The sequence below is a fragment of the Lutra lutra genome, chromosome 2, assembly GCF_902655055.1.
Source record: "Lutra lutra chromosome 2, mLutLut1.2, whole genome shotgun sequence".
Classification (NCBI taxonomy): domain Eukaryota; kingdom Metazoa; phylum Chordata; class Mammalia; order Carnivora; family Mustelidae; genus Lutra; species Lutra lutra.
Genome location: NC_062279.1, coordinates 110171934 through 110316112, shown reverse-complemented (window position 1 = coordinate 110316112; position 144179 = coordinate 110171934). Strand labels below are relative to the sequence as shown.

Below are 144179 nucleotides of genomic sequence, written 5' to 3'. Positions count from 1 at the left end.
ATAGAATATTTATGAAAATTCAATATTCCATTTGTTTAAGTCATAGTTTAAAGTGAGTTTTCTGTGTTTGACTTCAAAGAAAATTAATCCATTCTCAATTTGTGTAATCCTTACCCCTAATCTATTTCAATTATGGCTTCCTTAGTGGGTCTGATATTTACACTTTACTTAATAGTATGATTATATTTGAAATGATGCTATCAGGGGCACCTGGGTGGCTCAGTGGGTTAAGCCTCTGCCTTTGGCTCGGGTCATGATCTCGGGGTCCTGGGATCAAGCCCCACATCAGCTCGATCAAGCTCGGCGGGGAGCTTGCTTCCCCCTCTCTCTTTGCCTACTTGTGATCCCTCTCTCTGTCAAAATATTAATTAAATCTTTCAAAAAAACTGAAATGATGCTACTAGTATAACAAAAAATATACATCTTCGTATTTTAGAATATAATTTCAAAGACACTTTGATACATTATTATACTTCATAAAAGCCTATGGCTAACCGAGTACATTTTAACACTATAGAAACATACACTATTTTAGATGGTGCAATGGGTAAGAAGAGAGAGTTGGTGTGGAAAACACTGACCGTCACCAGGAATTCATTGGTCACCTATCTTTTACCTTTATTCTTTTTTTTTTTTTAAGATTTTATTTATTTATTTGACAGTGAGAGAGATCACAAGCAGGCAGAGAGGCAGACAGAGAGAGGGGGTGAAGCAGGCTCCCCATTGAGTAGAGAGTCCAATGCAGGGCTTGATCCCAGGACACTGAGATCATGACCTGAGCTGAAGGCAGAGGCCCAACCCACTGAGCCACCCAGGCGCCCCTTTTATCTTTATTCTTAAGTAGAAACAAGATTAAATCCATCAACTCAACAGCACAAGTATTCAGATTGCATTTTTTGAAGAAGTGTTTCAAGGAAAAGAGTTCAGAGAATGCAGTTTGGAGGACATCTGGCCCATCCACATACAAATAAATAGTAGTAAATACTTGACTTGGAGCTGCCAGAATTGACAATTTATATTCTAAACATGCCGTATATATTGGGAGACTCTCTAAAACTTTTCTTTAAACTTTGAGCTTTTGTGATGGTTTTCCAGAAATTTAAAAGAAAAAAAAAAAGAGGAAGAATGCCATTCCTTTCAGTAAAAGACTTTAGCTTCTTAAATATATATTTTTTCTTTTTAAACAAATATAATGAAATTATTGTGGAACATTTTATTTTAAAAAGATCACTAAATTGTGAGCTAACTTGAATCTTATTTATCTTTGTATCCCCAAATCCTAATAGTATTCAGTACAAGTTAGAGATTCACTAAATATGTATTGAATGAAATATTTCACAAATAAAATAAAACTATCATTTAAAAAAATCAGGATCTTTGCTATTATTAAATATGACATTAATTCAAAGATAACAGCTAAAGGTTATTTTATCTTCAGTGGCCAAATCTATATCATTAAACATTAATTAAACATTAACATTTAATAGGCAATCAAAACTTAATATAATTAGGCACAATTGTATAAATGCTATTTATTAATTCCACATTAATTTTGCTTAAAAATGTTTTTCTGGCTAAAATCCCAAGTTTTACATATATCAAATAGGATACAAATCTAATGAATTGAGGTTAAGTCACAAACAGCCAAAATATAAAAATGTATAGCAGAAGCGTGAATTAGTCCAAACACCTGTCACTTATGTTGCTAACTAGAATAAGTTATCTTTATTTCATTGACTCTGGAGTTTATTTGCATTTATACCAGACACTTGGAAACTAGCTCTTGTTACTATGATGGCTGATAATGGATAAGATGCTGTGCCAATTTTAGTAGGCAGTAATTTCTTGTCTAAAAGTACAAATGTGTGAAAATTAAAACAAAATGGGGATGCTGATAGATGTTCAGCTTGAGTATTACTACCTCAGACTTCGTCTGTTTTCAAATTATCTTTTCTCCTCAGATGTTTTAAGAAAACCTCCAAATAACTCTTGAAATGACAGTACATCTTTACCAGGATCTCTCTTCTGAATTATGCATATTTTAATTCTCAAATTATGTTAAGGATCCAGATCTACTCTAGGACTACTGAATATACAGAGCTAAGTAGTATTAGTTTACTAAAAAGAATTGCTCCCTCTAGTGAATTCACAATATTACTTCACTTTTTGGCGCTGCAGCATTGCTTAATTTAATATATGATATAAATGATGATGACTACAGGTTGATGATAGTGGTCTGGCCTACTTCTGCGATATTACATTTTAATGTTTTCTGTGCTTGCATATAGGGAAGCTTTGTAATGACCGATTAGAGCCACTTGCTGGATATTTTAGAACACTACATTTTAAAACCCTGCATTGAAAAACAATTGATTTCTAAAACTCTTCAGATTACTTTTGAAACACCCATGTTATTTTGACGGCTATGGCCCTGTTGACATTAGCAAAGTAAAGAGGGGGAATTAAAGCAATTGTCCTGATAATTAAAAGTGTGCCTGGTGGAAATAAGTTTAAATGGAAATGTAATTCTAGATACAATGCTTGTCTTTGCTCTGGTTACCATATACCTCAGAAAAATTATACATTATTAACCTTATTCCTCTCTACTAGTCAGAAATGCTGTGCAACTAGTGATACAGATACAAAAATATTGGAAACTTTTTGGAGTTTTATTTAAATTTCTATTACAGTACCTTAACTTAAAGTAACTTAGTGGGGCGCTATCAAAGGAAGAACATTATTTAATTCACGATCTATTAATGCAGACCTTGCCTTAAAATACTTCACTTTAAATCACAGATAGGAGACATTAAAATTGAGTTGTTGTTCAGGTGACTACATTTATACAACTATTCCTTTAAATGTGACAATAATAATTGAACAAAACAAACAAAATCCGTCAGGACTCACTTTTTCTTCAAAAGCAGGATTCCATTTTCTGGGGGAAGTTGAGTTACTTGGATAATTATTCTGCTTTGGATGAAATGGAACCGAACAACAACAACAAAATATAAATATAAATATAAATATAAATATAAATATAAATATATATATATATATATATATATCTGCATTGGACCTCTCTGCCTGGCTAGGCAAACCCTTTTTACAACGTAATTTCAGTGCAGATAGCAGATGGCACGGGTTACCAATCCTATCGAGTTACTGTTTTTCTGTATCAATAAAAGTAACTCCATCAAGTTTTATGTGGTTTTCACCTTCCAGGTGCTTAGCAAATATTAATTCATCATTGCAGCACTCCTATGAGGAGGTAGGAAATTTTAATAAATAAAACATAATAAAATATACACTAGATTAATTTACTTGAAGCACCTGTGAAAGACAAGCAGAGTGACTCTAAAAAATTAAATGATTATATTAATTATAATGAAAGAAGGTCATATTGTTTTATGATTCTCTCTCCTTGAAGTAATTTCAGGAGGAACTCATGGGAGTTAGGAGTTTGCCATGGTTTAAAACATTTTGTGTCTACTCCCCTCTCTCGAGTGAAGTAACAATTAATACTTCCATGGGGACGTGACTACATCCAAGCAAGGTCCAACCCTGGTCTCACGCCGCCCCCGGCGGCCCCTGCCCCTCCCTCTTCCCCTGGCCGGGGGTCCCCGACCCTCCCCAAAGAGCAGAAGCCCCGCCCCGAACGCGAGGCGCGCTCCTGCAGCCCCTCGTGGCGGCCGGCGTGGGGGCTGAGGCAGGGATTCCGGTCCCAGAAGCCCAGTTAGGTCCCGGCCCGGGCTTCGGTCAACTCCTCGCCTTTCCCGAAGCTTCCTTCTCCTCCACGACCGAGCGCGCCATTTATTTTGAGAAGCCCGAAGCTTCGTCCTCGTGATCTGGGCCTCTCCGTAGTTGTTGCGAGGTGGAGCGGCGCCCTGACCTGGGGAGGCCTAGGGCAGCCGCGGGAGGCCAGCCCAGAGGGCTGGGCGCGGTGGAGGCGGCTGCCGGGCTCGGCTCCCGCCAGCGGAGGCGCGGAGCCCGCGTGGGGCGGGACGTCGCGACCCCAGCGGAGGAGGGAGCGGGGAAGGCCGTCGTCGGAGGCCGCTGAGAACCAGGAGGCAGTAGTCCCACAGCGGGAAGCCGTGCGAGGTTTGCGGCCTTGACCTTGTCCCAGGTTCCCACGTGGTGGGGCCCGAGGACCCATCGAGGGCTGCGGTGAGATGTGAAACTGCGTGCTTGGCCTCTCTCGTGGAGCGACTGGTGCCTCACCCGCAGGGCCCAGGTCGACGAGGTACAGCTGTCAGCGATTTTCCCAACGCCCTGGCGCTGCCCTCTGTGGGCTTTCCGGCGGTTCCTGCAGACAGCGTGCCGTGTTGAGCGTTGCTAACCGCAGAGCGGCAGAGCTCTCCTCACAGCTCTCCTCACAGCCTAGCGCCACTACTTGAGCTTCATCCAAAGGTAATGTGCCTCTTGTCTTTGGAACAATAACTGATGAGGAAGAAGTCTATTGATTCGTTCATTTTTAATTTCAAGAGTGGTGAGAATCCAAGGCTTTGGAGCAGTAGGTTCGAGTTTCGAGGAAAACAGAAGCGCAGGGAAGAAAACATTTATTTGGTCCATTCCTAGCCTTTCCCTTGCGCTGTCGGAGAGAGGAGCGCACTTTGAAAAGATGACAGGAGATTTCAGGAAAGTTCATTGTTTCTCCTTCTGAAGAGCTATTTCTGTCTTCCTCTTAAGAGTATTTTTTTTTTTAAAGGTTGTATTTATTTGAGAGAGAGAGACAGAGCATAAATAGAGGGAAAACGGGAGAAGTGGGCTCCCCGCTGAGCAAGGAGACCCATGCAGGGCTGTATCCCGTGACCCTGAGATCATGACCTGAGCTGAAGGCAGAGGTTTTCCCCCCCCTAAGCCACCCCCAAGAAGGAGGCCTTCTCAAGAGTATCTCTACTTTGGGTCACTCCTGATTTAAAGAGACAGGAAAGGAGTGCCTGGGTAGCTCAGACGGTGAAGCTTCTGCCTTCAGCTCAGGTCAAGGCCTCAGGGTCCTGGGATCGGGTCCTGCCTGAGGGCTTCCTGCTCAGCAAGGAGTCTACTTCTCTGTCCCTCTCCCTCTACCCCACTGTTCATGCTCTCTTGCTGGCTGGCTCTCAAATAAATAAATAAAATCTTTTTTAAAAAATAGAAAAGACTAAGTGAGAGCTGGACTTCGGTGTATCAGACCTATCTGTTTTTTGTTCAGGTTTTTGTCAGTGGTTTCATTCCTTACATTAAATGCTATCCTGCCCCATCTCAGGGTTCAGATAATAGCTCATTCAGTTAATAGCCCATCTCTGTCTACAAAGAATTTTGAGGTGGTTTTTAAAGTTACGAATATAGAGAAGACGACAAAATATAGCTCTTAAGAGTACTCAGGGTGGGGATGAAATTATATGTAATCGCTAAAATTTACTAACAAACTTGCCTCTGAGCTTCCTCAGGTTCCTTGGTTGAAGTGTCTTTTCTGTTCAGAGCAAATAGTAAAAGAAATAAAGGCAGTTTGGTTTTTGCAAGGTCACTTTGTAAAATCCTTAACCTGCCACTAGAGGCTGCTCTTATTATGTGAGGACTAATCTGGTGAAAAGAGCTTTTTTCCCTCAACACTGGAAATTACTTTGGAAATTGCATTGTTTTCCTACTCACATTTTCATGTCTTTTTTCCCTACTGACAGTTCTTTTCTTTCTAAAAATTTATTACTGTCGTTATTAGTTTTCGTTCCTATCAGTTCTGTCTGATGGTTTGTTTTGGTATCCAAAGAGAAGATGAAGGTACTCTTACTTTTGGCTTATGCTTTTGTAATTCATCACAATATGTGGTCTGGGATGCATTTAGTCACTGTTAGGAATTTCCTTTTTGCATTCAGAAAACTCACTTTTATTAAGGCACAATTCCATGACCAAAATGCATTGTGTCTACTGCTTTCCTTATTAACCATTACAGTGAATTAAATGATTGCTCTCTTTTATCCACTCTCTTTTTAATAAAATAAGGAATATTCAGAAAGGACTTTTCAAATAGGCAAAATATAATTAGATCTCAAGCAAATACCGAGTAAGTACAAAGTGAAGATTTATGAAAAATCCTAATAGCTGATACGGGGCTTATCCCTCATCAAAGGCATGTTGCATTCAAAATATTTTAATTTCTGACAAGTGATACCAACCCCTTAAGTGTAAGATGGCAAAGTATTAATCTGCAACATGAGACTTAAAGTAACATTCAGCCTTCTACATAATATCCAAGTTCTGCCCTTTTTGACTTCCAGGTCTCAATTTGCAAAAGGGACAAATTTTCATATTTATTGAACTCCTGCTACGTGCCCATTACGGTGCTAGGTAAAACTATGTATAGTTACTTTTATCTTTACAGCAGTCTTACAAAGAGACATTAGTACCTTTTTAAAATGAGTCAGTAGGCTTCATGAAAAGTAACTTGCTCGGGATCCAGCAGCTATCAATGGTTTGTAAAGCCAAGATCAGATCTGGTCTGGTTGATGCCAAAGCCCATCCTCTTTCAACTTATCACTATTGAAGAAGTGTAGCAAGAACAAGGGTACTATTAAGCAATCACTCATACATTTGATAAATACTTATAGAATTTTATTTTCATTAGCTAAATTCCGTGCTTTATTCAGATTTCATTAGTTCTTATCTAATGTCCTTTTTGTGTCCCAGGATCCCATCCCAGATACATTACATATAATTGTTATATGTCTTTAGTCTTATCTTGGTTGTAACAATTTCTCAGACTTTCATTATTTTTTAATAAATTCACATTTATATCATTATTTTTGACAGTTTTGAGTACTGGCCAGGTATTTTGTAGAATGTTCTTCCATTACAGTTTGATGTTTTTCTCATGGTTAGACTGGGATTATGGGCTTTGGGAGGATGACCACAGAGGTGTAGTGCCATCTCATCATATCATATCAAGGGTATATACTGTCAGTATGACTTACCACTGATGTTGATTTGGAACACCTGGCTGAGATGGGGTTTGTCAAGTTCTCCACTTTAAAGTTGCCTTTTCTCTCCCTTTCCCTACTCTTTGGAAGGAAGTCGTTGTGTATAGCCCGCACTTAAGGAGGTAGGAACCTATGCACCACCTCCTTGAGCTCAGAGTATCAACATTATTATATGGACTTATGCACAGGAGATTTGTTTACTCTTCCCCCTTTGTCAGTTTATTTAATCATTTATTCATATCAGTGTAGACTCATGGATATTTCTTTTATACTTTGGTTACAATCCATTATGGCTTCATTTATCAAATTAGTCATCTTTGGTCATTGGGAGCTCTTCCAGTTGGCTCCTGTGTTCCTCTGACATTCCTCTGTGATTATGAGGTTTTTTGTTTTGTTTTTGAGCATTTCCTTGTTTTCTGACACTGTAAGATGTTCCGGGTTCATCCTGTATATTTCTTGCCCTAGTCCTAAAATCAGCTATTCCAAGGAGCCCTGGTTTCTTTTATTGGAGAATAGTATTAGAAACCAAGATATGGATGCTAATGTGCTCAGTGCTACTGGGGTGTCATTGCTTCTAGTCTTTGGCAGCTGACAGATCAAGGAAAGAATGTGTGTATACTGACCTCTCTATATACACATATCTATAAATATCTCTATCTGTAACCATCTGTGTCTAAATTAAGCTAAACATGAGTTCATACTGATGCTTTGAACTCTAATCTTTCACCACATGGAATATTCCCTTGCATGTCTGTAACTCCCATTCCAGTAGTGCAAAACCTGGCCCCTACCATCTGCCATCCATTTGCTTGTTCCTTTATACTGTATGTGTATAGTGGTATTGGGATTGTTAGCCAGAACTCCTATGGGAAACAACTTTATCAACAAAGCACAGTGCTTATATATAGCTTCTTCTCTCCTTAGTCTTACAGACTTCACTCATTTTCAGCTACAGAGAGCAACCCCTTTCCTTCTACCCATTCAGTAAGGTTGCACATAAATTTGTAATAAGTCAAATGCTTTGGTCACATTCTGTACTTGGTCTGGGATCCCAAGACCTCATAAATGATTTCTTTTCTAATTAGTACTCGTTAATGTTTATTCTTTGTGCTATACAATTTCATGGGTTTTGACAAATGCAAGAGAATGGATTTCGGATATAGATGTTGGAGACATCCCTATGTATATGACAGCAAAAGCCACGCAAGGATGGAGCCCTGGGGGTCACCTGTGGTATAAAAAGCAGAAGGAGTAGAGAATGCTGGGAAACACTACTATATAAGGCGTAGCTAGAAGATGAAAAACTAGAAAGAGAGAAGGAGTGTCAGGGATGTGTAAGAGAGAGCTCTGAGAAAGCCAAGCAAAGAAAATGACAAGAAGAAAGATATTAAAGGTAAGTGTCCTAACCCCTAGGGCCTCAGAATGTAACCATATTTGGAGGTAGGGTCTTTTTTTTTTTTTTTTTAAGATCTTTATTTATTTATTTATTTATTTGAGACAAAGAGACAGAGGACAAGTGGGGGGAAGAGCAGAGGGACAAGCAGACTCCCTGCTGAGCGGGGACCCCCCCCCCCAGGACACCCCCTCTCCCATGCAGGGCTTGATCCTAGAACCATGAGATCATGACCTGAGCTGAAGGCAGATGCTTAACCAACTGAGCCACCCAGGTACCCCAGGAGGTAGGGTCTTTACAGAGGTTAACAAGTTAAAATGATATAATTAGGGTGGGCCCTAATCCAAGATGACTAGTGCCCTTATAAAAAGCGAAATTTGAACACAGAGACACACATACAGGAAGAGTACCATGTGAACATGAAGATAACCTTTGTAGCCATGGGGAAAGGCTTAGAACAGGGCCTTCCTCCCTAGCCCTCAGATGTAAACAACCCTGCAGTCACCTTGATTTCAGATTTCTAGCCCTCAGAACTGTGAAACAATAAATTACTGTTGTTTAAGCCACCCAGTTTGAAGTTTGTTTTAACATGTTTTTGTTTGTTTGTTTTGTTATGATAGCCTTAGCAAACTAATATAGAAGGAGTGGCCTGTTATTTTGTTTGTTAGTGATTGCTCAGGTTAGATAAGAAATAAAAAATGGCCATGGACTTAGAAATTGATACACGGATGGTAACTTTAGCAAGAATGATTTCCAGTGCAGAAACCATATTGTGGTGGATTGAGGGGTGAATTAGTGGGTGACCAAGGGAAGACAGATCATAGCTTTTGCTAAGAATGTTTGTTGATGTTCTAGTCATTTCGAACTTCCTACTAAATTGTACTTGATTCTCTTGCTAATTCTATCCACCTTGTATAAAGAAAAATCAAATTAGCTTTTCTAATTCTTTATTTTCAGGATATTTTTTCTCTACTCAAAATTTTTTAGTGGTTCTGTTATGACTTTGTTAGGTTAACCTTGTTAAGTGGAGCACAGGGTGTTAGATGGTGAGTTGTGGCTCAACAGAAGACCTGGGAAGCATGTTTTCATTAGTGTCCATGGGGGGAGTGCTTTTGGGTTCCCTATGCTAAAGCCTAACTGGTTGATTCAAACAAAAAGGGCAGCGTTTTGGTAAGCATCATGGATGTCTCATCTAGAGACAACGCAGGGGAGAGTTTGGGAGGAAAGGGGGACTTTGGATCACAAGGGCAGTTGGGGAAGTCCTATTGAGAACTTATATTTGTGTGTGACTCTCCAAGCTGTTATCTAGGGCATGTGCTGCAGGGATTTGTGTCAGTTTAAGGTACCTGCAGTCCCCTTGGCCAAACAAAATGGATGCCTAGGCAGCGATACCGTGGAGAAGCTTGACCTAACTTTTGACTGATTCCAACTTCTGTTATTAAAATATCAGTTGAAAGCTGCACTTTTACATTTAAAGATGTAATTTCAGAGGCAGATAGTGGAAAATTGGAAGTAACTCTAAATAATACTAGTAAACTGATGTGGGTGAGCAAATAGAGCTTTGCGGAGCTCTGGGACGTCAAGTTTCAGTGCATCTATAAACTGTACACCTCCTACCTCCTAGCTGGATTATCAGCCAACTGGGAGATAAATATGGAGTTATTATGATAAAGACTTGAGTGGGGGACATAGCTGAGGTGTGCAGTAATAGTAACGAACCCAAAGAATTAGATAGAGTCACCACTCTGTCCCCGCACCGTGGGTAATTTCACATCTATTTTCCCTACCTCACAGGGAACCTTTATTGTTAAGTTTGTTTTATTGATCAGAATATATGCTTTCTAAACAAGTAGACTCCTGGAAGAGGAAAGAAAGGGAGGATTGATCCATGTACATCCAGTTCCTGCTCCTAAATATAAGGGGAGAAGTGAGTAATGGGCAGAGCAAGGCCAGTATTTTTGCTCTGTTGGAAGGTAACTCTGTTGGAAGGTGAAGTACTCATTAGAAATTGGAAAGAAATTCACTCTTAACTTTTGGTAAGGAAGACAAGGAAGGCTTCTTGCGAGAGAATCCTAGGCACTTAGAGCCCTTACATCAATATTTTGGGAAACTTCAAGTCTTCCTCCTCTACATCTCCGAAATAACCCAAAGATTACTTAATTCTTGAGTTTACTATGTAGAGAGCTACACCCTTGAGTAGTATTTGTAATTTCCTGTTACAGGATGAGCAGTTAACAAAACAAGGCACAACTAAACCTATAGCTGTATCTGTGAGGTATCATGTGAAATCAAAGCATCTACCATGGACCTTGTATCTTATTCCTTATTGTCTTGAAATAAAGACCTTCCCTTCCCCAATACCAACATGAAATACGAAAATAAAAATATCCATGTAAGAAAATCTAAGTATGGCAGGCAGAACTAGAATTTAGGGTAGATACTGGGGCATAGTTAAATAAAGCATGAATTTGGTGACTACAACTAGAAGCTGACCAATGAGATTCTTCTCAGCTTTGTAATCAAGGCCAATTGCTCTAAGTATATATACTTCTTGTTGCTCTGTTCTACTCTCATGATTGCACATTTGATTTAAAAGTTTAAACTGTGGGGCACCTGGGTGGCTCAGTGGGTTAAAGCCTCTGCCTTCGGCTCAGGTCATGATCCCAGGGTCCTGGTATCGAGCCCCACATCGGGATCTCTGCTCAGCAGGGAGACTGCTTCCTTCTCTCTCTCTCTGCCTGCCTCTCTACTTGTGATCTCTGTCTGTCAAATAAATAAATAAAATCTTTAAAAAAAAAAAAAGTTTAAACTGTGATACTTTATGTACAACCATTGACTAATCCTACCTGGATCCAGAGTATAGTCTATCACTTTATATTTAAAAGAAAGGCGGGAAAATACACAGTTCTTTATTTATCACCAGTCAAGCATTTGTTAGTTTACCAGGCATTTTGTCCAATTTTTTGGTGTTTTCTTCCTGATAAACTTCATATTTAGACTTACCTGAAAAATCAGAGCATAGATTCTTCATTATTATGTTATGGATACATCTTTTAGGAAGAATGTACATTTATTTGAGATTTTATTGATCCTTAGACGTAGACCTTTAACTCCTTAGATGGGAATCAGTTATACTACTCAGGGATAATCTCATTATAATGTTGACATATATCTTTCCGATTATAATACATCTGCAATTTACCTTAAAGTGTTAATTGCAAAGATATATTGATTAAAATGATAGATTTTATGAAACTTTATATAGAGGTTTTTTTTTTTTTTTTTCTCCCTAACAGGAGATCACTGAGGAGGAAGCTTACCAATATTTTCTTTAAATCTTTTACAGGCTTAAAAACTGGTGTTGTATCCTGCATCCTGTAAATTTGGGACCTTAATAATCAGCCTATATATGGAGTAGATAGGTACAAAATCATTTACCTAGGAAAGTCTTGCCTTTGCACAATGGTTTTACTTTTGGAGTAGACTTCTATTCAACAGCTGCTTCTCAGGTTTCTTAAGAATATGTCAACATTTCCCTCTGTTCATCTGACTATTAAAGTAGCAAAAGAGAAAATATGTACTCGGACTTATTACTATTTTGATAACACATCAAAACTCTGTTGAAAATGCTGTTTCCTGGGGTGCCTGGGTGGCTCAGTGGGTTAAAGTCTCTGCCTTCGGCTCAGGTCATGATCCTGGGATCAAGCCCCTAATCGGGCTCTCTGCTCAGTGGGGAGCCTGCTTCCTCCTCTCTCTCTGCCTACCTCTCTGCCTACTTGTGATTTCTGTCTGTCAAATAAATAAATAAATAAAATCTTAAAAAAAAAAAGAAAATGCTGTTTCTTGAGATCATCTGAGGAATATGGTCCAATTCATTTGTCTAGAAATTCTAAAATTTAACTTCAGATTAAACCAGATATCAATTAGCTGTATACTTAGACTCTATTATTTCTGCTTTCTGTAGAATTGTTTTAATTGAGAATTGACTTTTGAATTTAGCAAGGTGACCTCAACAAGTGCTGTTTCCATGGAATAGTGAGGATGAAAGCACCACTAGAATGGGCGCAGGGAGAAATTTTAGATGAGCCTAGATAAATTTGTTTTCTTTTGTTTCTGTCTTTTATTCTCTGATAAAAGAAACTGTCAATTTTTGGCACTGTCCTTGGACATAACTACTGTTCTATAATATTGGTTGAAAAAATAAAAGAGTATCTCTAGGTAAACATGTATAAGGATTTATCTAAAAGGGACCCTAATAGTAGAATTGCTAGGTCTAATGGCATAACCATTTACAATTCAACAGTTTCTGCTAAATTCTCTAAAATGGCTAGCATAGACAACTTTTTAGAGAAATTTTACTGTGGGGCGCCTGGGTCGCTTAGTGGGTTAAAGCCTCTGCCTTCGGCTCAGGTCATGATCCCAGGATCCTGGGATTGAGCTCCACATCGGGCTCTCTGCTCAGCAGGAAGCCTGCTTCCCCTTCTCTCTCTGCCTGCCTCTCTGCCTGCTTGTGATCTCTGTCTGTCAAATAAGTAAAATCTTTAAAAATAAAAATAAAAAATAAATTAAAAAATAAAAAATAAATTAAAAAAGAAATTTTACTGTATATAGGAGAGATCTGGGAAGAGAGATGGGGTCAATAGATATGTATTCTAACTTTTGGGAAAATAATAACATGTTTCTTTGCTAATGTAAAGACCCTGTTAGAGAAGAAGACACTGATGATATGAGAGAGGGAGAAGGAGATTTACTAGTGCAATGCTTTGTGAAGTTGAATAAAGATGAAACCTTGTGCATTGGCTTTAGCTAGGAGCTCACCCACAATAGGAGAGAAGATAGAACATATGGGTGGATATGACTGCAGTTGTCTTATTCCAGTGTATGGAAACATCATAATTTATTTAACAAGTTTAGTGACTGTTTTCACTTTCATGCATGTTTTTATTTTCAGGAGTTAAGTGGTGAAAATCCTTTCATCCTTGTATACTAAGAATGTCTTTGTACAAGATGTATAGGATAAATCTCTAAAAATTGGATTGCTGGGTCAAAGGAAAAGCATATTTAAAATTGTAAAATATGTTGACAAATTCCCATTCAAAAGACTATTCTTATCCACAGTACTACCAGCCATTTCTCCACCCCCTTATCAACAGTAAATTTTACCAGTCTCCAATTTTGGTTAATCTGATAGGTAAAAAATAGTATCTCTTTATTTTGATTTTGGATGTTTGGGAATATTCTTTCTCTTTTCAATTTTTACGTGATTAAAAACATTTTATTAAGACATAAATACATACATAAAATTCACCTATTTAAAGTGTACAATTAAATGATTTTTTCAAGATATATATTGTAGCATGTGTCAGAACTTCATTCCTGAGGGTGGAGTTAAGAAGGCAGAGGATTCGGGTACCCTAATCTTGTTTCCTCCCTTGAATACAGATAGATAATTATCAAACTATTTTTAACACCTGAGAAATCAGTTGGCGTTCTGCGAGAACAAAAACTGGAGGTCAACCAGTAGAAAAATGACCATCTTTTGGAAGGTAGGAGGTGTGGAGACTTGAATTTGGGGGAGCTATAGCTGTGGATAAGGTGGCGGGGAGGGAGCCTGCTTACAGGGGTTACTGCAAAGTACTGTGAGCTGTGGAGTCAGAACTTTTAGAAGTCAGCTACAGTGGAGGATGTGCCTGGCTTAAAGGTGCTCAAATGGAGAAGAACAGACTCCCAGGTGGGACGCCATGGTCTGAGGATCCCCTCGGTTGCAAGAAGAAAAGATGGTGCCTAACTGCTGCACTGTTCCTAGGCATAGGAGTGTGGAAGTGCTGCCTTTCTGCCCTTGTGTTGCCATGAACTGCAAACCACTGCACAGTCCTATGGCTGCCTTCCTGGAATGGGTCCAGCAAAGGGCAGAAGCATAGTGTGACCCTCCCTGGGAGGAACAGCATGGCTCCATGCTGCCAGAATACCTAAAATTTGAAGTTTTGAAACTTAGTCATTCACCTGTGATAAAAAAGCTCAGACACAGGTAGGGTGACCACAGGTTTCTGACAGAACAATGGGGAGACAAAAAACATTGGGGAGTGATTGACTGCTCTTCTAGGAGGGCTTACTGAAAAGTGTGTGGGGGTGGAATGGGAATTTTCAGTTCTGGGGCTAGAGGGCTGGGCACAGCCATGTTCATCCTGCCCATCAGTGCTGAATGCCTTCAGGGAGCAAAATAGCACCACATAATGGAGTCTGGAGCTGCTTATATCAAACCCCACTTCCCTACACCCTGGGGTCATACTTCCACTAGGGTAAGTCCACTTAAGAATCAGTGCAACAGGCCCTTCCCCCAAAAGACCAGCACATACAAACTCTTTTGCACAGTTTACTGATCATAGAAAGCTGCATAGTTTCAGCTCTAGGGCGAAGTAGTATCCAGTTTCCTTTGTATTTTTATTCTTTGTTGTTTTCTTTTTTAATTTTATTTTCTTATTTATTTCAATTCTCTTTTTACTAATTTTTAAATTTCTATATATAGAAATTTAAAAATCTATTTTATATATATATTATATATATACAAGTGTGTATATATTATATATGTATAATATATATATATATATACACTTTATTTTTGTTTATTTTCATTGTATTTTTTTCTTTCTTTTTTTTGGGGGGGGATCTAGATTCTTTTAACAAGCTAACCAAACACACCCAGGATCTTGTTTTCGGGGTCTTTTTTAAATTGTAGTTATTGTTAGAGGGTTTTGGTTTGTTTTTGTTTTGTTTTGTTTTGTTTTGGGGGTTTCTTCTTTTTCTTTCCTCTTTTTTTTATGGGTAAAATAATGAGACAGAGAAATTCACCAAAAGAAAGAACAGGAGGTAGTACTCACAGCCCAGGGTTTAATTATAAGGAAGATGTCTGAAACAATATAAAACAATGATTATAAGGATACTAGCTGGGTTTGAAAAAAAGTATAGAATACCTAGAATCCCTCATTGCAGAGATAAAAGAACTAAAATCTAGTGAGATTGAAATTAAAAATGCTGTAAATGAGATGCAGTCCCAAGTGGAAACCATAAAAACAAGGATGAAGCAGAAGAACAAATCAGTGATACAGAATATAAAACTGGAAAATAATGAAGCCGAAAAGAAGAGGGAAAGAAAGGTAATGAACCATGAAGGTAGACTTAGGAAACTTGGCAACTTACTAAGACATAATAACATTTGTATCATAGAAGTCCCAGAAAATGAATATAGGGAAAAAGGAGCAAAAGACTTATTTGAACAAATTATAGCTAAAAAATTCCCTAATCTGGGGAAGGGCACAGACATCAAAATCCAAGAAGCACAAAAAACTCCTATTAAAGTCAACAAAAGCTGACCACCACCATGGCATATCATAGTCAAGTTCACAAATACACAGAAAAGGAAAGAATCCTGAAAGCAGCAAGGGGGAAAAAGTCCTTAACTTACAGGCGAAGACAGATCAGGTTCACAGCAGATCTGTCCACTGAAATCTGACAGGCTAGAAAAGAGTGGAAAGAAATATTCAACATGCTGAATGGGAGAAATATGCAACCAAGAATTCCTTATCCAGAAAGGCTGTCATTTAGAAGGAGAGATAAAGAGTTTTCCAGACAAAACCTAAAGGAGTTCATGACCAATAAGCTAGCCTGGCTAGAATTTTAAGGAAGACTCTTTGACTGGAGGGGGAAAAAAAAGACCAAAAGCAACAAAGACTAAAAAGGACCAGAGAACATTACCAGAAATACCAACTCTATAGGTAACATAACACAATGACACTAAATTCCTATCTTTCAATAACCATTCTGAAACGAGGGGCTCCTGGGTGGCTCAGTTGGTTAAGCCACTGCCTTGGGCTCAGGTCATGAGCCCAGAGTCCTGGGATCGAGTCCCGCATCAGGCTCCCAGCTCCATGGGGAGTCTGCTTCTACCTCTGACCTTCTCCCCTCTTACACACTCTCTCTCTCTCAAATAAATACAATCTATAAAAAAATTCTGAATGTAAATGGACTAAATGCTCCAATCAAAAGACATAAACCCTTAGCCAAATTTAAAAAGAAAAGAAAAAGGACACAAATAGATAAGATCACAAATGAAAGTGGGGGGAATCACTGCCAACACCACAGAAATACAAGCAATTATAAGAGAATACTATGAAAAATTATAAGCCAACAAATTGGGCAACCTGGGAGAAATGGGCAAATTCCTAGAAACCTATAAACTATTAAAACTGAAATAGGAAAAAATAGAAAATTTGAACAGACCCATAACCAGCAAAAAAATTGAATCAGTACTCAAAAATCTCCCAACCAACACAAGTACCAGGGCCAGATGGATTCCCAGAAGAATTCTACCAGACATTTAAGGAGAGTTCATATCTAGTGTCCTCTAACTGTTCCAAAAAAGTAGAAATGGAAGGAAAACTTCCAAACTCGTTCTATGAGGTCAGCATTACCTTGATTCCAAAACCAGACAAAGATCCCACTAAAAAAGGGAATTATAGACCAATATCCCTGATAAACATGGATGCAAAAGTTCTCAGTAAAATACTGGCAAATCAAATTCAACAGTACATTGAAAGAGTTGTTCACCACAATCAAATGGAGTTTATTCCTGAGCTTCAGGAGTGATTCAGCATTCACAAATCAATCAACATGATATATCATTAATAAGAGAAAGGATAAGAACCATATGATCCTGTCAATAGATGCAGAAAAACCATCTGACAAAATACAGCATCCTTTCTTGATAAGAACCCTCAACAAAGTAGGAATAGATGGAACATATTTCAAAATCATAAAGGCCATATATGAAAGACCCATAGCGAATATCATCCTTAATGGGAAAAACTGAGAGCCTTTCCCTTACAGTCAGGAATAAGACAAGGATGTCCACTTTCACCATTACTATTTAACTTGGAAATAGAAGCCTTAGCTTCAGCAATCAGACAACAAAAAGAAATAACAGCATCCAAATTGTTAAGGAAGAAGTCAAACTTTCACTATTTTGCACATGACATGATACTTTATGTAGAAAATCTCTGTGTAGCAAAAAAAAAGTTGCTAGAACTCATTCATGAATTCAGCAGAGTTGCAGGATATAAAATCACTGTGCAGAAATCTGTTGCATTTCTTTTTTTTTCCTTAAGATTTTATTTATTTATTTTAGAAAGTATGCATGTATATAAGTGGGGGAAGGGCAGAGGGAGAGAGAGAAAGAATCCTTAAGCAGACTCACCACTGAGTGCTGAGCCTGATGCAGAGCTCAATCCCAGGACCCTGAGATCAAGACCTGAGCAAAAACCAAGAGTCAGCCACTTAACTGACAGTGCCACCCAGGTGCCTCAAATCTGTTGCATTTCTATACACTGGTGAAGCTGCAGAAAAAAGAAAAAAAAAAGATCAAAGAATTGGTCCCATTTGCAGTTAACAAAAACCAATAAGATACGTAGGAATAAACCTAACTAAAGAGGTGAAAGATCTGTACTCTAAAAACTATAGACACTTTTAAAATAAACTGAAAAGGACACAAAGAAATGGAAAAGCATTTCATGCTTATGGATTGGAATAATAAACATTGTTAAAATGTCTATACTACTGAAAGCAATCTACACATTAAATTCAATCCTATCAATGTACCACCAACATTTTTCACAGAAATAGAACAAACAGTCCTAAAATTTGTATGGAACCACAAAAGACCCTGAGTAGCCAAATAAATTCTGAAAAAGAAAAAACTGGAGGCATCACAATTCTGGATTTCAAGCTCTATTACAAAGCTGTCATCATCAAGACAGTATGGAACTGGCACAAAAACAGACACATAGATCAATGGAACAGAATAGAGAGCCCAGACATGGACCCACAACTATATGGCCAACAAATCTTCAACAAAGCAGTAAAGAATACCCAGTGGAAAAAAGACAGTCTCTTTAACAAATGATGTTGGGAAAACTGGACAGCCACACACAAAAGAATGAAGCTGGACCACTTTTTTACACCATACACAAAAATAAATTCAAAATGTATGAAAGGCCTAATAGTGAGACAAGAAACCCTCAAAATCCTAGAGGAGAACACAGGCAGAAACTTCTTTGACCTCAGCTATAGCAACTTCTTATTGGACACATTGCTGGAAACAAGGGAAACAAAAGCAAAAATGAACTATTGGGACTTCATCAAGATAAAAATCCTCTGCACAGCAAAAGAAACAATCCACAAAACTAAAAAGCAGCCTACGGAGTGGGAGAAGATATTTGCAAATGATGTAGCTGATAAAGGGTATTCAGAATCTGTAAAGAACTTACAAACTCAACATCCAAAAAACAAGTAACCCAGTTAATAAATGGGCAGAAGACATGAATAGACATTTTTCCAAAGAAGACATCCACATAGCTAACAGACATATAAAAAGGTACTCAACATCACTCATCGTCAGGGAAATACAAATCAAAATCATGATGAGATACTACTACCTCACACCTGTCAGAATGGCTAAAATTGAGAACAAAAGAAACAACATGTGTTGACAAGGATGCAGAGAAAGGGGAACTCTCTCACACTGTTGGTGGGAATGAAAACTGGTGCAGCCACTCAGGAGAACTGTTTGGGGATTCCTCAAAATGTTAAAAATACCCTATGATCCAGCAATCGCATTACTAGATATTTACCCAAGAGTACAATAATATAGATTTGAAGGTATACATGCACCCCAACATTTATAGTAGCACTATCAATAATAGCCAACTATGGAGAGAGCCCAAATGTCCATCAACTGATGAATGGATAAAAAAGATGTTGTATAGGGCACCTGGATGGTTAAGTGTCTGCCTTTGGCTCAGGTCGTGATCCTGGGGGGTCCCAGGATTGAGTCTTGCATCAGGCTCCCTGGTCCTTGGGGAGCCTGCTTCTCCCTCTGCCTTTCTCTCTCTCTCTCTCTGTCTCTCATGAGTAAATAAAATCTTTTTTTAAAAAATTTTTTAAATTTATTTGTTTGTTAGAATGAGAGAGCGAGCACAGGGAGGCAGAGTGACAGGCAGAGGCAGAGGGAGAAGCAGGCTCCCCATGGAGCAAAGAGCCCAATGTGGGACTCGATCCCAGGACACCGGGATCATGACCCAAGCTGAAGGCAGCCACCTAACCCACTGAGCCACCCAGGCATCCCAATAAAATATTTTTTAAAAAAGATACTGCATATACATACAATGGAATACTTCTCAGTTATCAAAAAGAATGAAATCTTGCCATTTGCAATGACGTGAATGGAGCTAGAGTGTATATGCTAAGTGAAATACGTCAGTCAGAGAAAGACAGATGCAATATGATTTCACTCATACGTGGAATTTAAGAAAGAAAACAGACGAACATATGGGAAGGGGAAAAGGAAAAAAAGGAGAGAGGGAAACAAGCCGTAAGTGACTCTTAAAGATAGAGAACAAACAGGGTTGATGGAGGGAGGTGGATGGCTAGATGGGTGGTGGGTATTACAGAAGGCACTTGTGATGAGCACTGGGTATTGTATGTAAGTGAAGAATTACCGAATTCTATTCTAGAAGCCAATATTGCACTGTACACTAAAAATTTTAAAAGGAAAGGAGGGAGGGAGGGAAATAAAGAACCTCATTCTTTTTTTTGGTAATATTACACTGTACCATGTTTATTTTCTTTAGCTTATTTTTTGAAGTTTTCATTCTAATTACAGTTGTTAAAACTAAAACTAAAAATTTTAAAAGGAAAGGAGGGAGGGAGGGAAAAAAGGAAGGAAGGGAGGGAAATAAAGAACCTCATTCCTTTTTTTTTGTAATATTATACTATACAGATATACCATATTTATTTTCTTTAGCTTATTTTTTGAAGTTTTCATTCTAATTACAGTTGTTAACATACAGTGTTGTATTAACTTCAGGTGTACAATATAGTGATTCAACACTTCCATACAACACCCTGTGCTCAACACAAGTGCATTTCTTAATTCACTTACTTAACCCATGGGTGTACTATATTTTAGATCCATTCATCATTTGGGTTGTTTCCACCTTTTTTTTTTTTTAAAGATTTTATTTATTTATTTGTCAGAGAGAGAGCGAGAGTGAGCACAGGCAGATAGAGTGGCAGGCAGAGGCAGAGGGAGAAGCAGGCTCCCTGCTGAGCAAGGAGCCCGATGTGGGACTCGATCCCAGGACTCCGGGATCATGACCTGAGCCGAAGGCAGCTGCCCAACCAACTGAGCCACCCAGGCGTCCCACTTTTTGACTATTAAGAATAATACTGCTATCAACACTTGTGTACAAGTTTTTGTGTGGGCATATGTTTTCATTTCTCTTGGATGTATACCTAGGAGTAAAATTGCTGGGTCATATAATAACTCTATGTCTAATATTTTGAAGAACTGCCAAACTGCTTTCCAAAGCAGCTGCAACATTTTAACATTCCCACTAGCAATGTATGAAGGTTCCAATTTCTCCATATACTTGCCAACAGTTGTTATTGTCTGTCTTTTTTCTTATTGCCATCCTAGTGGGTGTGAAGTGGTATCTCATTATGGTTTTAATTTGCATTCCACTAATGGCTTAAGATGTTAAATATCTTTTCATGTGCTTATTGGATATTTGTATATCTTTAGAGAAGTATCTATTCAAATCTTTGCCCATTTTTATTGGGTTATTTGTCTTTTTATTATTGAGTTGTAAAAATTCTTTATATATTCTGTATGCCAGTCCCTAATCAGATGTATAATTCACAGATATTTTCTTCTATACTGTAGGTTGTCTTTCACTTTCTTGATAGTATAATTTGCAGCAGAAAATTTTTGAATTTTGATGTAGTCTAACTTATTTTTCTTTTGTTGCTTGTGCTTTTAGTGTCATATCTAAGAAACCATTGTCTAATCTCAAATCACAAAGATTTACTCTTATGTATTCTTCTAGCAGTTTTGTAGTTTTAGTGCTTAGATGTCTGATGCTTTCTGAGTTAGTTTTTGTGTATGGTGGAAGAGGTCCAACCTCATTGTTTTTGCATGTGATATCCAGTTATCCCAATGTCATTTGCTGAGAAGACTGTTGTTTTCCTATTGAGGTGTCTTGGCACCCTTCTCAAAAATCAAATGACTATAAATGATTTATTTCTGGGCTGTCAATTTTATTTTATTGACATATTTCTATCCTTATGGAAGCACTACATTGTATTGATACTGTAGCTGTCTAGTAAGTTTTAAAATAGAGAAATGTGAGTTCTTCTACTTTGTTCTTATTTTGAAGATTCCTCTGGCTATTTTGTGTCTTTCACATTTCCATATGAAATTTATGATCATGTTGTTATTTCCTACAAAAAAGTAAGCTGTGATTTCATAGAGATCATGTTGAATTTGTAGATCAATTTGGGGACTATGGCCATTTTAACAATTAAGTCTTCCAATTTATGAGCCTGAGATGTCTTTCCATTTATTTAGATCTTTAATCTTTTTCAACAGTGTTTTATAGTTTTAGGTGTATAAGTCTTAGCCTTCTGTTATTAAATTTATTCCTAAGTATGTTTATCCTTTTAGATGGTCTTAAAAGGAAATTTCCTTAGAAGGAAATTTAATTTCATTTTCATATTTGTATTGCTAGTGTATAAAAATACAGTTAGTTTTTTTGTATTGATCTATTCTGCAATCTTGTTGAATTCATTTAATAGTGTGTGTGTGTGTGTGAGTTTGTGTGGTGTGTATGTATATTGTAATTTTCTATATATAAGGTCATGTGATGTGATAATGGACATCATTTTACTTTTCCAATCTGGATGCTTTTCTTTTTCTTTCTTAATTACTCTTTCTAGAACCTCTACTTCAATGTTTAGTAAAGTGTCAAGAGAGAACATTTTGGTCCTGTTACTGATCTCAGGGGGAAAGCATTCAGTCTTATACCTACAAGTGTGATGTTAGCTGTTGGTGTTTCATAAATGTCCTTTATCAGGTGAGGAAGTTCCTTTTAATTACTAGCTTGTTGACTATTTTATCATGAAGAGGTACTGGATTTTGTCAGATATTTCTTCTGCATCTATGGGAATGATTGTATTTTGTCTCTTCTGTCAACATGGTATATTATTGATTGATTTTAATAAGTCAGAGCAACCTTTCCTGGATAAATTCCACTTGGCACTGGTCATGGTCTTTAAATTTTTTTTTAATGTTGTTAGATTTGGTTCACTGGTAGTTTGTTGAGGATCTTTGTGTCTGGATTCAAAAGAGATATTGGTCTGTAGTTTTGGGATCTTTTTTTTTGTGAACTCTTTGCCTGGTTTTAGCATCAGAATAATAATGACCTCATAGAATGACTTGAGAAGTGCTCCCTCCTTTTCTATTTTTTTGCAAGAGTTTGTGAAGGATTGGTGCTAATCTTTCTTTAATGTTTGGTAGAAGTCACTAGGGAAGCCATCTTATCCTAGCCTCTTTTTTGTGTGTGAAAAGTAGTGTTCCTCCTTAAATGCAGACTCTCAGGCCACACTCTAGACCTACAGAATCAGAATCTGCATTTTTAAAATATTTGTTTATTTTAGAGAGAGAGGGAGAGAGAAAGCATGAGCAAGAGTTGGGGGAGAGACAGAGACAGAGAGAGAGAATCTCAAAACAGGCTCCACACTGAGCACAGAGCCCTCATGGGTCTTGATCTTATGACACTGGGATCATGACACCATCCAAAACCAAGAGTCCAAGGCTCAACTGACTGCCATGAAGGTGCAGCTTCTTTGTGAAGTGTTTTATTACTAACTCAATCTCTTTACTTGTTACAGGTCTATTCAGGTTATCTGTTTCTTCTTGAATCAGTTTCATACTTTGTGTTTTTCTGAGAATTTGTTCATTTCACCTAATTTACCTAATATGTTGACATACAGTTGTGTATAGTGTTCTCTTTAATCCTTTTTATCTCTCTCAAGTTGGTAGTGATGGCCCCTCTTTCATCCTGATTTTGGTAATATGAAGTTTCTCACTTTTTTTCTTGGTCAGTCTACAGATTTGTCGATTTTGTTGTTCTTTTCAAGGAACCAGCTCTTTGTTTCATTGATTTCTTCTGTTATTTTCTATTTTTTGTTTTGTCAAAAGTTCAGAAATAGCTGAAGTAAACCAGTGAATCACTAAAGTACTAATTAATTAAAATTTACTGTGCACCCACCAAAAGACAGTTTGCAAACTGGGAGCCCTCAAACCAAAACTCCCGGGAGTATATTGTTCCAAAGCAGCTTATATAGTGAGAAAACAGTGTCTGTTTATTCTTCACAGTGATTGGTTATAATATTAGCATTTCTTCAAATGATGGGGAGCTGGTCAGTCATTACCTCATATCAACCTCATATCGAACAGTTTAAATTTTGCTTATGATTTTCAGAGACATAGGTAAGAACTGGCCCAGGACAAGTTAGTCTTTTCAAATGAGCTGAAGTAATCTTTGTTTGTACAACTTAAATGGTTTTGTTGGCTCAGGGAATATTCAAGGCTGTTCTCTGTTTTTTATTTTAACAATTCCCCCTTTTTGGCCATTCTATCAGCAAGCCAAGGGTATGACCAAGCAGTATAATGTTATTCTCAGTTACTACTGCTGATGTGGTCAGGCTGAAAAATCACTTATCCACTGTTTCTATTAGTTTGTCATTAGGCTGGAGGACCATGAAGTGATCATTTATGTGGTTGTTATTGATTTCACCCTGTTGTCTGATCCTAATGGATACCATTTGGCAAGTGAGTGGGCACTGACAGACTTTGAAAAACCTCAAGAGTATAGAACTTGAAATGATGAGTACACAGAGAACAATAACCAAAGATTGAAAAATTTCCTGGAGCACAGATTTCCAGGCGCCAAGATTTAACCAATTAAATACCCACTCAATATTAAATAACCAATTAAATCACCACAATTAAATACCCCCTCAAGTGGGTAATAGATATATATTTTTTTACATTGGCATTTCTATGGAGACAAAAGAAAAACAAAGTTAATAGTTTAAGCAAATTATAAATTCAGTTTCTAAGTTTAGAGAGTGGTCAGTTGAAAAAATTTCTAGGTGTCAGTTTCTCTAAGCATCTTCAGATGGGGTGAGGTGACAATCTGACAGATCATCCTGGTTTGCAGTTTAAATTGGCCTGGTGACCTTTCTGAGTGCTATTAGCAGCAGGCATGATTTTGTCTACACAGGAGCTGTTGTGATAATTTCTCTGAAGGTTATATCAATTTGTCCAACATTAGCTTGCCTGACTTTGAGAAAAGGGCAGTTTTAGTTTCCTGGTGATTCCAAGTGGAAAGACTGGGAGAAAATTGGAAGTGTTAGTTTGGAGAGTGCTAGCCTAATATTGGAGAAAACTGGAAGAATTCAGGATCCAGTCCAGTTTTCCGGGTAGAAAACAAAACCTCAAAGATAATTAATAGCACTAGAATCTGTTATCGATAAAGGCATATGACTAAAACATAATTTTTCTGTAGTCATTCCTATTTCTGTCAAAGATAACTGTAGTAAGACTGATTTGTTTGCAAAGTAAGTCTAGATTCAATAAACTTGGACTTATTGTTTACTTAGGTGCAACAAGAATAGACTATATAGCTCTTTTAAATCTGCATTGCTGGGTGTTCTTTTTTTAAAGTATTTTATTTATTTATTTGACAGAGAGAGAGAGAGAGAGAGCGAGCAAGTGCACAAGCAGGGGGAGCAGCAGGCAGAAGGAGAGGGAGAAGCAGGCTCTGCCCTGAGCAGAGAGCCTGACTTGACTGAGGGGTGGATCCCAGGACACCAGGATCATGACCTGAGCCAAAGGCAAACGCTTAACTGTGTAAGCCACCCAGTACCCCTGCATTGCAGGAATTTTTATAAGGAATTTCAGATTCAATTTTCAAAAGCCTCCTGAGGCTAGGAAGTCAAGCCAAGGACTTGTCCAATTGTGTCTTGTTAAAAGGAGAACAAATTCTTATTGAACTTATGCAAATGCATGTGTTGTGGGATCAGGTAATGATAAAAGGATAAATATTTCAGCCTCCAATGCAAAGGTCCACTTTACTAAAGTGCTATAAGTTATGCATAACTTGAAAGAAAGGTGAAAAGGGAGTTCTTTAAATCTGGAAAAGAAAGCATTAAAGAATTAGTAATGTTTTAAATAAAGTCATAAAAATTACAATTATCTTTATTAGTTCATTTACTGTTATTGTTTTGTTTGATCTTGGGTTAGCAGCTTTATGAATCAATTGGTTTTCCATTAAAGTTTTAGAAATTCTTACCCCGTGGTGCCTAGGTGGCTCAGTCAGTTAAGCATCTGCCTTCGGCTCAGGTCATGGTCTCAGGATCCTGGGATCCAGCCCCACATCAGGCTCCCTGCTCAGCCGGGAGTCTGCCTCCCCCTCGGCCCCTCCCCCTCCCTCAACCTCCTGCTCATGCACTAGCTCACGGGCTCTCTCTCTCTCTCTCAAGTGAACAAATAAAAATATCTTAAAAAAAAATTCTTACCCAGGTTCAGATAACAATCTTCAAGTTATCAGAATCCTGCCTTTTAGTGTACCTGTCAGGGTCTTTTCCATGAATCTCTTTGAAGATAAAGCACTTTTGCAGGACTACTTTTGCATAAACATCAGTGTAAAACAATAACTGTAAATGACAAAAGACTTAAAAATGGCCAGTTAAAGATCTGATGAGTTCACATACACATACACACAAAAAAATGATGCAATTGATAAGTAAATTTAGTTATTTTTGTGATATACAATATACTTTAAGATAGTGATTAGAATTATGACTGATAACATTATACCAGGTGGGTAAGGAAGCTACTAGAAATAATAAAGGTAAAAGAAAGTAACTGTATAAGGAGAGTGGGTAGGCATATGTGAACTGGCAAATTTATAAATATATTTCATAATTTCTAAAAGTATATTCTTCCTCATAGTAAATTTTTCAGTGTGATACAAAACATGTTTGTTTTTTTTTTAATTTTTAATTTTTTATAAACATATATTTTTATCCCCAGGGGTACAGGCTTGTGAATCGCCAGGTTTACACACTTCACAGCACTCACCATAGCACATACCCTCCCCAATGTCCATAACCCCACCCCCTCTCCCAACCCAGCAACCCTCAGTTTGACAAAACATGTTTATTAATGGACCCAAATATCTTTTGTCTCCCTGAAAAAATTTAAAAGCCAGAAGTAGATAAACTTGTTTAGCATTTAGTGTTTATCTTATTTGAAATGATTTAGATATGCAGCGAGTATCCATTATTTAGTTTAACTTAATATAAATTTTTATCTTAGAATAATTTAGAGTAATTTAAATATACTTGTTTTTAACAATTATGCTTGGGTTAGACATTAAACAATTAGCCATTATCTTAAGTTATTTTTCCAGTTGACAGATTTTGAAGGTATAGAAATAGGATAAGCTTATTTGGTTCCTAAACACAGGCAGAAAAAGTTGTATGTTTGCATTACATTTTAATATTGACAACTCTGAACACATGCTTGTTTTTATTAAACCAACAAACTTAAACTAATGTTTATTTATCAAAGATTACCCCAGATCATGTCAACTTATAAAACATTTGGGTTAGTTTCTGTGTTTCTGAGAGTATACATGATTTACATAAATGCTTAATTTTCTTTAAGCCAATTAGATAGAGGGCTTTACAAAGTAATTTTGACAATACTACTCAGAAGTAGAAAAATATCATATATCTGTAACATACATACATAGATATATACAAATATACAGATGGACACAGATATCTTACAACTTTTTTTTGAAAGATTTTAGCCATGTCTCACATACAAAACTCAACAGCTGAATCCAAATTGTGTTTCTGGCAGATGGACTAAATTAATAAGATTATGCTCTGATGACCAAAGAGCTTTTACTAAAGATTTTTTATTTGAATGCTATAAGGCTCCTTTTAGAGCTGTTTTTTGAAACCACTTTGTTTTTGAGAAGTTTCTGCATACTAATCAAAGAATGCATTCCATTGTCTCTGAGAGGTTTGGAATCCTTTCTTTTAAGGGTGCCCCTTAAGATGGACCTCCCTAAGTTAAAGATTCCCCATAGTGACCTTTACAATTCCAAAAGTTCACCCATTTTCCAAAAAGACACCAGATCCTGGTCCATAGACTAGGTGGAACCCAACTTTGCCTTTGGATTCCCTAAGACCTTTTAACTAAGAGTGGCTATGTTTTCTAACAGCAACTGTTCTAAAACACATAGAATCACATGTTTTGAACACCCTTTTGAACAAACACCCTTTTGACTACAAAGAAGCTTCAACAAACAACATACAGGTATGCACAATAAAGTTGGAGAGCTTAAAACTGTAGAGAGAACAGAGCTCAGAACCAAGAGAGATCCTCAGATTGTGGGGTTGGTGAGATGTCAGTGAAAGCTCAGTGGGCTCTGTGGATACCAGCACCTGTTTGCTCACTGGCCTTGGAGTCATTCGGGATCTTCTCTGGATCCCGCTTCTGATGCCATGAAGTGTCCAGAATCCATAAATAGCAGAGTAAAACCAATGAGTTACCAAAGTAGTAGTAATTAGTAAAATGTGCACACATCAAGAAGACAGTTTGTAAACCAGAAGCATTCAAACCAAAACATGGAGTGAGACTCAGGAGCATAGCGGCTTTCATAGTGAGCATGTGGTGACTGTTCATTCTTCACCGTCACTGATTATATTAGAATTTTCTTAAGTGATAGGGAATTAATTGTTCAGGGGTTACATCAAATCAACTTTGGGAAGCAACTGACATTTTGCTTTTCATGATTTTCAGAAGCATGTGTAAGAAATGACCCAAGCTCAAGTTAGTCTGGCAAAATAAGCTAATGTAAACTGTGTGCGTCTTAAACTGGTTGTGTCTGCTCAGGAAATTTTTAAGGCTGGTCTTCGTTTTCCTAATTTTTTTTTTATTTTAACAGTTTCATTTATTACTACTGTAATTTTTACTATTTCCTTTCCTCTAGTGGCTTTAATTTACTCTTCTTTTTCTAGTTTCTCAAAGTGGAAGTTTAGGTTATTGATTTGAAATCTTTCTTGTCTTTAATATACATGTTCACAGCTATGAATTTCTCTCTGAGAAGTTTTAGTGTGTTGTGTCCTTGCTTTCATTCATCTCAAGATATCTTTTAATTTGTTTTGTGAGTTCTCTTTTGATCCATTGGTTATTTAGGATTGTGCTGTCTAATTTCTGCATACTTATGAATTTCCCAAATTTCCTTTTGTTTTTGATTTTCTGTTGGAGAGCACACTTTGTGTGATTTCAATTCTCCTAAATTTATTGAAGCTTGTTTTCTGTCCTGACACATGGTCAGTCCTGGAGAATGTTGTGGGTGCACTTATGAAGAATGTGTATTAAATAGTTGTTGGGTGCAATGTTCTATGCATGTCTGTCAAGGGCATTCTCTTTTAATAATTATCATTTTTGATGTAGGAAAGTAAGTTTTAGACTGAGAAAAATAAAGACAGCAACTCTTTGGTTGAGAAAAACACTGACTACGTACATTACATGTATAGAAAATTTTTAAAAATATTGTGAGTTATTTTCTAAAAATATGTTGCTCTCATTTCCACTTCTGGACTTTATTCCTTCTTAGATTATAAGGTCACATTCTTTTAATTAGATGAGTTTGTATCATTACACAAAAGGGTAAGATTCAAGAATACAGAGTAAGGCTTTGTAATTGACCACCCTTTTCCTTCTCATAGAAAAGTCACATATTTAAAATTTTAAAAAATAAATTGGTACCTGTCATAAAAATTAAAAATTTCCTTAGGCATTTTACTTTTTTTTTTTTTAAGATTTTATTTATTTATTTGTCAGAGAGAGAGAGAGCACAGGCAGGCAGAGTGGCAGGCAGAGGCAGAGGGAGAAGCAGGCTCCCTGCAGAGCAAGGAGCCCGATGTGGGACTTGATGCCAGGACGCTGGGATCAAGAGCTGAGACGAAGGCAGCCGCTTAACCAACTGAGCCACCCAGGCATCCCCTCCTTAGGCATTTTAAAACACATAATACAATATGACACATCCTTGAATTACCAAACATATATTTTAATAAGCTATGTGCTTTATCCTGCTTCATTAAACAAATTTTTTTCCTTCTTCATGTGGTTTAGCTTCTTCCTTCAGTTATCTGTTCTCAGCTTTCATGCAGGGAGGGGAGGTGGTTCTTTTACTTGATCTCTCCATGGCCTTGGATGTTTAGTGATTGTTTTTGTTTTTGTGATAACGAATATAACATTGGTCTCAGTTACTAGGGTTATTATTTCATTTTTCCATCTCAGTTTTCAAATGGAGAACAAAATTTCTATTGGAATTTTAGAAAACAAATTAGAAGAGTTCTTCCATTTATATGCTGATACATGATGATAATTATGAGAATATTCTTACTTTTCCTTCTTTTCCAACTAAAGTGTTCCCTTCCTCTCTCTATCCCTTCCTTGGTCCTTTCTTTTCTCTCCCTCCCTCTCTTCCTTCCTTCTTTCCTTCCTTCCTTCTATCCATAACAGTTGTTGACCCTTTCTATTACTCTTAACAATGAATTTTCCATAACATTCTCCTCAAGCTATATAATTTCTCTTGGGAGAATGTGATGGAACATAGGATTGGAGTTCTTTTCATTGAAAGTGACAGAAACTCAATTTAAACTAGTTTAAATGTAGAGAAAATTTATAGGTTCATTTTTTTTTCAAAGCTCTAAGGGATACCTACATACAGACTAATCCAGGGGCTCAAATAATGTCAGGATTCTGTGTCTTTCCTCTCATCGCTCTGCTATTTCCCCTTGGCTTCTCTCCATGTGGTAGTGAGATGGCCAAGAATGGCCCAGGAATCCTCTATCTCAGTGACCCCAGCAGAAAGGGGACTTCTCTAATATCCGTGTATCAGAACCCCAGAATGTGTTAATTTGCCCTGCTCTGGTCAAGTGGTCACTCCTGAGCCTCATGGGGATGGGGCACCATGGTGGGAAGGGTGGGAGATGTGGGAAGTGAGGACCTGTGATTTTTAGTTCTGTCAAAATCTCATGGAATCCTGAGGATGAAAAATGCAATTTAAGAAACAACTTAATCTTACAGTAAAAATACAAGGATCATTTAGAATTAATGATGCAAATTCTTGAATCTGGAAGTAGAAACAATTTTAAGGAGACTAACTTCATAAGCACTTGGTGCTTATGCTGCTATATTTCCACTACCTATTGCAGAGAATATAAAGTTTTATCATGAGCCAATACTACTGTGTGATTTAGTTTAGTGAGACTCCAAAAAGGGAAGACAACTTTTTTTTGTAATAGCTTTATTGAGACATAATTCATACACCATTAAATTCAACCTTTTAAAGTAGTATTACAATTCAGTTATTGTCAGTATATTTAGACTTGTGCAACCATAACCTTTATTTTATTTTATTGTATTTTTTAGTTTTAAGAAGGCTTCACACCAAACATGGGGCTTGAACTCACAACCCTGAAAATAAGAGTCGCATATGCTCTACTGAGTGAGCCAGCCAGGTGCCCCACTATAATCACATTTTAGAACATTCTCATCTCAAAAATAAAGCATTAGCAACCACTTCCCATATCCTCTTCCTGAGCCCCTGGCAACCACTTAATCTACCTTCTGTCTGTACAGATTTATCTATTTAGGACATTTTGTGAAAATAGAATTATGTAATATGTGGCTTATTGTGACTAGCTTCTCTCACTTAGCGTAATGTTTTCAAGTTTCATCCGTGTTAAAGTATATATCATATTAAAGTATGGTTATACCGCCTTTTTTTTATCCATTCATCAGTTGATGGACATTTAGATCATTTCCACCTTTGGTTATTATGAATGATTCTTTGATTATTCATGTATCCGTTTTTGTGTGGACTTATATTTTCAGTTGTCTTGGGTATATTATAAGTGGTGGCATCATTTGGTAACTCTGTGTTTAACATTTGAGGAATTGGAGAAGTCAAGTTTGATGATTTATCAGTGATGATTCTAGTGTGCTTATGTATCCCAACATAAAAGGGAAACACACCGCTCCAGCTTCTTCTCCTTGATTACAAATATGACTCTGTCTCAAATGCTGCCTATCATAATTTCTCCTATATTCTAAAACTCATCAACACTAGAACAGACTCTCTGAGGGTCATTCTAGTTCATCAGTCTGTGCCAAGCAAAGGACCCAGCTTGGAGCTTTTTACATGCTAAGGAAGATGGCAGGAAAGGAGCACTGGGTAAAATGGAAACATAAACCCAAACAAACTCTGTAGTTACACTTTGTATCATTCAAGAGTCACTTCAGAAAATATTGTAGATATACCAAGCAGAAAAAGATGAAATACAAGGCGTTAGGCACTTACATATCATTAAAAGGGCAGGAGGAATAGAAGTCAGAGGGTTAGTGCCAGCCTTCTAGTTTCAAGGTTGCGTATCACTGCCATTTTGATCCAGAGATCAGAGACTGCTAGTATCACACAGAAGTGAGGAAACTGTATCTCATCAGAGCTTCCCTGCACCACAGAGATGGCAAATACACAGAGATATGAGTTCAGAAGCTGTCAGCTCACATGTACCCTAGAAACTGCTTTCCCCTGAACTCTCCTAGAAAGGAAGAACAGCCTCTCCTCTGTTTTCCTTTCAAGTCACATAGAAGTGCATATCATTGGCAGAATTTAAATCATGTGGAAGCCAGAGAAGTGCAATTTTTGGCATCCCAGCTTGGCCAATACAGGAGGATAGGAACAGAGAAGCTGGGAGAAATGGAGGTGCAGGGACAATAGACAATATCTAGCACGTTGTCAGATACAATTTAAATCAGATGATCCACATTGTCATCAGGAAATAAACATTTTATTCATGTAAATGACAAATAGTATTTAAAGGCTTCCCAGTGGAACATCTAGTCAAGGTGTTGTTGTTTGCTGAAGTTAGTCAATGACTTCCCACATTCTCCTTGCCCCATGTGTTTCATCCCACTCCATTAATTCCCTGACTCAATTTTTTTTCCAGTTGTCTTCTATTTTTTTGTTTTTTAAGAAGGCTCCATGCCCAGCATGGAACCCAACTTGGACTTGATCTCATAATCCTGAGATCCAGACCTGAGTTGAGATCAAGAGTTGGATACTTAACAGACTGAACCACCCAGGCACACTGGTTCCAGCTGTCTTCTAAATCTATTCCTGAATCTAGGCCAACCGGTACCTAAAACAGGTCTTGCTATATAATAGATTTTTTTTTTTTTTTTTTTTTTTTTTTTTTTTTTTTTGAGAGTGAAAGAGAGGGAGAGGGTAGGGAGAGGGAGAGAAAATCTTAAGCAGGCTCCACACCCAGCACAGAGGGTCTTGATCTCACAACCCTGAGATCGTGACCTGAGCTGAAATCAAGAGTTGGGCACTTAACTAAGTCACCCAGGTGCCCCTATAATAGATAATTTTTAATATTAGTTATTTGAATGAATATATGAATGAATGAGTACTTTATTCAGACTTCTCATTATCATTCCTTTCCCCAGACTTCGTTTTCCTTTCAATGATCTTTTAATTGCTATGCTTTCCTCACTTGTAATTTACTTTAGCTAAATGATGCCTGTAGCATCTATTCACAAGTTTAAGGTTAAGCAGTGATCCTCAACTGGGGAGATTTGGCCTCCTACAGGGCACTTGGCCATGTCTAGAGACATCTGGGGATGGGGGAGACACTACTGGCAAATAGAGGATAAAGTCCAGGGATGCTGCTAAACATTCTACCATGTATAGGATTATTGGATCTAATGCCAATCATGTGCTCACTTTGGATATTTTTGACTCAAATCAGCATACATCACTTTTACTCCTATTTTACCAACCACAGTAAGTCACATACCCGTGCTAGACTTTGGTGGGGTGAGATAATGGGATCCTCCCCAGGGAGGGACAGGAAATCTTTGTGAACAATACCATAGTCGGACACATTGTCTCTCCTTAGTGCCTTCACTTGCTTACGTTCGGTGATTCTTGAACCCAGGTTTACTGTGTTATCCACACTAGTGTCACACGTGGGGACTAGGAGCCTTAATAATGACAATAAAAGCATCTAATGTTTATTCAGTGATTATTATTTCCCGTACATTCAGCCTTTATCTGCATTCTTGCATTTCATTCTCACAGCAACCCATTGAGGTAGTTACTATTTTTATTCCCACTTTATAGATGAGGACACTGAACAATGGAGAGATTAAAGGTATTTGACTACCAAGTAGCTGAAATTCAAATCCAGATCACTCCAATTCATTTTTTTGTTTTTTTTTTTTAAATTTTAATCATTTAAATTCAATTAACATATAGTGTATCATTAGTTTCAGAGGTAGAGCTCAGTGATTCATCAGTTGTATAAAACACCCAGTGCTCATTACATCACATGCCCTCCTTAATGCCTGTCACCCAGTTACCCCATCAGATCCCTCCAGTTTTAAGGCACACATTTCCATTCTAATGTGCCATTAAGAACATAGATTCTGGTAATAAACTGCCTAGGTTCGAAATCCTGGCTGGTGCCAGACACTACTTTATGGCTTGAGAAAGTTCTATAACTTCTCTGTCTCAGTTTCTCCATCTGTAAAATAAGATATTAACAGTACCTACCTCATGGGGTTTTTGTAAATATATAGAAATTAAGGTATGTGGAGTCCTAGTGTTTAGGACAGTGTGTGGAGTACTAGTGTTGAGAATAGTGCTTGGCTTAAAAAACAAACAAACAAAAAAAAACCACTTTGCATTATTATTACTTAATGTTTTAGAAAACTCCACTAGTAATTCTATTCCTCTACCTTCAGTTCCCTCCTTAGTCTTGATTTCCTTTGAGAATCACTGTTCTAAATCTTTGTTCCCCCCCTTACATTTACCTATTTTTGGACTAACACTTTACCAACAGAGAGGGTATACAGGAATACCATTGCTTTCAACCTAGCTGTATAGGTCTGCTTCCCAAACCTTACCTACCTGTCACTTTTGCTCATGGTTTATTATTTGAACTCTTAGTTTATATTCATGTGGGTGCAAAGCAATGATCTAGAATACAGGAGGAGACTGCCTAGGTCCAAAGCAATAATACCGGCCCTGTTCCTTGCCACATGACCTTGCTGATCATTTCTTCCAGTTAATTTTTAAAAGTTGATGGCTTACTGCAGTTTACTTTTAGAAACAGTATACTAATTTTCCTCCTCTGTGAAAATCAGGACAAACCAAGCAAGCAGAGTAGTAAATTCTTCTTGGCATAGGTCTGTCCGTCGGTTACCAGCATTTTAAAAAACAGATGCTGTTTGAGAAGGGCCTGATGGGCTAGTGAAGTTATTATGACAGAGTGTGCACGGCTCTTTTTCACGTGGAGTAAAGAGAACTAAACAATTCATTTTCCATTTTACTGCTTAAAATGGAATGAAACAGAATGACTTAGAGGCAAGTTGGAATTGTCTTATTTACCATCCTCCTCAAACATATTTTTCTTTAAAAATGTGTTTATTATAGGGACGCCTGGGTGGCTCAGTTGGTTAAGCAGCTGCCTTCGGCTCAGGTCATGATCCCAGCGTCCTGGGATCGAGTCCCACATGGGGCTCCTTGTTCTGTGGGGAGCCTGCTTCTCCCTCTGCCTCTGCCTGCCACTCTGTCTGCCTGTGCTCGCTCGCTCTCTCTCTCTCTCTGACAAATAAATAAAATCTTTAAAAAAAAATGTGTTTATTATATAAAGCAGGAGGGTAATCCATCCCCCTCCTTTTATGTCGACTTGAAACAATGCATAGACTTCAAGTGCTGGTTTTGATTGTGATTAATTTGAAGTTAGGGTGTTAAACCTCATGAGGATAATAAGGCTTTCCTGATGATTTATGGTGTTAATGTGTTTTTTCTTCTGAAGTCATTTAAATAACATTTTTAAAGTTCTGGTCTGGAAATTTCTTTTTCTTTTTCTTTTTTTAGATCTTCCCTACAACAACCAACCCCCCCACGCCCCCCACCCCGCCTGTATTTGAATTTGTCAGTAAAGCTGTGTAGATTGAGAAGCAATAATTAAGAAATAGCAGTAAGAAAGTTTACGAAGCCTGAGAGTATTTAATTAAGGCATAATATACTATAGATAAAGTCAAAGCTAAGATTTTGATTGTTTCCATGTGCTTCAATTAGAATCAAATCAATCTTAAATCATTTTATACTTCTGAAGTTTCCAAATAAATTTGGATTTTCTAGATGCAGCTGACTGAAATGTAGTCATTTACCTTCTTTCCTGTCTATTCAGCTTGCATTGTGGATCTACTAGGCATCCAGTGCCATAGTAAACCTATTCTTGCCACCGGTTTCTACAAAATTGATGTCTTTTTTTTTTTTTAATTTTTAATTTTCAGCGTAACAGTATTCATTGTTCATGCACCACACCCAGTGCTCCATGCAATCCGTGCCCTCTCCAATACCCACCACCTGGTTCCCCCAACCTCCCACCCCCTGCCCCTTCAAAGCCCTCAGATTTTAGTCTCTAAAATTGATGTCTTTAATCAAATCACGAATATAAATTTGATCAGTGCTATTCTGTGTGGATTAGGATTTAAAGGCTTATACATAAAAGTTATTTATAAGAAGATATATCCTCAGATATGCAGAGTCATGCTGGAGACATACATGGGTTTCCTCATTTTCACACTTAGATTGCTAGGTTAGATCAAAGCTAAATTCTAATTCCATTTAGTTTTATGGAATAATCAACCTTCTCTCTTTCCTGACCAGTTTCCAATTATTTAGCCTTTTTTCTCTAAAATCCATGGAGCAAAGTTAAGCACTATCTTTCCTCTAATTTCATAGCATATTTGAAGGAGCTTTGTAGGGAATGGAGCAGGACGACAGAGTACCAAGCATGAAAAAGCCTAGGTTCTTGAATTGTTTTTGCCTCATGCTAAGTTATTTGGGGAATGCAGCAGTCATTATTATTCAAGAGTAAAATGACACTGGAAAACAACATATGTTCTTCAGGTTAACCATTCAGATTTATTTTAAAAAGGAGAAGAGAGTGTTTTTGTTGATTTTAGAGTGAAGGCAATAGGCGTTTCTTTGGCTAATTCATGCAGTCCTTGAGTAAAATTTAAACCTGGGTTACTCTGGTAGGATTTAAAGGAATAGGACACATGTGAATACAATGATATTAGATATGTGTAATTCTGAATAATAAAATAAAGATTAAGATGGTAATTTTGGTCCCTCAAGTACTGGTATTTAAACTTTAAAAATCAATCAAGAGAGAAGATTAAGTGGTGTTTCTTTGGTACTAAAAATGTAAAGCTAAGACCAAATTGTTCTATTTTCACAGATTTAAGATATAAAGAATGATATTTAAAGACATTAAAATGGCTATTACATTCTCTTCAGTTTGCAAAGAATCTCCTATGAAGTACACTTAGAAGAAATCCCTGAGTACATTCACTACTGTATTAGTATCTTCCTTCATAAACAAAGAAGAACAATTTGAAAGCTTTGCAATACAGAAACACACTACTTAGCAAAAGCAATATCTGCGTATAAGACTCCCTCCATAGTGCTTGTAAATTTGGCCAAAATATATGTAATAGGAGAAACAATAGAATCATAAAATTAAAATATGACATTTGGACACATTAACCATTCTTAAGGTAAATCCAAAAACCATTGTCTTATGGTATTTCTGTTTTGCCTTAACCACTCGATATTGTTCTTCACTGTTTCCAGCACTTGCTCCCTAGGTTTTTCTCCTGCTCCAGCATCTGGATACTTTTTGAAAAAACTCTCCATCTAGAAATGAGAGAGAAATAATTAAGAAAGTCATTTTCAGCCCAATTAGTATTCAAGGCTTTTATTTACAAGCTGGATTTGTCGTCTTCTTCCCTGGAAATTCATTATCATTTCACAACACTGAGTTACAGGTCTTGGTGCCTCAATTAGACTGAGCCCTTCTCTCAGATTGGCAATCATTACCCATGACTTTTGGACTTTTGGCAGCATGTCACGTCCAGAGAGGCTCTGCCATCTTGGGGAAGGAGAGCAGCACACTAACGGCTGCATGCCCCTCTGTGCTTCCGCTGCTTCTCTATTTTCTGTACATGGTTCCTGGAAAACCCAATGTGTGGAATGAGGGCTTTGCTTAGCCTTTCGCTTCAGGAGCTGGGACTATTTTAATATACTTTCAGCTCCCTTATTAAGGCCTCATAATACCACCTCTGTTAACCTTGGTTCTCTCTTTCATCTTCCTTCCAAAATCCTCCCCCAAACTCAATCATAGTAATTTCTGTCACTTCCAAAAATAAGAATAATTTTGTTCAGAAGAATGTTAACGTTCCAATACATAATATACAGATAATGAAAATTCATACAACCTCAACTTTCCAACATTAATAAACATTTTTCACTCTGGGAACTGAGATATTTGAAACTTAAACATCTTTAAATTCCAAAACTATGAATTTTGAAAGGAATCAGATCTTGACTATCTTATTCCAGGTTACATACAAGGAAAGGGGAGATATACTGTCCACACTTTGGTAAGCCAGAAGGTCTCATGCAGCCTTCTGAGCCCCTCACGGCCTCAGTTTTCTCAACTTTTACACTTTGTTACTTGAATTGTTTTCAGTTTAGAAAAAGTAGGTCTACACTTAATTAGATATAAAACTTACTTCTTTCTCCTTGTCTTCTGAGATCTGAATAGAGAAAATGCCATTTCCATTTGAAAAAAAAAAAAAAAAAGGAAAAGAAAAGTTTAATTCTGTTCTTCCTAGACAAGTTTAGAGGGATTTCACTTCATACCTGCCAGAGCTGAAGTTCAGTGTTGAAAGGTTCTGCTATCGTGACAATTCTGCCAAGGTTTCTGTCATTGAGTGTATATCTGAAGAGAAATTTAAGGAAGGAAGAGGGAATATAAGTGCCCAGAAGTTTAAATCCTTTCTCTAGATGTAGAAATTTCCTTTTGATTTGTGGGGTTTTAAAAATAGTAATTTTCAAAGTAAGCAAAACAGAAAGTAAACACATTTGATTTAAAATTTCTATTCAGGAAAAATCTTAATACATCTTTCAACCTTTTTGTAGACAGAGCCACACCACCATCCCAGATGCGGTAGACTGCTGGTTGGATTCTCCCAATCTGTTCTTTTATCGTGCACACATGAGAACCCAGACAGAGATCACATTCCTCCACCTCCCTTAGGGCAAGGTGCAGATGGGCAGCTCAGTTCTTATCAGAAGAACAGGAGCAGAAACGCCACATTCAACCTCTGCTTCCTTGCTTGAGTGAAGGAAAATTGCTTGCCTTTTATTCCCTTCCTCCAAGCTCTAGCCACACCGACAGGATAAGGTCCTAGGCCTTGTGGGGCAGAACCCTTTAACAACTTGGGAGTTCTTGCTTCGGGAGACTAGCTAGCATGAGTGAGAAATAATTATGTATGTCCTTTAAGCTGCTGCATTTCTGTGCTTCCCACACAGCAAAGCAACTCTAGTCAACTTTACCCTGATAAATCCTCCATGCATCTTCCCTCAGGCACAGAAATTTGAACATAAGCTATTTATTCTTCTTTCAAAAAGCTTTATGAGCTACTTGCATACTATATTAGTCTGTATCACCCAATATGATCTATATTAGTCAGGCTACGCAAAGACACTTGAAGCTAAGTGCAAGGATAGGATTTTAGAGATGATACTCTATTCCTGTCCCTCTCATACTTTCTCTCTTATAGAACAAGAATCAGAAATTTCCTTGCAGACCATAATACAAATAATTGCGATTATTGAAAATCTCATTGCAACCAATCATGGTGTGAAAAAAACAACCACAAGAATTATGTATTAGCTTTGAACCACTGGAATGCCAGGGAAGGATAAAAGAAAACATATCACTACATGGAGAGGTAAACAAACATTAGAAGAAATTTTACATTTAAAAATTATCACATAACAAAAGCAGAAGCCATGGAGATAAAAACTAATAAAGTTTGTTTTATGTATTTTTAAATGTTTATACTAAAAAGCTTATAAAATTAAGTAAAAATTCATTCTTTTGTTGTGAAAAGAGCAAATATTTTCACTATACAAAGAACACTTACAAACTGGTAAAAAGGAGAAATATGCCAATGTGAAATTATCAAAAAAATGAATCAGCAGTTTGCAAAAGAAACATAAAGAGAAAATGAACCAGTGGAGGAAAAAACAGGAAATGTTCTAATAAGTAACCATGATTTTAATGAACTAGGTCCAGTGCTCACTCTTATCACAGACACCAATGAACTGAAATCCACCATTTCTTTCATCTCTCATGTCTTAACAATCTAATGTAAGCAATTTCCCTTTACTTAATGTCATCAGTCATTATCCCAAATATAATGTATATGCTGCTTGTCCTCACCCCTCACAGACTCTGAGATCTCTTCCAACTAGCCTTCTGGAATGAACTCTTTCCAGGGAGTATTTCTTCTCGTTTGGAGAACATTTATTTTCCCACATCCTTCATAGAAGCAGGTCAGAAATGGAGTTGATGTGCTCATGCTCCCCACTGTGGATTCCAGACCAGTATTTCTCCACTCTTTTTAAAAACTTCTGTTCCTTCTAGTTATTCCCCCTCCTTCTAGTTATTCCCCCTCACCTAACTTATGGTACACTTTAGCACCTGACTCCTAGTCTTCCTCTCTACTCCAAGCTGTGATTTCAAGGCCCATATCGATGATAACTATAGTATCTCAGCTCCTTAGTTTCTTGACATTCTCATTCCCAATGATATTTTCTTTGCTTTGACTGTCAGTTCCCATGATCATGCCTTGTGATCATCAATAAGTACGCTGTCTCTAAAATTGTTCATTCATGCACCCTTCATGATAAAATTTACCTTTCAGTTTCCACTGTGACCATTCTCTGACTTCATACGGATTTCCTGCCCATCAACCATCCCTAGCCCTACTCTCCTGGACCACCAGCTCTCCCTTTTCTTGTACTTGTTTCCTTATATAGTTTAGATTCCAGGGTCTACCACTTCCAATAACATTTTTTCCTAAGCCCTAAACTCCCTTATAGTTTAATAACTTGTTTCTAGCAGCAAACACTCTAGCTTTGGATGAAATCAACTGCCCATTTCCTCAGTGTTTGCGTCAAGTGGCTCATCTGTCAAGGGAGGTCACCCAACTTTTTCCAAAATGTTTCAGTATAAATTCATGAATATCAATCTTAGATGGACCCTCAATGTTGACAGTCCTCCTACATTACCCTGGAGAGTTCATTCTCTTAATCCTTGAATTACTTTTTTCAAGTGTTTTCACTCTCTTCCAACCTCCAGACATTCTCCTGCTTCCCTCCTTCTTCAAAAAAGATGACCTTGTCTTCTAATTCACAGATCAAATACATAGTAACTCCCACATCTTTTAGTTTACAGACATACAAAGATACCTGTTTTTCTTCTGTCGTCTGTGCATTGACTTCAACTTCTCCCGACTTTCTTAAAAATTTTATTTTAGAAAAGAATCTTTTCTCTCTTACATATTAAATCTCTCATTCATCACTGGCTCTTTCTCATCAGCTTTAAAATAAACATATTAAAACTGTCTTCCGTGGGGGCGCCTGGGTGGCTCAAAGGCCTCAGCCTTTGCCTTCGGCTCAGGTCATGATCCCAGGGTTCTGGGATTGAGCCTCACATCGAGCTCTCTGCTCCATTCCTCCTCTCTTTCTCTGCCTGCCTCTTTGCCTACTTGTGATCTCTGTCAAATAAATAAATAAATATCTTAAAAAAACAAAAAACAAAAAACTATCTTCCACAAAGAAAAAGAAAAGTATTCTCTTCCTTGATCTGGCATCTCTTAATATCCTTTATCTCACCTCTTCATTCATGGTCAAAATTTACAAGATAGTTATCTACATTTCATATCTTCATTTCCTCTCCACTGATTGATTAATTAAATTGCTTCATTTTAGGTTCTGTCACCATCGTTCCACTGAAAAACTCTTTCTAGAGTTACTATGCCAGTAAATCTAATGGACATTTTTCAGTCTTGGATTTACTTAAACCTTAAGTAGCATTTGACAAGAGACTATAACTTCCTTGAAACAGTCTCCAATTCAGCATTTCAAAAGAGACTCAATGGCATCATAAATAGGAAACTGAATTCATTGTTCTCCTTCTCCTTATCATTTCTACAAATCTAGGCATTATCCTTGTCCCCCACTTCTATTTCTAATTCACCAAGTTCTAAATGTTCTTACCTCTTCATCTTAATTGTTATATCCAGAGTCCAATCTACCACTATCTTTTTCTGGGACTGCACCAATAGCTCTCTAACAGCTTTTCTCAAATTCACTCTGGCCCCCATCTAGGTCTGTGCTTTACCACCAGGGCTTTCTTTTCAAAATAAAATCAGTCATTGCACTTTCTTAAAATCTTTTAGTGACTTTGCACTGTTCTTATAGCAACAGCCCAAATCTTAACCTGACCCTGCAAAGGTTGGCCCTTATCTTTTCTCTTTTCTGATAGAAGGTATTCAGCCAGGAATGTTTCATCTCCTGTTCACCTAAATAACTCCTGCTTTTCCTTTAGAATTCAGCTCAACCATCACTTCCTTAGGGAAGCCCTTAATGTCCAAATGCTCTTGACTTGGCCAGTTTCCCTTTTACACTCTTCCAGTGTGACTAGAACCTCTTCTGTTTGCAGTTATTACAGTTTTAAGTGTACATGCATTTGTGTGATTCCTTAATTAGTATTGGTCTCCATTACCAGATCTTAAGCTCCATGAGGACAGAGATCCAGGTCTGTTTCTACTATTGTATCTCCAATCCCAAGCGCAATGCCTGGTTCATAATAGATGTTATATAATATTTACTCGCTAAAAGGATTATAATTTAAAATGAGATATCAGTTTTTATATACTCAATTAGCAAGGGTATTTCTTTTTTTCTTTCATTTAAATTATGGTTAGTTAACAAACAGTTCAATATTGGTTCAGGTGTAGAATTTCAATGATTCATCATTTATACATAACACCCAGTGCTCATCATAAGAAGTGCCCTCCTTAATAACCATCACTCATCTATCCTATCCACCTCCTAGCTCCCTCCATCAGCCCTTGGTTTGTTCTCCATAGTTAAGAATCTCTCATGATTTGTTTCCCCCTCTCTCTTTTTCCTTCCTGAATATTCATTGGTTTTGTTACTTAAATTCCACATATGAGTGAAATCATATAGTATTTGTCTTCCTCTGATTTATTTTGCTTAGCATAATATACTCTAGCTCCACCCAGGTCATTGCAAATAGCAAAATTTCATTCTTTTTTGACAGCTAAGTAGTATTCCATTGTATATATACACCACCTCTTCTTTATCCATTCATCAGCTGATTGGCATTTGGGCTCTCTCTGTAGTCTGTTATTATTGATAATGCTGCTATAGACATCGGGGTGCATGTATTCCTTCAAATGTGTATTTGTATCCTTTTTTGTATTTGTATCCAAATTTTGTATCCTTTGAGTAAATACCTAGTAATGCAATTGCTGGATCATAGGGTAGTTCTATTTTTAGCTTTCTGAGGAACTGTCACACTGTTCTCCAGAGTGGTTGCGCCAGCTTGCATTCTCACCAACAGCTCAAGAGGGTTCCCCTTTCTCTGCATCTTGCCAACACCTGTTTTTTCCTGTGTTGTTAGTTTCAGCCATTCTGACAGGTGTAAGGTGTTATCTCATCATGGTTTTGATTTGTATTTCCTTGATGATGAGTGATGTTGAACACCTTTTCATGTGTGTCTGTTGGCCATCTGTATGTCTTCTTGGAAAAAATGTCTATTCATGTCTTCTGCCCATTTCTTAACTGGATTATCTGCTTCTTGAGTGTTGAGTTTGATAAGTTCTTTATAGATTTTGGATATTAGCCCTTCATCAGATGTTATTAAAAATATCTTCTCCCACTCAGTAGACTGCCTTTTAGTTTTGTTGATTGTTTCCTTCACTGTGCAGAAGATTTTTATCTTGCTAAGTCCCAATAGTTCATTTTTGCTTTTGTTTCCCTTGTCCCTGGTGATGTGTCTAGTAAGAAACTGCTGTGGCCAAGGCCAAAGAGCTTGTTGCTTGTATTCTTCTCTAGGGTTTTGATGGTTTCCTATCTCACATATGGGTCTTTCATTAGCAAGGATATTTCTAAAGACAGCCCTGAGTATGAGCAAGGGTTGGAAAAATGGTCAAAGTTAATAGTAAATTTTTTTCTGGGTGGCCATTCTGCAACATTCATCAGACAGTTTGGAACAGTTTTATTATCCAACACACAGAGATTAGTTAAATAAACTAAGATATATCTACACATTGAAATATGATTGAGCATCAAAAATAACATTGAGGAAGCATCAAAAATAACATTAAAGACATGAAAAGACACCCATAATAAAGGATGATGTAGGGGGAGAAGCAGGTTATAAAACCACATGTATCGTATGATTCCATTTCTATAAATAAAGAGCCATAGAAAAATGTCTCAAGGTAAATAGTAGTGTGAAAAGGGTTATTTCTAGGTAGTGGAATCGCAGGTAATTTTTGTATTCCTATTTTTGCTTATCTGTATTTTGTGCAAAAAAAAAAAAAAATACCTACCCAGTTTATAATAAGAAAATGGGAGATTTAGAAAAAGAATCACACCCAGTTGCTATAATGATATTCTGTAGATCCAAAGAAAGTCTGTTAATTAGAGGTAAGAAAACAATTTTTCTCAGTGACCTCTATAATTCTATAATGTTCTTTTTCTGTTTTGTTCTTCATGACTACAAATTAAAGGATATTTTGGGGAACTAGCAATGAATAGATTGGATAAAGACTGAAACTACCTGTGTAAATACTAAAAATGTAAGAACAAAAGAATTTAATCCCAATAAACCAATATCATATAAACTGTAGCATTTAAAGGAAAGTATGTTGTATATTTATCATATTAATTACTTTTAGAATTAAAATAAGGATTTATTTTAAACATTAAAAAATTATATAACAATCATCTTCTTGTACTTAATATTTATATAAGTATTATTATATTATCCAAAAGAAATTATTTCAATGCACATAAAACTTGTAATTAAATTCTTACTAAACTTTTTGTCTATGAGGCAGTCTTTAAGTGGTTTCAGTCATGTCCCATTTACTTAATTTTCAACCATAGTCATAAATTAAAATCAAACCTTAGCACAGTACACTGCTGACTTATTGAGTTCATTCACCTTCACAGTTTCATCTAAGACCTTACTGGAATAAACAAAAGCAAAGACTAACTGCAGATGTATCTTTGGAGGGGCGCCTGGGTGGCTTGGTTGGTTGGGCGACTGCCTTCGGCTCAGGTCATGATCCTGGAGTTCTGGGATGGAGTCCCGCATCAGGCTCCCAACTCCATGGGGAGTCTGCTTCTTTCTCTGACCTTCTCCCCTCTCATGCTCTCTCACTCTCTCTCTCTCTCAAACAAATAAATAAAAATTTTTAAAAAAAGAAGTATCTTTGGAAGTTTTTTTTTTTTTTTAAGATTTTATTTATTTATTTGACAGAGAGATCACAAGCAGGCAGAGAGGCAGGCAGAGAGAGAGGAGGAAGCAGGCTCCCTGCTGAGCAGAGAGCCCGATGCGGGGCTCGATCCCAGGACTCTGAGATCATGACCTGAGCCGAAGGCAGCGGCTTAACCCACTGAGCCACCCAGGTGCCCCTCTTTGGAAGTTTTTGATGAAGTCTCGAACTAGAAGGGCATTAGTGGTGTGGCCATCTGTTGTCATAAAACAATCACATGACAAAACCATCTATAAAAAAGCAGCTTATTTATTTTAGGATGACAACAAATTATTCAGGAACCTAGGCAGGAAAATCACTCATTCTGAATTCTGGAAAATATTCAGGAATTTGGAAATATTTGTATAAAGCTTGCTCATTTTTGTTTAATTCATCCTATCCAATTTTAGCAGGGAAATTTTATTTATTCAAACTAACCATAATTAATATCGGGTGTTATTTTTGTGTCCAACATAGGGTTGTAGTATAATTTTATGTTTGAGGCTATGTGAAATAATACATCATGAGAATTAGATCATTAGACTATGAAGAAATATTAAAAGCCTTGGATGAGGGTTTTGGAACTAGCATTGGAAATAAATATCAATTTATTATTTTTTAAAATTCAGGATTAGGTCTAATAAATTTATTTTAGGGCCAGATGTTTATGACTTCCATAACAAAATAACACCTGTTATTTCTAGTTATTAATTATTAAGTACAGCAATGAACTAATTTTTTAAATGAAAAATGTCTTATTTGAAATAAATCACACCAGAACTATTCAAATAAGCCTTGAAAAGTACTTTATACTTAATAAGCAGTAAGGGAATGGCCATTTTATAATGCAAAATGGAACATTATTTACTTATCTTTTTACAATAATTCAAAAGTAAGCATTCTTCTTCATCTGCATAGACTTCCTGCATCATGTGCTCAAAAAATGAAAGACTTATGGTCTTTTTGATTAAAACAAAATACTCAGTACTTGTCACTAGGCATATATTAAGCAAATGAAAGGTACTAGCTTGCATGACATGAAGCTTTATCTTCAGATAAGAACATGTTCTCAATAGAAAGATTCAGTAATTCTAAGTCATGCATTTCATTGAAACAGTTATAAACAGATGGACAAAGCAACAGACAAATACACACACGCGCGCGCGTGCGGGTCAGTCAATTTTTGTAGAGATGGATGAGCCGTTACACGCAATCACTGCAAAAACAGAAAAAACAAAACTTCCTCACAAATAGGCAAAAGCAATGTAGGGTATCTTAGTTGAAAGATACAGATACAATCTGGATCTCAGAAGGATGAGAAATGTGCGTGAACCTAATGACAGCCTGGTGAATTGTGGGGTAGAAAAGAGAACAGAAATAAAAGTTATCTTCAGAGTTAGTGTTTCTGATAAGGCGGTCATTATCAATGAGGGAGTGCTGATAGGAAAACAGGAGAGATTAGGAGAGGATAACAGGGCCTGTTTCCCAGTGTGGGAATTACAGACAGTAAAGGTCTTTTTGTCAATGTCTACATGGGATATATAATCTATATTCTATTTTATATTCTGTAAAGAAAATTTTTAGTGGGAATAACCACTAAATTTAGAGGATTAGGACCAAGAATAGCAACATTTCTTCTAAATGGGGCTGAAGGAATGAGAAATTTGGGAAAGCATCTCTTTAGTTTGATTTGTTCCTCTCTTGTCCTTTCTGTTTCCCATTTTAAAATTGCTATTGCCTAGAGAATGTAGGTGCCTTTAATACCTAAAATATAATTATCTGGTCAAGGGAGATAAAAGTTTTCATCCATATAAGCTCAGTAAGATATAAGGCTCCAGTTTGAACCCAAGTCCAGAAACTCGCTTAGTTTTCATTAAATCTTGAGAATTAAATACATGCCTGGCGTTATACTAGGTGCTAACACAACAGAAAGTTATATTAACCTGTTTTAACCAAACTAAAAATAATGCAATTTAGGCATCTCTTCAGATTTCAGAACTCTGTAGATCAGTTAGAAGAAATAATTTCCAGAAAAGGAATTGGGCCTAAAATTAACTAGTTTATTGCTTCCCTAGAAGGAAAATACAATGATCCTTTACTTCTAGTAATATGCCATTCCAGATATTGTATAGAAAGTACAACAAAGAGAAAAAGAAAGAACTTGTCGATGGTATCAAACAGAGAGAACAAGCCATTATCTGATTATCCCACCTGTTGACTAGATATTCCCAGTTGAGCTGAATCCAATTCCAGGCCATATTCCTCCCATAGCTGTTGTATGAGATATATCGGATAACTGTAAACACATCCTGAGTTTTAATAAGGTTTGGGTCCTTGAGCAAATCTAAATATCTAAGAAAACACAAATAGAAAAACAATTCAAAATGTTAACTATTAACTTTTTAAAAATTAATTGAATTTATTGTATACAAGCACTTCACCCACTTACCTATTATCCCCTTGAACTACAAAATTTTTAAAAACCAGTAAATTAAGGGAAAGTATTTATACTTTTATTTTCTAAAGAATAACAGTTACATCTTATTTGTTTTTCCCTAGATTGTAAGAAACAGCCTTCTAAAGCAATTTATATGGTTAGATTAATTAGCTCTAATTATAGTCTAATGCAAAGAAGTCCAAGATAATTAAGTGACCAAATTGACAGATTTTTATTAACTGTATGCCATGGCTGTACCTAGAGGGAATATCTTGACATACTCTAGACCATTCAACTTCTAGAAACTGCACTTTAGTGATAGTCCTGAATTTTTGTGTAACTTATCACTCATCCTCTAATTCACAAGAGTCTTGGTAAAACATGTAAGCACTTGCTAATTTTCTCATCAGATAATCAGCACAGTGGCATCAAAATAATGGATCAATATGATATTTTATGGAATGACAAAATGATCAAGTTCTTGATAGACTATCTTAGAGCCAAGGGCAGAAGAATGGACATCTACCCTAAAGCAAGATGGTGAAGAAGTATTGCTGGCTTTGTTTCTGGTAATCCTTACAAATTGGTTAATGCATCATAATTTCCTATTTATATTCTGCCTCGTTCATGACCTATACGTTTCTTAAGGATAGATATCATGCCTTATTCATTTTTATTCCCACAGTTTATATACCTACACATAGAAAGGACATCCTATATGTTGGTTAAGTAAATGTAGTAAATAACTCCGAAACCATAACTAGGCAACAAATGAATTAGGGCAGATGCTAGTTGATTTGGGGCATGTGTGTAGTGGCAGAAGATTCATAGATGTGCTTCAAGCAGTCTTTCTGAGTGGAATATAAATATATTTTGTGTGTATGTGTGCATATTGTGGCACATACTCCTTCTCTGATGACAGAAACCAATTTGTTACGGGTTTTGGATCAAGGTCTCCTTGATCCTAGGGAAGTAGGTAGGCTCCTACCCCAGCTGTAGAGTATGATGATGGCCCCAATCAGTCAAAGGAATTCAAGTTCATCCTCTCTGGCAAACGACCAAGAGGTAGACCTAGAGTATAACCCAGAATGATCAAGTGTGATCCAGTTCTGGTTATGAGGGGAAGCGGAAATAACTCACCTTTAGCATAAAAGACAAAGCCTTGTGAGAAGGAACTCTTTTGTCCTTGCTCTTCTTTCACTAAACATATTTGTGTGAAGACAAATTATTTGGAGCTCTCGAGGTTATGAGACATCCAACATGTTGAGGATGACAGAAAGAAAAACACCCCAGGTCCTGAATCACAATGTTGAACCACTGCTCACAACTAGAAACTGCTGACTCCCAGAGTGTCTTTGTATGAGATTACATTTCTTTATTCCACTCTTACATGGATATTTTGTTTCTTGTTGGGAAAATAAGTTTTAATAGATGTTCTTGGAAACGTATCCTACTTTAATTCACATCTTAAAGTGACCGTGACACATAAACCATCAAATGCCACTCATATGAATGAAAAAAAAAAAAAAACTTACCTTGACAAAAGAGTAACATTCTTTACCGATGCTAATCCATACAACAGTTTTTCTTTTTCCTGAGCTAATGAAGTTTTCTGGTATTGATCAAGAGTGTAGTTCCATGAAGTCTCATTGCCAGAGTTCTGCATTCCATACCGATATACCAGAAGCCTGAGATTTACAGGAAGCCTAGAAGAAGAAACAATGTTTCAATTTTTATTCTTCATTTCTAAGTTTGAGGTCCTCTAGAAATGAGCACATGAACAGTCACCTTACAGTCCCACTTAGCCACTGCTGAAATAATTGGGTAGCATTGTCCAAGGCTTCTTGATCTCCCATTTTGCACGCAAACCCTAACACAGAGGCACGGAGCAACCTTAAAAACAAACACACACAAAGCGTGGGCTGTGAGCACTTTTTAACATGTTTTAACACATACAAACAAATATTAAATGAAAATTAGTTTTAAAAATGTAAGAAATAACTTTGTAATGTGGCCTCCGTCATCATTCCATCCCAGAAGATCTGCAATGGGCTTCACTTGACTTTGGAAGTATTTCTGAAATAAAAGCACCATGTACAATGAGTAATAATTTACTATTTATCAACAGTTCCTCATTTATTATAATCTATAGCCCCCTCTTGTAATCTTCTTTCCTACTAGTTCAGAGAACTTTGGGCCTCTCCTTAGGAAAGAGATGTTTTCAGTTCTTATCACATGGCAAATTTGCTTCAGTTCTGAAGATAAGAACATCCTGGATCATTCTCTAATGTTTTATAAAATTTTGGGTAAGCTCCTTTTAACCTCTACTTTTTAGTTAACATTTGTAAGAAATGGAGTAACGCCTGACATACTTATTGCACTAAGAAGATTAATCAAGTATTGATGAAATAAAAGTACTGATAACTAATATATATATGCCGCCTTTGGGTTTACAAAGGATGTTTATTTTATATGACCTATACTATCCTATTGCCATAGGCAAGGATGGACTGACATTCCTATTGTATGAAAGAAATGAAGACCACAAATATTAAATTGTTTGTCCAGTTATTGTCCAGGAATAAGGAAACAAAATGTTATATATTAGTAAGAATAAATTCATTTTAACATAGATAAATCCATTGAAAATAGGATCTAGTTAGTATTTTATCTATTGTAACAAGACAATATATTGTACTATATTCTTTCTAACACTAAAATATATCGTAAAGTGGTATACTAAACCAGAAATACTGGCACATTTCAAGTTGGAAAAAAATAAAGATAGTATCTTTTTGGTTGGACTAGTTGTGTCATTGTACTTTCCTTTAATTTCACTTGGCACATGGATATGCTCTTGTATCTCTCAGAAGCTCCTTGTCTCAGAAATCTCCTTATTCTGCTCACCGCTGCACATTTACTGTCATAAGATATAACATTAACATCACCTCAATCACAGGGTATAGCTCTTTATCATCTTCAAACATGCTAATAATATAGGTTACAGCTGAAATTGCTCTCTGCCATGGTAAAAAGTCTTCTTCCATTCTGAGATACTTGGTCAGGTTTAGAGCCATCTTATAATCTAGAAGTTGAGCTCTAAGGAAGAGAAAAAAAAACATTAATTAAAAACTATAGACTAAAAACAAAACAAAACAAAACAATCCAACCATAGACTAGTACTCATTTGACTAAAAGTACTAATATGAAAATCATAGAATTCAATGTTAATGAGAATCCTTCTACTAAGCAGTTAAGAAAATGTTTTATTTGGGGGGACACAATCAAAGAAGTTTGTTCACAATGATGTCTTAGTGCTTTCATATATTCAATAGTAAAGAGGAAGACAGAACATTAAAAAGTACATTTGAAAAATTGCTGAGGAGAAATTCTGGATAAAACTAAAGCCATTTAGCTATAGTTAATATTGATGGATAGACACAAGCTGATTATAATGTACAAATGTGGGGCACCTTGATGGCTCAGTGGGTTAGGTGTCTGACTCTTGATTTTGGCTCAGGTCATGATCTCAGTTTTGTAGGATCAAGCCCCACATTGGGATCCAGGCTGAGCAAGGAGTCTACTTGAGGTTCTATCTAAATATATAAATAAATAAATCCTTAAAAAATACTTTATAAGAGGGCCACCTGGGTGGCTCAGTGGGTTAAGCCTCTGCCTTTGGCCCAGGTCATGATCTCAGGGTCCTGGGATCGAGCCCTGCATCAGGCTTTCTGCTCATCAGGGAGCCTGCTTCCTCCTCTCTCTGCCTGCCTCTCTGCCTACCTGTGATCTCTCTCTTTGTCAAATAAATAAATAAAATCTTTTAAAAAATTCTTTATAAGAAAATAATGTATATAAATGTGCCATGATAAATATATCTTATTAAAATGACTTACCCTTTGATATGAAGAGGAGACATAACAATACTCACGAATTATGAATGCATAAAACATTCCAGTTGAACTAGTTTATCCCCTTAAAACATTTCCTTTTTCATACTTTTTCCCAATATTGACAAATAAAAAATGGATTTTGTTTCTCCACAAAATTTGAAGTTTCTATTGACACTTCAAAGTTTAAAGAATCCAATTTCTTCCTTAAAAGGGATTCTAGAACCTTTTGAAATACTGTTCTCAGAAACCTGTTATGTCTCAAATTTTAGCCTAGGTTTTAAAAAAAACCTGAGATGGGAATTCTGCCTTTTCAAACCCACATTTTGAAATTTTAAATTAAAGAATAAATTTTGAATTTTTGAATTGGTTATACTGAAGCATTGAATGCTACTATGTTTGAAAGTATTTTGTGAGTGAAGAATGAATTATATCTTGATTTCTCCCCAAGAGTTTGATTAGAGGACGAACTAGTAGTATTGGACAAATAGATAAGAATGAGAATTTTGGCATCGTTTGATTTGTACTAATGAGATATGATACAGTGCTTGTTTTCAGTGCAGAAAGCTGACTTCTTCTATTTTCTCAGGTCCTGATCTTATTTAGAAAGAATTATATTTAGGAGCATGCAGCCTCCCTTAATAAAAGCACTACTAAATAATAATAAGAAATGGAGTGTTTTCTTGAGAATGTTTGTTAAGGAAGAAAAATTATAAAATTTTGTGTTGATATTTGAAACTTGAGAATTTTCTAATTTTAATGATTCTCTATTTTCCCTGGTGGACAGAACAGTTAACTATGTCCAGCTGAAGATTTTAAGGTGTTTATGAAGAATAATTGTTGCTCTAATGATCAATTTAGCAAAGAGAATAATGAAAGTTTAGGAAAAATGAGCATTTGGTCAGAAACCAGGTGGTCTGTACATTTCAGGTAGGTGAAAAGATTAAAGGGAATGGGTCTTGGTTACCAGGGCCAGAAGAATTAGCTAATTAGATAGCATAAGTAGAAGTAAGAAGGGAATCCAGTTATCCAAAAATCAGAGATTCTGAGGAAATACTGTGTATTCAAATGTTGAAAATCAATATCCTATCCTATTGCCTTATTTTTCCAGCAGGCCTGATAACTATACAAACTATACAATAGTTCCATTTTGGTATCATTTGTTTTCTTTAAGTCTGAGTCATATGGTCAGAACATCAGACTGGGAGTGATTTTTTGCTGGTTATTACAAGGATAACATTTGAGAATTTAGCTGAGATATTTTTTATTTCCCACAAATAATGTTACTCTGTAGCTCCTACTGGTCGTATTTGATTCTCCAGAGGAAGAGCAGTATCATTTAGAACTATGATTCTCAAAGTGGAGCATCTATCAACACCTGGAAAGTTCATTAAATCACATATTCCCGCCCCCACCCCCCACCCAGAGTTTCTGATTTAGCAGTTTTGGAGTAGGGCCAAAGAATTTGCATTTCTTATAAGCTCCTCTGGGCAGTGTTGATACTGGTGGGACCCCATGTGAAGACCTGGTTTTGAGAACAAAGACATATATAGTGCCCTTCTCAGATCCCCTTACAGTGCTTGGTTGGCTCACAGCTGCCACCTTCTTCAGAGAAGAGCACTTGGCCAAATACATCCATCTTGCCTAAGAGGTAATGCAATACATCACTCCAGGCCATTAATTCTCTGATTCAGGAAGGCAACAAGCCAGCCTGCTTCCTTCAAGTTAGACCCACTTTATAGCATAATTCATAGCTTTCTAGTGGAATCTGGCAAAGCTAGACTCCATCTGAGACCATATCATGGCTCAGCTTTTTATCCCTGCCCCACCCTCTTTTTCATACTCCCTATCTCATGAGACTACTCTCTCAATAACCTACATGTACATGAACCTTTTCATATACTGCTTCTAGGGAGCTCAATCTAAGACAGCATTCTTAAGCAACTTTGAGTCTCAAACTCCATTTGTTAAATCCACAGGCATATAGCAGTTCTGAAAGCCAGATATGGTTAAGAATTTTATTTTATTTTATTTTATTTTAAAGATTTTTGGGGGGTGCCTGGGTGTCTCAGTTGTTTAAGCATCTGATTTTAGCTCAAGTCACGATCCCAGGGTCCTGGGATCAAGTCCCATGTTAGGCTCCCTGCTCAGTGGGGAGTCTGCTTTTCCCCTTCTTTCTGCCCTTCTCCTTTGCTTGTGCTCTTTCTTTCCCTCTCTCTCTCTCTCTCAAATGAATAAATAAAATCTTAAAAAAATTTTTTTTTATTTGAGAGAGTGAGAGAGAGAGAGAGCAGGAGTGGGAAGAGGGAGAGGGAGAAGCAGAATCCCCATTGAGCAGGGAGCCTGATACGGGGCTCGATCCCAGGACTCTCTGATCATGACCTGAGCCAAAGGCAGATGCTTAACCAACTAAGTCATCCAGGCATCTCAAAAATTTTCTTTATTTAAAAATCTTCCATCAATCTAGTAAAAGCCCAGCCTGAGGGACTCAAATCATAGAACTGTCCTATCATCTGGAGAAGTTGGAAGCTCTAAGTTAAAGACAGTTCTCACCAGACTCGATGGAAAAAAGGACAAATGGGTCTAATGAGAGAATTTTTGCCCTCCTATCTTGGGCTGAGGCACCCAGGAAGTTTGGGGGAATCATATAAAAAAAGGCTTGTCTTGGCTTCCCTGGGTGTGACCTGGAAGTACATTCCAGTCCTCAGAGAAGCCGACTTAAGCGTAGTGTCTTATCTAATGTCGCTCTTCACTGGGACATTAGAAACAGTTTGGAGAAGTGTCTAGGTTGATGCAGCTGACCCCATGTGCTCATTTCCCAGCAAAGTCTTTGGTGGTGTGGAGAATTTCAAAAAATCCCCATTGTGTCTGATTTCTCAGTGTTCACTTGCCAACTAAATTCGTATTTCTGACTCATAACAGTCTTTTTGCAAAGAACTGGGTCCTTTTGGAGTCTTTCCGATTACCCTACTTCTCCTTTCTCTAAAAGGCAGCATGAGGATGGGGATGGGGGGGGGCGGCGGTAGGAGGGTGAAGTTGCTTATCCAGTTCTGTGTTGTGCTCTGGTTACCTCTGCAAACACCTGTAAAATGGTAAAACCAGTGACCCTAGAGGTCTGTAATCTTGGTGTGGCTGATGTTCACTTGGTGGCCTTTATTTGCTAACTCGATTCTCACCTCGGATATCATTGGAGCCACTGCTGTGTGAGGCGGGGCTAAAATTCTGCTTGGATCATTAGCGTTAAGTGGCCTTTTAAGCCATCCTTTCCTCACCTAGAGACTCCTGCTCCCACCCATGGACCTGTTAGCTAGTGCTCTCTGCTTTGCCTTATGTTATTCCTCACCCCTCTCCTGGCTTCACCACACAGTGGGCTACAGAGCACAATCCAAGCTATTGAAAAGGAAAACCCTACTGTAACAGGTGGACAAAAAAGGATTCTTTCTGTCTCTGTTTTGGCAAGGCCCTTTGCCTAACCCGCAAACGAGGCTTGTTGGCCTAAGCCCCAAAGATGCAGACCCACCAAACTGGAACTAACATGGTCAGGAGAGATTTTTGTGACCCTTAGTTGATAACCCATCACCAGCCTATTAGAGACATTGGAGAAGCTAGGGGCAGAAGGAGACATTTTAACAGAGGGCTTCAGGGGATCACTGTCAGGGTACTTTGAATGCTCTCCTCCCACAGGAGAGAGGAGGATGCAGGAGGCTTTTCACCTCACTTCAAGCCTAAGAAAAGGGGTTGTAGTGAAAACACTGGAAGAGTTTTACCTGTGTATCATGGAGTTTGGGGACACAGCGGCCTGGTATCTGATACCCTGAGAAATCTAAAGGATAAGAAACTACGGTTGACTATGGCTCTAACTTCAGAGTAAAGAGATAAGACTGTGTGGGCTGGCCCATCCTTCCAGACATTGTTGGGGGAAAAGATATATGAACACTTCTTTTGGACCAGATGTGGTTCAGAGGTTTTCACTCACCCACCTCAAGGAACTGCAAGAGAAAGATCTTAGCAATCAAAATGAGTATGGATGGCAAATACTCCAAGAAAACATCACATAGGAAAGTCAGTATTAGACATCTTCAAAGTCCAGAGAGGACCAGATGTAAACAACATGTCAGGATCTTTCCTTCCCTTCACTTGCTCTCCCTCCCTACTCTCCTGGCCTTAGCCCTGGAGGAGTCAGAGGCAGCCTGGCGAGTGAGGAGCAGAAGTTCCTGCAACAAGATGGTGAAGACGTCAAGCACCTGGTTTCCACTGCAGGTGGCTGGCCTGACACCAGCCTGAGTTGGGGACAGGGAGGAACTTTAAATGCAGTTGATAACTCTGATGGTTTTACGGGACTGGGCTCACACTCAAACTGAGCCTGTCTGGAGGACTTGAAGGAGCTGGGAGAATTTTTATTCCTTGTCTTGAGCAAATGTGCCTATCTGGATATTCATCTGGGGTAGTAAGAGTACTAGCTCCTCAAATTTGGGGACAAGGGAATTAAGAAAATGTTTATATTTAGATGTGCTCTTTTACTCTGCTTATGAAACATGATAGTTAACATTTCTTTTTGAACACCCAAGTGGTACTGTATAAATTCTTATCCTACCACAGGCACTTACCTGTTCAACTACATGTTTCTCCTTTTTTCTCCCTAAAGCTTCTGAGTGAACTGCACTTAGCTGTAGCCAACACTGGTGGACTCTACTTCTCTGAGTCCTGTTTCCCTCATGTGTTACAGAAGGAAATTGAGTGATAACTAAATAGCTCTGCTGATAACTCAGGTATTTTCCAGATCAGTTGCTGTGTGATTCTACGTATTTTTTGGTTTTCAAGTGAGTCTCACATTCTTCATTTCCATATCTCTCCAAAATTTTATGGGAGCTATGGCCAAGGAGCTGAGCAAATGCAAGAAAGTCTTTCAATTGTGCAAATTATTTGCTTTATACACAGTACCCAAGAGAGACCTGTTCAAGAGGCTTTCATTTCTTAAAGCAAGAAGAACTGTCTGCATTGTGTTGTGATGGGAATTAAATTATAAATATTTTGTAGTTCTGTGTAATTTCTAAGAGCCAAGATGCCAAGCTTTGGAAGAAGTCATGATGCGTTTCTAGGAGAGTTTTCCCTCTAAAGAATTCTTGATGGTTCTCTTATATTTTAAAATGTTGATTATCTTCCTTTATCACTTAAGTTCCCAGGCCTATGCAGTGTCTGGTACAGTCAAGTGGTATACTTTATTAAGCACTTGCTATGGGCCAGACATTGTTTGGGGTGCTTTATGTGCATTATTTCACTTGTTTCTTACAAAAGAAATCTTATAAGGTCTTATAATCTTGTAAGTCTTATAAGGTCATCTCCATTTTACTCATAAGGAAATCGAGTCAGAGATTGGTTAAGAAATTTACTCAAGGTTATACAGAACCAAGATCTGAATCGTTTCAGAGCCTGTTTTGTAACCCTATCCATTCCCTCCTTAAAAAATGTCAAGAAGGTCTTCTGACTTCCAGTATCTCATCTAGGAAGTCTGTCGGAAATAGTTCTCCCATGCCTTTAGTGCTGGTGTACTATCTTTCAGACATGTGTTCGGCTCATATTTAATGAGCTTCTGTCATGGGCCAGTCACAGTTAGGAACTGGGAATAAAATGAACAGGAACATGGTCTGGTGCCTGCCCTCACATATCTGACGGTTTGGTAGGTAAGATAGACAGTTAATAAGAAATGACAGCATAACATTGTGGCTAAACACAAGGGCCCGCGAAAGGGACACCCAATCCAAACAAAGGGGCAGTGAAGGCTTTTTGAAGAAGTAGCAGCTCATTCTCGGTACACTGCATGTATCTAGGAGGAGGCCACTACAAAGCCAGAAAAACCTACTGTTTGTGTCCCTAGCTGCTATAGAAGTACCAGAAATTCAACAAATACCTGTTGAATTAGTGGTGTCAGACTACTTAAAAACAAAACAAAACAAAAAATCTCAAAGACAGTATGGTTACTACTCCTTCATTCCCCTAATCAATGTTGATTTTTTTTTCTAAGTGTAGGTCACCTTCAGGCCATGAAAACAAAAAAAAAGTCCAGTTTCTTAGGTGGTACCTTAATTCTGATCAATCCTAGAGTACCATGTCTCATTCTTCTTACCCTGATGACCTGAACAAGAGTTGACAACTTTAGCCATAAACTCATACAGTGGGCTTAGGCTCATAGAAGTAAGTTAATGAAACACATTGTTGTTTCATTAAATCGAATTATGAAGGTGCACTTCTGAACATTTGCAAATGTCACTCCTAATTAGCTCAAGGACTTTGATACAGATGAACCCTACTCAAAGTCAATATGGTACGTGAGCTTTTGTGTGTCTGCTAACAGCAAATTGCAGTAGTTTGGCTATGATGTTTATGCGAGTTTTAAAAAAGAGAGTTAAGGAAGACAATAATGTTATAAATAGTGACTTTGGCTATTTTAAACTATAATTAATACTTAAACTTCATGGCAATTCATCAAGAAAATAGATTTATGAAAAAATCCACAGTATTTTAAATAGCCCAATCTCATTCCAAAACTCACCTTGCCAAGGCAAAAGCATCGTCAATAAGACTTGCACGGTCAGCAGAAGAAAAGTCCTGAAAAGAAGAAGAAAAAGAGGTAAGTAGCACAATTCCTAAACCAAAGCATGTTCAGAAAGTTAATATCATGAAGATTCTGTTCTTAGAGCAAAAATAAAACAATTCATAACTACTGCTAGTCTTACCGTGTGGTTGCTGGAGAGATGGGTAGCTATCCATTCCCAAGTTGGTACTTCATAATTTACACGATAAAACCCAATATGATCTGGGTTTATTTTGAGAAAAACATTTCCAGCAGGATTCAAAGTGATTCCTGTGGTAGTAAATAAACACTAATGAGAAACATGTTTGCATATACTGTAAACACAGAGAAATTAGGCCCAGAGGGTCAGAAGAAAAGAAAAGAAAAATATCAACCGAAGGAGTAAAGTTTGATTTGGATCCAAAGCCCCAAAGCCTAATTCTTATTTAGTTGCCTAATTTTAGAATGTCACTGTAGCACATGAGCTGAAGAAGAATAACCAATGTAAATAAGTGTCCTGTGATTTGTGACTTATACTCCTTACTGGTAGAAGCTTGCCAAATGAGTGAAATAATTCCGTGCTTTTCAATCCTCCAACGGAAGAAAACAATGCCAAAAGACAAAGAGGTCCTTGCTTTTGGGGGTAGTCCATATAATGCTAATCATGATGGATTAATTACACAAAGAGTACTCATTGGGCAGCCTGGGGAGGGGATAAAAATGTAAACATCTAAAAGAATACTTTATTTATTAAAATCAACATTCAAATTGATGGCATTGCCTATTGCCTAGCAAAATAATGATTTGAGATCTGTAATGCTTTTAAAATGTCAAGAAGGCCTGCAGTAGAACTGAAATCCAAACACAACATTCTCGATTTTGTAATCCGTGTCATACTGGTTCTTCTAATTTTATTTATCTTTGTAAAGTCTTCTCTTTCCTTATTTCAATTGATTACATCAATGCTTTTCATCAAAGGATTTGCCAAATTAACTCTCTTTCTAAAGTAGCACCCAGTATTTACACAGGGCTCTAGTATATAGATTTTTAGAGGATCAACATTGAAGGAACAGAGACTTATGTTTGAAGTTAAAAAAAAAATTCACATAAAATAGTAACTGTGCTCTGACACGACCAGTTTTCATTAGTTAGCATTGCTTCTATACTTTTTAATTCATACACTCTTTTATTTGCAAGGACAATATACACTTTAAATAATTGTGCGGGAATACTGCATCTATTGAGAAATTTCAAATAGTTTAATGTAGTGGCGCTGTAAGGATGAGATCCTGGAAAATGGAAGATGAGGCTGGAAATAGAGTCTAGAGCTCTGGAGTACAAGAGCCACGTGCCATGTTAAGGAATCCATCTTCTGAAAGATGGTCAGATAGAAAAGATCTTTAAGCAGGGAAATAACATGCCCAAGTGTGCTTTCTAGAAAGGTAATTTTGATGGTGGTACAAGAGGTATATTGGAAGGAGATTTTAAAGTCTCCCGTAATTATCCAAGGCAAGAGGGAAGGAGGGCTTACTCCAATGTGGAGGTAATGAAAAAAAGAAAAAAGGTGATGTTTTCAAGACAAATCACGGGTAAAATCGACAGTTGGTTTTCTTACTTGAGTGGACCGTCAAAGGAGGGGGAAATGGCTCGGATGATTGGCTAAGTAATGATGCTGCCATTACAGAATAGAGGCAGATGAGTTAGTTTGGGAGGGAAGAAGCTTTAAACTTTAGAAGTGTTCACAAGGTTTGGAAGACATCCAGGACACAGTAGTTTTTCATAATATATGAGTAAGCTCTCCAACAAGACAATACTTTTTTTTAGGAATGTTCAGAGTAGGTGCTTGACAAATTATAAACCTTTACCTCATTCACGCAGTATTTATCTTTCTTTGTCATTCTCCCATGGACAAGTTGTTGAAAGGAAGCTAATCTTTTGGCAACTGTGCGCTTTGAATGTTTGTATCTGGAGGAGAGCCTCTTGCTAAGCACAGACCCATACGTTAATAAGAAAAAGAGCATGAACTTTTGAGTCTGACAGATCTAGGACAAAACCCTCACTCTGTGACTAACTAGCTGTGTGATCTTGGCCAAATCACTTGACCTCTCTGTGTCCCTGTTCACCATAAGGGAAATAGGGATAAAAATCCCTCACAGGGCTGTTGTGAAGATTAAATAAGATAACATCGGTAAAGTGTTGGTCACACAGTTATTTGTCCAACAGATGGTAGCTATCCTCATTATTATGAAAGGGGATATGCCACAGTTCTATAAATAGTGAGGCAAATATAAATAACATTGAGAAGTTCCTGGCAATCCATCTAAATACTGCAGTATTTCAGTGTGCTTTATATATACCTAGTTAAGCCTGTCTAGAGTTACTGTGATTTTTCTCACTTTATAGATGAGGAAGCTGAGTTCCAGGAAGTCAGTAATTATGGACTTTCCAAGATCATGCTACTTTCCCAACAGTTGTTAACAGCAACATACTGTTGGGTTGTTTAGTTACACAGTGAGGGACATAGGACAAGAATACTGGTGCCCACTCCTGGCAGCACGTGGGAGTCCACGCGTATTAGGTTTCCTTTCATTGCTCCACTTACTATTGTTTCTCTGATCATAATGGTCCTATGTGTTCCTTACAGTTCCAAATATGCATTTGGAAAATACAAAAAAAGTATGAAGAATAAAAAAAATTATGATTATGACTCACGGAAAGCTCAGGTGATGGTTAGCTTTTTTTAGCAATAAAGTATTTTTGGGGTGAGGTTCATCTATTGTTCATTAGACATCATCGCACACTTAACAGACTATAGTATAGAGTAAACATAAGTTTTATACTATGCACTGGGGAGCCAAAAAATTCTTTGACTGACTTTATTGCCATATTCACTCTGTTGTGGTAGTCTAGAAGCAAACCCACAGTATCTCTTTGGTATGCCTGTATTCTGTTTTATATAAATAATCATAAAAAAACTTTAGACAGGGCGCCTGGGTGGCTCAGTGGGTTGGGCCGCTGCCTTCGGCTCAGGTCATGATCTCAGGGTCCTGGGATCGAGGCCCGCATCGGGCTCTCTGCTCGGCAGGGAGCCTGCTTCCCTCTCTCTCTCTCTCTGCCTGCCTCTCTGTCTACTTGTGATCTCTCTGTCAAATAAATAAATAAAATCTTTAAAAAAAAAAAACTTTAGACAACTAGACAGCTCTTGTGATAGCTTGATAATTCTAGAGAAAGAAGTATTTTTCTTTAGTGATGTAGATGCTTTGTTGCGTTGATACTTTAAGCAAGTTATTTTTCAGTTTAAAATTAGTTTATATCTTATTAAGTTGTATGCATCATTTATTAGCAAAACAGTTGAAAAATACAAGAATAGTATTTTTTTTTACCATTGACACACTATTTGTACTTGGGGAGCTAAAAATTTCTAGTAGGATGCACTATCAGAACTTAGGATCAAGGAAGAAATTTTAATCTCTGAAACGAAGTCTGACATGATCTATTATAAAATGAATTGGTTATACATTTGTGGTAATATTTTCAACAAATTATTTAAGGAAGTATTTAAGAAATAGTAATCATTATGTTAGTAACACTTACAGAGTCCCTCCTAAATATCAGCAAGTGGCCTAGAGAATTTCCCTAAAAAGAAAGGTATTGTATTAATATGCAATATTTAATAAGCAGGAATCTGGAAAAATGCAACCTGGCTACCTGGTGATGGTTTTGGTGATTGGGAGGAAATAATTGCAAAGAAGAGTTTAGATAGTGAAGGTCTGTTAGAGTGTCTCAGTCTGCACAGGGAAGGGGATGCACAGTTGAGCTGGTACATGTATTCCAGATTTTTTAACAGATTTCCTCCTGTAGAGAACAATGTATGTGGTAGAGATCTGTTAGTTATTTACGGCACTACTCTCTCTTCCTCCCTGGGTATACAGCTAGACTATATTTATCAGCCTCCCTTGCAGTTAGGTAGCAACATGGGATTGACAACTGGACACAAAGTGTGGGCAGAAGTAATAGATGCACTTCTCGACCTGCACCCTCCCTTATCTTCCCCTGTCTTCTGGTCAGATCCAAAGATCCAGGAGAGGAATTTGAGGTCTAGGAAGCAGTGGAGCCATAAGAAGGAGTAAGACAGGATTTCTAAGTTACTATTTGGCAGTGAACTACCTAGGAAAGATGGCAGGTCAGGAATACCTCCATTGGACTTTTGCATGAATGAGAAACTTGCATTGCATCAAAATAGCCTCTAAATGCAATAATTAGACTCCCCTGGTTAATGCAGTATATGAAGCTATCACAGCTTGATGAAATCTCTGAAATAATTGATCTACCTAAACTGTCTCTTTACTCTTATTAAGTAAACTTTCTTCCTGGAAGGAGATACCTAATTAGCTGACATGAGTATTCTGGTTCACCTTGGCCAGTATATTTTTATTTATATAAATTAACAAATTAGCATTCTTATATGTTTGCTTTGTGTGAATAAATCTTCCAAGCCTTGGTTGACCAGGGCTGAACTGATGAAACTGAGCTTTTGAATCTGCAAAACTGAATTCATAATGATCCAATCAAAATTCAAACATCCCATGAGGCTCAGCTTGAAAGAATGAAGAAAGTCTCTCTTTCTCTTTGTTATTAAATTAAAAAGCATATGCCCATAATTATTTTGACATGAAACATTTAAATATAACTACCATGAGATTCTAGTAATATTCTATTTATGTGTAGTCAGAATTTGGTTATCTAAATCATCCAGAATGTATCCTTAGATCTGCAAGAGTCATTGAAAGTCTATACCATTTCCTATGGCCTAGGCCTTCTCCTAGACCCTATACACTTAGGAATATCTATTTTAAAATATTATGTTTTAGTAAGATTAGTTATCTGACATCACGTGATAACCTTCAAGTCTTCTAAATGTTAGAGAGCCGCAGATTAAAAAGCAAAAAAGGCTATATACTACTAAATGTAAATGCACTGATAAAGAACAGCTGGCACTAAAGTAGAGGCACAATTAAAGTATCTACAGATATTCTCCAACAGCACCGCAGTCTGTGGGCAAACAAGCCTCCGTTAAGCAAGGACTTACTAAACTCTTAGTAAGTCTTAAGATGTGCACAGAACCTCGCTTACGATGTGCACAGGACCTGACCTGCCATCAAGGAGTATGATGTAAAGGTCATATCTCCAAGGAGTTTGTCATTTACTTAAAAAAGAAAAGAGAGAGCAAATGAAGATTAAATAACAATGTGATACTCAGAATATAAAGTAGTAATACTAGGAATAAAGTAGGATTGTTTAAACCAATAGCACAAAATATACTATAAACAGTGAGAAGAGAGATGACACAGGGCAGGCTGGAATAGCCGGAGAAGGAAGGGTCTGTGATAGAGATCCTCTTCTTTTGCTATAAATTACATGTTTAATTTTTTTAATGTTTAAAATATTATGTGCAGCAAAAATGTAAATAAATGGCCTTGGGGGAAGTCCCAACATTGCCTGGGAAATTTCTGACTGATGAATCATCAAAGAAACCAAGAAGAGGGAGGTAGGGCTGGTAACCTGAGCTGACTGCCCATTCAGTGCACTTGGGATGTGTTTGTCATCTGTGCTCTGAGCTGAGAGCTGAAGATGTCCCCAGACAGGAAACAGGAACTTATTGCATAGCCTAAAAATGGAGCAGGCACTTTGAAGTAGGAAGAGATGTCTAGTTTGCTTCTGGCTCAGTGAGCAGTCATGATTCTGAAGTTTCAAATAAAGACAGGTCTGTCATCAAAACTCTGTGAACATTGCAGCCTCTTCATTCTTTCACTCATTCATTCAATAAACAATTACTGGGTAACAGCTGAAGACATAGAACAACCACAACCAAAATAAATAAGCTCCATTTCCTTAAGAAATATTCTATGTGGGAGGGGAAAGACAACTAAATCCATAGTTAGAGCCAAAAAAATGTGTTCAATATAAAGACAAAGGGATGCAGTTGCTGGCAGAGCCTTCTACCCTCACTTTCCTACTAGCATTCTCTGTCCAGAGCAGAGTTCTTATCCACACTTGGTCAAGCCTATCATCCATTTAAATACTACCTTTTCCCTCTAGCCCTCAGCCTAGACATGCTTTTCTTTAGTAACCTTTGCTGAACCCCTGAATCTGGGCTGGTCTTTCTTCAGCGAGCCCTCTTGGCAATTAGCATACCAGGCACTCATGACTCTCATTTGCCTACTGACTGTCTGTCTTTGACCTCACTAGACAGTAAGTACCAAGAGGGTAAGGGATTTTTTTCCCTCAGCATTATCTCCATGCCTACCACTGTGTCTGGCACAGAAGTTAGCTCTTGGTAAATACTTCCTTGAAAGAACTAAATAATTGATTGATTGATTGATTAATAAGGATTAAATTTATTATTCAAATATTCTCTCTTATAAGTACCTAACCGCAAAAGTAAACAAAAAAACCTACTGGATTCACAGAAAAATCTGTACAGAAATGTTTATAGCACCATTAACAGCCAAAAAGTAGAAATAATCCAAATGCTCATCAACTGATAAATAGATGAATGGGAGGTGGAAATCGATATGATATAAGTATAATTTGTCAATAAAAAGGAAAGAAGTACCGATACATGCCACCACATGGACGAACCTTGAAAACATTACCCTAAGTGAAAGAAAACACTCATAAAGTACCACACATATCATTCTAATTATATGAAATGTCCCAAATAGGCAAATGTATGCAGACAGAAAGTAGCAGCTGCTTAAGCCTGGGGGTGTGGGAGATAGAGGGAGTGATAGCTAAAGCATGGAATTTCTTTTTGAGGTGATTAAAATGCTTTAAATTTGACTATGGTGATGGTAACACATATCTGCAAATGTAATAAAAACCACTGGATTCTACACTTTAAATGGGTGAATTGTATAATACGTGACTTTTATCTCAATAAAAAAATCAGCCCTCTAGGTATAGGATAAAAATTTACTTGCTAGGGGGAATCATACCTAATTAATATTTTAGAATATTTTGCAGGAGCAAATAGGCATATGTAAATAAAGGATAAATGATTTACCTTATTTTTATCCCTAAGAAGCCACAGGTGAAAAGCGCATGCCAACCGCTTTTCTGAAACCAGCTCTGCGTGGGATGGGGTGAGAAGAGTATCATTTGTCTTAGAAATAAGTGATTTGGAAACCTAAAACAAGTACAGTGGTAAAAGTGTAAAAAGGAGGAATCTTCTGGGATGGATGCTAAAACCTGCCCTATTATTTCTGTCAGTAATCTGGAGGAAAGAACATGTGATAAGGCCTCCTTGTTTTAATATTAACAAAATTTTTTCAAGAAAGGAAAAGACAAACCAAGGGAGATAGAATACAGAAATATATTTCCAGTTGATTTAAGTGAGCAGAGCAGTCACAGCTGAGTTTTAACACAGGCACAAGCCAAGTAATTCATTTAGGGAGCCGGATGGATGGATGGATGGATGGATGGATGGATGGATGGATGGAAATATGTATAGATAGTACCTTGAGCTACTGGGGACAATTTACAACTTAGAAAAGATAATTTGGAATCATTCAAGATTCTAATGTCAAACTGAATTGGAAAAATGATAGGTCTAATTTAATGTCAGCATTTTAAGAAACCAGGCTTGTCACATAACATTTTAAGAAATTCCATGATTTACTTCTGTGATACAAAGAAAAAGTAGAAGAAAGAAAAAAGGAAAGGAGGGAAGAAATGAAGAAGGGGAAAAGAAAAAAAGAAAACTTACACATCTATCATCCAATGGTTGGGTGTGTGACCCTTCTTTGGATATGGGTATTTGTTAATTGTGTCAGTCACGGTAAATCATTAAAAAGAGTATTTCAAGGTAGAAAATTTCTCGTTGTAGATAAGGGCTTGAATTCATTGGAAGATTACTTAAGAGGTCTCTTTTAGCTTTAACGTATATCATAAGTTCCAGCTTCAGTGTTGTTTCTTTACACTTTACATTAGTTTAATGTGGTACATTAATTCAAAAGAAGAAATAATAAATCAATTGATGACATTTACCTCCTGTTTCTGACCTGTTGTAGAATGTAATACTTGATACGTTATCTTGAGTCCATTTAACTGGAATATTCCATGTGTAACTAAAATTTTTTTTAAAAGAAAAATTTAACTTTTATTATTAAAAAACATTTCCAAAGTAAAAATACTTAAAAAGCAATAGACAAGCATGTTTTCCTCATAAATGATCATCCAGTATATAGGATACAGTTAATATAATACCCTTTAGTGATGAAAATAGGCCATATAACTACTTTCAATTTCTATAAATCTCTAAAATTTGGAACCTTGTATCAACAAACCAGCTAGGCATGAAAATTATTTCAATGAAATGCCTTGGGACTTTGAAAAAAGATGCTGCATAAATGTAAGATGTTACATGATAACATTGAGCTTTCACACACATACTTGCACATATTCTAGTGTGCTTAGTTTCTGTCAAGGAACACAAACCATTTTTCAAATTCAGAAGACAATCTTAAAATACCATGCAGGGGATAGCCCATTTTAGGAATTATGTTGAGACTTAAATTACACCACCACCATCCATCCCTTAAAGATTCTCATGTTCTTTCCATATCCCCTATTTTGCAGCATGTGAGTCAGGTGTGCTGCAAAGGAAAAAAACATCAGATAAGCATGTTTCACGTTTGTTTTGTTTCGTTTTTTGTTTGTTTTGTTTTTTTAGTGTTCTCATTAGCTACTTAGTATTTTCTTGTGGAGCAGGGAGAGGAGGTTAGCTTTGTACTTTGGTATAATATATACTTAATATTTTAGTCTTGAAACCTCATGAAAGAGGTCTTAAATTGTTTTGACTGTTTTTATATCATGTACTATCAATCAGAAAATACAAGAGACCTAGAAAGAAGATGAATCCATGTTTAGATTCAGGTTTCAACTCAAAGTTTGCCTTGTTTTTTGTCATCTGTGATCATTCAAGCCCCCAACAGAGAATGGGGGATGATATCTCTCTTTTTCAAGATATAATAAAAATTTATGTAATTCAGGGAGAATACATTTTTTTAAGATTTATTTATTTCAGAAAGAGAGAGTGTGCGCTTGAGTGGAGAGAGGGTCAGAGGGAGAGGGAGACAAACAGACTCCTGGCTGAACAGGGAGCCTGCTGCTGGCTCAATCCCGGGACTGTGAGATCAGGACCTGAACCAAAATCAAGAGTCAGAAGCTCAACCGACTGCGCCACACAGGTGCCCCATGGGGAGAACACATTTTGCCATCCACACAAAAGAAGTAATCCTTTGTTTTTTAACTGGATTGAAATGTTTTGTAAGATTGAGTTAGTAGATTTCTTTGAGGATTTTATTGCTGATGGAATGATTTTGGCTCTAAATTCTATAAAACCAATATATACATTGTTTCTTGGGTCATGTTGCAAGCATTGCCAGTGATCCAATCTTATCCCCTTGAATCTCTTTGTCATTTTTGTACACCCCAAACTCCAGTGTGCTTTCCTTGACGACGCTAATCACCTGGGTCTCTCTGTCAGAGGACTGCCCTCTAGCTGCCCAAGCAAGGAAAGCCAGAAGTTCCTTAGCTTTTACATTCTTGGATGCACCCCTTAGCCAATGATGGAAGGGCATGAGAATCTTCCTTGCCCCATTTGTCAGGAGCACTCTACAGTACTGTCTCCAGAGCCTCTCCCTGGACAGGTACCCTCCACAGCCCCAGCTCCGCTCGGCTCGATATTGCACTCTGCTGCCTGATACCCCACATCCCAGTCCCCTTCCAGTCTTAAAAACACTTCCTGGGGGCGCCTGGGTGGCTCAGTGGGTTAAGCCGCTGCCTTCGGCTCAGGTCATGATCTCAGGGTCCTGGGATCGAGTCCCGCATCGGGTTCTCTGCTCGGCGGAGATCCTGCTTCCCTCTCTCTCTCTCTGCCTGCCTCTCCATCTACTTGTGATCTCTCTCTGTCAAATAAATAAATAAAATCTTTAAAAAAAAAAAAAAACAACTTCCTGGTGAGTAGCTTTCACCTGAATCATCACTTCAGAATCTGCTTTTAGGGAAGCTGACCTAAGAGTGATCCCTTGCGGCTTCTCAACAGACAAACAAGCACTTTTAAAGGTCCCATCCTACCTATATATTTCACTCTTTCACTGTTCTTTTGCTTTGGTAATGCCACATAAACTAACATTTTTTCCCTTCTCTACATTTCTCTAATGCTGACCTGACTGAAAGGACGGAGCACGCAAATGCCTGGATGCCCTCTCTGCACAGCCAGGATTTCATATTTTGACCATTCCCCCGTAAAACACGGTCTCTGGGACTACACTCTGCCTAAAAGTGGACGTAAGATATACGACTAAGTTATGTAAAAAAAAAAAATTCTCTGAAGTCAGAAGGGATCATAAGACTAAAAGGATCAAGGGTTGCAGCTATATAATTTCCTAAGTTTAGAATGCCTTATAGGATCTAATCTAATGTGAGTAAAATAATAGATTTGAGTACAAAATATCAATAAGTGGAAATTACATAAATGGAGCGAGAGAGTCTTGTATATGTTACCTAAAATTTAGGAGGATCAGATTTCATTTTTAAAGGCAGAATCCAGTTTTTTGTATCTAACACTCTAATGAACTCTGGTGGTATTAAATATGGCCAACATAATTTTCACTAAAGAAATTGACTTTGATTGCCCCAAAATAACATGCCTACTTCCCTTTTCCCCCATCTACATTGAGTAGATTCCTGAAGACATGTCCCTGATAGGGAATTCCCCCTAATGGAGACAAGAAATTCTTTTTTAAGTTTTTATTTATTTATTTGAGAGAGAGAGAGAGTGAGAGAGAATATGAGAGGGAGAAGGTCAGAGGGAGTAGTAGAGTCCCTACAGAGCTGGGAGTCCGATGCAGGACTCGATCCCAGGACTCCAGGATCATGACCTGAGCCAAAGGCAGTCGCTTAATCAACTGAGCTACCCAGGCGCCCAAAATTTGTTTATTTCTACCAGATGGTTGAGACCACAGTGTTAAAACAATAACTTACAACACGTGTGGGCCATTTGCATTGTACAAAGTTTGTGGTCTGTAAGAATTCCCTAATCTTGGAATATTTAAGCAGTGAGGAAAAGGGGGAAGACATTTAGTTCATAGTACAACTTAATCAACCACATTTCCCACCAGACAGAAATATACCTAGAGAGAGAGTGGGTGAACATTAGGGTTGGAGAAAGGGCTAATTCCTTTCTGGGGTCATTAGGGCATATGTTACAATCTAGGTTTTCAATCAAGTAAAAAATCATGAAGGATCACTTTTGATATAATGTTTTCTCTCCTATTGGTTCAGGAGCTGCTATAGATTTTTAACAAATGTTCTCAACAGGATAGCACATGTTTTCTGGGCTTATTTTTCTATGCATATATAACTTTTTTTTTTACAAAAATGGAGCAAATAGATTGACTTTATGATAAGTGATCATTAAAAATCATGTATCAAGGGGCGCCTGGGTGGCTCAGTGGGTTAAGCCTCTGCCTTTGGCTCAGGTCATGATCCCAGCATCCTGGGATCGAGCCCCATATCAGGCTTCCTGCTTGGCAGGAAGCCTGCTTCTCCCTTTCTCACTCCCCCTGCTTGTATTCCCTCTCTCACTGTGTCTCTCTCTGTCAAATAAATAAATAAAACTTTTTAAAAAATCATGTATCGAATCTAAATAAAATAAAAATGGTATCTGAAGATAAAAACTAAAGAAAATGCTAGAGGAAAAGTATAAATGTTATATAGTTCCATGTTCTGAATCTTGATGAGTACAATTTAAAGATTTGTTATAACTTAAAAAGTGAAGACCTGATAATATATTTCATTTGCTGGGTAATAAATTTTTTTATCTGTGTGAAGGGGAATGCATAACCAAGAAGTAGTTTAAAAAATGCAATCCCGGACACCTGGGTGGCTCAGTGGGTTAAGCCGCTGCCTTTGGCTCAGGTCATGATCTCGGAGTCCTGGGATCGAGCCCCGCATCGGGCTCTCTGCTCTCTCGGGGAGCCTGCTTCCTCCTCTCTCTCTGCCTGCCTCTCTGCCTGCTTGTGATCTCTCTGTCAAAAAAAAAAAAAAAAAAAAAAAAATGCAATCCCAGGGGCGCCTGGGTGGCTCAGCGGGTTGGGCCTCTGCCTTCGGTTCAGGTCATGATCTCAGGGTCCTGGGATCGAGCACCACATCGGGATCTCTGCTCAGCGGGGAGCCTGCTTCCTCCTCTCTCTCTGCCTACTTGTGATCTCTGCCTGTCAAATAAGTAAATAAAATCTTTAAAAAAAATGCAATCCCACCAGTTTAAAAACAGTGTTTGGTATGTCTTTGGCTTAACAAATCAGTGGATACATATGACAGAAGGGAAAAATTACTATGAAGCTTTAAGTTTGTTTCTCAGAGAAATATTTTAAATTTTAATATCTAGAGGCTACTAAATAGCAGTATTAAATATGGCCAATCTAATCTGCTAGAACATAAAACAGTAACTATAAAATAAACTGTTTATAGTTAATAGAATGATCACACAAATTATTATATGGATTTTTTAAATTATCACCCAAGATCGAGGGTTTCAGTTCATTCATATATTATGAAGAGGAAAGAATGAAAACAAAGCTCTTCTATCATACTCTTTCCTTTCCAAAATAAAGAGAAGATAAGTATTACAGGCACTCCCTGACTGATCTCATTTGGTGTAGGAACTCAAATTTCCTTTGTTTTGGCATGAACTATTAATTTTCAATATTTGCATACAGCAACATACCCAGTTCATATGAAGGTCATTAACTGTGGGGGAGCTGAGTGTCTGATGTTTCCAGAAGAGGTTGTAACAAGGGGAGCACCCTGGCTTTCTTGACGTTCTTCCTGCTCAGGTACCAACTAGTATCTTGAAAGTAGCTAATTTAATAATTCTTGTTGCTCTCCATTCTCTGATGTCTTGGACAGGAAGTTTGAGTTTTGGCAGTTTGAATCATTGGAAACACCCGAGTGCTGTTAGTGTGACTTAATTTTCAAAGCCCTGAATTGGAAGCTGGGAAACAGGTTGTGTTACTCACCAGATAGAGTACGTATGACAAAGTTCTCTAAAGAACTTTCTCTAAAAATTTGGCTATGGCCACTATAGAACAAGATGAGAACGATTTTCTAAAATGAGATATTTATCTGCAAATTCATCCAGTGCAGTTCCCTGCATATCGTTTGTTTTTTAGTGAGAAATTTGAGCTCAACCTCATCTTTGGAACACCTGCCACACCCCTCCAGCTCAGGGCCACTCTCGTCCTCTCCTTAGGCAGACCCCATCCTCTATCTCACCTCTTGCGTGAGTCATTCACTACAGTTACCATAGTAACTGGCCTCCCTGCTCCCAGTCTTGCCCCTACTCTGACCTACTCTCTTTAATGCAGCCAGAGGAGAACTTGGAAAAATGTAAAGGTGAGCCTGCCAAGTCTCTCTTTGAAGTCCTCGAATTTGCACACTATTGTGCAAAATCATGAACACAGTGTGCACGCCCGGCCCCTGCTTCCTCTCTCACTGCTGGGCCCGTGCGTCTCTGCTGTTCAGCTTCTTGGAGCCAGACTGCCTGTGTTCAAATCAAAGTGCCATCACCTACAGTCTGTGTAACCTTGAATCAATTATTTCATCATTTCCAGTTACTTCTCCATTTCCACACCTGTTATGATAAAATGCTCCAAAGTGCTTACAGTAGTGCCAGCTACTTAGTAAATCCTCAGTAAGTTGCATATTTTATGGGTACTGCTACTTTTAAAACTCTGGAGCCTTCATATATGTAGTTTCTGTTTTGAACACCACCACCGCCCCTCCCCCACTCCCGCCATGGTGGTCCCTTGGTATCACTCTACTCAGCTTAAATCTCACTTCTTTAAGAAAGAATGTCTTCCCTGGCCCACCCTCCTCAAGCTCACCCCCCAACACGCCCATTAACCAGGCTCAGTGTATCAATGGGCACATACAGAGGGAGAGCGTAATCATTGTGAAACTCCCCAAGGAAAGCTTGTTTCACAAGAGAGAAATATTTTTGAGTTTTAATATCTAAAGTCTCCAGCAGTATTAAATTTGGCCAATCTTAATTTGCCAAACAAAACAGTAACTCTAAAAGAACCAGCTTATAGATATTCTGGGAAACCTTTGTCATACCCTATAATTGTCCTTCCTTGTATTATATTAATTGCTACCAAATAATTGGTCTTGTGATGAGATATATGTATATATATATATATATATACATATACACACACACACACACACTATATAATAAGATCACTGAGACTATTAATAAGGAGATAAAGAGGGCAAAGGGCCTTTTCAGTGGAAATCGGGTGGTGGAGATTAGATATCACTGGAAGTGGCCGTGGGTGCCAAAGTCTCTCTACCAAACCAAGTATTCAGAAGTTGAAAGAAGAAACCATTAAAACTGGCATGGGTGATGGGTATTAGTTGAACCTATTATGGGAATCATTTCACAATATACCTAAATCAAACCATCATGTTGTATGTCTTAAACTTATACATGATGCTTGTCAATTATTTCTCAATAAAACTGGGGAAAAAAATTGGCAAGGGTGAAACTGAAACATTATCCAGGCGACCAGTGCCACTCATCCTATGTTGTTCCCATTTAGCCAGGAGCTTGTGTAGACGGAGGCTCATCTGTGTAATGGGGGGCTGGGATGATACCCCCAAGTGGTTTACCCAGGTTTTTGTGGCCAGCCCCATACCAGAGGACCTGAGATCCTGATTTCCTTCTCTTCTGTTGGCAGTGATTGGCACCCCAGAAATGCATACAAAATTAACTAGTCATACAGAAATGGATAGAATACTGAGACTTTTTGTACAAACTATATTCACACTAAGTGTGATCAGTTGAAATCACGGGCTGTGTTGCACATGTTTCATCAGCTTTTACAATATTTGAAACATTTTTAAAAATCTGGCAAATTACTATGCAACTAATGAATCATTGAACACTACGGCAAACAGTAATGATGTACTATGTGTTGGCTAATTGAACTTAAATTTTTAAAAAAAGGAAAAAATTCTGGCGAATTAGAGGGAAATGACATTGTATTTATATTTTTAACTGAAATTCTTAAGATTCCTTAACTCAGTAGTCATATTTAAATGTCTAGAAAAGTCTGAGTTTGTAAAGTTAAAGGTTTGATTCTCAATATGCTAAAAATGCCCAAGAAATTGATATATTCCATAAATTTTAATTTGTTAGATTGATAAAAACATTTTTATTAATTTTTTAAAAAACTTTTTAATCAATTTTTTAAAAACATTTAAAAATATTTTAAAATTCAGTTTATAAATCTGTATATTTAGCTGTTTGTATTTTGAAATTCTAAATGGGATTTAATAAAATTTTAAGTGGTGATGTTCAGAAGTTTCTTATAAATGATATTAGCAAGATAATTTGAGTGATTGAGTTTATAATTGCTGTTTAAATAATCAGAATTTCACTTGTGCAATTTATAAATAGAAACATCTCATCAAAAACTAGGAAGACTGGGGTACCTGGGTGGCTCAGATGGTTAGGCATCTGTCTTTGGCTCAGGTCACAATCTCCAGGTCCTGGGATTGAGGCCCACGTCTGGGTTCCCAGCCCAGCAGGGAATCTGCTTCTCCCTCTTGTCTGCCTCTTCCCCTGCTTGTACTCACCCTCTCTCTCAAATAAATAAATAAAATCTTTAAAACAAACAAACAAACAAACTGGAAAGACTGCTGTTGAAAAGCCAGGCTCCTTTTGCACCCTTCCTGCAGGCCAGCTCCTCTCTTAGAAGCATCATCTTTTAAAAAATACTTCTGGATTTAATTCCCCTGATGGCTAATTCTGTAACTCTAAATAGCTCTTTTTATTTTTTTTGCCCCAGATAGGATTTGTTAACTCATCCATGAGATGGGGTGATTTAGTTTTCTTATACTAACTTCTTTTCCATTCTCCCATTAACAGTCAAAATTTAAGAAAGCAAAATTATTATTACTTTTCTATAGGTTATAATTATTCCTTTCAATTATGTACTCAAGCTATCATTTCCTGTCTCATAAATTTTAGTATTGCTCTTCTCTCCTAACTGTAAAACAGGAGATTTTATCCCTATTTTACAGGGAGAAGAAACTGTAGGCTATCCTGTGGAGTGCTGGTAAATACTTAACAACGGGCTCTTGGGGATGGTGGAACCGAACACAATATTTGCTGGTTTCCATGAACTCACCATATGATCGATTTCAAACTACCCGCATGAGGCTCTGAGGTGGAAATAGGGTCAGCACCAGCACACCATTAAATTAGTACCCAACCTGTCCTTCTACCTCCCCTCCCTCTTCCACCTCCTTTCTTCTGCCAGCTTTTTTTCTTATTACAGTGTTAAGACTGCTTCTATTTGCAATCTTCTCTGCCTCTGTAACAGAATTTTATCTTATTCATCCCTGATTATACAAGTTAAAAGCCAGTAAGCAACGCTTATGAAATCATACTCTTGTATACATATTGTTGGCCAGGAAGTGTGTTGGAGTTCCATTTCCTTTTCTCTACCGGCTGATTTCATGGCCCCCTGAGTCATTTCAATAAAAATGTACCCTAACTCCCTAACATAGGGGTCAAATGGACTCCTTTATCTTGTATTCAGCAATGGCATAAAATTATTCTACCTGGTTTATGTTTTTGGATCACGATTTTTACATACAGCCTTAATTTGTTTTCTCTAATTTCCTCCTTGATAGTTGACTTAACTGATGGGCCTTCACTAGCTCCTCAGGTTTTTCATTCTCTCAACCCTACTTGCTTTTTGCTGGCCATCAGCTACCTGAGCCCACTCATCGGGCTCTTACGCATGGCACTGTGAGCCCTTGGCTCACTAATGGCCAGCATTTTCTCTCATTTTTTCCTTGGTTGGATGCATTGTTTCCTGGGTCCATGTCTTCTTCTCTTTTTTTGATTTATCCATATTTTTCCTCTTTCTTCTCCCCTAGTCACTTCTAAGAAGTGCTGTGTGGAAAGCATTTTCTGGGGCTCTGTGACTGAAAATGTCTTTGCTGGGCTTTTGCATTTGGTTTAGTTTGGGTAGGGAAGTGGAGGCTGAAAATATTTTTTCTTCAACTATTTTATTTTTTATTATTTTTTTAAAGATTTTATTTATTTATTTATTTATTTGACAGAGAGAGATCACAAGTAGACGGAGAGGCAGGCAGAGAGAGAGAGAGAGGGAAACAGGCTTCTTGCTGAGCAGAGAGCCCGATGTGGGACTCGATCCCAGGACCCTGAGATCATGACCTGAGCCGAAGGCAGCGGCTTAACCCACTGAGCCACCCAGGCGCCCCTCTTCAACTATTTTAGATGACTGTAACATTCCTGAAGGTGTAGGTAAGTATATATATATTTTTTTCCTTTTTTGTACTGTGTAGTCTATGGGACCTTTTATTCAGAATCCCTGTGTCCTCTATCATTTCTTTGATATAATTTGCCTCTCAGGTTTCTCTGCTTTCTCTTTTGAGAGACATCTCTTAGTTGGGTACTGGACATTGCCTATTTATCTTCTTTTACATTTATCAGTTCTATGTGTTTGCCATCTAATTTGAGACAGTTCCCCAAATTTATTTCTACTTGGTCAAATAATTCTTTGATGACCAAAAACTTAAACTTCCAGAGCAATTCTGTATTTTTAGTTTGTTTTTTCCAAAGAAATTCTGCTCATAGTAAATGGGTGTTAATAGCTTCTTTGATCTCCAAAAGTATTTCATAAATTTATTTTCTATTTCTCCAATTGTGTTTCTTATAGAGACAGGTTTGATTGTTTATTCAAGTAGGATCTTACCTTTTACGTTTTTAGGATTTTTACCTTTTATATTTTTTAATGTGTCATGTGATCTTAATGGTCCACCCATATTTCAGAAAGAAGGACTAGATTAAATATTTTTGGTATCTTGTAGGTAATCCCTCTGTTTTTTAGAGGTGAGGTGTATTTTTGAAACAGGCTCTTCCTCTGAATAGAAGTCTGACTGGGAGCTCTGTGTATGTATAAGGGGAGCTGGCAGCTCTAGCCCATCCATCCCACAAATGCCATGAGGAGGAAAGCTTTACTCTGGGCATCCTAACCAAGTGAAAATCCTTAGCTCTCCTCCACTGTTTTAGTCAATTTATTTAGGGGGAGGGAAAGAGCCTTTGGATTTTTGCCTTGGGTCATTGCCAGGCTTCTGGCAGACCTCTGAGAGCTCTCAACAGGGAAGGATAGCAGTAGATGAAGGGGAAATGGAATGGGGGTGTGTCTAACTGGCACAATTGTCCTGAGTCTAGACTTCAAATTAATTGCCCTGTTTTCAGCCTCACTTCTCACTCCCGCGCTCCACTTTTCGTGCTGACAGTGAGCCCAGAGCCTGCCCAGGGAGAGGGAAGCTACTTCTACTTCTACTGCAAGTCCCTTTTTATCTGGCTGCATCTACCTTTGTTTGTTTTCTACCAATATTTCTCCTTCTGGTCTATCTTCTAGAATTCTATGATGTATCTTGCCCCTCCTCTTTTCTTTCCTTTATGAGTTTATTTCTTTTAGCATTTCTGTTTTTTATTCAGTGATTTCTAGGAAGGACAGGACTTGGATGCATGTGCTCAGTCCACCATTTTGAACTTGGAGACCATGGAGCTATCTTTGAATACTTTTGCTTCCTAAAGACACTGTGCTTTTATATTATCACCCATAAATCATGTACTGAAGAGCATGATCCAACCAAACGGCCAGTATTTCCATCAAATTTCTGCTTTTTTCTTGAAATGCTTTATAGATTCTTACCCAAGATCTGAATGTGGCTCAGAAAGATTAGCTTTTGAGTCCAACAGAAAGCGTTTCTGTGTGATGTTCCTCATATCTTTGACATTAAGTACAGGATAGCCCATCTGTTTGGTCCATGTATCCATTACTTCTTTCACTGGTAGATTACTTGCCTGATATTTAAGGAACATGAGGAATAATTAGTAAATTAGGGGAATAAAATGTAGGATAGTCAGATAAAGAAATGACTGATAAATCATTTGTTAATCAGACAAAGAAACAATTGGGATACATCCCTTACCTCTTCAAGCGCTCCCCAAAAATCTTCAGTTTTTGCATTCTTGAATTTGTATTTTGCCAAGTAAATCTGTACGTGAAAGAGAACAAGTATTTTAGAAGTCAGCGTAGGGGGCGCCTGGGTGACTCAGTGAAGCATATGCCTTCTGCTCATGTCATCATCTCAAGGTACGGGGATCGAGCCCCGTGTCGGGCTCTCTGCTCAGTGGAGAGTCTGCTTCTCCCTCTCACTCACACTCTCTCTCATTCTCAAATAAATAAGTTTTTAAAAATTTTTAAGAAGAAGTCAATGTATGCTTTCCTCATATATCTACCACATGAGCTGAACCCTTAGATATATCTCATCCTAATGTACAATATGGCAAGTGTACCTAAAATAAAATGATACATTGTATGAAAACATTTTGTAACCTATGAAAACATTGTACAAATAATGTATTTGTAAAGCACAAATATTTTTCCTTATTAATGATATAGCTTGTTCTTTTAAAAATCTAATGGAATTGTGGAAAGGAGAAGAAAGGTTTAATTTTTTTCAGAAGAAATATAAGATACTTAAGGGCAGTCAAGTGTTCAGCAAACAGTCAACAGTCCACACATTTGTGATCCAATATGAAGAGAGATCTGTAATTCTATGATCTTCACTTAGTGTTGTTAACCACTGTAGCCCTACTGGCTACATACTCCACCTTCTTCTGCAGTGGTGTTTTCTCATCTCAGACCCTATATAACCCCCATCTCACATGAGCAAGGCAATTTGCAAAGATAAAACAGGTGAGCTTGGCTCTAAGGCAGGCTCAGCAAACTTTTTCTGTAGAAAGCTGCATTGTAAAGATACAAGTTTGGGGGGCTTTATGGTGTCTGTCGTATCTACTCAACTCTGCCTCATAACACAAAATTATCCATAGATGATATGTAAATGAATGACCATAGCTGTCTTCCAATAAAACATTTATGCACTCTGATATCTGAATTTCGTATAACTTTCAGGTGTCATGAAATATTCTTCTTTTGAATTTCCAACCTTTCAAAATTGTAAAAGCGATTTTATTTGTAGACCTTACAAAAAATGGGTGGTGGGCCAGATTTGGCCTGCAGGTAGTAGTCAGTAGACCCCAGCTTTGAAGAAATGGATATATGATGTTTTGAATAATAAGAATGATAATGATGATCATGATCGTGAATAAATTGAGGAAATTATTCTCTTTAAAGAATGTCTTCACTCTTCAATTATTTTTAAAATATGAATTTTTAAACTAGAAGTGTCTCCCCTTTGGCCATTCTATTCACAATATCTCTGTATATGAGTCTTCAGATATAATGTGGTGTGTCCCTAAAGAAAATTCCCAGTTTTCTCCTACTCTCATAACTGTGGTTCTCCAGGAAACCGTCCAAAGTTCCTGCCATATCATGCCTTTGTTGTTCTCAAGAATTGTCCCATTTAAAATATGGACATCTTTGATAGAAATGAACCTTCTTAACTGTTCCTTGAGCTTCAAAGACAATAACCAGTGGTTGACTTTGCACCAGACCTTTTCACTCTAAGTTGCTATAATTTTCAGGAGTCACTGTGCCTTAGTCACATCAGCTTCTAAATTCCTTTCTTTTCAGGCACAGAGAGATAAAACAGTATTAACCGTACTGCTCCAAGAAGCCTGGAGGAGGGTTGAGACCAGTTTGCAAAGCCGCCTTCGTATTTGTTCTTTTGATGAGTTCACTGCTCAGCACTACCACTGGAGGGCAGGCAGAGGAAAGGAGACGACTTGAAAGGCACATACACAATATTCAATTTTTAGGTATTTGTTCCAGAGCTTGCACAAATCATTCATTCTAAATAAAATAATGGAATACTTAATAAGAGTAATAATTACTTATAACTATAACTACCCGTTAATGATTCTTTCTAGTAAGTAGTGGCATCTTAATATTAATGTAGAGGAGTTTACTTGTACACTCACAATGTCTTGAGCTTAGAACACGCAATCTGGGAACTAGAAGGAATTTTAAATATTATCTAATGCAACTGTCACATTTTTAGGGGTGTAGGAAACTGGCGCCTAGAGGGGTGAAGAGAGTTTCCTGTGGTAACCTTGAACGAATTCCGACTCCTGGACCAGTCTCTGCAGGTTTCAGTGGTGATGTTATTATTATTGCTTTTTAAACTGTAGTTTCTTGCTTCTCCTGAAGTACAGGCTACATGGACATTTATATAAACAATATATTAAAAGAATTTTATTTTGTCTAGATTAGTGTACTTCGGAATAGTCTCTATTAAGAAATTTCTTTCTTCACTTCGAATGATCACAATGCAGTCATTCTACTTAAAATTTTATGGTGGCCTAGGTCCCCCCAATAATAGTCCCTCATTAATTGGTATTGGGATGGTAAGCACAAAAGGAAAGGAGACTTGTTTCTGTTACTAGTGTCCCAGGAAGGGAAAGGCCCATATTCCAGCTGAGCCATTCCTGTCCTATCAGGGATACTGCTGATACTAGGAGAAAAAGAAAGGATGGATACGTTTCTCAGCTTGATTTCATGACCGTGTACTATTACGAATGCCCCATTTTCTAGTATGATTTTTTAAAGATTTTATTTATGTATTTGACAGAGAGATCACAAGTAGGCAGAAAGGCAAGCAGGGGGGCGGGGGGGATCAGGCTCCCTGATGAGCCGAGAACGGGATATGAGGCTTGATCCCAGGACCCTGAGACCATGACCTGAGCTGAAGGCAGAGGCTTAACCCACTGAGCCACCCAGGCACCCTCTAGTATGATTTTTTTTATGCACAAGCACAGCCCTAAAGATTTTCCTGGTGATGGTTTTGCCCTATCTCCCTGCACTCTGCACATGCTTTGTTGTCTGAGATGGAGTTTGGGGGAAGGGGATGAGCATGAAAGAGAACAGAGCTGGCCATCTCCAGATTTCCTGCCACACCAAGTTAGCTCATGAAGAGTCACTTTGGACAGAAAGTATTTGTAAGGGAAAATTTTTGAATGGTGTCACAGGTTGTGGGACTTAAAGGCAGCAATCATAACATGATGATAACTCAAGGAGAGATACTATTCGGATACTTGAATGAAGGAAAGGAATGTTCCAGTTGGTTTGAGAGCAATTGAGTGTGGCCTATACTATTTTCAGATATGAGCTAGTGATTGAAGATTGTACGGGAAAAGAGAGGGTTTTAGTGGGTGTTTTTGTTGTTGTTGTTGTTTTGGTAAATTTATTCCACAGCCCTATGATGGCATGAAAAACATTAATACCTGTTCATTCTAGTTCAGTTTCTAGCTTCATCTGTAGTCATAGGATGGAGGAAGACAGTTTTCACTTGAGAAATAGTAGTTTTAGACCATTAGTGGCTTTTTAATTAATTATACCATAGATATTGGACTAACAGAAATATGGGAGTATTTCTGAGTTATTAGCATAGCTATTCACTTTTAAGGACTCTGTTGGTACATCTCTAGAAGTTACCACAAAAATCATTTAATTTGAAGTCAGTTTTGAAGATTCTAAGAATGTGTTACTGATCAGTTTCATTTATAATGAACACTATGCAAATGGAATTTTCAAAAAATAATTGTTTTTTGTTTTTTTCTATATTTTATAACATTTATTATAGACCATTCATTCACTCCAGAAACACTTTTTGGATTGCCTAACATGCATATTGCATTCTACTAGATACTGGAATATAATGCAAAGATATAGAAGACCGAGTTCCTCACTGAAGGTGCTCACTGTAAGAGAAGATATGATAAAATATGTGTTTGAATTTGAGGGGAAAGTTATAAGATGTTCTAATGTGCACATAAGAACAAGCACATAGCTTTTCCCTTTCTGCCAGTGTCCACACGGAATTTTTGATTAATGGACAAAAGGATTAAAATGTATGGATGTACTTCTTGAATATTTCCCAAGTTCTGGTCTTATTTCTTACTTTCATAGTCACCTAGAAATTTCAGCATTGGGTAGGAAGGGACTGTTTCCATTTGGGGGAGCCCAGAGAGTGCTGGATGTCACATAAGAAGACTTGAAGTTCAAGAATGGGGAGTAGGCATTGTCCTGGGGAATCACACTGAAAAGAAGTACTAGCATTCTTTGGGAAAGTTGGCGAGATGCTGCTCTGACCTGTTTTCTGCTTTCTGGACTGGCTGCCATCACCACTGCTCTGCCAGACTACCTGGGTCATCACAGCAAAGAGGATGGAGATGGAAGGGAAAAAGTAGGAAGACTATTCCATCTCTAGGCTGCAATGGTGCCAACCTGCAGACAGGACCATTGCTGGGACAGATTGTAGCAACACTGACAATAATAAACAATGAATTTTGGAACACACAAAAAAATTAAATTAAATTTAAAAAAAAGAAAAATGTCAAAAGGACTTGAATGCACCTTTTCCAGTGTACTAAAAAAAATCTTGAGGCTTCTAGTGTTTCCATTTACATTTGAAAAATAAATTAGAATTTTAATATGCAAAAAAAATTAAAAATTAAAAAAATACTCCTTTAGTGTAAAAAAAAAAAATACAAAAAAACCCGAGTGACTTGGCTTAGGTTTTGCTAGAAAAATGAAATTGAAACTGAAATATCCCCTGGAGTAATCAGCTTAAGTGGGATGTGTGAAATGCTTTTGAAAATTTATTATCATTTCTGTTTCTAAAAGGAAGCAGGCCCTCTTTATTCACTGTTGACTCCATCATAATAGGAATGTGTATATTTGCCATTTTTTAAAAAATCCAACAAGGAAAAAGTCCTTTTACAAACTGGAAGGGAAGACTTTTATACATATGTTTAAGTTCTTATGTCATATCGCCATGGACTGAATTGTGTTCCCTGAAATTCAGACACTGAAGCTCTAATCTCCAATGTGATGGTGTTTGCAGCATCTGGTTTAGATGAAGTCATGAGGGTAGGATCCTCATGGGGATTGATGTCTCTCTGATAAGAGGCACCAGAGAGCTCTGTCTCTTGCTCACTCTGGGACAGAGCAAAGAGGCAGCCATCTGCAAGGCAGGGAGACATCCCTCTCCAACACAGGAATCTATGGGGATGTGGTCATAGACTTCTCAGCCCCCAGAACCGTGAGAAAATACACTTCCATTGTTTAAATGACTGGGCTGATGGTATTTATTACAGCAGACTTAGCTAATATGTGTGTAAAGAGTATCTAAAATAACTAAGAAATCCATTCAACTTCTCCATGAAATTTCTGCTAAATGGTAATTACAGAGACGGTGTAGGCACTTAGCTGGGTGTGAAGTCACCTTCTCATGTTTTTCTATTTAATCTCTCCTAAGGGGGCGCCTGGGTGGCTCAGTGGGTTAAGCCGCTGCCTTCGGCTCAGGTCATGATCTCAGGGTCCTGGGATCGAGTCCCACATCGGGCTCTCTGCTCAGCAAGATGCCTGCTTCCCTCTCTCTCTCTCTCTCTGCCTTCCTCTCCGTCTACTTGTGATCTCTCTCTGTCAAATAAATAAATAAAATCTTTAAAAAATAATAATAATAATCTCTCCTAAGGAGAGAAAAAGTAAAAAGGGGGTTGTCCTTAATTAACCACATATTGTCACCCATCAGCCATTGATCAGTGTAGCTTACGTTTAATACTATTAAAAGTAATAAATCACACCTGACATCCTTTTTGAAATTTCTCTGGTGTCATCCAGTCTTCAAGCATTCTCAGAATGGACGCTCCCTATGGTAGAAAAGAATGGCAGGTTGAACTAGTAAAGGATAGGCAGGAAACAAACACCGGGGATTGCAATTGTGACCAGTATTACAGTATCTTATTTGTGAGATTATGTCTTCAAGATGACCCTACTAAATCGCTTGGCCATAACTCCATAGTTTTAGGATAAAAAATGTGATTTGGCACACCCCCTATATCTCCGCTTCTAAAATAACTAAAAGGTAAAGAGAAATTGATAGAGTGGCCATCATTTCAGTGACTCAAGGTTTAAATAATTACTGCACTTCACCAGATGAACCAGCAGATGGGGCTTTTCTAATGAAAGAGAAACGTTAGAACACTTAGAAAACTCCTCTATTTTTCAGGGACTAAGGAAAGTAATTCCATAATAAAATTCTGCTTACTTCTTAAAGTATATTTCAATACTTCAAAAAGATTACATTTAGTGGAAATAGTTACTTGAGGAATTATCTGGCCAAATAGTTTAATATAGTTAGATATATCATTAATGCCTAAAATCTTCTTCAAAAGTAGTTTTTCTCATTTGGTTTTATTTTATCTGAAGAATCTGAGGAACTCCTCTGCTCTCAACTTTCTCTGTATATGCTATAAGATTAATACTAAAATTCACTATTTATACACTTTTAAATCAATTTTCAAGTAACTTGCCAGAAAAACATGTGCTTCCCTAGTAAGGGAGCAATTTTTACTGTCATTTAAATACACATTATTTTTGTACCTACCAGAAGGCTAAAGACTTAGAACATTTATTTATTTATGACCTAATATCTTAAACCCATGGAATATCTCTGACTCAAAGAAACTGATTTAATAAAATATAAGTGTCCCCGTGTGAGTTATTATAACATACCATAAGTGGATTAGAAATGTCCATTTTAACAGAGGAAAGAATTATTGGTAATGTGAGACAAAAATGAAAGGATGCCATGGGAATAATGACATGGGAATAATGACACAGAAAGCCAAAAATATGATGTCATAACTTTGAAATGGTAAGACATAGAAGGCTTTTTTCATTCAAGCCATTTTATCTAGTATTCATTTTAATAATTATAATATTTTAAGTAAAAAACTTTAGGTATTACACAGAATAACAAAATAGATTCATTTTCATCGGCCTTTGAGCCACTAGCATAGTGGGTAAGCCATGACCAGCAAAAGGGAAATGACTAAATTATACTGCATGCAGGCATGAAGTTGTTTGGAGGAGGAGCTATAGGAAAAGCTGTGGGAGAAAGTGGGTCACTGTAGATCTATAGTAGCTTTGCAGACCATGTTCATGGATAAAAATGCCCCATCTACAACGCTCATAAAGTCATCTTTATATCATATAAAAATGATTAAAAGTCATTTCTTCAAACTGAGTTGGGTTTAACTTCTTACTGCCTTCCCTAAAGGATTCTATTAGAAAAGGTATCCACATATATGGTACCAAAGACCACATAGCAGAAGATTAGCTGTCCTTTAAAAAGTCAAATAAAATAATTTTAAACTTGAAGCTTGAAATGTACATGTTCAGTTAGAATGAAAGAGGTTATAAACAAAAGTGAAAGGAGAAATTTTTAAAAATCTGATTCAAAATCCTGTGACAATGACCAGCATTGATCAGTTTGACTGAAAAGTACAAACTGTTGAATATTCAGCAACCAGAATAAGCTCTACACTGTTTCCTAGAGCCCATTAGCATAGTCTCACCATTCTTTCCATTTTTAGCATTTACTGAAAGTCACTAAATAGGAAGATGTTCACAACAATGTCATATTTTCCCTACCTTGCTATAGGATATTCCATCAAAAACAGATGTTATTTCAGCAGGAGTTGTCACGGTGACAACAATTGGGTGTGAAGACATCAAAGAATCATCCTCTTGCACAGGTAATACATCTTCAAGTAACATCTGGTCTCTCTGAAAGGACAGAACGAACCCAAAAAAGACAGCACTTCCTTTATACTAGCTCATATTTCAAAATATCATTTATATATCACTTGGGGGAAAATAAATATAAATGACTCAAATTACTTAAGACAAGGATTAGGTGTTTAAATTAATCATATTTTACCCTTATTGATCTATACTGATTCCTTTCTCTCTTTCTATTGTAATTTCTTTGACTTCAACCCTACATGATGGGACAAGAAGACACAATCATCTGTGAATTCTGTTTCTGCTACTTCTGCGTGACTTTAAGACACGTGCCACACTTTTTAAGCCCTATTTCTGTAACCATGCAATGGGAATGATATCACCTCACAGATTTGTTCTCAGAATTAAGACAGGATACATGTTGACCAAAAATTGGTGTTCAGGATTCTTTTGTCAACCAATTATTAGAATTTGGATGATTCATACTTAATCAAAGAAAATATTAGTTCTTGTTTTAGTTCTAATAATTGTCTTCTCATCCCAATGCTATGTTTTCTCAGCAAAATAGAATGGTTAAGAGGTCTAGCCCTGTAGTCAGACTTTCATGGTTTATAGCTCAATTTTTCCATTTTCTAGGTATGTAAGTTTAAGGTCTCTAACCCATCAAATAGGGATGATAGTGGCTTATGCTTTTTAGAATTGTTAGACAATTCAATGATAATGCATGCTATGCATTTGGCATAGTAACTGGCAGAGCGAAACCTAACACATTAGCTGCTATTATTATTTTGATTTTTAATCAATTAGATTCTGAAATCTCATTCTGTTAAATCACTACTTTAAAAAAATCAAGATTTATGGTCTTAATTAAAAACATTCCCCAAAGAAGATTGAGCTATATTTACATTTTCCAATTTTGCGATTTCCATTTATAATAGGCAAGGCACTATTTTCAAGTGATGACCACCAATCAAGGTAATTTTCACTTGGATTTTAAATTTTGTTAAACCTAAGAGGCTTAAGTAGAAAGAATTCAGTTCTCAGTGTCAGGAAATCTGACAATGGTTTTGGTTGTGTTACCAATTGTCTATTTGAGACTGGAAAGTTTTATTCCCTTTCTGGGCGTCAGCTTTTTCACTATGAAATGAGGCTCCACTGTTGTGGTACTTATCAGGATTTCCCACAATCTGTCTGTATTTATCTCTTCCCCTCCACCCACCAGAACCTTAACTGGGAACTCCTTGAAGGCAAGAAATAGGTTTTCTTCTGTTTGGGATCCTCTGTAGTGTTCACTGAACACAGAAGATTTAATAAATATATAAAAAAATGGTTGGATGGACGAATGGATGGAAGAATGTTTGGGATGGACGATGTGATTAAATTTAATTTAAGAACTGCATACTTGGGGTGCCTGGGTGGCTCAGTCAGTCAAGCATCTGACTCTTGATTTCAGCTCTGGTCATGGTCTCAGGGTCGTGGAATCAAGCCCTTTGTTGGGCTCTGTGCTCAAGCAGATACTCTCTCTCTCTCCTTCTCCCTTGCCCCTCCCCACTGCTTGCTCTCTTTCTCTCTCTCTCTCAAATAAATACATAAATCTTAAAAAAAAGAACTTCATACTAAATTCTTTGGAAATTTAATTGGTGTTTTGAAATACTGAATTAGAATATTAAAATGTTAAATATCTTATATATAATACAACAATATTAAAATGTTATAATTTCTCATAATATCTTGCAATAAGAAGGGCCTCAGGTTACTTTATAGAAAATAAGGAACAATATAATATTTCATTTATACAGTTTAATTTCAACAAATTACAAAACAATTTTCAACATATATGAGTGATTCTCAACGAGGGAAAAGTTTTCCCCCCAGGAGTCAGCTGGAAATACCTGGACACATTTTTTTTTTAAGATTTTATTTATTTATTTGAGGGAGAGAGAATGAGAGAGAGAGCATGAGAAGGGGGAGGGTCAGAGGGAGAAGCAGACTCCCTGCCAAGCAGGGAGCCCGATGCGGGACTCAATCCTGGGACTCCAGAATCATGACCTGAGCTGAAGGCAGCTGCTTAACCACCTGAGCCACCCAGGCACCCCACCTGGACACATTTTTGGTTTTACAACTGGGGAGGGAGGGTTGCTTGCATCTAGCATATATGGGCCAAGAATAACCCTTAATTTCCTAAAATGCACAGGACAACCCCCACAATTGTAAACCACTCCCAAATTATCTGGCACAAAATGTCAATATTTCCATGGTTGACAAATCCTGATGTAGATTAAAGTTTTAAGCAGGAATCATTGTAAATTAAGTTTCTTACTTTTTAAAGTAGGTTATGGGAAGGGGCCAAGGGGCTTTAGGCATATAAGGGTGTGTTTTTATTTTTTCCAGTGGAGGGCAGTAGTCTCTACATTACGAGACCTGTAATTCCTACTTTTACACAGCAACACACTTCAACTTCCACATATACAAACAGATAAGAGCACTTACACCATCTAAATATCGATAAAAACAGATTAAGCTTTTCAGAAAAAAAAATCTTTAGGGTTCATAGATGTCTTTGTTCCAGGCCCCTTGGGGACACAAGGTAGGATGATACAGTAATTACATGTATTTTTTGGAGCTTTTAAGCTTACAGAATAGAGAACAATGTTCTTCTTTCATAGAGCAGAGAACCGACTCAGGATATGTCACTTGCTCAAGGTCACATCCCCTATAACACTCAGTTTATGCTCTTCTCTCTTTATCACACTATTCCAACAACCTCTGTAAGGTAAGTCCTTTGCAAAATTAGACTTTGATTTTTCAAAGGATTAACATTGCAGAACTTAAATACAGAGCTGTGTTGTCTGAGCTCACTATTTTGTTTTCCTGCTTTGACACATGTTATTGAGAGAGACTGCCCAGGACATCCTCAGATTGGGGTAGTCAGTTGCCCTCCAAGGCCTGGGCATTGGCCTTCAGCAAGGTATAGTTCAGTGGAACGAACTGACTCCACTCTGTACTGTACTCCAACTGTACTCACAAAGGAATTCCCAGTTCACTACTGCGCCAGGCCCCTGACCCAGGAACATTGTCATGGTGTAAAGGTTTCAGTCACTTTGCATGAGGCCATTAGACATTGAGAGCTTATGTGTTTCGGGCTCACCATTTGCCAATCTTTTTCTGCTTCGTTTACTCCAAGGAACTCAAAGAAGGAAGCAAATCCTTCATTTAGCCACAAGTCTTCCCACCATTCCATGGTCACAGTATTTCCAAACCACTGAAATTATAAGCAATAAAGAGACAGTTAAATTATTATGCTTGTGGTAGAGAGGCCTAGAAATTTGCAATACGTTTATTTTTCCATGTAAATGTCACTGGATAGAGAAGTGGCAGGCATTATACTTAATTAGCATTTGTTTCCTGCTTGCCTTTTTTTTTTTTCTATTTCTCCCAATTTTTAAATGATCTTAAATTCTCCTTACTTTATTGCCTTTATTTAGGTATTATTACTGGGCCTATTTAAAGTCAAACTGAAGTCCGGTGTGTATTTACTAAAAGCAAAACAACGTGTCTTAAAAGGTTTCAATGTGTCTTAAAAGGTTTTCATGGTAAGATATTTGCTAGCACTAAGAAGACAGGCAAGATTTTCTGATTGGCTATTTTTTATTTGCTAAGTTATTATTAATCTCAATCATCCCTATGGTCTTACGCCACTTTTAAAATAAAACAAGCTAATTTGATACGAAGATTCTATACCTGATGCACAAGTTCATGGGCAACCACACTGGCCACCCTCTGCTGGTTTGATGAGGCTGATTCCTGGGGGTCATAAAGCAGGTTTGTTTCTCTGTAAGTGATGAGACCCCAGTTCTCCATGGCCCCAGTGCCAAAATCTGGAATAGCGATTTTATCTATGGAGAAAGAAATAATCCTGTGAGAAATACTTCTTTGAATTTGTTTATAACATTTCTTACTAAATTAGTTCTGTGCACAAATGCTTTTTTAAAAGGCTAAAAATAATTTCTTAGAGTAAAAAACAATCATCTATTTGTATGAACTTTTCAGCCTTCATGCATTCAGACTTTCCATGGAACTTTTCCTGTTAGCCCCAGATATCAATGTGTCTTTTAGTTTTCAAAGGATACTAATGGCAATACTCTTTTCAGTTCTCTATAATTTTACATCTTTTATTTCTCTCTGTACTTCTTTTTTATTAGCTGTTTTGGGGCTTTTTTTTTTTTTAAGAGTTTTACTTAGGTAACAGAAAGCATCTGTTTTTGAGGATAAGCTGTGAGGAATAAGGAAGTGACGTTTTCAAATGAAGACTTAGAGGTACACAGTTTCCCAGTGCACAGAAATATATTTCTATCCAAGGATGCAGAATATTAAAGAATATAAAATTCACTTTTCCTCTATTTCTGTACAATTTGAGATCAACCCAATTCTTTACTGGTTACCACCCATTTGCATGCATTAAATAAGTTGGATCAACATGAAATAGACTATGTTCTCTCTAAACTCTCTTCCAGACCTAAAATGTTGAATATTACCAGGAATTTCTATTCTTTATTTTTGCTTGGGCCTATAATCTTTGATAAAACTTTGGACAGGAAGAGGCAGTGCCTATCAGTTCTGTGTTAAATCCCAAACAGAAAATGTTGAGCTTGATTAGTGTACAAAATACAGATTCTTCAGCTAATGAACTATGATAAAAATGTAATTTCTTTATTATTACACATAATTTTTTGAAAGTAGGCTTTACCCCCAGTTTGGAGCTCAGTGCAGGGCTGGAACTCACAAGCCTGATATCAAGGCCCGAGCTGAGATCATGAATCAGATGCTTAACCAACTGAGCCCCTCAGGCACCCCATATTATTACTTATAGTTTAAATGAGGCATGTAAATAAAAATAAATTTTTATCTAATAGACAAGCAAAGGTCCTTTCTGGTTACCATAAAGATTCTTAAAGCTTTTTATAAAAGAACAAAAAGTGGAAAGATCTTAAATAAAAGTCAAGATTACAGCAGTGGTTTCCTTTCTGTGTTATTTTCATTCTTAGGTTCGGTTATTTTGTCACAAGAATCCCACTTAAAAGGTGGAGAAGTATTCCCCGCAAGGGCCATTATTTTCTAGAATATTATGGAGTGTAATTTTTACCTAATCCTTGAAAGGATGGACTTCTTTGTGACCTCATTTCTCTAGTGAGTATTGACATTATAATTAATTAACTCCATTGTATTTAATAAGTGGGGAGTGTAATAAATGCAGAAGTCAACTGTACAGAAAGTCTAAGACAGAGTCAACTCAGTAAGGATTGAAAATGCATTTAAAAGTATAAAGAAGAAGGTGTATGGGGGAAAGGGAAAAGGGGAACAGAGAAATAAATTTGTGAGAGTTCCACTGCCTGCTTTATCCTGGGTGGTTCAAGTAAGATAAAGAGAAAAGAGACTTTTAAATTAATGTGCTTTACATTTTATTAAATATTATTCTGATGATGAACAGTTGCTTCTCTTCCCATCTCTTTCTCTAATATTTGGGAGCTGATGCCATTGAAGAGAAAAATGGAGCATCTGCAAAGTTGCCCAAAGCCACAGCTACCCTCACGTAGAGAATCTGGCATTCCCAGTCACTTTGCATTGATAGTTTATTAAAGTAGAGGCATAAACAGAAATAAAGAAATCAATTTTGGGTTGATTGCTTCCTTGTGATCTTCATTTTATCCCTACAAATATCTATATGGGTGGTTCATTTAAAGTTTTTGTTAATACCACTCAAAATTACTAATAAAGCACTTCTACTTTGGGTAGCAGTATCATATCTACACCATTTTGATTATAGCCCAAATTTTATTTTAAAAGGAAAACATGCCCTCCCCCCAATTAGGAAAAAAATATTTATGGAAGGAGTATCAGTGTTTCATTTTAACTGCTGGAGAATCTAGAATTAGTCTTGTACAATGGAAAGACTAGCAGCACATGGGACTCCTATAGCATCATTTATCCTTACCAGTTATCAACTCATTGATGGTAGGGAGGCAATGCAAGCTATACAAAGGGTCATGATTTTGAAATCAAGGAATCTAGGTTGCTATTTCTGGCTCCATTATTATCAACACCTGCAGTTTTGCACATTACTTTAGTCTTTATTTGCAAATAAAATTCTATGCATTTATAAGGTACAACCAGAGTAAATATGGACATTATTCTTGGAGGAATCCAAAGTGCATCTTTCAGCATCTAGTAAATAGACATGTATTTGGGCATATAATAAAAAGAGACTAAGGGGTGACTATTAACTAAGAATGAGAAAACCTGAAATGATTTGACTTAGGTAAACACAAAGGCATATTAAATATAAGAAAATAAAAAATGAGTCTCACCTAATTTAGGAAGAGCATAATGCATATCAAAGTATTCTTCAAAATAATCAAACACAATTTTAGTTACATTTGCAGCATACTCAGCTGTGTGCTTTTGCTGTGGCTGGACGTATATAGTGAGCTATTAAACAAAACACAAAAAATTAGTGAAAACTTTTCTTTATTTGGTAAAACACAAAAACTATGATATAATGGAAAGAAGGTGAGCTTTGGAGTCAGGTAAGGACTTATTTGAATCCAAGTTTTGGACAAATGATTTCACATCTCTGAGACTCATGTGTGAAGGAAAACAATACTGTATAACTCTTTGAGTGATTTCAGTAACTAAAAATAATGTAAGACACGATGGTTGTGTCCAATATATTTTTAAAATGTTATTACTTTTTTCCATTTAGAACATATATTTTTCATATCTATGTGTCTACCCATCTTTCTATCAATATCTATCTATCTATCTATGTATCTCTGTGTTATTTATCTTTGAAGAAATGAATCATATGATTTTTCTCATCTAAAGAGTTCTTAGGTATATTTTTTCCACTGTACTCATCTACCCATTACTATCCAAATTACCCTTTTGATATTTTAACTATTTTACTTTCAGAGTCTAAAATACAGTAATTCAAAATTTTCTGAGAGGGAGGCATCAATCCTCTAAGTCTCTAAGATATTATTTTGTGTCCTTATGACATGATTTATAAATCATGTCTAAGTATAGACTTTTTGTCCCCTGGTTACAGCATGTATGACCCAGCACAGCCAACATGATATTGAAGGAAAAAAACAAAGTTGGAGGACTGATACTACCTGACTTAAAGACTTACTATAAAGCTACACTAATCAAGACAGTGCAATCTTAGCAAAAGAATAGACAAGTAAATCAGTACAACACAATGGTTGAAAAAGAAGTCTTAAAAAAAAAAAAAGTTTGTGAGAGGGCACCTGGGTGACTCAGTCAGTTAGGCATCTGCTTTGGGCTCAGGTCATGATCCCAGGATCCTGGGATAGAGCCTGCTTCTCCCTCTCCCCCAATTCATGGTCTCAATCACTCTCTCTGTCTCTCAAAGTAATAAGATCCTAAAAAAAAGTTTATGAGGAATTCAAAGGAAGCATACTTGTTGAACTTAAGACCTGATTCAAAACCCTCAAGTAAAGCAAAATATGCTTATTTGGTAAACACAAGCCCATCTACCTGAGACACATGACTCATCATTAAAAAAAGGAAAAGAGGAGAGAAATTATGCCTACTTTCTTCCCGTATTATTCCAAAAGCATTGCTAGTTTTGGTGTTCTCTAAGGCACACATCTTGGGCCATCTTTTCTTAGATGTGAAAAACAGCAGAAAGATCCAAGAATTTAAAGGCCAACTACTGAAAGAGCATCCCTGAAATTACCAGAGCTGGCTCACTGTTCCCACATCCACTGGATAGCTGACATTCTTGCTTTAATTGCAAAAGTAAAGATGTGTTCATCTTCATCTCCAAAAGCAACACAACTCACTCAACTACCATCCCAACAGTCTTTGAGCTTTGTCTTGGGTTTGGGTTTGGTTTTGTTTTTTTCAGTTACCAGGATAGGTGATACATTTTCTCACTGTTCTCATTCTCTTTATGAACAATGACTTGAATTTTCCAAGAAGTTGAGTGAAACTAAGGATCCAGTTGGTGGCCACTGTATAAAGCAAAGGTAATTGCCCCCTATGAAATCAAGACCATCGTGTTCAGCCAGGACAGCCGCAACGCACACTGAGATTCTCAGAACCTTTCATCTGTGAATTAGAGTGTCAAAACTCCCTTGGAATTTCTATCACAACTGTTCTCTACCATTGAGAAACTTGAGGCAGGATAGTTCCTCTTGACCTACTCCACTGTTATCCACTTACCTACTTTTGTGCCACACATAATGTTTGGAGAATCAAAGGGTTGAGAAAGAAGGAGAAAGAGGAAGAAGTAATAACAGTGAGTCCCTAGACTCACTGCTGTGAGTGAAGAGAAGGAAGAGATAAGTGTAGGAACCCCAGATGAACATCTGGAAGGAGAAAGACTCTGTTCTTTGTGCCGAATCTTCTTTCCCATGCTAGTAGATTGGCTCCCTTCACACAGAATGCTTCTGAGACAACATAATCTGGTTTTTCTCACTCTCCATATTTCCGTGGTTGGATTGATGTTAATGTAAATTCAATCGGAATGAAAGTATCCCCTTCCTCTTTTGTTTCTGAGAAACACCATCATGAAAGTATGTTCTGCCTTTACAGTCTGGCCAGTCTGAAGATCACCTGTGATCTGTGACCTTTATTTTGAAGGGTCATCAATCATATTTTCTGACCATTGCTCTGATTCACTGAGCTAAGCACTCAAGAATATATAGATTCAGTCATTAATCTTGTAACATAATAAGACGAAGTTTATCTAGAGTGTGTCCTATCATCTGCCATATGTAACAAACATTCTTACTCTAAAGACTCTACCAACATGCTAATATCGTGTGCTCTCTGAAGCTTCAAAATTCTTCACGTGGCATCCATTTAATAGCAGATCAACTATGATGTTCAGATTTGGTGATTTAAGCATCCTCCCCTCTGCAGCTGCCAGCACTCCTCCTCTGCTAGGTTTTTCCTACTCTCTGACCTCATCTTCAGCGGATGGTCCATCTGCATCTCCCTCTCCTTTCTGTGGGCTTTAGTAAAGGTAGCTAGCCTTCCTCCATCATCGGCTAAGCTTAGGAAACTACCCCTGAATTGTCATCACTTTGTAATAATTGTCATTTTTCGAGTTTACAAGCTTGTTTCACTAAGATGACTTTTTTAAGCCTATGACTGGCAATATTGAAACAGCATGGAGTGAGGAGGGAGATATGCACATACACTCTTTCTTCTTCCTGCCTTCTAAAAGAGACATACATCCTTTATTATTCGAGGATTCTGTTAAAGGTCAAATATGAAGTTTACATTTAAGCTTCATAATCTTATATAGAAGTATCAAGTTTGTAAGCCTTCAAAACCCTATATTTGGTTTTTAGAGATAATATGTTCCCTAAGTAAATCAAATTACCTAGATATACCACTGTTGGATACTATTAGTCATATCTCAAAACACCGAATCTATGGAGCTGGTGTCAGATCTCAGGTCTACACTTTTCAGTGGATATACTCAGCTGATTATTCCTTTGGGAGGTGTGATATATCTATATACTTTATCGTCATCATTATTGTTGTTACTTTTCTCTTATCATATGGGAACTGCCTGTAAAGAAGACTTCCACAGTTCTACATATTGTCCCTTTCACTCAAGCGATTTCAGAATTTGAGAGATAGAATTTCTGTCCACGAAAATTAGGAACCTGACTGGCTGTGGTCACTTCCTTCATGTGTCATCATTATGATTAATCATTAGTCCTACTGAGCATTTAAAATTTCCAGGTAATGTGATAAACGCATTCTGTGCAATGTCTCACTCTACACATCAATTCTACAAATCTGGCATATTCACAGTAATACGATATAATTTTTTGCCTCACTGTTAAGTTCCACTGTTCTAATTTCCACAATTAGAAAGTCCAAAGGGTTCCTTTTTTTTTTTTTAGATTTTATTTATTTATTTGACAGACAGAGATCACAAGCAGGCAGAGAGGCAGGCAGAGAGAGAGGAGGAAGCAGGCTTCCTGCTGAGCAGACAGCTCAATGCGGGGCTCGATCCCAGGACCCTGAGATCATGACCTGAGCCGAAGGCAGAGTCTTTAACCCACTGAGCCACCCAGGCGCCCCAATTTTATTTATTTTTTTAAAAAGATTATCTATTTAGAGAGAGAGAGAGAAAGGGTGAGCATGGGGGAGGGGAAAGGAGGGAAAGAATCAACCAGGCTCCCCACTGAGCAGGGAGCCCAACATAGGGCTCGATCTCAACATGGAGAGATCATGACTTCAGCCAAAACCAAGAGTCAGTCGCTTAACCGACTGAGCCACCCAGGCGCCCCAGCCATCCAATTTTAGGTAAGAACTGTAGACCTCTTTTTCATATTTTAGAGCTTGAAGGGTTTTAAAAATAAACTTCCTCATTGTGTACATGAGAAACATGAAGACTAAGGCAAAACTGACAGTAGTCTTCAGTCCAAAGTTGGGTTTTTACTGTATCATCCTGTCTCCTCTCCCTCCTCTAAGAGTGAAAACTGACTTTCCCTGGCTGCAAATTCGAATTCCCCTCAGACCCTGGCTTACGGAGTGACAAGGAGCATTAAATAAGCTAGTGCATAAAGTAGGGCTTGACATGTTAAGAGTATTATGCATCCCATTGAGAACACTGGTATCACTGCTGATAAGACATTGAATGATTAATCTCTGTAATTTTCTTTGTCTGCCCTTCCTTATAGGTGAGTGATAGCCCCATTACCAGTAGGGACATTAGGATGATACCAGGGGGAAAAAAGTAAAAGTGTTTGCCAAAATAGGCTTTTCCTGCCCACACAATAAATTTGAAAGCCAAAACCTTTAGATTTGCCAAAGACTGGTTAGAAGTGCTTTGGGACTTAAAAGCAGAGGGCCAAGAAAAAAGCAACCTGCAGAATTTATGCTGTAACAATAGATTAGAAAGAGAACAGAGAGAGGCCCATCTCTCCCTCAAAAAACTACGCTAGAATTACCTGCACCAGGAGAAAGGTAGTGAGGCTAAGGAGTCAAGACTGTGGAAGGACGCATCAGGGTCAGAGGTGAAGGCCCTGAACACAGAAAGTCCCTATGAACAGAGAGGCATCGGCCTGAACAGACTGCCAGCCACCACTGTCACCACCGCCCTGGTCAGAAGCCAAGCCAATGCCTGCAGGGTTCCCACAGCCGCCTGAGAGCGCTACAGGTCAGCTGTACCCCCGCTCCATGTCCTACACCCCTTGTGGACTGCGCCATCCAGGTTTGCCCAGGAATGGCCAAGGAATATAAGTCTATTGCTTATCTGTGTACATCTCTTGTCCCAGCATAATTCATAGCACCATCTCTTTTATTTATATTTTACCTATTAAATATACTTGACCTACCGGCAACGGCCTGCCTTTCCGTCGTCGATCATTTCGCAGGTTTAACACCTGTTCATCTCTTGAGGTTTTATAGTCTCACCTGAACTGCTCCAAGTAGGGACACCGCTATATAAGGCCCAGGATATCTCCAGGGCCTCTAAACACAGGGCGAGATCTTTGGCATTGTAAGAGAGGATATGACCAGCAAAGACCCAAAAACCCACTTGGGTGACACTGGACAGCGGTGACCACCTATCACATTGCAACTGAACCACAGGTATCTTAGCATCTTCGGTTCCCATCCGGCCTTAACTTCCTTCCTGTGCACACGGCCGGGGCTCAAAAAGGCTACCAAAATAATCTGACTGGTTGTTTCATTACCATTGCCCGCGTGGCCAGGCTGAGAAATAGAAAATAATTCCACTTCGTTTTTAAGTCCAGAAACGCGCCCTAAAGGTACAGGGCTGGTGTGACTTAAATATGCCATCAGCGTGTTGAATTGCGAAGTCTGTATTCCTCTGCATGTTCTTCTGGCGGCGGGCAGCATTGTGGCCAGGAATACTTGACAGAAAGCAGGGGTGGTACACTGAGGGTTTTTCAAGTTTTGTTTGAGGCTGCCTGATCCCAGCAATGTGGTCTATTCTTCCTAAGTTTGAGCTTGCCCATTCCTCACAGAAAAATCATCATAAATATGCAAAACCGTGGCTCCAGGTGTGGGGGACTAAGGACTATTTTTCTGCCTTGGCTTTGCAGGTTCAAAAGTGGCCAGAACTCTGGGTTTGGAACTCAGCTGCTGGGATGTGCTGTTTGAGAAACAACCTAGCACCTTCACCTGGGTTCCACCAAGGGTTTGTGCGAAGCTTACTTTTCATTTGAGTCAAAACTGAAGTTGTTTGAGGCTTGATGATAATCATTAATGCAGTATAATTTTTTAAGGACAAAAACCAAACTTTAAAAAGTCTAACTTACCTCATAGACTTTTATAGTATTTTTAATTCATATTATATTTACATTTTTGCAAATATAAATCAAGAATACGAATCATTAGCCATCCTCTATGGCTTCCTGAAATGAATACATTCTTTTGGGGAAGATTAAGAGCCATGAAATTAGAATAGCCCTTTCAGTAAAGAAATGAATTCTTTTTAAAAAGCTCATAAAAACATTATTAAGATTAAAGTCATTCTGAAAGCTTCACAAAGCCATAGCAAAAATGTCCTTTTAAATAATAAGGTAAACCTATGTCAAAAATAGCTCTGGGGCAGTAGAAAATTGTCATTAGAACATGACAATAAGAATAGAGGTGGGCAAGATCCACTGATGAGTAAGAAAATTAGTGGTCAAAGCTTCAAGGAGAAATACGATAGGTACATAACCTTTAGTTATCTCGTCCTGTAAATATTTATTCATCACTAAGGCTAAAATATATCTCCATAAATTTTCTGATAGTCTTTCCTTCAGGAAGTGGGGCTTAATCCCTTTCCTCTTGGGAATGGGCTGTACTTAGTGATCACTTATAAGAGATAGAATACAGAAAAGAAAAATAGTAATGTATACTACAGAAACCTAGCAGACATCACCTTAACCAAGTGATCAAAATTAGCCTTGCCAGTACTAAGTTGTGTTCATAGCACCTACCCCCGACATGATCTAATGAGAAGGGTACCTTGTCTCTGTGTTATTTTTCCTTCAAATCTGAAACCCCACTCAAATCATGAGAAAACATCAGACAAACTCAACTTGAGGGACATTGTACAAAATATCTGACCAGTACCCTTCAAAAGTATCCAGATCATTAAAAATGAGGAAGGACTGAGAAAATGCCATAGATTGGACAAAATTAAGGAGACATCATGACTAAGCACAATGTGGTATCATCTATTGGACCCTGGAACAAAAAAAGCAACTAGTGGGAAAACTGGTGAAATTCAAAGAAAGCCTGTAGTCTAGTTCATAGTTTTGTACAAACCTAATTTCTTAGCTTTGATGAATGGATGATAAATGGTTTTGTGATATGTTAACTTTGGCATAAGCTGAGTGAAAGTCTCATAGGGACTCTGTTGTATCTTTGCAATCCCTAATTCTAAAATTATCTCAAAATAAGAAGTTTAAAAACATATCTGAGTATAAAATAATGAAATTTATTTCTAATGACTATTTCCATGTGAGGGAATGCATAAATGAAAATCCATGGCAAAAAAACCCTAAAACTTCTCTAAAATATAAAGCTTATTCAAACAAACAAACACCATACCTCTGTTTCCTGCCCTCAACCAATCTTTCCAATCCAGACAAATAATGGACTAAGCCAGAAGGAAGTAAGAAGGTACAGACAAGTAGGAAGGATTCACTCAAACATGTAATTCCAGTGCAACTATTCAGGAATCATCCTGTAACTTTCTGGAAGCAGGCACACTATAATCTCTCTTACTGAGTTAATCAAATCAATATGGTTATAGTATAAACCTAAATAATGGGTAATACCAGCACTCTCTTAGTGAGCAGTCCCCCCCAACTTCTTCCCTCGTTCATGAAAGCCAAGGAGAGACTAGAGTTGAAATAATCTCCAGAAATGTAACTTTTTGCATATGCTTCTTTACAAAAGACAGAGATCAAATGCCCAAAGAAACCCAAGAGCTAAATAGAACTTACTGTTTCTCAGGAACAGGATCACCCTTACCATGTATGTTGTCTTCAATTTGATTCCTGGAAGATTAGTGCAAAACTAAAAATTCTGGCTAAGTTACTAAAGTCATAGGTCAAATGTACTTTGCAAAGCTAATAATTTTGAATGATTTTATACACGGTAACATGGGTGATTTTCCTTGTTTTCTATCCACTTTTTTGGTCCAAGTTTTCAATAATGTATGTGTATTTAACCCATAATTTTTAAAATTTAAAAATATATTCATAATCCATGTTGTTCTGGATTTGAAAATGGAATGCAGTATAGCCCAGTGGAAAACTCTGAACTAACCTGTCAGGTTAATGACATTTTTATCAAGGACATTGTTTCCCATAATTTGACTCCTATAAAAATAATGTAGTGCATTTTGTTGATAATTCAGGAGTTAATTCACTTAAGTGAAAAAGTCATATAATCTCCACATTTTGTACTGAACATATTTTTTTAAGTTTTGTTTTTCTAAATAGAATTCAGTGATTTCATTTATTTTATTTTTTCTTTCCCATAACTTATTTATTTTATAAATGGGAGTTTGCATCTTCTGACCCCCTTCACCCATTATACCCACCTTCCACCCCCCTGCCTCTGGCAACCACCAACATGTTCTCTTTATCTATGAGCCTATTTTTTCAGTTTATTTTTATTTTTGTTTTGTTTGTTTTTTAGCTTCCACATGTAAGTGAAATCACATAGTATTTCTTTCTCTGTCTGACTTACTTCACTTAGCACTGAAGATGCACTTATGTTGTCACAAATGGCAAGATTTCATTCATTAATTGCAGAATAATATTCCTCTGTGTGTGTGTATGTGTGTGTGTAATTATCCATTTGTCCATTAATGGACACTGAAGTTGTTTCCATATTTTGGCTGCTGTCAATAATACTGGAATGAACATAGGACCACATATATCTTTTTGAGTTTGTGTTTTCATTTTCTTTGGATAAATAACTAAAGATTTTATTTACTTTAAAACCCTTAAACAATCAACTAAACCTGAAAAAGGCCTCAGGAGTTTTCTTACCAACAGAGTTTAAAGTCTTTCCATCAAAGGCTGGCCTCAGTTGTTGCTAAATTACTTGGAGTAACCCTTTAAGTTATTCTTGGTTTTTTTGGACTGAATCAAAATGTAATGCAAATAATATTAAAAAAAAAAAAAGAAATATACAGAGCTAAAAGTCTTTGGAGCTACCTTCCAAACTCAGTTACCTTTCTTCTTCTTCTTTTTTTTTTTTTAAGTTACCTTTCTTCTTAACAATATTTTGGGATGAGTCCTCTAATCTAATTTTTTCTCAAGAGGAACAAGGACATTTTAAGAATACTGAATGGTTCAACTACTAATAACCACAATGCAGTCTCCAGTAAACAAGAAGAACACAGGTCTGGATTCTGTGTTTGCTGATATAAAGGAATTACTGCCAGAATGGCGAACACCTCCAAGAGAATTTAATCAGGGTACTAATGATTCTTCTTTTTTTTTTTTTAGATTTTTATTTATTTATTTGACAGAGATCACAAGTAGGCAGAGAGGCAGGCAGAGAGAGAGGAGGAAGCAGGCCCCCTGCTGAGCAGAGAGCCCGATGCGGGGCTCGATCCCAAGGTCCTGGGATCATGACCTGAGCCGAAGGCAGAGGCTTTAACCCACTGAGCCACCCAGGCGCCCCAGGGTACTAATGATTCTTGATCACACAGTATAATCTGATTATGAATAGCAAATGATTGCTGTACCAGAATAATACTGTCAGAAGCAAAGTGGATAAGAATGGTCTTTGGGGGTACCTCAGTGGCGCATTCGGTTAAGTGTCTGACTCCAGCTCAGCCCTTGATCTCAGGGTCCTGGGATCAAGCCCCACATAGACACCCTGCTGGGTGAGGAGTCTGCTTGTCCCTCTCCCTCTCCTTCTGTCCCTCCCCCTCTCCTTCTGTCCCTCCCCCTGCTGTGCGAGCTCTTGCTCTCGCTCTTTCAAATAAATAAGTAAAATCTTAAAAAAAAAAAAAAAAAAAAAGAATGGTCTTTGGGCTCATTAAATTTCTACTGAAAGTATTGTATTACCCAAAAACTACCTAGTTTTGTTTTTTTTTTTTTTAACTGAAATAGAAACACAGGGACTTTGGGTCAAGATGCTACAGTAACCTGAAGATCTGATGTACCCCCATATACAGGAATGACAGGTGCAATGTAAAAATGAAAAACCCACAAGACACATTAGGACTTTAAACAAAATCTCCACGGACTTGATAAAAATACAAAGCAATGGGCAGAACTCAAGGCACAGGTCAACTATATAATTGGTAACATGTTCCTGAGGGTCAGGGCCAGGTAGGTTATGCTTTGGAAATCATGTTTCTAAACTCTGGCTATTGATTTCTCATTGTTTTCTCATAGCTTTCTGTTCTATTTTATGGTGATCATACCTTCTTGAATCTCCAAGAGCAATAATTGAAGGCTGTATGTGTGAGAAAGTTTCATTTTTTACAGCTTTTTTTTTTTAAATTCTCTTTATTTTCCCCAGTTATTACTATTTGCCCCCACTGTGTTTTTCTGTTTATTTGTCTTGGATTTTCTCTTTTATGTTTCCTCATACACCTGTTGATCTGAAGTTGTCTGTTCAGCTCTAAGAACGTAGCAGAGTTGGTTTGCATTCCCGCCGCTGTCACATTTAGATAGACTTACGTAGTTCGGTTCCCCTGTAATTCTTTCTGGAGTGGGAAATTGCACTGGGGCATTTGTGTTTGAATGCTGTTAGATTTCAATTTAGAGGGAGTGGGTAGGAAAAGCCAGGCAGGGACCTTCTCAAATGCCAATGAAGTGAAATTTACCACAAGCTGACATTCACACTAGATGTCTTAAAAGTTTTCTTACAAGGTTCTGTTCACCTTTTGTAGAAAACAGCCTGCCAGGTTTTGCAGGAGGGCAAAATCTGGTTGCATGTCTTCTGTAGACGGGGTGGGAGGAAAAGCACCCACTTTGCTAAGCTCTGTGCTCACTTTCACTGCTTTCTCCTGACCCAGAGTCTCTTGGAAGTGTCCAAGGAGATTATGGCTTTCTGTTCTTCTCTTACCAAATAGGTGACCAGAAAGCAATGTATTATGACAATATTCATTTCCCACCCAGATGGTGAAAACTTCACCAAATTTATGACAGAATGTTATATGCTCAGCTCTGATATTTAAGAAATATTTACCACTTCAAGGCTGGGATCTTCTGCCAAATTATATTTTCCATTATGTCATCCAAATCCTTTATATAAAATCCATCACTAGATGGTACAGGCTCTAATGACTCAACCAGTCAGTGTCACCACCTTACGAATAAGTGTCCTTGGTCAGAGGACCAGGTGATAGAGTCACACTGGAAATGCAAACATACTGTCACTGTGGGAAATAACACCAAGAAGCCTGCCATTTTGCTGATTGCTTGGTTGCATGGTCTTCATTTAGGAAATTACGTCATCATTAGTGAATTGTTTAAGCTTTTTGCTTTGCCTTGGCATTTCTACCCAAAATAAAAAAACTTGCCCCAAACATAATCATCATGTTTAAAAATCGGTGTGAAAACACTTGCACACGATGAAAGACATTCGTGCAACTCAACCATAGGGGAAGAAGAAAGCACCTCCAGTCAAAAATTCTATGACTGCTGTGAGACAGAAGAGAAAAGAAGCTGGATTAATGCTTTCCACTCTATGGGAAGAGCACCAGCGGTGACGTGCACAGCACAGAAAAACCATTTCCTTTTTCCAGTGGCATTTCTGTTTTACACCTAATATTATCTATTAGCCCCCGACAGTGCTCTTTACCATGACTGAAGGTCACATCAAAGCAACACATGTGGTAAGGGATGACAGAAGTCACCATGATATACAGTGCCTTTGAAAAGGTCTCAGGACATTCCCCCGTTTGCTACAATCCGGACACACTATAGACAGCACGCTGGTAATCACAATTGACTTCTACTGCTCAACCTTAAGGAAATTCCCTTGGGAGGTAGTTTCACAGGAAATAGAGGAATTCATCCCTTCCTTCCAGTGATTGGTAAAGAGGTAAACATATTTTTAGAATATCATATTTCAGAAGGTATAGCAGGGTACAATATTTGGAAAGATTTGGAGTCTGCACCACTTGCCACCCCGGTGATTTTGAGCAAATTACTTAAACATATTAAATTTCACTTCTCTCATCTGTAAAATAGGAACGATGATTTTTTTCCTTAAAAAGTTATATTGCAAAGAGTATGAGGTTTTATAGATGTAGTATGTTGCACAGAGGCGAACTAACCAAAAGACAGATTGAGCAAGTGTTTAGAGCAGAAGCAAAATGGGAGACTCCAAAATGAGAAGACTAATTAGGTAAAAGTATTTGCATTTTCAAAAGAAAATTATTGAACTGGTCATCTTAATTTAATTTATTTTATTTTATTTTCAAGATTTTATTTATTTTTTGAGAGAGAGAGAGCACGTGTGCACGTGCCAGAGAGCACAAGTGGGGTGGGGGGGCAGGCAGAGAAGAAGGGGCAGAGGGAGAAGCAGACTCCCTGCTGAGCAGGGAGTCCAATGTGGGGCTTGATTCCAGGACCCTGAGATCCGGACCCGAGTTGAAGGCAGACACTTAACCAACTGAGCCACACAGGCATCCTGGTCATCTTGATTTTAAAAAGCTTTTTTATCTCTCACACTTTAAAAAATGTTTTTTGGCACTTTGTTGTTGTCTTATTTTGAATTACACGTAGGAATGGCATCACAGACTCTAAAGGGTACTCATCTTCCTACAGTCTCCTCCTGCCTCTCTGGTATCCAACCAGGACACACCCAAACATACATACTCAACCACTTCACTAAATTGGGCACGCTCAAATAATTTAATATACTTGTGCTGATGTACTTAGGAGCTTGCTTTGTTCTTAATCATGAATTTTCTTTTCAAAATAATCCCAAACTAGTCATTCCTATGCTGGTCATGTTTGTTTATTTTTCACACATGTCCTTTTGGCTTACGATGTTCTGGATTGTTCAGTGTATCTATCATCAGGCTCACAGATCCCGAGAACTAATGGGCTTTCCCCATCTGTTATGTGAGGAGAAAAACTGTTCAAAAACCATAGACAATTAATCACAAACGCATAGGTAGGAAATCTTAAAAAGTATAATGTGACTCACAGGTATTCCCTGCTTTGACAGTCTCTCAACACGGTCAAACTGATGTACAGCAAAGCACACCAGGTAAGTGCTCATAGGGACAGACTTCCTGAAAGTTGTTCTATTCCATCTATCGTCCATCGACTCTTCTTTCTATTGAAAACAAAAGATCACCTTTTGTTGATCAAAAGATTAATCATGTACCCAACAAACAAATTATTTCTCCAAGTCTGGCTTTTCAGTCCAGTCTGTCAGAGCTTAGGGATAACATTTCTTCTTACTCCTGAATGGTGATAAAAGAAAAAGACGGAAGGAAAAGGCATTTATTTTTAGTCCTGTGAAAGAGTGATTCGGCTGTGTGCTATATGAGGTTTCCCAAGGAAGTACAGAACTTTGACTGTGATGCAGGAGTTTGTCTTTCTGCATTAATACATGATCCTGACCATAATCCTGACCATAATTTGAGGGGAGACCAGCTCCATCAATGAAGAAAGGCTCGTGCTCCGAGGGAGCATGGGAGGGCAGTCGCTGTACCAGCCATAGCAGGATGATGGGTTCTCTTTTCCATCGCCGGGGTCTCCATCAAAGACCCAAGGTGTCATCATCACTAAAGTCACTGCCTTGGTTACCACGGACAGAAAGAAGGATTTCATTCCTTGATGTCACTACTGATTCCACCTGTCTAGTTTGCTGTCCATGCCAGCATTGCCTTCTCACCGCCAATCACCAGTCCAACTCTATCCATGGATACTTGCCCAACTCCTGCTACCATTGTTTCAATACTTCCATGGGCCCTGAAGCCACATAATAAGTCACCACTGGGGGGAAGCTGGGAAGCCTTCTTGGGGAATTAAGTGAGGAAGGCTGGATTAGAATCAGTGCTCCTTGACAAATAAGCCTGCGAGGGCAAGTGCCGGGAGAAAAACGTGCAAGCGTCAGCAAAGTTACTCTACAGTAAGAATTAGCAGCATCAATTTTGATCTCCTAATGACCCAGAATATTCTTCTTCTACCAGGACTACTGTCTGGAATGAGTGATGGGGAAGGAAATACACTGCAAAATGCAAAGATCATTTGGGAGGTCTAAAGCAGAAGCTGGTAAGGTTTGCATCCTCTCTCCTCCCGTCTGCCCTCCTCCTTCCAGATGGAACATTCAAAGGGCCTTTTACCCTGACCCAGTCATCTAGATTAGTGGGTCAGACTTTAAGTTTATCCTCTCCTCTTTCTTCTCCAGTCAAAACTCAATGGGTTGGGTGACCAACACCAGAAGAAAACAAACTGATAAACGAATTCACATTGGGAGGTGCAGATAGCTGCCAGTGATTTACTTGTTAACCCTCTCAAAGCTTTGGTTTGCTTTATTTGGTTCATGCTTTTTGGAGGAATATTTATCATTAAAAGGGATCAATGTCAATGATGACATTTCAGATAGCAGATCAGAAAGACGGGAGATACAACTTAGGCAAGATGTTTTTCTGGTATTAGGTAGATGACATTTTATCTAAGGATGAGCCCAACCTTTTTACATGTCAATATGTGCATTTATTATAGGTATAAGGTACAATAACCCTCATCTTTAGGTAATGAAACTTCAGTTGGCTGCATTACTCATTCTGTGATTGAGGGTAATAGGAGAAAAAGCCTTATGCCAGCAATTATATAGACAAAAATTGCTGGACCCTATTTTTTGTTAACATTTCATGAGCAATACTCGTTTACTAGAAAATCTATGGGCATGGGTTGTCCTGGACTTGGATTCTGTCCTCCAATAGGTTTTTGCAGTAGCTCTATCTTAAACACTGGGCTTATATTCAACTGAAAAGCAGGAAGAATGACTGGGTCCCGGAATATTTTAAAGCCTCTCCTTCATTGAGTTGGTTATTAGTCTGTTAGAACTAGGGGATTCATTCAGTTAAGCACAGCCTATCTGAGGAGTGTCTACTATATTAATTCTTGTTTGGAGCCAAGCCATGGCTTTCTGACCTATGATATGCGAGGTTAGAGATTTTTAGAAATCAAAGAAGAGAGATTGCCAAAGTGCATTTTCAGGCCTCTAAATGAACTGTGAGAGCAGGTTTAATTTTAGAATTCAGTGGGTTCTCTCATAGCAAAAGAAGATAACTTACCTGATACTATAAATAGACAATCTGCATAAACAAAAATGTATATAAAGGGCTTACCTCCACTGGCATATTTGAAACTGCCTGATATTCTTTGGGGTGGATGATGGATATTGTGTAAGTTGCCTTTTTGTTGGGCTCATCAAAACAAGGGAAGGATTTTCTGGCATCTGTTGGTTCGTGATCAGTGGCCGCTATGCTCCTTAGAAACAAACACACAAACAAAATACACGTCACCTCTTCTGACAGCCCTTGTGTTTCTATTCCTATACAAAAAGTCAACTGTGTGATTACAACTGCATATAATTATAACCACTAGGTGATTATACTGCATTTCTTAAAATGACCTTCCATCCAGAAAACAATCAAATAGTTGTCACGGTCTTTTTGGAATTTTCAGGTTAACAAAGAAATGAATGTCTGGAAACTGCTTGCAATCTTTTGTATGAATCATTTACTATTTTGGTGCCATAATTAAAAATCTGTGAAACATAGATAAGCAAAAATAAGTCCAATTAGGAGCTATCACTCTTTCTACCCGAAAGCCATTGAGCAACAAGTAGGTAAACGCAAAGCCAAACTCAAGGACTTGTTTCTAATTGTCCTTGTGAGAGGGAACAGCTGTGTCCTGTCACAGAGCAGAGGAGTATCTTCCAGAATCCCCAGCTCCTGTCCCTCATGACACATTCTTTCTTATTTATGTTGCACCAGGGACAAATTCCAATTTCATTTCCACGCAAACAAAAAGCTCTGAGTAATCTCCTAGGTGAAACAACCTTTGGCCAGGCTAAAAACCTGCTTTTGAAAAGAGACAGCTTTTTTTTTTTTATGGCTCTAACTAGACAAATGCTCATGTAAATTAAAATGTTGATGTTTAATGTTTCCAACATTTCAAAGTGGAAATATTCTTTTCTGAGTAACTGCTCAGAAAAATAAAAGAACATATATTTTTACACGTGGTTATATCATTGTAAGCTATTGTCTATCTGCTCATTAGAAGAGTAAGCAAAGTAAAAATTAGGGAAGAAAGAAAGCAATGTTGACATTTTCATTAACAATTTGAGTGAGGAAAATATTTTGTCCTTCGGGTATACGAAAAAGAATACCAAGCTAAATCATTAGATCTTTCCTTCATCCAATTCTTACTGAACCCTTTCCTCCCATACCCCTCCCCTGCCCTAGCTCCACACACACAAACACATTTGCCAGGCTTTATCCTAGGGGCTGAAGAAATAACAAAGACTAAATAAACACATCAGGAGAGTGATGAGAGATATATGGAAAATAAAACAGGGGAAGCGACAGAGAAGAACCTAGGAAAAATTGTGAGCTCCATTAGGTAAAAGATTCAGGCATAATCTCTAGGAGTAGGTAATGTTTTGCTGAGATTTGAATGATGAAAAAAAACCATACAGGGTAAGCATAAGAAAAATGTATTCTAGCAGAAAACAGCAAAGGCCCAGTTGCTAGAGTGGAAAAGAACTTAATATGGTTGAAGACCTGAAAGGTGTCCAGCGTGGCTGAAGTCCAGTGAACCAAAGGGACTGGGACCACAGGAGAGTTTAGCTGGTCAGCAGGGGCCATGGTAAGCATCTGTATTTCATTTTGGTTCAAGAATGTATTATATACATTAATTTATCTGGGAAATAATATGCCATAGGTCAACATCCATCTATAAGAACTTAAAATATTTTTGAATTTCTTTAAAAAACAAAACTCCCTAGATATAAAAATTACTTGCTAAATGCTCAGCCAAGAAACCTGATCTGTAAAAATTAAAACCAGAAAAGTGGCTGACTTTTGGGAGACAATTGACTGAGGGAGGGAACTTGCTGGGATGACTGAAAAAACATCTATATCTTATAAGGGTTGTGGGTAACTAAGACATATGCATTTGTCAAAATTCATTGAATTGTGTCCATTAGATTTGTGTGTTTAACATATATAAATTCTACCAAAAAATCATTGTAAATGAACATTAAGTTGTAGCAAGTAAGTGGTATTTTGCAATGGTATAGTTAGCAATTCAGAAACAACCTTTTCTGTATTCTAGGCTTGAGCAAATGAAAGAAAAAAAATAAAGATAATGGAAGGCAGGCTTCTCACTGTTGGGGAAAAGAGTTACAACCCTGTAAAGGGGAAAGACTAGAATGTACCCTTGGTATTGAATTATAATTGTGGGTTTGGTGTAAATGCAACGATTTTTTGTGTAGATATAGGTAGATGACTAAAAAAATCCAAACTGAGACATATATTTCCTAGTTCTGTCTGCTGAGCAGAACTAGCAGCACTGACAAGCTTGTAGCAAATGAGCACATCGAATTCCCAGATGATGATTTCTAAATACCACTCTCTACTAAAAGGAACCAGACTCCTTAGAGGAATGGCCGATTCCAGTGATGAGTCAGGAAAAGTCCAAAGATGATCCTGGAACAATTTACTTTGCCCCAAAGGAAGGAAGTTATCAAGGAATCATAGGAACAAGTCAAAGGACACAGAAGCCCGCTCGAGTGGACTAGGTCAAATCTGGGGAAATTAGAATGTCAAAATAAATAATAAAATTATAACCCACTGACTAAAATAAGAATCCATGAATCCTTGTTCTGGTATGTATATTGGGAGGTGGGGGAAGGAAAGGAAAGCTGGGTTTGTTTGTGTTTTTTTTTTTTCCTTTTTTTTTTAAACAGTAGATTGCCTATTAGTGATTTTAGGAGGAATGGTGGCTTTAGAAAAATCATCAGTGGATACCAAAACAAGAGGGTGACCGTTTGATGAAGAAAGGGGTATCTGAGTAGTTTCAAAGAATGTCTCTAAAAATTACTCAAAACGAGAAAAACTGTAACTTTGCAGTGGAGAAAATGTCAGGCACCATCTGAAGCAAATGATCAATGACAGCATCACTAATCGCAGAACAAACCAATGTCATCTGCCTCCTGATAGGATTTCCTGAGAGGGACCCAGCACCACTTCTGTGACATTTCTGACAAAAACTGCTTAACTTGTATTTTTAAATCATGAGGAAAGTCAGATAAACTAAAATTGAGGCATATTCTCAAAATAACTGGCCTGTACTCTTCAAAAATATTAGGGTTGTGAAAGGCAAAGATAGGCTAAGGGACTGTTCCAGGTTGCAGGAATCTAAAAAAGGCATAACCTTAAGTGCAATGCTTGAATCCAGGTTGGATCCTGGACTGAGAAAAAACAGCTCAGAAGGGCATTTTCGAGTTAATTGATGATATTTGATTATAACCATGGATTAGATAATTATATGATTATCAATGTTAAATTTTCTGATTTTGATAACTGCACCAGGCTTACGTTGGAGAATGTCCCTGTACTTAAAAAATACATATTGAATGTTAAGATGAAAGGGAAATAATGTGTCCAATACTCTAAAGGGAGAAAGAGACAAAGAGACAGAGGCATGGGGTGGGAGGGGAAGTAGGACAAAACGTTAACAATTGGTGAATCTGAGTAAAATGTTTCTAGGAGTTCTTTGTACTATTCTTGTAATTTTTCTGTAAGTTTGAAATTCTTTCAAGATAACTGATCCAGAAGAGCCTCGAGAATTTATTCTTCTGTAGAGTCATTACTGATTAGTTTTTGTGATGATAACAGCTTAGTCAGTTAAGTTTCTAACACTGTGCAGACTGTAGAGAATCTCAAACACATAGGATACAAAGAAACCTGCACACTTTCCCAGGGTACTAAGGTTTTACAAAAAGCTCCAGCAAGCTCCAGCCTGATGTTTAGTCAGCTGCCTTTTCTTCTGAATTCTTCTGGCTTCTGGTTTCTTCCAGAGGCAGAAGAAAAGGAAAAATCACTCTCTGCAAGACTGTTTCAGTTTAGTCACACTTCGGAAATAAGCCAGCTAACTAATTTGGGAGTAGGAGAGTGTGTGTGTGTGTGTGTGTGTGTGTGTGTGTGTGTGTGTGCGCGCGCGCACACACAAGTCAGAGAGGTTGAGAGAGAGGGTGGAGGGTCAGGGTGAGGAGGAAGTGGGAGTCCACTTTCCAAAGCAAGAGCCACTGGTAGGTTTCCAAATGCTCTGTTTCAGTCTCTGCTCTGTGCTAAAGTTCATACCCCCAAGTACCCAACAGAGAGAACTTTCAGTGGTTCCTCACCTTAGCTCTTTAAAAAGAGGTTGTGCTTGATTGTACACAAAAATTGTCTCCCTAAATTAGAGTATCTTGGAAACTGTCTTTGGAAATGGAACAGAACGGTGTCGGTGTTGTGTCTGTGTCATGTGTTTGGTCCATCTTGGTGGTCCTGTCAGTGAACATTAATCACACCAAGTCCCGCTCAATTACAGTAATTGATGTAGGTAAAGTTCCATTCAACAACCAGAAGGGTTATCACATATGTACTGTTGTTTTTGTTTGTTTGTTTGTTTTTTTAAGAGTGCAGAGCCAATATGATTTGAGGGGGAAAGAGGGGAAAACCCTCTTCTTTTTTCATTTTTAAAGATTTTATTCAGTTATCTGAGAGAGATACTACACCAGGGGGAGGGGGTTGGCAAAGAGGCAGAGGGAGAAGCAGACTCTCCATTGAGCAGGAAGCCCAATGTGGGGTTCCATCCTGGGATCCCTCCCAGAGATCATGACCTGAGCTGAAATCAAGAGTCAGATGCTTAACCAACTGAGCCACCCAGATGCCCCGGGGAAAACCCTCTTCTTAGAGTAAAAATCCCTAGATTCCAAGCCTACTTCAGCTCTTTAAAATGTGATCTTGTACCAGTCACAAAGCATACTGATTCTTAGTGTCCTGATTTATCAAACCTGGTTGCCAAAGTACATCTGGCCTCTTCCCAGGGTTATGTGGGGGTGAGAAGGGGTAGACCACACCTAGTAATATATTTGAAATTCCCTTTACATTTACATGCTAGGATTAGGATACATCTCATCAATTTTCTTTGACTTCAGAAGGCTAACTATGCTTTCTGTGAATGCATGTTCCACAATGAACAGACTCCAAAATTCATCCATTAAACGGGAGTAGCTGTACTGTAACAAAAGCACTCAGTGTGTAAATACCATCGGCAATATAATGATATCTTTCAATGGTAACTTGTGATTTTTTTCTCACAAACTCCTGTATAACTCAAAAGCCCCTATTTCTATATCCTAAATTCCACCCAAAGTTACTGAAGTTTTCCAAACATTTACAAATTTTAAAACAAAGTATATGAGATGCAAAACAACTTTAGAACATAACTTCTTTGGGGAGGTTTTATTTGACAATTAAAACGTCTGCTTTTTAGAATTGGATGCGTTGTGCTGCAAATTAATGGGAAAAGCCTGGCTGAGAGCACAGCATGTTCAGGAGTGACTCCTGAGCATGTCCTGAATAATTATAATCCCAGGCAAATGTGCTGAGCTCAACCATTTTTCCATAGGGGCCTCCCTATGTCATGTTAATAAGTCACTTACTAAACCCAGTACATTAAAAATACAATTCTGTGTAGCTTATTAATTTACAAAAGGAAAGAAATCCCTCTGACTTCTCTGAGCACATCAATTCAAGGTGACTTTAGAGAAAGCTGGAAAAAGAGGAGGTGAGGATGCAAGTCACAGACCAAGTTGACTCTGAGTCAACTTTGAAAAGAATTACTTGATTACCTCATAAATCATCTGGTGCACTGTTTCCAATGAAGATTCTCGGGCTATGTTCAGCAATTTAGTAACTTAAGCCAGCAAAAGAAAGGGCAAGGTCTGGGTGAAAATCTTAAACAAAGGCCATTTGATGGAGGGGAGGCACCCACAATTGCTAAGAGTCTGTGCAGACTAAGTAAAGGGTTCCAGAATTAAGCAGGGGAGCTGACTGATGCAAGAAAACCCATCTAGATTATTCAGACTCCAGTGTATTTTTTTAAGGATATATTTACTTGACAGAGACAGAGAGAGAAAGAAAGCACGTGTGTGTGAACAAGGGGGAGGGGGAGGGAAAGGGAGAAGCAGACTCCCCACTGAGCAGGGAGCCCAGTGTTGGGCTCTGTTCCCAGGACACTGAGATCATGACCCAAGCTGAAACCAAGAGTCAGATGCTTAACTGACTGAGCCACCCAGGTGCCCCAGACCCTAGCATATTTCTGTGGTGGTTTGAATGAACCATTTAATCATTTAAATTTATTTTCCAGTTGATTTTTTTCTATATAATGGCGTTCAAGATCAAGTTAAATTTCCTTTTTTTCCCTTGCTTCCAAAATAAAAGAAATTCCCAAGCTTCCAGCAACAAGTTGTAACAAGACAAAAACAAAAACAAAAACAAACAAAAAATCTATTCTTAAACTGATAACTCAACATATCAATCTGAGAATATAATGAATAAACTGACATACAACTCAAATGTCAAGCTCAAATCCACCAATGAGTATACAGATCCCTACATGTGAACATTAACTAAGACCATCTCACTGGTTTCCCTCCTGCTGTGCTTCCACTTGACTCCTAATCTTTCTCATAAGCCCTAACCTTGTGCTTCAGACTTATTTATCCAAATGCCTACTGGACGTGTCTTCCTGGATGCCTGACAGGCATCTGACAACAAACTCATGACCTTCCCTCCTAAACATGGTTCTTCTCTTCTATTTCCAGGATCAGGTAACTGTGTGAGCTATCAGATCCGATATCTGGGCCAATCTATGTCCATAACTAACACACCCCTTTCCTGCAGTCAGTTAATCTGCAAATCTTGACCATGTTACCTCCTATTTTCTCCATTTTGTCCTCTTCTGACTGCTCTGAAATCACCATCCTACCTGATCCCATCTTCTCTCTCCAGGATCACTGCAGTATCTCCCATATACCCACACATGGATTTAGCTCTTTCCTTCACCATCCACCTAAATAGGCACCGGTTAATTTTTCCTACAAGCCTGCCATTGGCTATCCTTTCTTTCTTTTCCCTGACAGGTTTTCCAGAGTTATATTTAGCTAGCCTCTCCATATAAACCTCTTCTACAAACTAATTTCTTATCCTCGCTCTATTTTTTGGATTTAGTGCCTTTCCTTTTTACCTGCTTTTATGTTCTTACTTGCCGTTGCCTTTTGCAACTCCCCTATTGTATCAGAATTTGGCTTCAATCCTAGCAATGCTGTAAACGCCCAGAAAACCCAAACTAGAAAACATCTGTCCTTCTTGTAAATTCCTATAATTCCTCTTAATTCCAATGATTCTCAGTCCTTAAAATATGAAGACTGCTTCCCAAAGTAAAAAAAAAAAAAAAAAAAAAAAGGATTTTTATCAATTCCTCTTCCATTAAAGGAGATGGGGAGAAAAGGAACCAAGGAAAAAATGTCCATCCTGACTGAGTGGGAAGATGGAGAGGTTATTGGTGGAAATTGGGCTCCTCAATGGGAAAAGGGCTGGGACTCTGTAGCATATCCCAGCATGTACCAGAGGACATTAGTCATGTGAGAGCCTGTATGTGAAAATGTTTCTCTACATTCATTCAGCAATATTTAAGTATTCACTGTGCTAGTTAGTGAGCAAGAGAGGGACAGCCCAACTCCCAACCATGGAAGATTCCACAGTCTTGTACAGTTGGGAAACTGCATACTCCAGAGATTCATGGTAGCCTCTAGAGGTTCAGAATGGGTATTACATAAAAGTCTCTCAGAAGTCCCATCATTTAAAAAAAAAAAGGAAGGAAGAAAGAAACATCATTTTTATATTTAGTATTTTTGCCCAAATGAATTTGGCCACAAAATCCCTCCCCTGCTTTTTTTTTTTTTCTGGCAATAGCTATTAATATCCTATACAACTGGAACTCTGTGAAATAGCAAGTTGGAAAATGCTGTGTAAGGGTAGTCCAAACACTGAGAAGGAAATGCTAGCCCTTGGAGAGAAGAAAATAGTATGCACTTTGGAGATGTGAGGAGAGGGGAACTCTGCTTGGGAAGAGAGCAACTGGAAATGCTACAGAACACAGTGAGAGTGTGGAGTGTATTGGTGGTGTGGGCAGAAAAACACTCCAAAACTTCCAATCCTTTTAGAAGTGGCTTCTTCCAATCATAAGGAACAGACCAGAGTAGGGAAGCAACTTCTAAGCTTCTCAGACTTTCTAGTCCTAAGCCTCAGTACAACTCTGTCCCCAGCAAGATGATACGGCTGTCATTGCCAGGGAGCTCTAACCTGGCCCTACCTTCTTCTCCAACTCCCCTCTTGCCTCTAAATTTTAAGGATAAGAAGCCCAGAGAGTTGACTCCTCCCTTTGAAGTTCAAGGTCAAGTCCTGGTTGTATTTGCAGGAATCAAATAATTTTGGTTACTACTGAGCACACTCATGTTTAGTTTGCGTTGTGTTTGCAACGGTAACATCCTGATGATAACAGGCAACTGTGAATATTCAGCCCTGGAGTTGAATTTTACAGAAGTGTCAGGAAATATACTTTGACTGCACGCTTAAAAATGTATTGCTATGATGGCATTTTAAATTGTATCAGCATCAAATAGTACGCAGCTCACCATGTAATAGGAAAGAAAATGCTGCTCCCAGTAAATTCACTCCTGCATCCTTACGTGGGTGCTGGGGATGAGAACCCCCACAGACCTGCACTGTCAAAAAAGTTATTTATGGGCTTGCAAAAAAAAAAAAAAAAAGAACAATGGACTCTCCTTATATGCTTAAAATATTTCATAACAAGAAAAACAAAGAGTGTTCCATTTAGCCTAAATGAGGTTACTGAGTATGTGCAGAACTGTTTCAAAACCACATGTACAGGGCAGCAGTAGCCGCGTGCTGGGTAACCTGAGAGCCTCAACTGCTACCAAGGACAGCTGCTGAGCTCAGGGTGACCAGTCCTCCAGGAGAACCCACCTGAGCCTGCCTCCCTCACCAGTCTTCTGTAACTCGGTATTTGCTGGCCAGCCATTAGGACGGCCACTTTTCAGATCAGCTCTCAAGTATATGTATTTTATGGTAAAATTTATTGGTACAGTAAAATAATTCAGAGTCAAATGAATACTATATATTTAAGTATATAATGCTTTCTCAAACGTGTAAAGTCCATAAGAGAAATTTACTAATGGAATCTTCTTCCATATTTTTTGGCCTTCCTGTAGTGTATAGAATTTTTTTTTTTTAAAGATTTTATCTATTCATTTGACAGAGAGAGATCACAAGCAGGCAGAGAGGCAGGCAGAGAGAGATTTTTTTTTTTTAAAGATTTTTATTTATTTTATTTGACAGACAGAGATCACAAGTAGGCAGAGAGGCAGGCAGAGAGAGAGAGGAGGAAGCAGGCTCCCTGCTGAACAGAGAGTCCAATGCGGGGCTCGATCCCAGGACCCTGGGATCATGACCTGAGCCGAAGGCAGAGGCTTTAACCCACTGAGCCACCCAAGTGCCCCGTGTATAGAATTTTTATAATTTGGTGGCTTTACTCAGATGAAGTGCCTACTGTCTCAACCCAAGGAACAATTTTAAAGACTTTGCAATAATCACTTGAAAGTTTTGACTTGTCTTCAGTTCAACTAATGAATTTTTAGAATCTCTTGAAGGTGGATATTTTTCCTCATATTATGCCTTTCTCTCCCAAATTGGGAATGCTTTAAAAACTCATTAAATCCTTAGTGAAGCTCAGAGAAATAGGCACTTTTATTCATTATTTGTAGAAATGTAATTTGGGATATATTTTTGAAAGTCAGTTTGGAGACACACATAGGTGCATGCACATATATACATATGTATATACCTGTATACATAAACACAATTGCATGCATCCACACGTATGCAGTTTGGGCCAATGCCCTAGGAATTTTCCTATAGAATTATTGGAAAATGTTATACATATTTTTATAAGAATGTTGTTATATTTTCCTAGGTGTTTATAAAAAAAGTAAAAAGTAGGAGGCACTTAAATGTCCAAATTTAATGGAAAAGTGGAATAAAGTACATTATATTCATATGATAGACTATCATGTATCCATTAAATCATCTACCCAACCATGTTAAAGTGTTGATATATCGTAAAAACATGTTATACAATACAATGTCCAACACAATGCCATCTTCATCTGTATTCAGAAAAATACTGGAAGAATATCTACCTAAATATTAATAATGATTATACTTCAGGGATACAATTTTCTCTGTTTTCCAAGTTTTCTGGAGTGAATGTGTGTTATTTATGAAGTAAACAAAATAAATGTTATAAGTTTCTTGATATATTTGTACTCTTTGACCCAGCAATTCTATTTTATTGAATATAACCTAACATAAGGAAGTAAACAGATGTATACTTAAAGGTTTGTTCCAACTATGTTCTTTTCTGATGCTTTTATTCTAATAAATCCTGAAAGCAATTTAAATATCCAGTATTAGGAAACAGGTCTTTAAAAATTAACAGTGCATTCACGCACAGCCTTTTATTTTTTTTTTTTTTTTAAAGATTTTATTTATTTATTTGACAGAGAGAAATCACAAGTAAGCAGAGAGGCAGGCAGAAAGAGAGGAGGAAGCAGGCTCCCTGCTGAGCAGAAAGCCCAATGTGGGGCTCGAACCCAGGACCTGGGATCATGACCTGAGCCGAAGGCAGCGGCTTAACCCACTGAGCCACCCAGGCGCCCCGCGCACAGCCTTTTAAAATCAGATTCTTGAAAATATGGCAGAATGAGAGGAAATCCTTATATGAAGTCAAAAAGGTATATAAACAAATACATAGACATTGTATAATTATAATTTGATTGCCTAAAAAAGCACTTATTAACATGTAACCGAAGTTACCATTGGATGTGAAGTTTCTCTTTATAGTTTCTTTTGATTTTCCTTCTTTATAACTTTCCATGCTTTCATTATTTTTAGTTTTTATAAACACAAAAAAGTATGTCAACAATAAAGACTGTTTTATTGCTAGTGATATTAAGATAGAGATACAGTATATGAGCCTGTTCCCTTCAAGTATTTTTTCAAACTATCATTTCGATTCAGTTTGTTAGTGTATCCTACAGTAATATAGGGGTACTTAAACATTTCATTTTAGTCCCTGGGTCTCTCTGGCAAACAATGGGAAGAATTTTGACCAAAAGCTTTACTTTGCTCTGTAAGATGCTTAAAACAACATAGGGAAGGGATATTCAGTGAGCTGGCCCCAGACTCATATTGCTGAACTGTGATACTAAGGTTTCTTTTCTCTCTCTCTCTCTTTTTTTTTTTTTAACAGATTGTATTTATTTGATAGAGAGACAGTGAGAGAGGGAACACAGGCAGGGAGAATGGGAGAAGGGGAAGCAGGCTTTCCGCTGAACAGGGAGCCTTATGCATGGCTGGATTCTAGGATCCTGGGATCATGACCTGAGCCAAAGGCAGACACTTCATGACTGAGCCACCCAGGCGCCCGGACACTAAGGTTCTTAATGATTTGCCTGTCAAGAATCCACATAAGCAAAGGTCAAAGCAATTTCAAGTTCACTGATACCTCAGTGTAGCCTTCCTTCCTGATGCAAGACCCACACCACAGAGTGAAGTGTTTTTTTTTTTTAATTCATTGAGAGAATTTATGCCTTAACATAGTTCTACTAATAGCAACTGATAGATTGTCAAGGCAAGTAACCATCTTTGCTAGACACAGAAATGCAAAAAGACATATATTAATTACTTGATATATCTTTATATCCTCAATTACTTGATATATCGTTTATGTTGCAAAAGGCTTAGCATTACCGTCGCATATTGTATGATGGACAATAAGCCCAAAGAGTTATCCATACGCTGCCACTAATGTGTGAACTCAATGAGTGTTTATTAAAAGCTTATGTGTGGATCATTGTTCTGGCTGTACAAGAAAGACAGACTTCTGCCTTCCTTCCTAGATAAAGACACAAAGACAATTCTATGGATTTTACATACACTTTCAACATCCCTTCTCCACTAAAAGACTCAAAATTATAATGGACATTTACTGACTTTCTCTTAAATTTAGTGTAATTTTTTTTAAAGATTTTATTTATTCATTTGACAGCAGGGATCACAAGTAGGCAGAGAGAGAGAGAGAAAGAGAGAGAGAGAGAGAGAAGCAGGCTCCCTGCTGAGCAGAGAGCCCAATGCGGAGCTTGATCACAGGACCCTGAGATCATGAGCTGAGCTAAAGGCAGAGGCTTTAACCCACTGAGCCACCCAGGCGCCCTAGTGTAATATATTTTTTTAAAGTTCACTTTTAAATCATTGTCATATAATGGAGGACCGTGGCAGTGAAATTTACTAAACACATGTATTTTAAAAACCGGAGGTAGTTTCTGTAAGTAGTTTCAGCGTTCTGACAGGATGTAGTACATTATGATTTTTCCTGATGAAATTAAAGACTTACGCTGATTCTTTGGACTCCATGAAGCTCACTCTGTACATTCAGGTTTTCCCATAGGCTTTGAAAATACCACAGGGCAAAGAGTTTTTGTCCCCCAGGCAGACAGGCAGAATTGAAACCAGGTTTAGATAACAGACCACAAAACAATTAAAAGGTGGAAAGTGAAAAGGAAAGGGAGAGAAATGGAAAGCAAATATGTGAGCTGAGGGTAAATAAAACAAAAATGAATATTTACTTGATTTGTCCGTCCTCCTCATACGTCGTTCTGTAAAATCCCACGAGCGAGCCGTTCAGCCAGCCTGCGAACTTCAAGGTCAGGAGGTAGGCATTCTCGCCACTGCCGGGGGCAAGCTCTTCTTCTGCCTCCATTACCACATACTCCTGCTTTTTGTACTCGAAGCACCGCCTGACTGGCACCTGCTCCCCGGAGGACCTCTTCAGCTCCGGGAGCTGGGTGATCCTGGTCTCCCGCAGGTGCAGCCACAGGTACCGGGTGGGCGAGCTCACGTTGATGGAGATGGTCACGCTGCCTGTGTACGTGTCCTCCTCCAGCAGAGGCTTCACCTCCAAGTCGTAGTGCAATGGGTTGATGTAGTCCGGCAGCCTGAAGTTTTTCCAGTCTCCACTTTCGTCTTCTCCGGCAGGGCAGACCCCTTGGTCCTCCGGTGGGCTCTCCGGGGAAGGAGCTTCAGAGGGAACCGGAGCTGGGCCCTGCCCGGCGTCCCCCGTGGAGCTGCTGCACCTGGTCAAGCCCACGGAAAGTCCTACAATTAATCCCACTGCCACCACCACCACACAGATTATGGCCACATGTTTCGTTTTAATGCAGTACCTCTTAGCGTCCTCTTCCTCCGCAAAGTTCATTTTTGTTTCCAAAGTCAAATATTACGCATAAAAGGTTGTTAAATTTACCTAACTAATGAAGGTCAGCTGACTTCCTTTTCAAATTGGGAGGAATTCCCTGGCTTGGCAGCCTGTTTTCGTTTTTTCTCACACCCCCCTCTGGCTTCCTGCCTCTTTCCTCTCCATTCACGTTCCCCACCAGCCACTCAAGGAGGGACGCGGAAACAAGGGGATGGGATAAGGGCTCCAGAGGGGAGGCTGAGCTGGAGGAAGAGGACTGACGAGAATACTGTCGCAGCTCCTTATAAACACCGCATCCCCACCCTTCCCCTCCTCCTCAGGAGTGAGTTAAACATAAAATAGGGCTTAGCTGATCAGGGAGCGGGAGGGTGAGACTTTGCCAAAGCCCTGTCAGCAGCTTTCAGGGAGAGACCGTTCTGGGGAAGAAGTGTGCTTGCGATAGAAAAACTCAACCTTTGCCACTGGGTCTGTGGCTCCTTCCTGTTGTGCTCACAGTCTCTCTCTCTTAATTAACCACAGGGCTTCTTAGATTTCAGCCTTTTCATCAGGTAGCTAGCCAAGGAAGCGAAGTGTTTTCTTTTTGTTTTTTTTTCCCCTCCCATTACATAAACATTCAGACTCTGCCTTTACCAAAGTCATACCCTGGACTTGGACACGCAAAGGGATACATAAAAATTCAAGGACCACTGAGGTAGTCCGTGAATATTTGTTGAGTTGCTGGATTAGCAAAGCAATGCCAAGTAACTCTGAATCCGTTCAGTCCGGATGGAAGAGGGAGGGAACATGAAATTAGCCAAAGTGGTCCTGGAGCTGAAGAGCATAAAAAGAAAAAGAAAAAAAAAGAAAAAGAAAGAAAAAAAAAAAAAAGGAGGCAGAAAGGGAAAGGATTGAAAGGACAGAACACAGGGAAGATAAATAACTACACTGGGGTAGATAAACTCATCTCTGCAGTTGGCCTCCGAGTGAGATTGGCTTCCTTAGACTTTGACGTGTAGATCATGTTTGCAGCTGATGCCAGATGTGGAAAGCTGGCCTGTTGGGAGATCTATTATCTGTGTAAATCCGGTTGCCTCTGAATGACAAGGGCAAGACAGAAATCACAGCAGTGACTTGAATGTTCATGAGTAGCTAAGGTATAAACCCCAGGCCATCTCTAACAGTAATGATTCAATAAAAATTATAAAAAATTTGAGAGCTTTCTATGTGCCAGGCACCGTGCTAACTAAGTACATTATAGAAGTTTTTAGTTGAGTCTTCCCAACCACTCTATAAGGTTGGTACTATTTTGATGCCCATCTTAGACATGGGAAGACTGACATTTACAGAGGTTAAGGCACTTGAACAAGGTCACACAATCAGTAAATAGCAGAATCGAAGTTTGTGCCCAAGTCATCTGAGTCCAAAGTCCATATATCTACTGACAATGCCTCCATTCTCTGCAGAGGAGAAATATTGAAGGGTTAAGTAGTTATAAAAATCTTTGTCAATATTTCGTAAAGTACATTTCACGGGTATTAATAGATATACTTGCAGACCAGGCAATGCTGGGTTAGGTAAAATTAAGAATGTTCTTTTATTACAGTACATTCTTTCAGAGCCTCCAGATGGTAATGTATATTGTGAATCTCCAGACAGGATAGACTATTGAATAATTTTTACACTGAGTTGATGAGAGTACATTTTTGATGAGGTAACTTTTGTGAGACTTGTGTTCCATGGAACACTCAGAAATGCTACCTTAAAGTGTTCTGAATTACCAGTTAAACAAACAGGGGGAGGGGTGTAAAGACGTTAAAAGCAGAAGAGTCCATTTTGCTCTGTACATTTCCATTGTTCTCTCTGAAAAGAGTCGTAAGAAAAATAGAATTGAAGGGAAGTGGGATATACTTTTCTCGATTACAGTAGGTTCACTTATACTTGCTAATTTCACATTCTGAAGCAAGCAATCCTAGACTTTTTAAATCATAGCACGTTTAGTTTTGGCAAATCAAATTCCTGAGCTTGAGCCCCTTAGAAAGCCCCTCTTTATTGGAACGATCACCTGACGTTTCACCAAATGAGAGGGAAAATGTGGATCATAGTTATCTCAACATAATGACTAAAATGAAAAGTATTTGGAAAAATGTACATAAAACTGTGTTAAGCTGGAAGAATTTCTAAAATAATCTCAGTTAGGACAAACACACCTGAAACTCTTAAATTTAACCTCAACTAGAAAAGACAGCAATGTTACCACTGGCCCTATGCTTGTGGCTAGACTGAAAATGTAATTTTAAAATGTGGACATTTTATTTGTTAAGATTAATGTGGTAATAAAAAAAAATTCAAACCAAACCGCCAGTGTTAATAAATAACATTTGGAAAATTATAGTTCTTTCCTCTGAAAGAAATAATATTCCCAAAGAAGAATAATGGATCTCTTAGAATTTTTATGGGAGATAAACTCTGAAATCATCATTGCTAGTATAATTCATTCAGACCCTTTATAAAATAAAAGACTAGACCTTTGGGATAGAGTGCACTTAAAGGGGATTAAGAATGGTCAACTGCTACAAAATATCTCCCTTCTTCTGCCAAAAATTCCACTACAAAATAATCCATTATTTAAATGTGACCTTTTTGATAGAAATAAAATACCTTAAATTCATGTATGTAGTATGTGAGTATACATACATGCACACATCTATGTAAATTTTGAGTCTAAGTCCCAGCTCTAAGCACAGCATCTTAGTCCCAACCCATAGGGCTACACCCAGTGAAGGGCACTACATCAGTATCAGTATGATGGGGGTCAGCTGACCTTGTAGAGGTAAATCAGCCAGCCAGATAAGTGGGTGTAGCAGAGCCCACGTGTGCATTAAACACATCTAGGATCAACATACTAGGGTTTACTAAATATAAAGCCCCTAGCTTTCATAATTTGATGACACTGCATTCCATGACAGCAGTACTTGCTGTCCTTCCTCTCATTGACACTGAAATATTGAGTCTGTGGCAGGAGGTGCTTGATCTTGAAAGCCAAATCTAATCCACAGCAAAGGTCAAGGCAGTCACTGATGGAGGACAGAGAGAGAGAGAGGGAGAGGGAGAATCTATTTCTACAAGGAGACCAATGAACTATTGTAGGCACTCACCTAGATTCAACAGTTTACATCAGCTAATCCTGTGTTGAAAAATCTACATTAGATAAAAGTAACTTGAAAAGGCTACCTCTGGTCAGTTTGCACTTAGTAGGTTCAAGCCTGTGGAATGAATGCAAAGCCGTTCTTTATAGATCCTAGACCACACTCTGGCTGTCCAGAGCTTTTGACAATGTGTGTTGTTATTTTCTACCCAAGGAACAAAGTCTAATATCTATTCCGCCTATGACATAAATGTTCATTGACTACTTATTGGATAAACAAATGAATGGATAAATAGAAAGGAGGGAAAAGAACACCAAAAATCCAGACTAGGAGGGGTTCATGGGCATAATATACCAAAAATGCTGGGATAAACTCAGTTCAAATTTCAAGAGTGACTGGAAAGAGATTTCCTGGAGATGAGGACCTGGAAATCATACCTGATCCTGAGGAGATAAGAGACTTCTTGGTTAATTCCTTCCCAAAGCAGGGAGATTGATGTAAGAGACATACAGTAATACTGAATACACAATGTGGACCTCTCTTTTTCACTTGGAGCTTCAATTTAAAGCTTTTCTGTTAGGTCCCAAGAATGACATTTATCCCAGAGGCTATTGAGCCTTCTATGGACATGGGGTGCTGCCAGCTCACCCTGGAGAACTAGGAATATCTCCAAAAATGTCAGTAATTAATGCAATAGTGTGACTATTTGACTGACTCTTTACTCCTATCAGTTGATCAGAGCTGAATTCCATGGTTCAACAAAATAACGAACAATAATGGCAAGCTATAGTCATCACAGAAGAAGCAGAATCTGCAAATCAGATTATGGGGAACAAGGAGGATGGGAACCCGTTTGTCTTCAGTTTGCTACAGGGTTGCCATTATCAGTCATGTCAGTTTGATAAACCCGGTGGTCAATCCAGGTATTTCCGAACTGTAAAGGTTTAGCTGGAATTGGCAAAGGAGAGCACCATAGCATTGACTTGGCAGACCAGTGAGATTAAATACATACTGGCAACCCGTCGGGTGTGATCTTGGTCAATTACATCTTGGTCAATTACATCTTATTTCCTATTCTTCATCCTTTATTTGGGCTCAGTAAATGTTTTAAAGGGTTCAGCGGGTTTCAAGATTAAGTGATCTCAACGAACTTTTTCCAAGAGCTGAAAAAAACTGCAGATATTAGGACAGAAAATCTTTAGCACACCACATCTAAGTTTTGTTGGTCATAATGAATTTGTCCAAAGACTGACACAATGTGAAGAGCTACACAGCAGGGAAGATGAGGAAGAATAGAGTGAGAAAGAGGTCAAGAAGCAAAAAAGAAGGATTTTCAAAGAAGGTGATGAGAGGAAACTTCCAAAACATATCTAAATATAATTCAACAAAAAATAAAAGTCAATGAAATGATCGGTTTATGCCTTCTCTATTCTTTATTGTTTCCAGACTGACTTGAGAGTCCTTCTGCAGGGTTTTCTGGGGTACAAAGATTGTCTTCATGATGTCCCTCACCCACATCACCCACGTGCACAAGGGTTTCATTAGTCACAAGCAACAATCATGTTTCTTTTTTTAGAAAAAGATGTTATTTGTTTATTATTTGAGAGATGGGGGGAGGGGCAGGGGGAAAGGGAGAGAATCCTCAAGCAGACTCTCTGCTGAGCACGGAGCCGGAATGGGGGGACTCAGTCTCAGGATCTTGAGATCATGACCTGAGCTGAAATCCAGAGTCAGAAACTCAAGCAACTGAGCCACCCAGACACTCCAACAATCATATTTCTGTTATCCATTTGGATCATCCTGGAAAAAAATCAGTTCACTTTACCTACTTCTCAAAAAGTGTCTGGGCCACTATTCAGTGTTCATTTTTAAAGTCATTCAACAAATTAATATTGACTCAATAAACACTTAAGTCTTAACAAAAATTTACTAGACAAGGAATTCTAAGATAAAGTTTAAAATGTGGACATTCATTAAAAACGGTAGTAAATACTCTTTTTTTTTTTAAAGATTTTATTTATTTATTTGACAGAGAGAGATCACAAGCAGGCAGAGAGGCAGGCAGAGAGACAGGAGGAAGCAGGCTCCCTGCTGAGCAGAGAGCCCGATGCGGGACTCGATCCCAGGACTCCGAGATCATGACCTGAGCCGAAGGCAGCGGCTTAACCCACTGAGCCACCCAGGCGCCCAGTAAATACTCTTAATACATGTATGTAAACACTTTGTTCTTAGAATATAGAGGTTTCGAAAATATTCAGAAAAGCAAAGAAAACGAAACAAAAGGATTTATTGTTTCTATAATTTTAAACTGCTTTCATATTATATTCATATAATATCACTAATACACTGGGAGACTGTGGGAGAATAGAGAAACAGCAGGAGAAAAATAATAGTGATAACATAGTCCAGATTTCTTTTGCTCTCAGAATTTCAAAATTGTTTTTATAAATTTTCTCAGTGCACTAAACAATAGCTCTAGATTCTGAGTTTTAAAACTTCCTAATGTGCTGAATTCACTCAACATTTTTTTCTTCAGTCTTTGTTGTGTCAAAATTCTTGGCAATGTTTTCTCTCTGTTGTTTCTCCTATCTGCAAAAGTCTCCAAAAATAACATTGGGATAGGGAAAATAACTCACCTGACATTCTTTTATTTTGTAAAAGTTCTGAATGAATTATACTAGCAATGATGATTTCAGAGTTTATCTCCCACAAAAATTCTAAGAGATCCATTCTTTTTCTTTGGGAATATTATTTCTTTCAGAGGAAAGAACTATAATTTTCTAATTTTTATTTATTAACACTGGCTGTTTGGTTTGAAAGTTTTTTTATTACCACATTAATCTTAACAAATGAAATGTATCCTTAACTGTTGTTTTCTTTGGGGGGTTATAAAGGCTTTAACTGCATTGAAAGGATCAAAGTCATCCCACCTGAGTTACAGGAATGTTGTTTCTACTGTTGGTGTTCTTTATTCTTGACATCTCTTCTGGGTTTTGTTTATCACATTTTTAGTATGCTTTTGTCTTAAGCTTTGCTTTCACTCACACCATTGCCTAGAACTCGTCACATGACTCCTCCTGAAAGCAAAGAGACAGGCAGACAGCAACAGCTCTACCCTTCAGGAGCAGGGAACCTGTCTTTGGTGGTCAGCTAGCCATGCCTGCTCCACCCTGGCCTCCCCTCATTATAGGATTTATTTTGCTGGGCCACTGCAGTAGCTCAGAAAAAAGTCCATACATAGAAGAAAAATGCTGTGCCAACTGCTGTTGACATTTTTGTAAAGACCTAAGATCATGTCCGAGGCAAAGTGCCTTCTAGCTTCACATACTTGTAAAGATTATTCAGCTACATGCTGATAATTTATGCTCATTTCTTATCACTGCTGCTCTGAGTATGTATTTTAACTTGATTTTTGTTCTGAACAGGCCTGTACCGTGAGGAGGATACATTTTTATTTTATTTTCCAGAGGTCATTTGTTTGCACTTCAGAATACTCTAGAAACAAATGTAAGGAAAAGTAATTGCATTCAGGTGGAAGGAAAGAAGAAAATGGAATGACACAGAACCAACCTTCATGGTACATACTTGCTGCCAGATGTCTTTTATTTGCTGTCTTTTTAATGCATCCGGCAATTCTATGAGTTAGTTATTATGAGCCCCAGCTGCTACTTACCACATCATGTTGCCTCCAAATCCAACAAAAAGAATTTAGTACTATTTATGGGTTCATCCAGACTCTTCCTGGAATAACTTTGTATCTTGCTTACATTATAGACAGTGTAGATTCTGCAACTAGCCTAGGCAACAAATCACGATATTGTTTCTAAGAAAAATGTGCTACAAGGTCCAACATGGAAGACATGCCTATTTATCGTCAAGCCTATCAGGTGGTTGGGAGAGCCCCTCACTCAACGTGCCCTGAGCTGAGGTGGATGTAGATCTTGCACGACTTTGTGCCCTCTGCTTCCCTGAGGGTGCTCCTCTGGCCCTGCAGTGCTGAGAAATTAGATTTGAGATCTAGGTAGTACAAGTACTGCCTCGCTTATTAGTTAAATGACGACAATTATTAGAATAGTGAAAGAATAAAAAGTAAGCTTGAGAAGTGTGCTTCACTAATGCTGTTTGATGCAAACTAATTGTTATTCTATTTTTCAAGTGAGTCATAGATTTCAGAGAGTTTCATCAGAGCTCAGTGAGTTTCATCACAGATGATTTTATTAAAGGCTATTTTGTTTTGTTGATGATGGATGGGTTCATGAGTCTCAGCTACAGCGTTATAGACCTGGAGTAAGTATATTCACCCCAATATCAAGAGTCAGCCATGTTGCTTTCCTGGCATAACTCTGGCTGTGTGTTCAAGTTCCCATCCGATCTATGATTTTAGTCATAACACCTAACATTCTATCCTGCATCTCTCTGAAGGTCAGCAGTGTTTATTTGCCCAAATGCTTATAAAATTGTTTGCATATTAAGTGTGTGTCATTTGGCAGAGAAGCCCGTACTTGTTTTGTTGCCTTCCTTTAGCAACCGAAACAAAACTCCCAACTCCAGTGCAGTGGTGTCAGCAGGGGCTCCTGGGTGGCTCAGTTGGTTAAGCTCTCCCTTTGGTTCAGGTCATGATCTGGGTCCTGAAACAGAGCCACTCACTGGGCTCCCTGCTGGGCGGAGAGCTTACTCCTCCCTCTGCCCCTCACCCCTGCTCATACTCTCACTCTCAGATAAACAAAATCAATAAAAAAACAAACAAACAGTGTCAGCACATGGCAATAAGACATATGGAGACTTAGCTAACAGTTTTATCAATTCGACTCATGTAGACACTCAAATCTGATAATTAAGGACAAAATGACATTTGAGGTCCAAGCTAATTGTGGCTTATTGGCACTGACTGGCTAGTTGTTCATGAAGCACATTTCCCTTTCCTTCTGGGTTCACAGTGCAGCAACACTTCTCAGTCTTCATTACTGTGGAAATGTAATTCTATTTTAGTTAATAGACTTCTCTTCAGACCTGGTGCATAAATACTACCTGTGTGGTTCCACACTCTCTTCCTTGGCCTACCAGCTACATGTTGACATCCATGGAAATCTGGAAAATCATATACTGGAAATGAAGAGTCACAAGAGGCAAGATGTCTCAGCCTCCCAACAACCACCTACCGCTTCCCATCTCCACACTACGAATGGAGTCTTACCTGAAAAACAAATTAAATTCAATTCCTTTAGCTATCAAAAGTTGAAGGACTTACCCTCCACCATGATTTTAGCTAGTTTCCATTATCCAACAGATTACTTTTATTTAATTGTGGATTTTTTACTTCAGGCTGGTAGTTGTCAACCATGGACAATTTTGCCCTCCCCTCTGGGCTCATATGGAAATATCTGGCAACATCTCTGAATGTCAAGCCTCAGGGAGGGAAGGTGAGGAGATTGACATTAGGCTCTAGTGGGAAGGGGCCCTGGATCAGGCTAAAGAGCCTACAGAGCATAGGACAGCCTCCTCGTGCATCATCTAATGCAACAATCATAGTTGCTGAGGCTGAGCACCTGCTTTTTGCTATGGCTGTTTTCCAGAGGTCATTTTATTTGCACTTCAGAATACTCTAGAAACAAATGTAAGGAAAAGCATATTTATGGCAAACATAAATACTCTAGAAACAAATGTAAGGAAAAGTATATTTATGGTAAACATAAATATAATTAAATATTAGATTAACTTCATTATATGCTTTATATATGCATTAAGCAATCTTCTAATGCTGTCTTTGATTAGTTTATGCTCTTTTTGGTGCTACAATACACTGATGGCTTTGGTGACTAAATGTCATTTGTGCAAAGCTTTATAATCTCTACATTTGCTTTTCCGCCCCCACAGCCTCCTCCCTCCACACCACACTCTTTTCACCACCAGTGTTTCTTGCTGTGTCTCCAGCAAGTCTCACAATACCTGACATAGAGCGGGCGTTTACTAAATGTGTGGTGAATGAAGACTGAACGAATATACACAAAAGGGCAGAGGAAAAAAAGAACGAACCTTTCCTTGCCTTCAACTGTCCTCTTCCCTCAGCTCCAATGACACTCCATTGCTTTGGTTCTTCTCTCCTCATTCTGTCTTCTTAATGTCTTCTCCTCTTTTCCTTTAAATGTAGGTCCTCCACATGTCAGACAGTTTCCCTTCTTTCTCTCCCCACCTTGGATAACTTAACCATTACATCTATTCAGAAAACCCCCAAATTTCATCACCCATCCAAATTTTCTCCTGAGATTCAAGGTCAAAATGATGCCAGTCTGTGTCCACCAGCATATCCTACCTGCAATTCAAGTTTGTCTGAAGCTGAGTATCATCCCTCCCCACAAGAACATTGTATCTCCTCATTCCCTTCCATGTTTTATTTTTAAATTTGAGAATTACAGTTCTTAATGGCATCAGCCAAGACTCGTCCCTCCCCTTCACACATTGCTGGGTGGATCGTAAGTGCTTGACCATCTCAGCCTCTCTTACCTATCTCCCTGCACTTTTGTAGAGGTTGTTTCCTGGGGCTTGAATTTGCCATTTTCCTGTTCAGATACTTAAAATCCAGAGCAGCACTGATTAATAGAAGTAAAATGCGAGCCATATATGTAACTTTCAATTTTCTAGTAGCTACATTAAAAAATGAAAAAGAAACAGGTGAAACTAATTTTAGTCATATATTTTATTTAACACAATATGCCCAAAACATTGTCATTTCATGCACTCAAAATTTTAAAAATGTACTCAATATAAAAATTAATAACATATTTTACATTTTGTCCATACTATCAAAATTTAGTGTATTTTATGCTTACAACACATCTCAATTTGGACTGACCACATTCCAAGTGCTCTACACTTAGCAAGGGGTTACTCTAGTGGACAGCATAGCTCTAGATCTTCAGGATTTTATCTCTCGCTTGTTTGCGGTCACAGTATTTGGTGTAATGTCTGCACACAAATGTGTTTGACTAAAGAAACTAACTTTACTTTCATGGAATTAGCTTTTCTTTGTTCCAAAGTGCTGCAGAATGTGTGTTGCACACTGTCTTCCACTTATTCATTTGCTGTTTTGAGTTGTTTTTACTGACTTGACATATTTATGCTTTTTCCCCCATATAATATATTGAGGTTAGGGTCATTTGCTATGTTTTTCAATCTCTTTGTATTCTCCAAACTATACCTCATGGTGCCAAATTCATAGAAGATATACACATAGAACGAGTAGATAAAATGATAATCACAAAAAAAATTAAAGTTGAAGGAAAAACAAATTTCCTTTTTAAATTATAAATTTAAGGGCATGTGGGTGGCTCAGTCAATTACACATGTGACTCCTGATTTTGGCTCAGGTTATGATCTCAGGGTTGTGGGGTGGAGCCTGCACAAGATTCTCTCTCTTCCTCTCTCTCTCTCCCTCTACTCCTGCCCCCCCCACCCCAGAAACTATAAATTTAAAAATTGGACTAAGTCTATACAACAACATTTTACCACTTTTTCACTCTAAAATACTAACTGATTTTTATTGTAATGTTGTCTTTGAGTGTTTTAATAACAAATACAGACATCATAAGAAAAAAAGAAAATGGACAAAATGTAATCTCTGTTTACATACGTTAAGTGATAAAGGCAGACAACAGAATGACATGTATAACATGAAATTCCTGTTGTAAAAATATACACATAAATAAAAGCCCAGGACACATAAATCAAAGTGTTAAAAAAAAAACAATCATTTTTATATGGGAAAACCAAATTTCTTTGGTTTTCCCATATAAGATTCTGGGAAAATTCTTTTGCAGTTTTTTGTGTTGTTTTTCTTATTTTGTTTTGTGCATTTTCCTGAAACTATGTTATTTAGTATTTAGTGAAAGATAAACACACACATTTTAGCATACTGGCTCTAGTCCTTCATGAAAAAACCTAGATGTTTATTAGCATTTCTTACTTCCCTGGGTGGTAATATCCGGCTCCTCCAAACCTTGATCCGATAAGTTAAGCAAACTCAGAAAAGACATTATACTGTCTCTAGAAAATACAAATCCTTTTCCTGTTATCATTCCATATTACTGTTTTAGCAGGATAAGGTTTATTATTTATCTGGGTTCCTTCTTTTTGCATCTTGCCATAAAACATATTTTTGATTACTGATCTTTAATTTGTTCTGAGATATCCTTTCTTGTGCTATCCATTCCCTCCCATTCTTCTCTCCCACGTGACCCCCCTTCCCCCCAACCCCACCATGCCCTGCCCCGCCCTGCCATGCCCCTCCCCACCCATCTATCCTGGGCCGTCCTTTGGGCATTACTTACTGTCACTCCTTCCCTTGGAGCTTGTTTTTACAACATGGGTTACAGAACAGTCAAATAAGAAACATACCCTATTCAGCTTTTATTGAAGATGTGTGATATGCAGACACATATGCCAATAGAGCAAATGTTTTAAATCAGATTTTATTTTTTAGTAAAGAAAAGCTTTATGAAACTTTTCTTTATAAAGTTTACTTTTCCCTTCTCAATCCTACATAACACAATACACATACACAGCAGCCATAGTCATCTTTTAAAAATGTAAATCGTGTTACTTCTTGCTTAAAACTCTCAATGGCCTCCCAATGCAATTGAAACAATTTGAAAGTCTTTTCTACCGCCTGCAAGTACCTCAAGTTGTCTTTTCTTCCTATCCCCTGGGTTCCATTCACTCAAACTTTCTTTCTGTTCCTTGAACATTCCAGAGTCCCCTCTCTGGGCTATTCCCTTAAAACACATTTTCCCAACACTCTTGCAAGGCTGTCTTCTTCTCCCCTCTCACGCCCCATCTCAAATGTCACTTTCTCAGGGGCCCTTAGTTTTTTTATTACTACTTTCCTCCCTTCTCCCTTGCACTTTATATACCATTACACAATTGCATAGTTTTCATAACCTTCTCTGCACCTGAAGTCATGTCTCTTAGTTACTCATTAATGTAGCACCTGTTTTATAAGACTATAGGCTTATAAGGTTTATAAGACTTTATAGGCTCCACCAAGTGGGACTTCTTGTGGTATCCCCTTTGCTAGAAGTGTGCCAAGTACATACAAGGCACAAAATAAATATCTCTTGTTTGGGAATCTGAACAAAAACTGGCTTTGAATAATACACAATGCCTGTGCCTTGTTTTCTCTCCAAACTGGCTACAAGATCTGCTACTCAGGACACAGGAGCACACTTTCCATCTTCAAGTAGAGAAAGTCCTTTCTCCTGGTTTCTTCAGCTTCTCAATGGCACCATCCTCAAACTGTCAGTGCCTTTTCAAGGTAGCAAACAAAAGCACAATTGTCCTCATTACACTTTCTGCCTTTTACCAATTCCTGGAGAGACTTTCTATTAGTGTCTATAATGGAAAATCAACAGGAATCAATGAATCTTAGTGTTGTCCTTTGGTGTTCAAAGATGAAATTATGGTGCTATCTCATAGGACTTGGGCTCCCAGTTGAATTGCCACTTATCTATCACACCCATGTCCTAACCTTGAATTTCCGCAAAGCTGGTCAGTAGGACCTGGTATGAGACTGTTCTAGAACTTAGATCAAAATGGAAGTTATGAACATGGTTTCATTAGCATCAAAGCCTAACCAATATTTCTAACTTGTCCTAAGATTTTATTCAACCATAACTTATTTAAAAATCAATGCAAAATTGTTGTTCATAAAAACATGGCAATTTAGAGCTGCAAAGCAATTTTAGATATAATCTAGTTTACAGATAAGGAAACTATGACTTAGGGTGAGATTAAGTAACCTTCCAAAGGTCTCTAAGCCAGATGAGCGAAGAGCCACATTTAGACACCCAGCCCAAGGCTCTTCCCACTGTTTATTAGTTATAAGATTAACTATTTTGTGATATTTAATAATTCCTTTCATGTCATAGTGCCTGGCACATAAGAAAGCAATCAACAAATTTGGTAATACATGAATGCACAGTTAACATGATGGTTGGTTTTGTTTTGTTTTGTTTTTATAATTTTTAATTTTTTTATAAACATGTAATGTATTATTAGCCCCAGGGGTACAGGTCTGTGAATCACCAGGTTTACACACTTCACAGCACTCACCGTAGAACCTGATGTTTTTAAAAACATTTTTGTTTAGGAATTAACTTCAATTTGGAATAGTGGTTATAATGTCTTGGTGCTTTTCACTTATCTCTGTCTTCTGAGGATATAAACCATAAGCTGATTGTTATATACAATATTTTTTTAAATTTATTTATTTTCATTTAAATTTTAGGTAGTTAATATACAGTGCAATATTGGTTTCTGGAGTAGAATTCAGTGATTCAACACTTGGAAATGATACCCAGTGCTCATCACAATTGCATTCCTTAAAAATCATCACCCATCTAGCCCATCCCCAACCCCCCTCCTTCCATCACCCTAAGTTTGTTCTCTATCATTAAGAGTCTCTTATGGCTTGTTTCCCTCTCCCCTTTTTTCCTTTTCCACATACCCATATGTTCACGTGTTTTCTTTCTTTCTTTTTAAAAAAATATTTAATTTATTTATATGAAAGAGAGATCACAAGTAGGCAGAGAGGCAGGCAAAGAGAGAGGGAGAAACAGGCTCCCCGCCAAACAGAGTCTGATGTGAAGCTTGATCCCAGGACCCTGAGATTATGACCTGAGCTGAAGGCAGAGGATTAACCCACTGAGCCAGCCAGGTGCCCCATGTGTTTTCTTTTTTTTTTTTTTTTAATTTAATTGTATTTTATTTTTTATAAACATATAATACTTTTTTATCCCCAGGGGTACAGGTCTGTGAATTGCCAGGTTTACACACTTCACAGCACTCACCTTAGCACATGCCCTCGCCAATGTCCATAACCCCACCCCCAACCCCTCCCCCCATCAACCCTCAGTTTGTTTTGTGAGATTAAGAGTCACTTATGGTTTGTCTCCCTCCCAATCCCATCTTGTTTCATTAAATCTTCTCCTACCCCCTTAACCCCCATGTTGCATCTCCTCTCCCTCATATCAGGGAGATCATATGATAGTTGTCTTTCTCCGATTGACTTATTTCGCTAAGCATGATACCCTCTAGTTCCATCCACATCGTTGCAAATGGCAAGATTTCATTTCTTTTGATGGCTGCATAGTATTCCATTGTGTATATATACCACTTCTTCTTTATCCATTCATCTGTTGATGGACATCTAGATTCTTTCCATAGTTTGGCTATTGTAGACATTGCTGCTATAAACATTCGGGTGCACGTGCCCCTTTGGATCACTACGTTTGTATCTTTAGGGTAAATACCCAGCAGTGCAATTGCTGGGTCATAGGGTAGTTCTATTTTCAACATTTTGAGGAACCTCCATGCTGTTTTCCAGAGTGGTTGCACCAGCTTGCATTCCCACCAACAGTGTAGGAGGGTTCCCCTTTCTCCGCATCCTCGCCAGCATCTGTCATTTCCTGACTTGTTCATTTTAGCCATTCTGACTGGTGTGAAGTGATATCTCATTGTGGTTTTGATTTGTATTTCCCTGATGCCGAGTGATATGGAGCACTTTTTCATGTGTCTGTTGGCCATCTGGATGTCTTCTTTGCAGAAATGTCTGTTCATGTCTTCTGCCCATTTCTTGACTGGATTATTCTTTGGGTGTTGAGTTTGCTAAGTTCTTTATAGATTTTGGACACTAGCCCTTTATCTGATATGTCATTTGCAAATATCTTCTCCCATTCTGTCAGTTGTCTTGGTTTTGTTAACTGTTTCCTTTGCTGTGCAAAAGCTTTTGATCTTGATAAAATCCCAATAGTTCATTTTTGCCCTTGCTTCCCTTGCCTTTGGCGATGTTCCTAGGAGGATGTTGCTGTGGCTGAGGTCGAAGAGGTTGCTGCCTGTGTTCTCCTCAAAGATTTTGATGGATTCCTTTCTCACTTTGAGGTTCTTCATCCATTTTGAGTCTATTTTCGGGTGTGGTGTAAGGAAATGATCCAATTTCATTTTTCCGCATGTGGCTGTCCAATTTTCCCAACACCATTTATTGAAGAAGCTGTCTTTTTTCCATTGGACATTCTTTCCTGCTTTGTCGAAGATTAGTTGACCATAGAGTTGAGGGTCTATTTCTGGGCTCTCCATTCTGTTCCATTGATCTATGTGTCTGTTTTTGTGCCAGTACCATGCCGTCTTGATGATGACAGCTTTGTAATAGAGCTTGAAGTCCGGAATTGTGATGCCACCAACCTTGGCTTTCTTTTTCAATATTCCTTTGGCTATTCGAGGTCTTTTCTGGTTCCATATAAATTTTAGGATTACTTGTTCCATTTCTTTGAAAAAAATGGATGGGATTTTGATCGGGATTGCATTAAATGTGTAGATTGCTTTAGGTAGTGTAGACATTTTCACAATATTTATTCTTCCAATCCAGGAGCATGGAACATTTTTCCATTTCTTTGTGTCTTTCTCAATTTCTTTCATGAGTACTTTATAGTTTTCTGTGTATAGATTCTTAGTCTCTTTGGTTAGGTTTATTCCTAGGTATCTTATAGTTTTGGGTGCAATTGAAAATGGGATTGACTCCTTAATTTCTCTTTCTTCTGTCTTGTTGGTGTAGAGAAATGCAACTGATTTCTGTGCATTGATTTTATATCCTGACACTTTACTGAATTCCTGTACAAGTGCTAGCAGTTTTGGAGTGGAGTCTTTTGGGTTTTCCACATATAGTATCACATCATCTGCGAAGAGTGATAGTTTGACTTCTTTTTTGCCGATTTGGATGCCTTTAATTTCCTTTTGTTGTCTGATTGCTGAGGCTAGGACTTCTAGTACTATGTTGAATAGCAGTGGTGATAACGGACATCCCTGCCGTGTTCCTGACCTTAGCAGAAAAGCTTTCAGTTTTTCTCCATTGAGAATGATATTTGTGGTGGGTTTTTCATAGATGGCTTTGATAATATTGAGGTATGTGCCCTCTATCCCTACACTTTGAAGAGTTTTGATCAGGAAGGGATGCTGTACTTTGTCAAATGCTTTTTCAGCATCTACGGAGAGTATCATATGGTTCTTGTTCTTTCTTTTATTAATGTGTTGTATCACATTGATTGATTTGCGGATGTTGAACCAGCCTTGCAGCCCTGGAATAAATCCCACTTGGTCGTGGTGAATAATCCTTTTAATGTACTGTTGAATCCTATTGGCTAGCATTTTGGTGAGAATTTTTGCATCTGTGTTCATCAAGGATATTGGTCTGTAGTTCTCTTTTTTGATGGGATCCTTGTCTGGTTTTGGGATCAAGGTGATGCTGGCCTCATAAAATGAGTTTGGAAGTTTTCCTTCCATTTCTATTTTTTGGAACAGTTTCAGGAGAATAGGAATTAGTTCTTCTTTAAATGTTTGGTAGAATTCCCCTGGGAAGCCATCTGGCCCTGGGCTTTTGTTTGTTTGGAGATTTTTGATGACTGTTTCAATCTCCTTACTGGTTATGGGTCTGTTCAGACTTTCTCTTTCTTCCTGGTTCAGTTGTGGTAGTTTATATGTCTCTAGGAATGCATCCATTTCTTCCAGATTGTCAAATTTGTTGGCGTAGAGTTGCTCATAGTATGTTCTTATAATTGTCTGTATTTCTTTGGTGTTCGTTGTGATCTCTCCTCTTTCATTCATGATTTTATTTATTTGGGTCCTTTCTCTTTTTGATAAGTCTGGTCAGGGGTTTATCAATCTTATTAATTCTAAGAACCAGCTCCTAGTTTCATTGATTTGTTCTATTGTTTTTTTAGTTTCTATTTCATTGATTTCTGCTCTGATCTTTAAAGATTTCTCTTCTCCTGCTGGGTTTAGGGTTTCTTTCTTATTCTTTCTCCAGCTCCTTTAGGTGTAGGGTTAGGTTGTGTACCTGAGACCTTTCTTGTTTCTTGAGAAAGGCTTGTACTGCTATATATTTTCCTCTCAGGATTGCCTTTGTTGTGTCCCACAGATTCTGAACCATTGTGTTTTCATTATCATTTGTTTCCATAAATTTTTTCAATTCTTCTTTAATTTCCTGGTTGACCCATTCATTCTTTAGAAGGATGCTGTTTAGTCTCCATGTATTTGGGTTCTTTCCAAATTTCCTTCTGTGATTGAGTTCTAGCTTCAGAGCATTGTGGTCTGAAAATATGCAGGGAATGATCCCAATCTTTTGATACCGGTTGAGACCTGATTTAGGACCGAGGATGTGATCTATTCTGGAGAATGTTCCATGTGCACTAGAGAAGAATGTGCATTCTGTTGCTTTGGGATGAAATGTTCTGAATATATCTGTGATGTCCATCTGGTCCAGTGTGTCATTTAAGGCCTTTATTTCCATGTTGAACTTTTGCTTGGATGATCTGTCCATTTCAGTGAGGGGAGTGTTAAAGTCCCCTACTATTATTGTATTCTTGTCGATGTGTTTCTTTGATTTTGTTATTAATTGGTTTATATAGTTGGCTGCTCCCACGTTAGGGACATAGATATTTTAAATTGTTAGATCTTCTTGTTGGACAGATCCTTTGAGTATGATATAGTGTCCTTCCTCATCTCTTATTATAGTCTTTGGCTTAAAATCTAATTGATCTGATATAAAGATTGCCACTCCTGCTTTCTTCTGATGTCCATTAGCATGGTAAATTGTTTTCCACCCCCTCACTTTACATCTGGAGGTGTCTTCGGGTCTAAAATGAGTTTCTTGTAGGCAACATATAGATGGGTTTTGTTTTTTTATCCATTCTGATACCCTGTGTCTTTTGATTGGGGCATTTAGCCCATTAACATTCAGGGTAATTATTGAGAGATATGAATTTAGTGCCATTGTATTGCCTGTAAGGTGACTGTTACTGTATATTGTCTCTGTTTCTTTCTGATCTACTTCTTTTAGGGTCTCTCTTTGCTTAGAGGACCCCTTTCAATATTTCCTGTAGAGCTGGTTTGGTGTTTGCAAATTCTTTCAGTTTTTGTTTGTCCTGGAAGCTTTTAATCTCTCCTTCTATTTTCAATGATAGCCTAGCTGGATATAGTATTCTTGGCTGCATGGTTTTCTCGTTTAGTGCTCTGAATATATCATGCCAGCTCTTTCTGGCCTGCCAGGTCTCTGTGGATAAGTCTGCTGCCAATCTAATATTTTTACCATTGTATGTTACAGACTTCTTTTCCCGGGCTGCTTTCAGGATTTTCTCTTTGTCACTAAGACTTGTCAATTTTACTATTAGGTGACGGGGTGTGGACCTATTCTTATTGATCTTGAGGGGGGTTCTCTGAACCTCCTGGATTTTGATGCTTGTTCCCTTTTCCATATTGGGGAAATTCTCTCCAATAATTCTCTCCAATATACCTTCTGCTCCCCTCTCTCTTTCTTCTTCTTCTGGAATCCCAATTATTCTAATGTTGTTTCATCTTATGGTGTCACTTATCTCTCGAATTCTCCCCTCGTGGTCCAGTAGCTGTTTGTCCCTCTTTTGCTCAGCTTCTTTATTCTCTGTCATTTGGTCTTCTATATCGCTAATTCTTTCTTCTGCCTCATTTATCTTAGCAGTGAGAGCCTCCATTTTTGATTGCACCTCATTAATAGCTTTTTTTATTTCAACTTGGTTAGATTTTAGTTCTTTTATTTCTCCAGAAGGGGCTTTTATATCTCCCAAGAGGGTTTCTCTAATATCTTCCATGCCTTTTTTGAGCCCAGCTAGAACCTTGAGAATTGTCATTCTGAACTCTAGATCTGACATATTACCAATGTCTGTATTGATTATGTCCCTAGCCTTTGGTACTGCCTCTTGTTCTTTTTTTTGTGGTGAATTTTTCTGCCTTGTCATTTTGTCCAGATAAGAGTATATGAAGGAGCAAGTAAAATACTAAAGGGGTGACAACAACCCCAGGAAAATATGCTTTAACCAAATCAGAAGAGATCCCAAATCGTGAGGGGTAAGAAAGGGGATAAAAAGAGGTTCAGAAAGAAAAGAAAAAAAAAAAAAGAAAAAGAAACAATTTAAAAAAAAAGAAAACGAATAAAGAAAAAATATAAAAAAGAAATATATATATATATATATATATATATATTAGATAAACTACTTAAAAAACGTTAAAAAAGAAAAGGGGAAAGTTAAAAAAATTTGGCAGAAGAAGAGAAAAAAATTGAAAAAGAAAAAAAATTAAATTAACTGCAAGGCTAAAGAATCATGGGGAAAAAGCCATGAGATCCGTGGTTTGCTTTCTCCTCTTCTGGAATTCTGATGCTCTCCTTGTTATTGAAACTGCACTCCTGGGTAGGTGAACTTGGTCCTGGCTGGGTTTCCTGTTGATCTTCTGGGGGAGGGGCCTGTTGTAGTGATTCTCAAGTCTTTGCCCCCCGGCGGAGTTGCACCACCCTTACCAGGGGTCGGGCTGAGTAATCCCCGGGTTTGCTTTCGGGAGCTTTTGTTCCCTGAGCGCTTTCCATAGAGGTCCTGAGGACGGGAAGGAAGATGGTGGCCTCCCGGTCTCTGGCCCGGAGGAGCCGAGAGCCCGGGGCCCCACTCCTCAGTGCACCCTCAGAGAACAGTGCCCAATTACTCCCATCTCCCTGGCCTCCGGCCGCGCTCAGAGCTGACCGAGCCTGCGACTGGTTCAAGGTAACCCCGAGCTGAGAGTCTCTCCTCGGCTCTGTCTCTGTAGCTGGCTTCCCTGTTCTAATACCGGTAAGCTCTGCGACACTCAGACACCCCCGATCCTTCTGTGACCCTGCGGGACCTGAGGCCACGCTGACCCCGCCTGGGCTTCACCCCAGTTAAGCCTCTGGAGCGATGTCCCTCAGCGGAACAGACTTTTAAAAGTCCTGATTTTGTGCTCTGTTGCTCCGCCGCTTGCCGGGAGCCGGCCCCTCCCCCCACGGTCTATCTTCCCGATGCTTTGGATTCACTTCTCCGCCAGTCCTACCTTTCAGAAAGTGGTTGATTTTCTGTTTCTAGAATTTCTGTTCTTCTTCTCTTCGATCTCTCGTTGGATTTGTAGGTGTTTGCAATCTTTAGATAAGCTATCTAGCTGATCTCCTGCTACCTGAAGTAATCTCAGCCTGCTACTTCTCCACCATCTTGACCGCAATTCCCCCCATGTGTTTTCTTTCTTAAATTCCACATATGAATGAGATCGTATAGTATTTGTCTTTCTCTGACTGACTTATTTCACTTAGCATAATACATTCTAGCTCCATCCACGTCATTGCAAATGGCAAGATTTCATTCATTTTGATGCCTGAGTTATATCTATATATATATAGATAGATAGATCTTCTTTATCCATTCATCAGTTGATGGACATTTGGGCTCTCTCCATAGTATGGCTATTGTTGATAATTCTGCTATAGACATCAGGGTATATATATCCATTCAAATCTGTATTTTTGTATTCTTTGGGCAAATACCTAGAAGTGTGATTGCTGGGTCCTAGGGTAGCTCTATTTTTATCTTTTTAGGAACCTCCACACTATTCTCCAGAGTGGCTGTACCAGCCTGAATTCCCACCAACAGTGCAAGAGAATTCCCCTTTTTCTGCATCCTCGCCAACACCTGTTTTTTCTTGTGTTGTTAATTTTAGCCATTCTGGGAGGTGTGAGGTGATATCTCATCGTGGCTTTGATTTATATTTCCCCGATGCCGAGTGATATTGAGCATCTTTTCATGTGTCAGCCATATGGATATCTTCTTTGGCAAAGTGTCTCTTCATGTCTTCTGCCCATTTCTTAAATGGGTTATTTGTTTTTTGGGTGTTGAGTTTGATAAGTTCTTTGTAGATCTTGGATACCAACCCTGTACCAAATATGTCCTTTGCAAATATCTTCTCCCATTCTATAGACTGCCTTTTAGTTTTGTTGCTTGTTCCTTTGTTGTGCAGAAGCTTTTTATCTTGAAGTCCCAATAGTTCCTTTTTGCTTTTGTTTCCCTTTCTACAGCTGAGGTCAGAAGTTTCTGCCCATGTTCTCTTCTAGGATTTTGATGGTTTCCTGTCTCACATTAAGATCTTTCATCCATTTTGAATTTATTTTTGTGTATGGTGTAAGAAAGTGGTCCAGTTTCATTCTTCTGCATGTGGTTGTCCAGTTTTCCCAACACCATTTGTACACACAATAATTTAAGCAATATTAATTTATATGATTATCTGGATCTCACATCCTTACCTCTGCCTGAGGAACATACTCTGGAATGTGTATCCATCTTGGCATTTGTAATGCAATTTATATGATTCCACTTCTGATATGAATAATGTTCTGATATACAGTAATTTTATTTCATTTACTTACTGCTAGTTATTTCTGAAAGGAAAATAAAATACAATGGAATTGCTGGATTCAATTATCAATACTTTTTACATAGAAATGGTTTTAAACTATTTGGCACTAGAATAATAAAAACAAAGTTTTGACATTATATCTTTGAATGTTCTCTTCATGCACTCATACTATTTGAAAAGTTACATGTCAAATTCTTAGCATGATGAGAAAAAAGTTCAATTTTACATTAAATGTCATATGTTGTAGGAAGTGGGAAATGAAGTAAAAAAGACTTCCTGAAATTTCAATCTGAAGAGTAATTATAATGGTGATGATAATTTTATGGAATATAATGCCAACCTTTGTCTAAGATGTTTTGAAATTATGTTTTATATCTTCAGTGACACAATCGAACCAAGTCCGGAAACAGTCTCATAATCCAATCACTTAGAAGCTGAACAGTGAGGGGGTGACTCTATTCTGCTCCATTTAGAATGCACCCCTGACCTCCGCACTCCTCGTTGGGTGTATGCACCCTTCTCCAACTTGCCTCAATTCACCTTTGCACACAGCATTGTCTTTTCCTTCTTCAACAGTTTAATTGTCCTTATTTGTCCAGTTTCATGAGTCCTCACTTCCCTAGCTCTATTTAGCATTCCTCTTGGTATATGCAGATCACATTTGCTCTTCCATATCCAGTGGGGAGAGAGGAGTAAGCAGCATACTCTCTCCGCTTCATTGGCAAGAGTTCTGCCGTCAGCAGTTTTCTGAGCCTCCGGTCTGTGAAATAGTCTTACAGACGGCAGAAAAATGATGCTACCAGTCTTGCATGAACATACACAGCGGTACTGGAACAGCTTTGTCTCTTGTTCATCAGTCATGTTCACTGACTCGGGTAATGATCAAAATGATGGGTGATTCCTCGCACTATTTCATATTCAATGAAAAGGTATCCGCCTTATGAAAGATGTCTCTCCCGCCCGGCCTTGGTGAGGTCAGAGTCAGGAGGCAGTTTTGCGGGACTGCCACAGCTTGAGAACCAGGAACAATTAGGATTTAGCTGTCTCTAGGATGTAATGAATCAGTTTCAACAGTGAGAAATGCAGAATTTCGTAATTGCTGCCATTTTCCCTTTCTTGAAACTTTCCTTTACCCGAGAAGGTGACCCTGCAAAATGCAAGTTCTATGGAAATGAGTAAGAATGAATCTTTCAGGGGAAAAAAAAAAAAAAGATTCAAAACAGATTCAAAATTTGTTCGCTGAAATCCTCACAAACTCAGCCTTTAAGCCCCACTTTTTCCATAAAGCCTATTGAAGCCATTCCATCTAGTGACTGCTCACCGTTCTGAACTGAAAAATACTATTATTTTCTCTATCACTTATCTGTAATCTTTTGGCATTTCTTCTGTTGACACTTGATATTGTTATTGACCTCTCCTTACCTTGTGCTACTTTAAAAAAAAAAAGATTTTATTTATTTATTTGAGAAAGAGAAAGAGAATGAGAGTGAGCGAGCATGAGAAGGGGAAGGTCAGAGGGAGAGGCAGACCGCCCCCCAACCCCCGGCCCCAGCAGGGAGCCTAAGGCAGGACTCTGGTTCCAACACTCCCGGGATCCGTGACCTGAGCCAAGCTCAGTCACTCAACCAACTGAACCACCCAGGCGCCCCCTTGTGCTACTTTTAATAAATACATGACTTATTCCCTTCTAGATCACGGGTACTTCCGTGTCACACACTTCTGTATTTCCTGCAGCATCTAAAGCAGCCATTTTTGTGAAGTTCTTTCAAAAATCTAAAGAGGACTTTAACTGCATGTGGGTAAGCATAGGTTCTTGCAAAAAATGACGTCTGCTTTAGAGGTGCCAGAAACCAGTCTCCATAAGAACTCAGGTAGAGGGCAGGCATTACTTAGATCAGTACTTCCTCGTACATGCGGGGGAGAATAACCTCTCTGTCTTTCTCAATGGTCTTACAACTCTCCTCTGGAGAGTCACCCAGGCTTCATGAAAGCTCTGCTGGGCTGCTTTATATCCACATGAAATATGGATCATGCGATAAATCTGGCAAACATGACCCCATAATTTCAGCAGGGGCCTGCTTGTTTGCTTCATCTCACTCCCGTGGTACCTCACACTATGTTCCCTTTTGTATTGCATCCCAGATTCACAACTAAGAAGCCAGACTATCCTAAATTCCAGAGCAGAAGGCTCTGCTATGTTTTATATATTTTACTAAGCGTTCCCCTTTCCATCGGTTAAGTTGTTGAAAGGAGGTGGGAACAATTTTAATCTTTCATGGGCAAAAACTTTGCAGAGATTATGTTGGGATCTTCAGTTGAGATTTAGGACAGACTTGTATAAGAATCCCAAGCACTTACTGGTAGCACAGACATTGAAACTCCCAATCCAATGGCAGCACCACAAACAGGTTCAACCCCTCCCCATAATCTCCTTCAATCTCTGATGTAATGTATATTTATTTCAGTATTATGTAAAATATTATGAAACCAAAGCTTTAAGTCCTTTCTTCTAATAAGATTGCCATCCTTCAACCTCTCTTATTAAGACATTCTTTAAACACCACCTCTTCAAATCCTCCCTTCCAAGATGGGAAAATATTAAAGTCTGCCCAGTATTCAAAATTTTGGTGCAATTACACTTTCAGCCAAGACTGAAAAATAGGCACCAGATGTATGCTTCCACCTAATACTACAAAAAAATGGAGGTAAAATGGAGTATATGGTTTTCAGGACACAGACACATCAGGCAACATAGGACAGTTTCCCCAGGAAACAAGTTAGATGAGCCCTATTTTTGGTTCAGCAAAGGATGAGTTTCCAGGCTCTGATGGAGAAGGGAAACACAAGAGGTGCCTAGCAGACTTCCTGAGTTGGATAGATGGAGCTAAGAATCTAGAGATCTACAGTGTGTCCCCCAAACAATGCAGCACAGTACTCATTAGTGCATCTTTAGGTAAGGAAACTATTAGAGGCAAAGGAAAAGAGTCACCCAAAAGAATTAGAGGGACAGTACAAGCACTCACATAAGCTGGGTGTCAGCCACATGAGAAACCTCTCCATGCCCTGGGCATTGGGCAGATTGTTCGGAAAGGTTTAGTCACAGCTGTGGGAAATTATCAGCCAAAGACTAAAGATGGCTCTGTTCTCACCTAATAAATCTTAAAAACAAGACCCAAAGATCAAAGTGTCTTCCTACCGTCTTAACTATATCTCAGAACAAAGCTCAAGAATATTGATAGCAATACAAAAACATCCAGCACACAACATGATAAAATTTACAATGTCTAGCATGAAAGCTCACCAGGCTTGCAAAGAAGTGGGAAAATAGGAACCCTAAATAGATGAAAAATTCCTCAATTAAAAGTAGAACTGACCCACGTATTAGAATTAGCAGACAAAAACATTAAAACAATTTTTATATTCTGAATGTTCAAAAGTTAAGTAGATGTGAAAGAAATAAAAATAGCCAAATTGAACTTCTGGAGATGAAAATGACAATGTCTGAATTGAGAAATACACTGGGTGGGATTAATGATAGCTTACATTGCAGAAGAAAAGATTAGTGAATTTGAATGCATGGCAATAGAAACTACCCAAAATTAATAGATCCATGTACTCTGACTAGTTCGGGGAAGGGCATGGAAGGCTCTAGGGAAAGAAGTTTCCATGAAGGTAGAAAGATAGAGTCGGTGAGCTGCTCTTTGCTCTGAGTATGTAGTCAGGGAGAACTGTAGGTTTGGGTTCGTGGGGGGCAGGCACTACTACCACTCTTAAATTAGTCATCTACCTCTGTGGGGCAGGAATATGGGGCTTTTGTATTTGAGTGGTGGTCCAGGTGATATTAAGAACTTTTATATTAGAAGCTCAGGATACCTGGGCTTCTCAGTCTGGTAAATGTCC

General features: G+C 38.0%; 1 protein-coding gene across 1 annotated transcript; it reads right to left on the bottom strand.

Annotated features, from left to right (window-relative positions):
- Positions 1-36318: 36318 nt before the first annotated feature.
- Positions 36319-119163, bottom strand: ENPEP (glutamyl aminopeptidase). Its single transcript, XM_047718219.1, has 20 exons — positions 118265-119163; positions 105789-105930; positions 103631-103762; positions 90790-90910; positions 88166-88320; positions 87573-87686; positions 84332-84466; positions 82480-82545; positions 76860-76925; positions 76580-76731; positions 65799-65878; positions 57913-58040; positions 57729-57784; positions 50237-50387; positions 49291-49364; positions 49077-49181; positions 48824-48994; positions 47063-47203; positions 38127-38205; positions 36319-37118 (listed from the first exon to the last, which is right to left on the bottom strand). The coding sequence occupies exons 1-20, from the start codon at positions 118891-118893 to the stop codon at positions 36975-36977; spliced, it is 2841 nt and encodes a 946-aa protein (XP_047574175.1). The 5' UTR covers positions 118894-119163; the 3' UTR covers positions 36319-36974.
- Between the last annotated feature and the right edge of the window lie 25016 nt (positions 119164-144179).

What these genes read in the sequence shown, in the direction of transcription:
- ENPEP (XM_047718219.1), bottom strand. Translation starts at nt 118,893, where the DNA reads ATGAACTTTGCGGAGGAAGAGGACGCTAAGAGGTACTGCATTAAAACG. An exon ending in TTTGGGGAGCGCTTGAAGAG is followed by an intron (nt 76,732 to 76,859) that starts GTAAGGGATGTA and finishes CTTAAATATCAG; the next exon opens with GCAAGTAATCTACCAGTGAA. An exon ending in GACGGAGGCCACATTACAAA is followed by an intron (nt 49,182 to 49,290) that starts GTTATTTCTTAC and finishes TTTGTTTTTAAG; the next exon opens with GTTGCTCCGTGCCTCTGTGT.